At 44.4% G+C, this 121,896-nt stretch overlaps 3 protein-coding genes across 6 annotated transcripts in view; 2 read left to right on the top strand and 1 right to left on the bottom strand.

Annotated features, from left to right (window-relative positions):
* Window positions 1–712: 712 nt before the first annotated feature.
* On the top strand, window positions 713–71,695 carry CEMIP (cell migration inducing hyaluronidase 1). Of its 4 annotated transcripts, none has more exons than XM_075006362.1 (28): window positions 713–841; window positions 4,026–4,178; window positions 5,941–6,079; window positions 7,187–7,423; window positions 8,956–9,135; window positions 14,138–14,208; window positions 14,926–15,021; window positions 15,637–15,758; window positions 18,862–19,003; window positions 20,154–20,345; window positions 31,491–31,666; window positions 32,685–32,894; window positions 39,892–40,097; window positions 41,802–41,871; window positions 42,728–42,856; window positions 44,203–44,288; window positions 47,954–48,085; window positions 50,363–50,398; window positions 50,507–50,662; window positions 52,878–53,058; window positions 54,875–55,090; window positions 55,617–55,828; window positions 56,290–56,475; window positions 58,052–58,256; window positions 60,275–60,361; window positions 60,983–61,140; window positions 65,304–65,404; window positions 67,131–71,695. In XM_075006362.1, exons 1-28 carry the CDS (start codon window positions 715–717, stop codon window positions 67,256–67,258), a joined length of 4,134 nt encoding a protein of 1,377 aa, XP_074862463.1. In that variant the 5' UTR covers window positions 713–714; the 3' UTR covers window positions 67,259–71,695. The 4 variants fall into 4 exon arrangements, with proteins under 4 accessions (XP_074862463.1, XP_074862462.1, XP_074862466.1 ...); XM_075006361.1 differs by having other exon boundaries at window positions 60,272–60,361; XM_075006365.1 differs by having other exon boundaries at window positions 719–841; window positions 4,029–4,178.
* Window positions 71,696–88,728: 17,033 nt separating this feature from the next.
* Window positions 88,729–102,458, bottom strand: MESD (mesoderm development LRP chaperone). Its single transcript, XM_075006366.1, has 3 exons — window positions 102,255–102,458; window positions 94,984–95,216; window positions 88,729–93,289 (listed from the first exon to the last, which is right to left on the bottom strand). Exons 1-3 carry the CDS (start codon window positions 102,414–102,416, stop codon window positions 93,025–93,027), a joined length of 660 nt encoding a protein of 219 aa, XP_074862467.1. The 5' UTR covers window positions 102,417–102,458; the 3' UTR covers window positions 88,729–93,024.
* Window positions 102,459–121,020: 18,562 nt separating this feature from the next.
* Window positions 121,021–121,896, top strand: part of TLNRD1 (talin rod domain containing 1) — a 3,894-nt gene continuing 3,018 nt past the window's right edge. The window contains exon 1 of the mRNA XM_075006724.1: window positions 121,021–121,896. This exon is cut by the window's right edge and continues 3,018 nt beyond it. The gene's annotated coding sequence lies outside the window, so the exon portion shown is untranslated.

The following is a 121,896-nucleotide window of genomic DNA, read 5'->3' as shown; positions in this document are numbered from 1 at the left end:
CTATTCATGTCAATCAACTCTCACCAGCATGAGGCCGAGTTGCATAATCAGGTCGTTAAGCATATGGGCTATAATCACAGTAACCCTGGATGCCATGGGATTACTTAAGGGTAGTGCTCCAGCCCACTCCAAATCTAAATTTCATGACACTGAAGCTAGAAATCTAAAAGCCGTCTTTAGACTTGCTCCCAGAGTTGCAGTTTGGAGAGGCAGTTACTGAGAACACAAGAGGCAGCTTCAAAACTGCAACTGAGCATGGGTCAGAATTTGGGGCTGCGTCGAACATTGTTGCCAAAAGTTCATGCCAAGAATACAGGCAGACAATTTGCCCTGCTTGCATTAAGGCCACTCTGAAAACTTGGTCTGACATGTTTGTTTTCATTGTTTTTTGGGGGTGTTTCAGAGGGGTGTTTTGTGTGAGGTTTTTTGCATGTTAGTATTCCGCCATCCACCATACTGCCTCCAAATGTGTTTCTATTGCATTCCTAAGCTGTTTCCTGTGACATGTTGTGACTTCCTTCTGTGTACATGTTTGAATATCTGAGTTGGTTAATTTTAAACTTAAGAAAGGTTGCATGGTGGGAGGGAGGGCTGTTTTCCTGCCCTTCTCAAGAAAGGTGAAAAGCAAAGACCTGCTTAGAAAACTGGATATAACACATTCTTTGTGTCCTGAGTAGTTTTTAAAACATGCTTGAGTTGAGCAAGCTCTGACTCATGCCTTGGTGTTCTTTGTTACAGGTTTCCACGGAGCTAAGAACACCAAAAGCAGCCTCACTTCCCAGCATGGACCTGGTTATCCCTTTTGTTTCACTTCTTTTGGTAATCTCTTCTGTACACACCGGTGAGTTTTCAGCCAACAGAAGGAAAGATGTGGGGTTGTATCAACAGTATTTATAACTCAGGATAGCGCAGCTGTGGGTCAGGTGTCTTTTCACTCCTCCTTAATCCCATGTCTGCATGGAGCTTCTATCAAGAGCAAGGTGGGGCAATGTGTATCGGGATTCATTGCCAAGAAGGGTTACCATATCTGACCTTTCCAAAAAGAGGGCACCCCTGAGAAGTAATGTATCTGTATCAGTATCGACCAGTTCATGTTGTTTTAATGTGTTATTGTTAGTAGATACTGATACAAATAAACTCCCTGCTAGGGGTGTCCCCTTTTTTTCATATGGTAATGCACAGTCTCTCTAGTTTAGAGAAGCTTCACTACTGAACAGCTGAAAAATACTGTGCCACGTTCTTTGAGTACAAAAAAGTCACATTTGCAGCCTAACTCGAGAGCTGCTGTTCTGAGATGTGCTTTGTGTACATTTTATTGTGTTGTCCTAGCTCTACCCCCAGGGGTAGAATAACAGAAATGATGGGGATGGCCCCAAACCATCCTGTCCCAGGATGCTTCCTCTGTCCCTGTCTGGGTTAGACTCCTGAAAGTAAAGGCATGCCATGCCTTATGTTTGGTCTGTCCTTGCTACAGCTCTCTTCATTTGCTTTATATTCTAAGTAGGGCTGAATTTGTTTGATTTTTCATTTTTTTAACCCATGGCACTCCTCCCCTCCCCCCCAGTTTTAATGCCCTAAGCCATGATTAAGCAACAACATGAGGTGCGCTGACTTGGTGCGCTTAGGGAATTTTTGGCACAGAAGGAAACCTAGTTAATTCCCTGTGGAGTGCCCTGAAGGGGAGCTGGCATCTGAGTGTAAAAAGAGCAGGAGGTTCATAGATAAGGCTGAAATTTCATCTGTGATTAAGTAAATGCCCAGTAGAGAGCCAGTTAACCCTTTAGAGAGAGCTGTTTCAGTCCTCCTGTGGCTAGCAATTGATACCTTGCTGGAGAACACAGACTAGGACTGTGTGGCGGTTACCTCACTGCTCCTGGTACGGATGGGTTAAGGAAGGAGCTTGGGCTTTAACCTCGGATTGGGCCTTGCTTTTGCTAATGGAAACCTAAGTCATAAGGGTTAAGCGCCTCCCTTCACCTCTGCATAACTACAGACAGAACTAGACTGTCAGTCTGTCAGGGCTGAGGGCATCTCTTCTTGAACGTTGGAGAAACACGCAGGATAAGCAAAAAAAAAAAAAAATAAGGAGCTGGCTTTTACCCATCCAGCTTTCGAGCTGACTCAGATGTCGGTGTCTGTGATTGTTTTATAGTCTCGCTTTCAGCACACTTTCAGTTATCCTTGTCCATAGCAGAATCCATTATCATCCCTTTCAATTGTTGTCTGGTCAAATTAATTTTATTTCCAGGCACTTGCTTCTCATGCAAGCCCCACTTACAGCCTGAACTATTTATCTTTTTCTGGGTATCCTGACTGAGTCTGTATGTCTCCCAGTAGAGATCAAGAGCCTGATTCTGAAATTTTCTTCTACCATGTAAATCCAGGGGAATGCTATTAACATAAATGGAATTATTCCAGTTTGAAACTGATGCACGTATTCCCTGGATATTTTTCAGTGGTGGAGTCACTGCTCAGTGAATTACTAGTATCCTTTGACATGATCCCAGCATTTCTATGAGAGCTCATGGAGAGCCAGGACACATGTTGCACACATGACATGTCTCTTGCTATCCTGGGTAATGGGCCTTTTGGATCCTCCATAGAGGGTGTCCTTAAGAGACACCAAGTGAGTAGCTGATCCAATTCTATTGTTTTCTTAAGAGGTGGAGTGGATTTGGAATCTGTCCAGAAACTGAATGCAGATGGGCAGATTTGTTCAGGATGTTACAGAATTCCAATTGTCCGTCTGCTTCTCCTCCAATGGCAAAAGAATATAGGTTATGGCCCTTTTTAATTGTCACAGTATTTCTTGAGCATCTGCACTGGAACATCTTGAAAGTGAGAGTCTTAAAATGGCCTCACTGGCTGCCTTGCCCATCAGTGGGAATGTTTGTGTCCGTTACAAAAACAAGTCTTCTCATTGGGCTATATGCCTTGCGGGAAATCCTGAACCCAGTGAATATTTGCCACTGACGTTGGTGGAGCTAGGATTTCACCCTCTATCATATTCAATGACCTTGCAGATTGAGATATTATCTTAACTGAGCTGCTTTTTTTTTCCCCCTAAAAAAAGGGAAAGATTGTCTGACTCGCATTGGGCAAAGTTCCAAGAGCTGGTGAGACCCTGCCACTCACACTGATGAGAATAGGGTCCAACTGCCATTGACCTCAATGAACCATCTTCTTCAGTTAGGAAACGTAACCCTCATGAAATGCGCACATCCATCTTGTTGAGCTAGAGTAGATGTGTAGCTAACGTATTGGATAAGAGTGTGATGAAAATTTATCTGCTTTAATACTTGTAACGTGAGATGTCCATGATATGCAAACCTCAGGAGGGTGGATCCTTTTTTTAATTTGTCTGACTTCCTATTCTTTCAATCTTCCTCATGGGATTTCTAGCTCTCCCTGGCTCTGGTCAGACTGGAAACTCCCGGAGACCTATCCTGTTTATGGTATTTAAACCACTCTTGCTTCTCTTGCCAGCTGAAAAGCAAAGCCTGCATAAATGTGAGGCTTCTCCCTGCCCCCACCTCCGCACCCCTCTTAAGTTACCAAACCTCACAGGTATTGTTTGGCCTTAGCTAGAGGCTTTAGGTGATGGTTCAGGTTAGGTCTTACTTTCTTTTTTAATTTTTTTTTTTCTTTCATTTGTTCCTAAGGATAGATACCTTGTGCAGCCAGTGACATTCTGCCTATATTCTAGCTAGACATTGATGGGCAGAGCTGTAACATTACAGGCAAAATCCTCCACTTTTCTCTATCACTGTCTAGATGCAGAGGGGCCAGTGATGCTCTTCTGTGCAGGATAATAAGATTTTTGGTTGTGCTTCTTGTGTCCAGCAGAACATGTTCCCAAAGGAATAGTTAATGTTCGTTTCATTGTGACCCACATACAATCCAGTCAAGGGAGGCAGGGGGTCATCGCTGCATTTCAGGAATAAGCATCCTTTCTGGAGCATGACCGTACAAAGGACACAGGTGTGACTCTTGAACATTTATTCTCTCCCTTCATTTCTTATCAGCAGAAGCAGCTCCACTCTGTCCCGATCAGGATCCTGAGCTGCAACCCTGGAACCCTGGTCACGATGAAGATCACCACATTGAAATCCGCGGTGGCAAGGAGCTCCTTCTTTCTTCATCTGCGACTGTTCACTCCATCCACATAACTGATGGAGGTAAATCCTTCTGCCAGCTAGTGTTCCCTGTGAGCTGAACACTTGGGTGGCTGCCCAGGAGAGAGTCGGGTGATTAGCAGAGGGCCCATAGCTGGCAGCATGTGTTTCTATTGGCAGGACCCATTTGCACATGCCTTGGTGCACATAAAGAAATATATTCCACCCATGGATGTCAAAAGTTAGAGGAAACACAGCTGTCACCCTGAGAGCAAACTGGGGACAAGCACTCACCCTTAGGTCTACTTAAATCAGCACCGATAGTACAGGAGCAGCTTCCTGCCAGGTGTGCCAAGTTAGAGGAAATATTGGATAACATCTGCTTCAATTATGTACCAGTTGGGTGGTGGTAGGGATGATACCAACACGAGGTGACTGAGAGTAGCTTGTTGTCCTCACTGGAGAATTTACAAAAGGACATCAACTTACTTAATAGTTCAAAATGGCAAATGAAATTTAATGTGGGTAAGTGTAAGGTAATGCATGTTGGAAAAAATAACCCAAATTACACGTACTACATGATGGGGTCAAATTTAGCTACGACAGATCAGGAAAGGGATCTTGGAGTTATAGTGGATAGTTCTCTGAAGACATCCACGCAGTGTGCAGCGGCAGTTAGTAAGGCAAATAGGACGTTAGGAATTATTAAAAAAGGGATCGATAATAAGACAAAAGATATCATACTTCCCCTATATAAAACTATGGTACGCCCACATCTCGAGTACTGCGTGCAGATGTGGTCTCCTCACCTCAAAAAAGATATATTGGCATTAGAAAAGGTTCAGAAAAGGGCGACTAAGATGATTAGGGGTTTGGAACGGGTCCCATATGGGGAGAGGCTAGAGAGACTGGGACTTTTCAGTTTGGAAAAGAGGCGATTGAGGGGCGATATGATAGAGGTATATAAAATCGTGAATGGTGTGGAGAAAGTGAATATAGAAAAATTATTTACCTTTTCCCATAATACAAGAACTAGGGGACACCAAATGAAATTGATGGGTAGTAGGTTCAAAACTAATAAAAGGAAATTTTTCTTCACACAGCGCACAGTCAACCTGTGGAACTCCTTGCCCGAGGAGGCTGTGAAAGCCAGGACTCTCTTAGGGTTTAAAAAAGAGCTTGATAAATTTTTGCAGGTTAGGTCCATAAATGGCTATTAGCCAGGGATAAAGTATGGTGCCCTAGCCTTCAGAACAAGGGCAGGAGATGGATGGCAGGAGATAAATCACTTGATCATTGTCTTCTGTTCTCCTTCTCTGGGGCACCTGGCATTGGCCACCGTCGGCAGATGGGATGCTGGGCTGGATGGACCTTTGGTCTGACCCAGTATGGCCATTCTTATGTTCTTATGTCTTACAATTTTCTTTGGAAAGATGGTCTTAGAATTCACTATATAGATAATGCCATAATGAAGCAGCACTAGTCTTAAGGGCTCAGAAGAAACACGTGTTCGCTTCTTTCCCTGAAGGACAGTATCCTGTTTTGCTGTGAATGACTGATAGTATTAATAGTTTTTATTCAGCATTCATTCAGAAGTGCCTCATGCATTGTTGGCTTCAGTTCTTCTCTATGCAAAATTCCACCAACCTCAGTGTGAGCTTGCCCCTGTGAAAACTAAATTAGTGCATTAGGATCTGGACCTAACGCTGTTCTTGCATTTCTCCTGGATGTAACTGGGGAAGCTGCCCATTCCCTTTGCACAATAGCACCAGTAACTCTGCTGACTTGCTGTGTTCGAAAACATCATGCCATTATTTTTCCTCAGGAAAACTGGTAATTAAAGACAAAACACAGCCTATCGTTTTGCGAACTCGACATGTATTGATTGAAAATGGAGGCGAGCTACATATCGGCAGCGAGCTGTGTCCGTACCAAAGTAATGTGACTATTATCTTATATGGGCGGTATGTATCTAAATAATGTGACTCCCCTAACTCAGTGCTATATCTTGATACTACACATTCCTTTTCACAACAGATACAAAATAGTCATCGCTATCAGTGAAACCTGAACTACAAGTCTAAATCACATGAGCAAACCAGGCTTTGTGGGAGCTTTCTTGGCCTTTTGGGCTACTTAAAAGTTTCACACTCTCTCTCTTTTTTTTTTTTTTTTTTTTTTAAATAATTTAAAGACTTCATTTCAGGACCTGTGCAACATACCGCAAAATTTTCACGTATTCAACCACTAATTGTTCTCATTAGCTGTCTTGCCCAAGGGATTTTATAGCCTAGCCATTCTTTCAGCTGTTTTTAAAGTCAAAGATAAAAAAGACCCAACATTTCCTTTATTTTCTTGCAGCTGCTTTGGTCTGAAAATGCTTATGCCTAAATTTTTTTCCATCCTGCATAGGGAGTGTGTGTGTATGGTGGGTGGGGGTAATACAGCCAAAGAAATAGACCTCTCTTCTGTGCAAAGTGATCTAGTGGTTCAGTTTGGTGACTATTACTGTCTATTCCATCAGATTTGGTTGACATGCCACTTTTGCACTGATACATCTATTTATTGCAGCTAGGAATGTGGTTTTGTTTTTAAAAAATTAAAAAGAAAGTCATACAACTATAACTGCTAGTGTGGATGCAAGTACGCCAGTGTAGCAAATTCTTCTTCCAAAACAGGAAAAGCTGTATCCATAGTATCCTGGTATAAGCCCATTGACACCAATATAACTGTATCCATAAGAGGTGCACTGCACTGCATTGCTGCCTGTGCAAATTTTCTGTCTTGAGAAGCCTCCAAAGTTGAATATCGATAGTTAGAATAAGCCAGCTGCATCGTCTGTGTGCTAAATTATCTCTGACCCTTGCTATTAGTGTTATTTCAGACAGGGAATTTATTTTCTATTGATCCGTAGTATTTCGCATTCCTTAGGATCTCTTGAGAGACATGCATTCTAAACCATCTTGCTTCCTCTTCTGTCAGGCAGTACCAGTGCTTGGGAGGAGGCTTCTTGTTGGCTCAATAGTAAAACTTTCTGATTCATATGTGTGTGCATTTTTTTTACCCTACAGAGCGGATGATAGCGTCAAGCCAGATGCTTACTTTGGGCAAAAATATATTGGCGTTGGTCAAGGAGGAACCATTGAGATCCATGGCAAGAAAAAGTTGTCCTGGACTTTTCTCAACAAGACTCTTCACCCGGGTGGCATGGAAGAAGGTGGCTACTACTTTGAAAGGAGCTGGGGGCATCGAGGCATCATTGTCCATGTTATCGACCCGAAGACGGGGGCAGTAGTCCATTCAGATCGGTGAGTCGCTCTAGAGACCATAATACCTCAAATTGTTGGTATTATCTCAAGGCAGCATCACAGTCAGAAGATGGGCAAAGGGAACTTTCACTGACATTGAATGTCTCTCTGTAGCCCTTGACAATTCAGTAGCTGTCATAAGCAAACTTAGGGCCTGATCCTGCAAGATGATATGAAACTTCAGCTCTATGCAAAGTCAGCAAGAATAGATGGCATTCAGCACTTTGAAGGATCAGGCCTTTAATGAGGTTTGTATCATGCACTCCATGTTTTTTTAGGCAGTTCACCCATGTAAACCAAGTACGTCTATACTTCCAGGAGGATCAACTCAGTCAGGGTTGATCTTCCAGAGTTCTATTTTGCATGTGTGGTAAAGACGTGCAAAATGGATCTCTCTAGGATTGGCAGTTTACCCCTGTGCTCCACCCTATCATGAGGAATAAGGGAGGTCAACAGGAGAAATGCTCCCATTGACCTTCCTTGGTTAGTCAGGTAAGTTGATTTCTAATATGTTGATCCTAGCTACGCAATTGCCATAGCTAAGACTGAAATAGACTTATTTCCCTAGTAAAGACCTACCCCCAGAAAGCTTCCTTTCTGATGGTCTTTAACAAGCACTAGATTTATAAAATTATTTATTTGGTTTGTGGTAGCCGTGGCCCAGGACTCTGTACTGGGAGCTGTAAAACGCAGAACAATAAGATGGATCTGGCCCCAGAAAACTCACAGTCTAAACAAACTAGTTTCCCAACTAGGCCCTGCAGACCCACCTCAGGCAAGTTTCTCATTGACCTCAGAGGAGGCACAGACCTGCTGTCTGAATCCCAACTGAAGCAGCAGTGTAGTCTCACACCAAAAATAAACAGTGCATTTTCCCTTGTATTAACTTCAATCAAATGTGTGTCCCTTCTATAAGAAAATGTTGCCACTAATTAAGACAATTAGCCATATTAAATACTTGAAGCTTTAAAAATTGCTTATGAAAGATTGCTGGTTATAGGTTTTTTTCCCCCCAGAGAGCTGGGATCTTTTTTTTTTTAAATGCAGGCATGCATCTTATTCGTAATATAGGGTTACATAGGGAAATGTCTACACACTAATGTATTACTTCACTAATGACGCATTTTTGATTAAGATAAACAGCAAAGCAAACAAAAAACAAACAATGATGTCCTAGAAAGTATATCAATAGAGTCAATCTCTTCCTCTCTTTCTTCCTACTTTTTTTGCCCACCACCAGTTCTCAAATGGGATGGTTATTGTTACAGTTTTGCTGTTTCATTATCTAGATCTTAGGCAATTTTCTGAATCGGTTTTATGGAAAACCATAATATGTTGTTTAAATGAACCAGTGTAACCACTCCATTTCACCATACTATTAAGAAGTACTTTTGCAAGGGGTGGCACAGAATGTTACCTGGAGCAATATATCTTGTAGATCTGGCTATAATACCTGGTTTTTAATCAGGATAACTGTACAGAAGCTGTGATGCTCCCTGATGTAAATGCTGCTTTTTTTTCTTTCCTTTTAGGTTCGATACCTACAAACTGAAAGGGGAAAGTGCGCGTCTCGTTCAGTATTTGAAAGAAATTGACAATGGCATGATCCTGTCAGTAGCAGTGAATGATGAAGGGTCTAAAAACTTGGATGACTCAGCCAGGAAAGCAATGACCAAACTGGGCAGCAAGCATTTCCTCCATCTTGGGTTTAGGTATGTGCCTATCCTGCCAGTTCTGCCAGTACAGAGCCCTTATTATGCTTGTCATACACCCGGATAATTCCACTCGCTCAAAGGCACAATGTTCTTTCACATGGAAAGTTTTTTTTTTTTCCTTTTTTTTTTTCCAGGCAAACTTTTAGCAGTGAGTTAAATGGTCTATGAGACATTCATTGTCCACATTGGGCTTTTTTATTAGAAGATAGAGGAATAACAAATGATTCACATCAAAAGGGATGTATTTTTCTAAGACACTTCCTATTTTTTCTCCCCACCCAAAAAATTTATCCATTCCTGTTTGTTTTCATGCTATACCCTTTCTCTCTAGTAAACAAACTTTATGGCTAGTGTAACAGCCATATAGTCCTGTCTAAATACATACACAGACATTCTGGAAATATATTTAACTACTCAAATATATATTTGGGATTTGTGTAACACATAATTCAGTATGCATTATGTTTACCCTGTACACTGTAAAACTCCTTGAGCCAATATACAATATATGTTGGCACACATACTGTTTTAGAGAATATGTGCTATTTGCCTAGATGGAGTTCTAGTTTATCACATTGCTCTGCAAAAAGTAGATATTTGTTATCCAATAGCTCGCAGCCTATGTAAACTGGAGGAGTCATTCTGGACCATTTGAAAAAAAAAATCCTTCAAAAATTTGAGCCAAAGGCCAATTTGTGTCACACACATCCTCACAATTTGGTATCGAGAGGTGAAGTACATTTCCAGGGTAGTCTATAAGGAAGTGTAGCTGTTAGAGTGCCTTAGACATAACAGGTAACTGGATGCTCTGTGTTGTGAATTCTTAATGAAATAACCTAGTCTTCAAAAGTAGGAAACCCCACCAAACAAACAAAACCCCACCTTACTCTTGGAAACATTTCCTCCCAGTTACCCAGAGTCCGTTTTATGCTTCAGTGCCCTGCCAGGTTTCTGTAATTCTAGTTTTGAGACAGAAGAAAAGATTTTGAAAATCCCTCATCTTTTTTTCCAGTCCTGCAGCTGTGAGAGAAGGTGGTTTGTTTGTTTTTGGTTTTTTTTTTTTTCCTCATCATTTTGTCAAAGGAAATTGTTTCTGGCATTTTTTTGCCCTCAGTGGCATTTCAGTGTTAATTCACAGCTCCTTTACAATAGATACTTATAAGAGAAATGTTGAGACACTCTGACTTATAGCGTTATGACTCAGCTCTGCCATGAACTGGTAGTTGCCATCAAAAAGCTGACACTCTCCGTACTCCTCCCTGAGCTATTGCAGCTTTTTTTTTTTCTATATTTTAGAATACAGTGGTGCCAGCGCTGATGTTTCTCGGATGAGGGGACCCATTCTAGTGCACACTCATTCCCCATCCCTAGACAGGGACCCTGGGTTTCCCAAGGCTGGGGAGTCTCTCAGCTATGCAGTGCATGAGTCAGTGCTGTCAAAGAGTCTAGTTCTCAGGCTCCCTCTGCAGTCCACCACACAAGAACAGACTCCCTGGGCACCAAGTTGCAACATCACTTGGCGTGGATGCCCTGCCATCTGGATGGAGGGGTGGCCAAGGCAAATTCCAATGGTGCTATGACGCTGTACACCCATCTGCAATGCCACTCACTGACAATTTGGCCCGGTCACAACTGCCTCTGTATAGAGGAGCAGCCAGGTCAAAATTCAGGGGCTATGCAGCTGGAGTGCTGCTCTGGATCTCTCAGGCAGAAGCCTTACTGATTTATACAGGACCACAAAAGCTGTTGGGCCCCCATCCCTCTAGGTTCATTAGATAGGGAATTCTGAGCAAGTACAAAAACCTGTGGCGGCCCAGCTCTTAATAACAATTAAGAAATAACAGGAAATACAAAATTAGGAAATAACAGAGGCATCTTCGGTTGTATGAAGTGGTAATTTATGGTAAATGTTGACCCTTTAAGGGGACCACTGTGTAGCATACAGGTTTGCAAAAGCACTTGCATTGCAGTAAGCTGGTTACCTCTGAAGTCTGCAATGACTTTTAATTAGTCTTGGTCTCCTGTGTCTGTTGGGGCTGGATTTGTAAAAGTATCAGGTGTCTAAAGATGTAGACTGATGCCGACTGGGCTTTTCAAAACCCTCAAGGCACCTATCAATACTTTCAGACACCTAACAGTTTCAATGCAAGTGAGACACCTAATTTATTTAGGCGCTGCTGAAAATTCTATTTTAGCAATAGATCAGGATAACAAACTATCAAAGAGGCTCAGTTCCCCATTGCCCCAGTGTCTATCAACTATGAAAGCCTGGAATCCAAACTGAGAAAAAAATTCCATTGAAGTCATTTACTGAGATCAATGTTCTAAGTTTTGACTGAGTTAAGGATTGTAAGGTTTGGTCCACAGACGACTCATAACCCACAGATGTCCTGAAACCTGCATGCAACTGGAACTAAATCCCAAAGCCCAGTTCGCTCCCTTCTCTCTACACCAGGATGAACTCACAGCCTGAACTGGAACAATCTCATTAGGACCAACCTGCAGAATTCAGAACCAATCTCTACTCGCAGCAGAAACTCAACTGCAAACATATATCTGTACCAGAACTGGACAGTAACAGAGATCCTTGTATGTGAGGGAAAGGGGCTGGATGTTGACATTTTATTGTTGTTTTTGAACCAGTTCCTTGATGCTGCATATCAAGAGCTTCATAATCGTATAAGTGCTTTGCTGCCTCTCGTTAGATTTTTACTCTGTCGCAGAGTTAATGTTTTTCAGTGCGTGGTAGGCTTCAGCCCATATTTAGCTTGCCTAATATAAGGGCCTGTCAAAGGTAAAAGGTCACCGCTCATTCTGGATAGTGTAAAATACTGTAGTTTTGTAAAAATTACTCAGGGCAATTTGCTAGATTATATATCCACCCTCTAAACTACACTATAGAAAAGAGGTCAGACAATGGGCACTGGACCGACTGCTCTCTCGTGCGTGATCTCTGACCACCCTAAAACATCTGTTGGCTTGATGGTCGGCTGACAGTACTAAATGTACTAAATCAAACACCTGCGCCAAATCTGCACAGCTCCCTGTTTGTTGCTGATGACAGATTCCCAGTGTTGCTGAGACAGTAACTAGTACGTGTCCTTTAAGCAATGAGCTTTATGTCAGTAAGTAAATCAAGGCATCCTTTCCATGCTTGCCGCTGACAGTGCTAATCAGAAGCTCACACTGGCATTAGAGGGTTCTACTATGGGCCTATACTGGTGTAAAGGGGAGTGGAATTCAGTCCTCACACGTCACATCATGAAGACATGTTACATAAGGATGAACTGATTTAAACATGTTGTTGTGTTAGCCGTGAACTATCTGGTGGAACCCAATTCTGGGAAGACTGAAAAGGGCACAAATATTAGTTAAGAACAAACTGAACTGTTCTGCAGTATATTTTGAATGTTCTGGGCCTGGTTTATTTTTAATAATATTTGTCATTTGTTTTGATTTTGGATAACAAAAAAAGGCAGGGGGAGTTGAGGGGAGAAGGAGGCATTTCTGTCCTGCCTGCTGAGCGATAGTGTCATTTCTTCCCCCATTCCCACCCCTCCCTTTCTCTTTGGATGGAGATCAGTGCGCCGATGTTGTTGGCGTGCGGTGTGCGGGAAAGTTTTCCAGAAGAAGCATCTGGCTCCCTGGCAGATGCCTTAGGCAGTGGTGTTGGCCGCTTTGCAGCTTCCCCTGGGTCTGTCCTGTGGTCGAGCCCCTAATGAGCTGCTGGAGCTGCCTTATTTTTCGAGAAGCCGTCGCTATTCTCACCATGGGCTTGGACAGGATTGTGCCTACTGAGAATCTGCTCCTATTGAAGTCCAGGGGAATTTAGCTATTGACTTCAGTGGGGACAGGATCAAGCCATATAAAGGTGAGACACACAGTGTGTTTTGATGGCTGTCTCTTAGTGTCCATATGAATTTTACATAGAAACCTGAGGGCAGGTTTTAAAGCCTGCTATATCTCTACTGCCATCAAATGCAGTGTGAAAAGCACTAGTTTGGGCTAATGGCATGAAGTCCTGACTTTATTGAAATCCATAGAAGTTTTGCCAAGAGGCAGAGGATTTCATTATTCAAGTTTTCACTTGCTAAATCTGGACTAAATGTCGGTGTCTCCCTACTATAGTGGGTATCCCACAATTCACTTGTCACATTATAATGCACGTTACTAATTAATAGCATGCATGGCTGAAATCTGTGTAGACACACAACAGTAAATCACACCTAACAGCACAGCAAAACTAGTGCTCTTCTTCACAAGAGGGCCCATTTCCAAAGCTGAAAGAGTAGTGTACTTTGTTTCCAGACTTGCTCAGTTAATGCATTAGTGTTCCTAGCACTGTTGCTAACTGTCTAGGTGATGCACCCTGTCTGCTTATGACTGTCAGATAATAAAGAACTTCACTTGTAACTGATCTGGGCCAGAGCTGAACCACTGATCAGGGCTCATTCATCAGGAATGGAGGTTAAAGTTTTGAAGTAAAGGCAATATTTGCTCATGCCCATCTATGCATCTCTTCACCAGCTTTTACCAGCAAATCAGTAAAACCCAGTCCATTATAAATTTCCACCCCTCATTACAGGCTGAAATCTGATCTACAAATTTTCCCATAAATCCAATTTGTTTAACCAAATTTGGCTATCTTAAAGCAGTTTTAGGAAAAAATAGCTTTAAAAAGCATTGCAGTTGTCCAGAGGCATTTCCAGTGTCCATGTTACTATCACAGGAAAGCCTGTTTAGATATTCAATTAAGTGTTATGTTTGTCTAATACTATGGTTAATCACATCAAGAAGAGTTTTGTGTTTGAACCTTATTTCTCTAGTGCTTTATTTAGCAAAGAAATATAATGTGTTAAGATTACTGTCAGTGTAGAACAAACTTCAGTGTCACATAAATCCATATGTTGTGAAGATGGTGCACCAGGGAGGAGATAATAAATGATGCGTGCAAGTGACAGATGAAATAATGCGATCATTTCTCATCTTGATTTCTCAGGCATCCTTGGAGTTTTATTACAGTTAAAGGAAACCCTTCCTCTTCTGTTGAAGACCACGTTGAATATCTAGGTAATACACAAGGAAATGCTTGCTTGAAATTGCCTGGGAAAGTTCCTCCCTGGTATAATTCCATGGAAATCAGTGGAATTATGCAAGGGGTGAATTTGTTCCATGCCATTTGTACTGTCTGCCACTATACTACACTGAAGTTGTGAACAGAAGGTGGGCAAGGGTTTTACCTCTTTACTTTATCTTTATGCTGTGATCCAGTTGGATGGGGTTTGATGCAGGCCACTCCTACCTGGAAATACAGGACCAGATTGTCAGATAGTGTAAATCAGTATAGCGCCATTGAAGCCACATTATATATTTACCTTTTTGACATTAAACCAGTGAAACTAACTCAGTTAACATGGCACGAGATTGTACAATTGTAGTCGAAACCCTGCAGCCTATTACAGTTTTTGAAGCTCTTTGCTGTGGAATAATGTGAAAGTATTTTTCTAAATAAAGATAGAGGCCTGTTTTGTCACAACGTAAGGCAGCAAGTACAAGATACAAAAATAATTACTTTCTTAATTAACTTGATTTTGTTCATTGCTTTTTAAGAATATCTTCTCTCTGCAAAGACAAAGTCTGAGCAGAAGCAAAGGAACTCCGCTGCTGGAAACTTTGCAGGCAGTTACTGAATCTGCTCGCACACGCACACAGAGGCTTGCTTCATTGGTTATAAAGCCTTATTTCTATCACGTGTGAACCATGGAATTGTTAATAATTGTTTTACAGGTCACAAAGGGTCAGCTGTGGCCAAAGTGTTCAAATTATTCCAAGCTGAGAATGGAGAACATTTTAATGTGTCTTCAGCCAGTGAGTGGGTTCAAGGTAAGACATCTGTTTGCCACCTAGCAGGGTGCTGATCATTTTTTGAAATACTCCTTTTTATCACACCCATCGCTTTCCCTCTATTTAGGAAGAAAAGGTATGATAGCTAATAAAGATTGCCTTTAACCCAAACAGGAGCACAAGCAGAATCTCTATTTACAACTCTTGCAAGACTCACTGTGTAATTTTTTAAACTTTGTCTCTTTTGCACTGAATGTGAAAGTCCGTATGTTAAGGTCAAATCAATATATACCCTCCTATTTCTTTTTGATTATGTGGTCATCACTTCTCAGAATAGTGTCTTCAGTTAACAAACTGCAACTAATTGCAACCTGACTGGAACAGAACCAGAAGGCTGGAGGGAAGAGGGCACAGCTTGACTTCCACAGCTGATATCACCTCAGACCAGGTTGTTTTATTAGCCTCCTAGTCCCTTCCCTTGCTATTCTTCATAGCATGGTAAAATAACAGCCAGGCTAGCAGGGTGAGCCAGGAATTAGGTATTTATCAAACACACTTAGTTGAATTGAGTCTGAAATATCACTAATAAGTGCTGTTTAGCTGCATTGTGTGGCTTTCCGTAAAATAACCTTTTCTCTTTGTGCTTGTCTTCAGATGTAGAGTGGACAGAGTGGTTTGAGAAGCCCAAAAAAACAAGATCCAAAGACACAGAGAAACTTTCTGACCTCAGAGCAGCAAACCCAGGCAAAATCTGCAGTCACCCCATTGATATCCAGGTAAGACAAACTCCCCAGTTTTTCTGTGGATTAGCTTGCCTGAGGCGCAATAGTAAACAACTAATCATCTGAGGAAGTGGGTCTCAGGTGCTACAGGACTGCTTGTTATTTGTGAAGCTGTGGACTAACGCAGCTACCCCTCTGAAAATAAAGAGGGTTCAAGTAGCTCTGAGGCCTTCTTGGTGACACAATATTGAAGTGTGAATTCATTTTGTTTCCAGAGTTGTTGGCTGTCTTGATGCTCTTGCCAGTAGATTAGCAAAAATGGCTGCAAATTTTTAACACCGTGAGGCTCATAAGCCAAACTATTTCTCGTTCTGTGTCTGACCCTGCAACCCTTACTCATACAACTAGCTCCAGTTCAATCAGTAAGACTACAGGTGGGAGGAAGGATAGTAGAACTGAACCCTCTTCTGCAAGTTCTCACTTTTGGAATCCAAAATGCTGGAGATGGGGTTGTAGACAACACAGATGCTGCCATAAAAAGTAAAACAGCAGCAGTAATGTAGCACTTTAGATTATAAAATGTGTTTTCTTACAGGAAAAAATTGTCTTCCTCCTCCCTCCCCCCGCTTAATCTTCCTAAGGGTCTAAATTGGCCTTAGAATGGAAGCTGTTGGAAAAATGAAATATGACCGTATTTTAAAACTAGGGGTTGCAGTAGGTTACATGGGGTGGAAATATCTTTGTTTTGCAGTCCTTTGTTAAAGGCCATTGCTTTTCCTTTTGTAGAAACAAGTTTGAATTCCATTCAGTGCAAAACATGTAATAAAATCCTCAGAAGCACATGTTGAAGGGAAAATGTACACCTTGTTCTGAATGCAAAAGCTACTTGAAGTGTGAAGGAAACATTTTATTAGCAAAATCCCACTGCATACTTAAATGTCAAGTTTGATAAAACTCTGCATCTCAAGTGAAAGACAATAAAATGATCAGTACTAAGGGGTTTATACTGGGCTGGCTTGAGCATTAAGGCAAGTTGGAATTGGTCCAGCAAATTCTTAGTCACCTGAATAGCCCTTGCTTGCAAGAATAGCTGCACTGAATTTAATTGGAGTATTCATGCAGTAAGGACTGCATGTCTGAGCCAGGGCTTCCAGGACTGAGTCTTCAGTTTAATCTCTGAGGATGTTTCTACACAGCAAGGTTGTTTTGAAATAACTTTGCTCACGTCTACACAATGCAACGGCAAAATTTCAAAATTGTGGCTGGCTTATTTAAAAATAGGTAAACCTCAGTGCATGAGGAAGGAATAGCTCCTACTTCAAGATATGGGCTGTGTAGACAAAGAATAGAGCCTATTTCGAAAATAGCCATAGTGTGTCCAATGGCACTATTTCGCAATAGGCTCTAATGTGTGTAGACGCTGTAATTTGAAATAGCTGAGGGCTATTTTTAAATGCATTTTGTGTGTAGCAGCATTATTTTGAAATAAGCTATTCTAGAAAAATCTCTTCCAGAATAGCTTATTTTGAAATAACACTGCTGTGTAGACGTAGCCTCAGTGAACAATGTGGGGTGGGGCAATTGTTCTATCGTTACTTGCCAGGACAATGGTAAAACTTACTCCAGATGCATTTCAGCCTTTGGTCATGTATCAGAAGAGGAATTTCAGTTCATTCCCACAGTGGGGCCACACTGGAAATAGGATCTAAGAGCCGCTGGCCCAGATACTAATTTAATAATTGCTTTTGCTCATATATATTAAAAGTGAAACAATATTTGTCTGAAAAATTGTAAATCATGAACCTCTAAAACATCATCTGATGTAAATCAATGTAGCCCATTGACCAGCTGAAGGTATCAAATAATCCTCACTAACCTGCTCCAATGGTGCTAAGCACAAGGTTAATTGAAATAGAGCAAGACATTTGTAGCCAGGGCACATTTCTTCACCAATAGCCCAAAAGATTGCCATGAGTATGCCTATAGGGGTGAGGATGACTTGTATTGAGTAGGAGTTGCAGGATCAGACCCCTTGCTTAGATGGTGACTCATCTGTGATTCTAGTGCCTTTTTAAAATGAAGGTTATTTGGCTGGTCCTATGCAATGTGTAGCAATTTTAAGCAGTGGCAAAAAGGGTTGCCAACTGAGGTCTAGACTGTGGTATTGAAGTGCATACCATCACCCCTCCAGGCTGCACTGCACTGCCTCAGGCAGAGCACATGCTCAACATGTTGAATCTTCCCTTGGGAGGGTGTAACCTGAACCCCTTCCAGCGTATCCAGGCAGCTCCATAGGTTGCCTTATGTGTGGGGGAGCAGAGACCTACCTCTTTTTGCCCCCTTTTGGGCAATTTGTGACCTCAGGGTGAATGGGGAACATGCCTATTGCTCCCAGAGAGTAGAGGTGGCAATTATCCCTGGCCCTTCAAAGGGAGAGAGAAGATTCCCACCTCTTTCTCATGCAAGGATCGAACATAGTCTGGGCCTAGGTAAAGAAATTAGAAAAGTTTAAAATGCTTGAAAGACATGAGTTTGTTTGGTGCCCTCCATCTGCGTTCAGAGTCTGAGGGTATGCCTACACTAAGAGGAAGATGGATGATGCTGCGGTCAATCTTTTGGGATTTGCTTTTAGCATGCCTAGTAGGAATGTGCTAAATCAAACCCTGAGAGCTCCCCTGTCAACCATGGTACTCCTTGCAACAGCTGGAGTAAGGGAAGTAGATGAGAGGGTTTCTCCTGTAGACCTCTCACAATGAGGCTGCACCAGAAATACAAGCTAAGGTACATCCTTATAGCTGGAATTGCATATCTGAGGTTGAATTTCTTTTCTAGTGTAGACCAGTCCTGTATCTGGCCTCAAACTAGCAGAGACTTAAAATCTAGGGAAATAGGGCAATGGTAGCAAAGCTCAGAATAGCTTCTGGGAAGAAAAAAAAAGTCCTAATATAGATGTGGGAGTGATGCAGTTCATCTAGTAACAAATCCATGTGGTCTGCATATATAAAGTTACTGCATGAACCAGTTAGAGTATATAACTGGATTTGATTTGATGACCATTGTTCTTCATCTAAATGCTAAGTGATATCCCTCATTTCAGGCAGAGAGATTCCATTCGTGTTTTATGACCACCCCATGTGCATTTCTATTCTCATCCTAGGCAGTTACACTTGCTGGAGCCAATTTAACAACTGAGGTTTTCTACAAAAGCGGGCATGATTATAGGTTTATGTGCCATGGTCCAGAGCAGACAGATGAAGGCTGCCAAAATTACCAAGTGCGGTTCCTGTGTGGCAAACCTGGTATGTGACTTACTTTTTAAAACCCAGCTACCATATCATTCAGAGCAGAAATCCCATTTTGAATTTTCCTCGTTCTGAGTTGGCTATTTTATAAGGAAGCAGAAATTTGATACCCAACACAATAATCCATTGCGGGGGGAAACCTTTTGATTACCATGTTGCATTCCTTGCTTGCTGCGGTGTCCAGGTCCTTGAGATCCCCTCTCTGAGCACTTAGCCATGTGGTGACTGGATGGGCCAAACCAACCTGATGGAGCACCACCTACTGATGTCAATGAGAGTAACACATTGTAGAACTGAATTTGGTCAAACATAATTACTCAGGCTGGGGTACTGGAGTGAACCTAGATACTTTCCCAAGAGCTTTCCTTGAGAGAGATTCTTGAGCACTTAGTGGAATGATGTGATGTCATCATCAAAACCCAATATATTGTGCAGATATTTATCAGACCTTAGACAGTCTCTACATTTCCTAGAGTGTTTCAAAATGGGCCAGGATTATTTCTTTGGCAAGCATGGTAATTATGTTAGGAAGCAATGCTTTTTTTTTTCCCCCCCAACATAGTTATTTCTTCTGCAATTTCTCATGTAAGCCATGACCATTGTGCTGTTCATTATACAATATATACCCTCCTATTGGTCACTGTGGGGGTGGGGGTGTGCGCACGCATGTGTGCGGTGGGTTTTTTTTGTTTGTTTGTTTGTTTGTTTGTTTTTGTTTTGGGGGGGTTTTGTTTTTGTTTTTTTGTGTTTGTTTTTAATGATCATTGAGTAGGGAGATGAAGCTGGAAGATAGTTATCGTTGTTGGAAAATATCATTTATGTTAAAGACCCCTTCTGGGAGGTTTATTGCTCCTGTAAATAAATGTGCAGAGCAACCAGAATGACTGGAGCTAAGTGGGCGTGGCAGGTTGAGCCACTAAAGTACACATTTAAACTTAGTTAAATGGTTACGGGAATCTTATTTGCCAATAACTAATAAATAGGACACTGTTTGTTTTCCACAAACCCAAGCCAACTAAGAACATGCTTGGGAGAGCTGTATTGTTTGTGCTAAATATTGTTGGGATCAAAAATAGGTCAGAAACTTAGCAGACATTTCAAGGTTCGCTGACCTGAATTCTCTGCCATGCCTGTTATTGCTTCCTAGTGAGACCAAAGCTTACTGTAACCATTGATACCAACGTGAACAGCACGGTCTTGAGGCTGGAAGATGATGCACGATCATGGAAGGCTGGAGACAGACTGGTTGTTGCCAGTACAGATTATTCCATGCACCAGGCAGAAGAATTTCAAGTCTTGCCGTGCAGAGCCTGTGGGCCTAAAGAGGTCAAAGTGTCAGGTGAGGCTTTATCTTATCCTTTGCTTGTAACGGTGGGCATGTTCTTCTTGCCTTCCTATCCAAGCAGCTGCTTAGATGTGAATGAGAGACGAATGTGGCCTGCTGTTGGTGCTATTGTGAAACCTGTACCTTTTGCTATTTGAAAATCACCTCCCCTCTGTCAGGCCAGGGCTACACTAGCGCCCTCCTTTGGAAAGGGGGATGCTAATGAGCCACTTTGGCAGATGCTAATGAGGCACTGCCGTGCATATGCAGAGCCTCATTAGCATAATGGCAGCTGTGCGTGTTTCAAAAGTGCCCCCTGGATTTCAAAAGCCCCTTCTTCCCAAAACCAAATAGGAAGAAGGGGGCTTTCGAAATCCAAGGGGTCCTTTCTAAAGGCTCCCATCTATGCCGGCGGCGTGCGTTTTGAAAGTGGCACTTTAGAAACATGCGCTCATTAACATCACCCTTTCGAAAGCGGGGTGCAAGAGTGGCCACAGTCTCAGTGCTGATCGTGTCTTCTGGTTTATCTGTGGGCTTTCCATCTTTAGCATCCAGCTCTTGATTTTGTCTCCCAAGCACTTTGCAGGGTGGGTCTGAGTTTACCGAATTTAAAGGACGCACATGCTGTAGAACAGCCTCAAGTCTGAAAAGCATAGGATGAGGTCCTTTCTTATCAAAAAGAATGGAGTAAGAGGACCAGACCATGAAAAAATTTTTTTCTTAGGGCTCTGCATTACTGTGCTGGATGCCCTGCTGATAAAGTTAGGCAGAAGCACAGTAACACATTTTATAAAACACTATTCTGTGAATGAAACTACAGTCTGTATATTCCAGTATCTAGGTAGTCCACATGACACAGATGAGATGTGTAAATGATATGTACCTAAAGTCGCATGACCACCCTTTAATCTCAAACCACAGTTCTTGAGCAAACCAGAGCTGCTGTAGAATGCTGAATGAATTGGTCTGAGACCAAATAAGTGGAAAGATGGGTGGAGTAATAAAGAGATGAAAAAAACAAACATTTTGGTTTTGTTTTTTCCTCTCTTCTGGAGGACTGGCTCAAACCTGCAGCAGGCTACGGGTGGTGAAAAATAATTTGTCTAGTTTTTTTTCCATGGTCAATCCAGTTTAAGGAGAAATACAGCCACCACAAACCAGTCCCTTTACTGTCAATTTCAGGAGAGAGGAAAAGATGGTTGGGAAACAGGTTTTTTCCTCCAAAACACAACAAATGGCTTTTCAGTCCTCCCCAGAAACTGCAAGGTTCTCTTTCCCTTCCAGAGCTCAGTTTTGGCACACCAATGTCTTGTGTGGAGAAACAGTGTATTAGTTACCCATTCTGTCAACAAATGGAGGACTTTCTAGTACCATCCTTTACAGAAAAACAAAAGTTTGAAATAAAAAGCAGAAGCTGTACCATACGCATGGTGGCAATTCAGACATGTTACATTGGCAACGAACTGACAGTGTTTTAAGTGGGAGATAGTGGTGAGTCAGATTAGTTTTGAGGAGAGATTTTTTTAATATGCATTTACAGTAACTTAATTCTGAGACAACATACTCCTTAGAACAAGCTGTGCACCAGACAGTTTGCTCAGCTCTGTGATGTTAACTACTTCATGCACTATTATCTCCAGTGCAGCCCTTTCTGAAATGTATAAGTGTTTCCTCCAGCACTCGCTTTTTGGAAGGACTTCAGTTAATCATTGTTCAATGGGCAAAAAGAGGGATACTGGTAGAGCCAAAAAAAATATTATTCTGGCTTTGAAAGCATCATAGTCTTATGACTTAAGATGACAAGCACTCTCCCAGAGAATGTGCCTATAAGCTGAATATTATTCTCATGAAACACTTGAGCTATTGGAAAAAAAGCATCAATCCCTAATGATGCAAAGTACTTTGTGAGAACCATTTTGGAAAACAGTCAATAAAAATGAAGACTGCAGATTAATAGGTTTTTTAGACTCTCCATGTGTCTTAGCAGATATGTAAATTATTTTAGAATTTATTCATCTTATATAACAATTTCTATTGAGTTAATATTAGGGAAGTGAACAGACGGGAGTGGGGGAGGAAGCTATGTGACTTGAAGCAGAGATCTAAGTGGAAATACTTGTTAAAGTATTTGTGCTCTGTTTGCAATGAGTTGTTAGGAGAATTTGGACATCCCTTTTATTACCACAGATGCCACACACTGGGGCCAAAATCTGCCCTGACTTACATCCCTGCAACTCCATTGACGTCAATGGGATTTCCAGTGGATTATATAAGGCTGGGCACAAATTTGACTCACGCAACTTTCTTGTAGCAGGATGGCACACACTAAAAATCAAATGGAAGAATCCTGTGTGACTGACATAGTTCCATCTAGCTGAAGGAAATATTGTGAAAGTACCTGAAAGGCTGTTACAAGGAGGATGGGAAAATATTATTCTCCTTAGCCTCTGAGGGTAGTACAAGAAGCAATGGGTTTAAATTCCAGTAAGGGAATTTGGGTTGGATATTAGGAAGAACTTCCTAATGTCAGGGTGGTTAAGCGCCAGACCAACTTGCCTAGGGAAGTTATGGAAATTTCATTGTTGAGGATATTTAAGAACAGGTTAGATAAGCACATCATGGATGATATAGCTGGTTCTTGACCTGTCTGTGAGTGCAGGGGATTGGATTCTGATCTCTCAAGGTCCCTTTCAGATGTAATATTCTGTGAGAGATTGAAATCTCTTGATTCCTCACAAGAAGATAAGTGCCTCAGTAAATCAATGGAGTGTCCTGTACGTGATCCAAGTTAGGACTTCAGCTTTGGGATCTCATTCCAATTATCTCTGTGACTGCATTTCAAATGCAGCATTGAGCCTGATGCTGCAGTGCATACAAAGGTGAACAGACCCATTATATCATATTCAAATAATACAGAGGTTTGAGTAACAAGTTTTGTGTGCAGAAGAGACCATGTTTTTTTCTGTCTTCTTTCACAGTCTGCTTCATCCTCCTCAGTTTTCCATATCTATTCCAGTGAAGGATCTTGATGTACAAAGGTATAAACACTGTTTACTTAGGAACTGAAAATCTGCCTACTGGAAATAACAAACAAATGATGAAAAATAGTTCTACTCATCACAGGTTTTGTCCGTTTTAACCAGGTTGTTTTTGGTTCTTTCCTTCCTTCCTAAGTAAACATAAATGTGAGAACAACCTGCTCAAATGTCCATTTAATAATACTGCAAGGATTTTTGTGGACCATCAACTTGGCAGAGCAAAAGTATGATAATAATCAATGTTTCAATATTTTAAGATAATACTTTAGATATGTCACCAGATAAGTTAAGTTAAACTAGTTAGCCAACTCATATACCATTTATATTTAACACTTCCTGTTGAGGAATTATACTTGCTTTAATGACTAGACCTGGCTTCAGCAGCAGTAAAAAGATGAAGATTTAGAATTTAGTGTGAGATTTTTAAGAGACAATTCCCATTGGACTTCTTAGGATGCCTGTGTCTCTTATGGTCCTTTGAATGTGCCAGCCCAATAGCTAAAGCAGGCACCTAAGGAGACCACTGTTTACTCAGCTGTGTAGTTGTAGTGATCTCCAGGTTGTTACTTCCATGAAGTTCGAACTCAGAGAAGTCACCAGTCCCAGTAAATTGTCCTTTATTTAAATGGAACTCCTGGCCCCACACTCCTCCTTTGTTTAACTGTCTTCACTTGTTTCTGTGTCTAGATTATTTTTTGTGATTTTAAAACTTTGTTTTATCACTGGATTTTGCAAAACCGGGGGAATACAGCGCAAGTCAGAGAAGCAAGGAAGGGTTGTGTTATTACAGTAGAGCGGGATAGGGTGGAAGATCAAGTGTTTCTTGTGGTTCCCTCTGGACAAGTCGTCTTGTCTGCATCTTTGTGGCTGTGTATGAAGTTACTAACACTGCTGATAAGTGTCACCTTGGGTGGGATATACATAATGAAACACCCTTTTGTGCATAGTCTGTACTAGATAAAGCATGATTTAAAAAAAAAAAAAAAAACTACCTGTGGTTCACTTGATTAATCAAATTATCCCTACCCATTAGTAATTCATTGTTTACAACTGCATCTCACACGCATCTGTAATCCAACTGATAGGACTGCAGAGATTGAATAATTGTGGAGTGTTAACTCAGTTCACTGTAGGGTATTGCTAAAATAAGGGAGAAAGCTTTAAAATTAGAAACTTACTGAAGAACAGATGTGGGGACAAGTTCTCCATTTTAGCTCCTCTCCAAGAGTTGGCTTATTGATCTCTTCTGCATTAAGCTAGAAGGAAAATTCTTGATCTCTTGCCTTCTAAAACATGCCAGTTTCCATCTCCTCAAAAGGTGCTGAGCTAGACTCTCCATTGCAAATAAGTACACGGGGCAAAGAGTGTAAAATACTCATGTTCCTTTTGTTTTGGTAGCACACTTTGTACTCACTTTGCCCTGTAAATGACTGCAGAAAGTGCAGAGCAATGGAGAGTCAGGTCCTTGATGTTCAGGTTTTATATGCCTCCAGAAGATGAGGTGCTGATTTAAACTATCCATACAGCACTGTTCCACCAAACAAGAATGTATTTTATGCAAATCCGTATGAAAAATTTCTTTAAAATAATTTGTCAGATCAAAGGGGCAGCGAAAGGAAGGCTACATATACAGCAAAAATAAAATGAAGTAATTGAATTTGGTATCATAGCAATGAAGAAGTAATACTGTATCAGAGAAAATACAGTATATACCATCAGTGTATTCTTCCAAACTCTCACGGCACACCTGCGAGTTGTTCAGGGAATACCAGTGTTCTGCAGAATACAGTTTAAGAAACCCTGCGATACACTCTACAGATGTGCACTGTTTAGCTTGGAAATCTCAGGAGCCCATGTTTCTTGAGGGGTTGCTGGCACTGCCTGGCTTTGAGTCAGGCTGGAATAGGGCTGCCAGATTTTAAAAAAGGCCTCGTGAGACATGCCAAGCCCTGCTGGCAGCCCCAGCCGTGGGAACCCCAGCCAGGGGGAGGGAATTCATGACAAGTCCTGCATCTCCCATTTACACAAAAATGTCCAGTGGGACATTTTTGCATAAATGTGAGCTGTGGGACTTCTCCTGGAAATATGGGACGTCTGGCAACCTTAGGCAGGAAACATCACACAATAGGCCTTTTCTAGCCATCTTGTAATGCTCCTTCCTCTAGCCCTGGCCATTGTCTGTCAGCATGTGTAAAGAAAACACCCTGAATAAATAAGTTAACATACAAAAACAGAAGGGAGACCTGTAGCACCTTAAAGACTAACAGATTTATTTGGGCAAAGCTTATGCCCGAATAAATCTGTTGGCCTTTAAGGTGCCATGGGACTCCTCATTGGTTTTGCAGGTACAGACTAACAAGGCTACCCCTCTGAGACTGGGCACCAACTTAACCTAGCATTTCCAAAAGGGGGAGGACAGGTTTGATTTTTAGAAAGAGGGGACTGGGAGAAATTCTTAATATTTCTCAGTCAAAACTTCCTTTTCCACATTACACTACTTATGCCAGGTCCAAGTTTCAAGGAGAATCACAAAAAATCAGGCGACCCACAAAAGGGGACATAATGGGTCATGCGCAAGTGCAGGAAACACCCTAATTTTTAATAAGAAGAATGATCGTGTCGGAGTTATTAGCTACAGCAGAAAGCACTAAAGGACCATTACAGGCAATAAGATAAGCAGGCACTTGACTTAATGGAAATTAAGGGGACTAAATTGTGTGTCACAGGCAGAGAATAGAAGGCTCTGAGGTGTCCTAGTGCCAGAAACCCCTGCAGTGTTAGGGATTTGATCTGAGAGAGAAATTCCCAGATGACCCTGGCAAGTGACCTAATCCCTGCAGTGCAGAGGGTGTGTGAAAAATCCACCAAGTCACTGCCAAACTGAGTAGTGGCGGGGAGGGGTGATTCTTTCCCAATCCTGAATGATGTCCTGTCGGCAGCTGTGGGCAGCTCTAGCACTTCAGAGAAAGGAACTTTTCTTAAAGAAGGTCTCAGAACGCTGGTGACAAGGGAGGGGAACCACTTTCTGACCCCCACAGGCGCACAGCTGAAACCCAAAAGCATGAGATTTTAGGAACATAGACACGAACCGGAAGGGACCCGCAGAGCTGCTGAACTCTTGTCCCTTCCCAGCACAGGCAACAGCAGTGTATAATATCACGCACAAATTTGGCAGGCTGGTTCACAAAACAAATTAAGTAACAGCCTTCTGGGTGTGTGATTCAGGGGAATTCACTGTGGGCCAGCTAAGCCAGAATAAAGCACCGCCACTGGAGACAGCTAGCTGGAAAGAGTGCGTTTATCATTAAACGTAAGCAAGAGGAAGCAAATGTATATCAAACGGGCAAGATTGCATTGCAGCCGGTGGTCCCTATAAGCTCAGCACTTGGACACCCACCCAGGGGCGATTCAGGTACCATCCACCTGATTAGCCTGCAGTGGGCAGCATGTGTTTCATTGGTGGTACACATCCACATATGCCTTGGTGCACAAAACAAAGCTCCACCCAAGAATGAAAAAATATAGAGGGAACACAGCTTGCAGCCTTTACTTTATGGCTCTGTCTACCTTTTGAGCTGGGAACTACACCCCAGCTCCATCAGACATGCACACACTGGCTCCTATTGAGCTCGCTTGCTAAAAATACTAGCGTAGCCACAGCAGAGCAAGCAACAGCACAGGTCAACTTATTTTGCCTAGTGTAGACAACCAACAATTTTTCCAGATGCTCCAATGTGAGTTAAGAACCAAAAATCCCATTTTCAAAAAATGACTTAGGTTATGTCGACACTAAGCAAAGTAAATTGACTCCAGGTATGCAATTCTAGCGATGGCAGTTGTGTACTGAGAATTGACTTATCTGCGTTTGGCTTACTTGGGTGTCCCTACTGAACAAGGTCGATGGGAGAAACTCTCTTCAACCTCCTTTACTCCTTGCATCTCACGAGGAATGTAGGGGTCAACTAAGACCCCTGAAAGGGATGTGCAAAATTGACCTACAAGACATGCAAAATCAAACCCTGGACGATTGACACTGAGTTGGCCAATCTTCCGGTCTAGTGTAGATAGAGGGTTAGGCACTTGGGGCCAGATTGTCTATAACACTTAGGCCTCTAAAGACCTCATTGGGAGTTAGGTGATTAGGTGCTTTTGAAAATCCCACTAGTGCCTAAATATACATTCAAAATTCTGAGCTGCTACATTCCTTCTGGTTTTAGTTGAAAGCCAGTATCAAAGCTTGAGGTTTACATTCTAATCTGAAGCTTTGAGTATGACCCTCAATAGAATTTTTAGAACGGTTCCAATTTGCAGTTCCATTTTGGCTTTTTGTCTGGCCCTGATTCAGCATTCACCAAAGTACATGCTTACCTTTTAAGTAATTGCTTAAATCCTATTCATGGAATTGAAGCACATAGTTAAATTTAAGTGGGTGATTAATTGCTTTGCAGAGCAGGGGGGGACTTAAGAAGCTGTTTTGCCAAATCAGGGTTTTGGTTAAATAGCCGCCCTGACTAAAGGGATTAGTTTCTGTGTATATTCATATTTTGTTAGCTTTATTTGCTGGCATGATGGCACATGATAAATCAAGCGAGATTTTTTTTGCTGTCTTGCCCAGGCTTATCACAGTGCTCTGGTTATGAAAATAATATGGTTAAGCTGCTGACTGCTGTTGGTGGCAGCCATCAAGCTGATACATGAGATCCCTCTGGCCAGCAATATGGAGCCCATGAAAACTGATTGTAAACTGCCTTGCATCTGGCATTACTAATTCTTGGACAGTCACAAACTCAGCTCTGTTTGTGAAAACTGTGCTCTGGTGTTGAAAGCAGCCATGCTCTCTTCTGTCCCATCAAACCATAGTGCAACTGGTTTGCAAGTCACTGGTGCAGGGCTTACAGTGGGTGTCACAAACATCACTTGGCAACAATTTGCCTACCTCTAGCTAGCAGGCCAGCTGTCAGCAATGACTTAATTTCAAACTCAATTTATAGCATGGCAGAGTGAGACAGTTCTTGTCTCCTTGTGAACTCTGAAGCAGACTGTCTCACATCTGTCTGTGAATGTGCCCTGTGAGCTGTTTGTGTGTGCCAAGTGCTTAATGGGAGCCAGCAGCGAACCTCTTTGCTAGTGGGGGGATGCCTGGCTCTGTTTCCCACAAGGAACTTCCGAGCAGGGGCCTCTCTTCCCTGAAGCATGCCCACCTTACTTGCAGTGTGGCCCCACATATTTAAAGGAGAGTTTGAAGCCCTGGCTGCTGTTATAAGAGGCTTCCCCTCCCACACCCAGCAGCACACTAAAAGAACCATTTTAAATCTATTGCATGAAATGCGCTTTTATCTTTTAAAATGAAAGAAGCAAGAAGCAATTTTCTTCTCTTAAATCAAGCCAAGAGAGCAAAAGCGTACACCTGTAACCCAGAGATACTGAGATCACTACTAGGGAGAGTGAAGTCTCTGCTCTACAAACTTGGCCAAAAAGCAGCTGGCTCTTAGCTCATGTTGTAGAGCACAGGGCTTTAGCAAGCCCTAAGGTGGCAGGTTCAATTCCTCCAGCTAATGACCCGAGTCCATGAGCATTACAAGTGGGGGCTTGTCAGCCATGAACTGCTGGAAGGTTTCACAAGCTTGTGATGTGCTTTATCAGTTGAGGGAAGTGTGTAACCCCAGAGGCACTGAGACACCATGTAGAAGGGAGAGTGACTCTCTGCTCTACAGCCTTGGCTGAGAGCTAGCTGGTAGAGCACAGGGCTTTAGTTCTTATGGTTGTAGATTCAATTCCTCTTGCTGACAGCCTGGGTGCATCGGCCTTACGCACCCAATAAAATTATATTCAGTAGCTGGTTAGTGAACATTTTACATTCTTGTCCGTGCCTAAACTTTTTGCCTGCCTGTGCTGGTATTACAGGCTCTCATGGCAGTTGTTATGCTGCAGCTCAACACTCCAGTAATGATAAATTGCCTCTCTTAACTGCAGTACTGTAGATCCAAGGGCTGTTCTTATGATTGTCTGAACTTCCCTTTGTGTTTTCAGTAAGTCAGGGAGAGGCCAGTGATGGGGAAATAACTGAAAACAGCCGTAGTATTAGAGCTCCCATGGTTTGCAGTGTCTCAGCCATCTGCCATACAGCCTCCTCATTGAGGGGACCATGAAAGCTGTGAACATTGACTGATGTGCACAAGCAAGGGCAGGAATTCTCCTTACTTGTTGGGGTGTGTCTGTTACAGCTGAGTGATCTTGTGAGCCTAGCAGGGCTCAGACTGGTCCTAAGCAAAACCACCCACTCGGTGACCTTGTGATGGCACATTGTGCAGCCGCACAAAAGTGAGGCCAGCCTCACTTCTGGGCTACATAGTCTAGCAACACTGTAGAAACAGTATGTTCATCACATGGAGGGGTGGAATTATCTTAGTTTATTCTCTAGCAACCCTTCCAGTGGACGCAGGAAGCACTGCAAATGGTCTGTTCCATTCCACATGCAGTCTTGGGCTACAGATATGATGGAAACTTGAAGAGGAAGGATCAGAGGTAATGACTCGGGGGTGAAGATGGTTCCTTTCTTTGACAGTTAATATCCCATCGAAGAATTAATTCTTCTAAATGTTCGTCTACATTTTCTTTTTTCCTCTGAATAGTCTCTAATTGGTCCCATTCCTCACCAGAAAATTAGTAAAATTACCAGACATGGATGTTGAATGTTGTCTTTCTGGTAATCGGAAGTCTGTCCTGTGTCTGTTGTAATAACACTTCTGTTTATTAGATGCGCACTTTTCAGCTAAGGCTTTAAAAGGCCTTCACAGATGGGGAAACTGAGGTAGGGAGCAACACAAGTAATTTAGCCAGTGCCATGCAGTGTCAAAGCTGGAAAAGAATGTAGCTCTCCTGGATCCCAGTAAAAGGCCCTGTCCCCTAAATCATATTACCTTTCCCTGGAAAGCCAAAGGAGGATAAACATTATCAAGCGGGTGTCAACATACATTATTGTGTGAGAACATTGCGTTTCATTTAAATTGGACATTTCTAGGTTTTTCTAAAACTCCTCTTCCCACCTGATAGTTCTGCCCAAACAAGTGCCTCTCTGATAACTCTCTGCAGCAAGCTTGCCATTTGTTTCTAATTACTGCTGTGTATGTCTCTGCTGAACTGAAATACATGCCAGGGTAACATTCTTTACAGTGCCGTGTTTACTTAGTGAGTTTATTACCTATTTTTACTGGAATAATGTGGAATGTAGTCAGTCAAATAAGTGTTTCCTGCTGCTGCTGCTGCTTCAAGTGAGCTGAGCCAGGAAGGAGTGCATTGTGCATAGGTTTTAATGAAATTGCAGGGCTGAAATTATTTTGGTTTCTAGTTGTTAACACTGGCTGGCCCATGCAGAGTCCCTCCTTCCTCTCTCTCAAAGCAGTCAGATGCAGCTCAGCCTGACCCAGGAGGAGCACTGAACGCTTCTGCATGCTGAGCAAACTGAGTCAGCGGAGGAGGAAGCATTGAGTGTGGGTTGACGGGTCAGTAGATTAGCATTTATGTTTGTCAAATTGCTTGGAAACCACGTGTGGGTTCTTCCAACCCGTTGACTGGACTAGCAGCTGAGATGATCATGTGCTGTGGTTCATTCAGGATTTCAGCCAAGTAGTCCAGTCCTGCTCTGCTGAAGGTAACAGCAAAACATTTGCTGGTTTCTCTGAGATGTGGCCAACAGTGGTCCACGAGGGATGTCATATACTGAGCCTTTCCCAGTGTTTCACAATTACAGATACGCCAAAGAAAAATAATTCTGTGCAGAGATAGTGGGAGGACTTCCACTGTTCAGTACCTCTGACAGCTCGCTGCTTGTGTTTTCGATGCATCAGGCTACAGGACAAACTTCACTACAGGACAGTTACACTAGGGCCTAGCCAAGTGACCAAAACAAATCCCACAAAACCTACCTCCTCTGTAGAGAATATCTCCATCGGACCTTGTAACTCTTGTGCTCTGGACTTCTCCAGCCTTGTCCTGGCTATGGACAGTTTTGGGTGGATTCAAGTCTTAGTTCATTACTGCCCCAGCCCCCACTTGCTGAAAGAGTCAGGTGGTAAATGTGATGTTTGCGGAATAAACCTAAAAATGCCTCTTCTTCCTTTAGGGAGAGCAGCATACCTTCACATAGGAGAAGTGGTCGACGGAGTGGATATGAGGGCAGAAGTAGGACTGCTGAGCCGAAATGTAGTGGTGATGGGAGAGATGGAGAGTCAATGTTACGACTATAGCAACAATTTATGCACCTTCTTTGATTTTGACACCTTTGGGGGGCACATCAAGGTATTGTATAAGTCCTTTTACTCAGACCTTTCTGTACAGAACCAAACATGCAGATAGTCAGGGGGGCATTACATGGCTGGGAACATCCTGTGAGTGGAGGCCTGCAAAGTAAACAAGCCCCGTCCTAGAGAAGATCCTTCAGACTTCGCTATGCCAGGCTGGCGGGGGCTCAGCACTCACAGATTGCAGAGTTTGGATCCAAATTCCAACTATTTTAGAGTTTGGGGGTGCTCATATCTGGGGTTTCCATTCAAACCCATTTCTCCATGGGATGAAATCTAGCACAGCTGCTTTATGGAAAGCATTCAGTGTAAACAGTTTTGCGTGAATAGTCAGAGAAGTCGCCATGTTAGTCTGTATCTTCATAAAATGAAAAAGCAGTCATGTAGCATTTCAAAGACTAACAAACTAGTTTACTGGGCAATGAGCTTTTGTGGGGCAAACCCACTTCAGATCTGGAAATCGTGCCAGGTCATTTTCAGCAGTATTTCCAGATCTGAAGAAGTGGGTCTGTCCCACGAAAGCTCATTACCTAATAAATTATTTTGTTGGTCTCTAAAGTGCTACATGACTGTCTTTTAGTTTTACCTGCATTTGCAAACTAGCCAGCATCCACTGTGCAGTGTCTCCAAATTCTAACCCCTCTATCAGTGGTCATAGTCAGAGTCTCGCTCTGCCTGAGTAATTTGAGACAGGGACGTGGGGGGTGGGGCGTGGGGGTGGGGGTTGAGGTAATATCTTTCATTGTCCCAACTTCTGTTGGGAGAAAGACAAGCTTTCACGCTTAGACCACTCTTGAAGATAAAGTTTGTGTAAGCCTGAAAGCTTGTGTCTCACACCAACACAAGTTGACCCCATGAATTAATAATATTACCTCATCCCCCTTGTCTGTCTAGTGTCCTGGGACAGACATAGTAACACCAACCCTAACCCAGCCAATGCTGCATGCAACAGAGAATATGAAGCAAGTAGCTACATGTGCTTACTGCCACTTGACTCGTGTTTTATCGTTCTGCAGATTGGTCTTCGGTTTAAAGCTGCCCATATTGAAGGATTAGAATTGAAACATATGGGCCAGCAGAGAATGGGACACTATCCAATTCACTTCCACTTGGCTGGAGATGTGGATGAGAAGGGAGGCTACCACCCTCCAAGCTATGTGAAAGATGTCTCCATTCACCACACCTTCTCGCGCTGTGTCACAGTCCATGGCTCCAATGGTTTGCTGGTAAGAAACAGCGTTTTGATGACTGCCTTCCTGATCAAGATGTCCTTTTGATACTAGCCCAGTTTCTTTCCTGATTTATCATGAAAACAATTCTCTAGCCCCTGAAATGAGTCACATAACTGACAAAATTGTGGAGGTAGAGGAAATGTTCTTCTCTTTTGCCCTGGGATTGAGTATAAATAAATTTCAATAGCATCTACAATACAAATCCAACATAAGAATGTAAAACCAGGGGCTAAATTTTATATGCAGCTCAGAGCTGATAGAGCTTTCAAATGTCATTGTATTCAGAGATTCCTACGGGCAATCCCACCTACAGTGCAAAGCTGTTTAAAGAAGGTAATTGCCAGGTTTAGGATTACTTTAATTTCTAAATAAGGGTTTGTTTGAAATTCCCATTGACAACACAAGCAGTCAAGGACCTCTTGTTTAACACAGCTTTTTGTCAGACCAAAAAAGTCATCTTGTAGGTTTCCTGTAGTACAACATCTATTTATCATGTTAAGTTTTATAGCACAGGAGAGCACATGGAATGACCATAGCAACAGAACCAGACTCCCTACATCTGGGGAGACTCTTTCTACTTCACAGTAAAGAACAAGATAAAGAACCCTGTCACATTTGCATAAGACCCCATTGGTGCTGCTTCCCTGGGGTGTGACCAGCATGTGGAGTGGAGCTGAATTTAATTTAATTTAAAAAAGGGTTTGAACAGCAAATGCCCATGTTCTGTATCACTGTTAGGCTTGCTCTGATGGCTTTGTCATGGAGTGCTGTTTGTCACCTAGTGCCTTCTCAGTTAGGAGGTTCTCTTGATCTCATTTTCCTTTAGTGTGTTCATTAACTTTATCGTAAGAATAATTTGAAAGCTGCTTACAGTAGTAATATGAGAGGAGATTCCCCCATGTCCAGTCCATCCAAGGGCCAAAAAGTGCTCTTTGGATGGTAGTACTGAAAGTCTATATAAACATCCACCATGTATGTTCATTTTGTGAATGTGAGAAGGAGAAAACTTCACTGGAAAAGGTTCAGAAATTTGAGGGGTTTTTTTTCTTTTATAAAAGCAGACATTTTAAAAGCGTGTGACAAACATTAGAACTGATTTCTCCACTTTTTTTCCCAAGCATCAGTCCAAAACAGTGGTCTCAACATGCCTGTTAGTTTTTCTCAGGATTCTCATGTTTTAACTGTGTTGGTACCACATGTGGGAAAAAAAAAATTGGAGTGTTTTTTAAATGGGTCTTTAACTGGCCAAGATCTCAGCCCTGTGCATAACAGCTATGATATGATTAGTGATGCACATCTCCTAGAGCTGGCAGGGGCCTTGAGGGGTCATCTAGTCCAGTCTCCTGCCCTCTTGGCAGGGCCAAGCACCATCCCTGACATCTATTTATCCTAGTCCTCAACTGGTGTCCTTAAGGATTGAACTCACAACCCTGGGTTTAAGCAGGCTGATGCTCAAACCACTGAGCTATCCCTCCCTGTCCTTGTTGTTTTAACATGAGATCACCAGCCTGTCATGCCACTCACTGTGTAAAATGATGGTCATGGAGCCATAGGAATTCTCCTGGTCTGTCTGGAGCCATGCACAGACACAAAATTTGTATCTGCATCTGTATCCACCAAAATGAGATGCAAATATCCTCCTTGACATGTGTGGATGCACATACCTGTGGATACCGCAGATTTGCAGGATTCTGGATATAAAATTTGCATCCACATCCATATCTTGTAAAAATGAGCAGCAGATATCCACACTGATATCAGTGGGTTGCAGATAACCATGGATATAAACCAGGTATCTGCAGATTTGCAGGGTTCTAAGTTATATTATTGATACCTTTAAAAAAGAAAAAGAAAAAACAGGCGGCCTAACTTTTCATTGAATCACTGTAAGCTCGCAGTGTTCAGGCTTTTCATCCCTTATTTTGTTTTCAGAAGAATATTGAAATCTACTGTTGACCTGGTTTCTGAAAAATCAGTTCTACTTTACCTTAGCTAAACTTTATTGGGCACCCAGAGGGGTTCTAACTTTTTTCCAATGAAAAGCCAGCTACCTAACATCTCTGTGTATCTAAGAATGTAACTAGCATGCATCCTGGCAGAAGAGAATTAGTAAGAGCCTGTTTTGTCAAGTAATGAGAAGGTTTCCAATAATGGCACCATAAACACATCCTCCAGCTATGTGACAGTTGCACAGCTGTTGATTAGCAGAGGGCTAAGTAAAACCTCAGCTCTGATTCTCATTTTAAACACTGCATTGGTTAAGGCTTGCTTTTACTGCCAAACCAAATACCCAGAGTATGGCATTTCACCAGTCAGCTGGGTGGATTTACACAGGATATTTGGAAATTTTTCAGTCCCTGGTGCATTTTCCAAGTGAAGACCATGTCATTGTCACTAGGAAATACTGCAAGGATCCTTGTTCTCAGGGTTTTCAAGCCAAGACACCCATGATGAAATACAGACAGGCTGATGAGATTGAAGGAAACTACTTAATTCTGGTGGTGTTATGCAACAACAGTGATTCTTTCAGGGCTTTGGAGTTGGTTCCATGTATTTTAATGGGAATTTAGTGTCCCTCTTATGAGTTTTTGTCTACGAGCAGCAAGTTGGGAACCAATTGTGCTCGTATAGCGAGGGATGAGTGTATGTGCCCAGTGAGATAAATTACCTGCTGTGCAGTTTAGCTGATTGTCCTATTGCATCACAAAAGAGGATTTCTAAGAGTTTGAATGACATAAGTGGAGTTCATTTCCATTTTTTAAAAAATCATTATTGCTCTATAATTGGACATACCCTGAACAATTCCTCCTCAAAGCCTCAGCTGATCCAGCAGTGCTGCCTTTCTGCTATGAAACGTAGTTTTCCTTCCTCTTGAAATATTACGTGAAGTCACAAAAATGCAGCCAAATCTCCAATGAAGAAAGTACTGTCATTACTTGCACTTCTAAAATGCTCCTCCCTGTAGCATCTGGGCACCCGTCAGTTAAGCTAGCAAACTTATAACAGAGAAAATCAGGCAATAGTAATATGCTGCCCACTCCTCGCATGTCATTCAATGCCTCTGAAAACATAGATCTGAAGCGTAACCTGCCAGCAGACCAGTTTCCTTAGTGATTTTTTTGAATGAACTAGCACTGAGTTTGTGTGAGCACACACACAAAGGTTGCTGGAATATTGGGGCTGGAACCAGCAAAGCACCTGATCAGATGCTTATCTTTGGACACCTGAGTGGTCCTGCTGACTTCTAGTTTTTCCATTAGTTTCAGTGGGACAGCTCACTGGCCTATAGTTAGGACTTGCTTAATGCTTGGGTGAATGGGGTGGAGGGAGGTGTGGGGGTTTTGTAACAATTAAGTCATTGTTAAAGCAGGTTTGAGATTCTCATGCAGACTCCCTTCTGGGCTCTCCCATTGCTAGTGTCCCAAATTACTTTGCTTTTAACACCCTTGGCAGCAGACTTAGAAGCATCAACGCTATACAATGCTAGAAATAAAAAATAATTAAATGTCACCGTTTGCTCCTGGTGGCAGAGTTTTCTTCCTGCAGATTTACACACTAAGACTGAAAGTCAGTCTCTGGACAATAACTAAATAAATTCCTGTGGCTGGCTTGAGTCAGACATGTTTTACATTTGTCCACAAGCGTATGTTCACATGTAGGGCATAGACAGGTCTTCTAAAACCAGACTGGTTGAAATGGCCTGGTTGCCCTAATTACATAATTGAAACAATTGGGCAGCTTTCCTTCTGTTATACCACTGTGACCCTGTTGATCAAATTCTGCTGCTACTTATGCCCTGGTCAGCTCTGCTGAACTAGTGCGTAGACTGAGATGGAAGCTGTTATCAGAGACTGATATTAAATGAAAGCTAATAAACTGTCTGGCAAGTGTTCTCTAACTGGTATACGTGTATCTGATCTAAATAATCTAACCGTGCTACAGGGAAATTACTTTATTTAAAAGGGCACTGGCTGATCTAGCTATAAATTACCGTTCAAATGAGTATAGAGATTAACTGAAATGTTTCCATAAAATTTAAAAAGAAATGAAATCCACTGGGAGATGGACTTTTTGTTTTAAACAAATAAACCTTGCTCAGCAGTGTCTGAACTTTTCAGCACTGTGAGAATGCATGAAAATCTGAAAGTGAAGCAGATGGAGACCGACAAATGTGGAACTGAGTAATCCCAGGGGCCAGAAATAGGAAAAACAATCAAGGAAGGGGTAGCAAGTAAATCAGGTTTTGTAAATCGGTGCAGCTACTTCTGATTTTAGTGGAGCTATTCTGACAGCAGGTAGGAACTGTCTGAGGAGCGTACAATAGGTATTTGCCAAAGGAGATGAAACAGTGTTAACATTCCAGTCTATACCATCTTAGAATACTGGCAGATGGTACTGAACCTATACAGGGATTTCTTGTGCTAAGTGAAATGCCAGTTTTTTCATTTTTTCAGTCCTGATGTATCACGCTAATAGAGTGCCAGAATTCACTAGCATGATGAATTGGTGTAGCAGGTAGCTGAGAAATTGTTTGAAAAGCCACTTGTCCGTTGTCAGCAGCTAAATACTTCAGAAACCCCATATATGTGTATCTAAAGTGTTGCCCATGTGTTCAGGAAGAATAATAGGTTTACACAGCTGGTCAGTTGCAGTTCAGTTTAATTCCTGTGATTAAAGACCTTGCTGATGTGAAGGTCTGGTATGATGCTACTCTTCATTTTCCTGAAATGTTCTAGTATTCAGTAGGCATTCCTATGGGCAAGGCTGTCAGATTTCATGCTTTCCAAGAAGGGATACCTAAAATGGGACACCCTTATTTTACATTCAGCTACCAGATCTGAGAGAGTGGCTCTGACCCATGAAAACTCCTTACCTAATAAATACATATTCTGTTTTATAAGAGTGTATATTTAACCCCGAGGGCTGACAACTTCCAGAGGCCCCGGAGCAGAATGTGTTGTGGGGGTGGGGGGTGCAGCTCCTCATGCCCAGAAGGGGCAGAGTCTTAGGATGAAGGGGCAGGCTCAGGGCAGCCAGCGCTCAGCACTGCCCAGACTGTGGCTCTGGGCCCCACCCCCCATGCCTCGGAGCCATGCAGACCCTGCAGAGAGGTGATCCAGCAGTGATTTAAAAGGCCTGGGACTCCAGCTGCCACTGCCAGGAGCCCCAGGCCCCTTTGAATCACCAGGCCCTCAGGCAATTGCCCTCTTTGCCCCGCCTTGTTGGTAGGCCTGATTTAACCTTTTCAAGTTCAGTTCTGGAAAGTGGTTCTCCTTTAGCTGAAACCTCTGAAGTAAGCCAGGGAACACCTTGAAAATGCCTACATCACTTTTCAAAAGTGACATAGGCTGTTCGGAGCCCGAGTCTCATTTAAAGTCAGTGGAGCTTAGGCTGCCAGCTAGCATCTAAGTCAGCTCTAAAAATGATTCTTCGGTAGAGTTGGTTGCAAAGTTTTCAGCAAAACCTCTTCCTATTGTAAAATGTTTTTGTCTGCTCCAACCCAAACTGTTCAGTGGAAATGTTTTGGTTTCCATATGAACCTCCTTGCATCTAGGGTGGAATATCTGGCTAGAGATGGCAACCTCATTGTAGCCAGTAGCCCAAAGGCTAGTGTGTTCCAAAGGCCCCCCAATAGGAGGCAGGGGAAGGACAAAAAGAGGAAGCTGCCCCGGGTCCTGTTTTTTCAAAGGAGCCCCAAGCTCCAACAGCCACCACTGTTCTTTTAGCAGCAGTGGTATTCGGAGCTCAGGGTCCCTTTCGAAATGTGGTGACAGCGCTGTTCCAGCTGTGTGGGGCAGTGGGGGACTGGTGGCACTGAAAGCTGTCCATTCTTGGCCTTGCCCCTTCTGGGGCGCAGGGTGGGACCTCTCCCCCACCTTTCCATGGGACCTGTGGTGGCTGTACTGCTGGTACTCTCCTTGGATGTGGGAGAGCCAGGTTCCACTTCCTGCTTTGAACCCAACAAAGCAGAGGCTCAAGTCTGAGTCTCCCATTCCACTTCCCCAGTTCATTTCAGCAGCTCCTCTTTGAGCTGTTCCACTTGGTATAGACAAATGAGCATTCTCTGGGCCAGAGAGAGGAGGTATCTGTTAGAGCAGTGATTTACCATGGCCCTTCCCTATCCCAGCTGAGTGTTCTAATCACCAGGTTGCTGGTGGTTCTGGAGATTTCTTGTTCTCTTCTGCTCACAAGAATTTTTGAAAGCTTTGAAGTTTTTTTCCACATCAGAACAAAACACATTTCTGAAATCTGAACATTTTCCATGAAAGGGAAAAATTGCTTTCCACCCTGCCTTGTTTTTAGGCTCCTAAGTCTTTTAGTTGCTTCTTGAAAGCTTTACCTCAGATCTTCAATTGAGGTAAATCAGCATAGCTCTGTGAGAGAGAATAGGGCCTGCAGGGTTTTCAGTGGAGCTACCATGATTAAGACCAGCTGGTTTGTTTCAGTTTCAGTTAAAGCTCTTGTCATCAGTTGGAAAAAGGGGCAGGTCAGACTTAAAACAACTTTGTCCAGCAAACAACCGGCAGCACCTCTGATAGCTTGGAGGAGTTTTTTGTTTGTTTGTTTTTTTCATTTCGGGAGATACATTTTAGTCCATCATCCTAGCTGTTTGTGTAACTACTCACAAAGAAAAATGAGTGCCGATTTGGTGTGTCCCTCCCCTGCTGCCCCATTCATGGCTCTTTGTCCTCCCAAGATATTGATCATTGACTATAATATTATCCCTTCCTTGCAGATTGCAGCAGAATGTAATGAGCATTTAATATGAAATGGCAAATTCTAATTAAATCTAAAAGCTTACACTGTCAGTACATAAACTTGTAGGGGGTTAGGACAGTCTTTTTGCTCAATGTGTTTGTATAGCTCCTTAATACAATGGGGTCCTGATCTCTGACTGAGGCTCCACAGCAACATAATAATAGTGTGGTGTTGCTACCTCTAAGAGGCTGAAAAACTAAATCTGACCAGAGCTCTGTCTTTGTATATACAGATTAAGGATGTTGTGGGCTACAACACCCTGGGACACTGTTTCTTTACTGAGGATGGTCCAGAAGAACGCAACACATTTGATCACTGCCTTGGACTGCTCATTAAACCTAGCACTCTCCTGCCATCTGACCGAGACAGTAAAATGTGTAAGCTGATTACAGAAGGGGCCTACCCAGGGTATATCCCCAAACCCAGACAGGATTGCAAGTAAGTGGGAAATTTATTTTCCAGTCCTTCTCTATTGGATTTGACTTCTTTAATCCATGAAATGCAGGACTGGATGTATATAATTAGGCATTCTCCTTTCAGAAATGTGGGTCATATGCTCAAAAAGATAGGGTGTCTGTCTCTGCAGGATGTTTCTGTGCTATTTATACATTTACACATGCAGGGTATAATTTTGCATCATATTTTTAGTGTAAGGTCAACAAAAAGTGCTAGTTATCGTAGAGGTTATTACGTGTATTCCTTTCAAAGTGCAGACAAATGGCCCTGAATCTGCATCACCTTTTATCTCATTTACAACACTATTATGTGGGCATAAAATACTTCTGAGAGTGGGACAGACTCTGCCACCTTGTTCATGTTGAGTTGTATTTTAGTCTGCAACTAGTCCCATTGATTAGGAAATGTTGAGCAGGACCTTACCTCCTCAAGGATGTGAGGAAGGGTGGCAGAATCTGGCCTAATAGTCATATTTTGCATCCACTTGGCATATACTTACTACACAGGACGTAAACTCAAACCAAAGAGCTGAATTGAATGGAGTTCAAGACCTTGGAACTTGGTAATGGCTGATCAAAAATTGCGTAGGGATAGCATCCCTGCTATAAACTGCTATACACAGGAATAAATGAAAATTCTTAAAACTTGTTTCTATTTGAAACAAACTCTACACCTGCCCAAGCCAACTGCTGATTGCCTCCTAGAAATGTTTGGCTTTGTGACATCAGGGAGCTTCTTTTTCAGCTTCACACTTAATTTTTAAATTAAAATAGGGATGGATTCTGCTCACTTTTAGCCAGGTTGCCTCTTACCTTAGTCTGTGAGTAGTTCTATTGATTTAAGTTGGGAGCACTGGTTCAACTTCTCTTGTCTGGCAACATCCATCATCCGGCATGATTTTAGATTGCCCGGCAACCACGTATCGTGGGTGTGGCCAAGTTTCCCATGGCCCCACAAAGTTTATTTACAGCCACCAGTCCTGGCTCTGTGTTCTGTGCTGTTTAGCTCTAATTTACCCCAACTGTCTTCTAAAAGCCCAATAAGCAGTGGAAGTGTTGGTAATGTGCTAGATAATATTGACCTCCCATGGTCCAGCAAATTCCCTTGTTCTGCACTGGTCAGGTCCCAAGGGTGCTGGACGAGACAAGTTCAATGTGTATTAAGTCTAAGAACTGATGTGAGAATCTGGCCATGCACTGAGTACCCAGTTGGGGATGGTAGTGAATAAGCTTGGTGAAACACAGTAACATGCGAAAAGTGTGGATGCAAGGGGAATGCTATGAAAGCCCATAGAAACACTTTGTCGGAGCCCTGGCTCAGCCAAAGTCCAGGGAACCTGGAGCCCCAACATAGGGCTTTCCTTGTCTGTGACTCCTGCAATGACCCATTTACTTTATCATAAAATATAATTGATAGAACTGCTTCATACCAGCTTTAGGATTTCGGTAGAAATTCTTCATTTAATTTCTGAGGCCTTTTAAGATAAGGCCACTTCACTGCCTCTGTAGATGAAGGTAACAGCTGTGTTATGATGAGAGAAAAAGAAACCCCAGTTGCTACACCCTCTAGACGGGAACTGATCTGCTCTGTGATCTGACCTGCCCATGCTCTGTGCAGTGGAATGCTAACTCCTTTGTGTGTGCCTTGGGTGACACTTTCATGTTGTTCTTTGTTCCTGATCTGCAGTGCAGTCTCCACCTTCTGGATGGCCAATCCTAACAACAACCTTATAAACTGTGCAGCTGCAGGATCCGAAGTGAGTACAAAGGTTTCTTATTTGGAAAAACTGAAAACAACGGCAATAGCACTGAGGTTTTGGTTCAGTTTCTGAAAGCCATATATTAATGCAGCTAGTGCTACAAATGCAATCTTCCTCGCCTTCGCTTCTGGTCACTTGCTATAGTGGGGATTTGCAGACCTGAGCAAAATTTGTGCAAAATTTCCAAACCACAGCCTACATAAATGGAAGATCCAGCCCTTCTACTCCTACTCCAGCCCTACTCCTCCTACTCCTAAGTCAATGACAAAGCTCATCCTGCCTGCCGTGGGGACAGATTCGGTCCTAAACCAGCACGTGGGTGCTGTTTAGGTTTGTGACGTTTAAAATCCACACTAAGGCTTCTATGGAAACTTCAACTCTGCTCAGTTGTCTTTATGTTTAATTAAAAAATGTGGCCCCAGTGTTTCCAACTTCCGTTGTCTAAATATCAGCTCCCATAACAGTTTTGGACACCTAAATAAGTGGCTTGTTTTTGTTTTTGTTTTGTTTTTGCGAGGTGCTGAGCACCTGAAGCTCTCACTGATATGAGTAGGGTTTGTGGGTGCTCAGCACATCTAACAATCAGGCCAGTTTACATTTAGGTGCCTCAGGATGGTTGTTGGAGGCTAACCTGAGGTGCCTCAAAGAGTATGTCTCTAACTGTGTGTGTGTGTGTGTGTGTGTGTGTGTGTGTGTGTGTGAGAGATGCAAATAGTTACAGAGCAATACCATGTATTATTGGGTGTCCTGAAATCTGCTGGCTTTCCCCTTGCACTTTTCCTTGTAAGCCCCTGTACTAATGTAAATATTTTAAGTTCAAGTGAAGGCTCTCACTGTGTATTCCCTCTTGCAGGAAACGGGTTTTTGGTTTGTTTTTCACCATGTGCCTACAGGGCCCTCAGAGGGAATGTATGCTCCCGGCTACTCCGAGCACATTCCAATGGGAAAATTCTACAATAATCGGGCGCATTCCAACTACCGAGTGAGTCTGCCTGCAATGAAAACAGTCTTCGTGTCTAAAAACACATTTCGCTTTCTCCAGCTTTCTGAGCCTGCAAGCTATTAAGGCCTGTGATTTCTGATTCGCTACAAACAATTGCAAATTAATTTCTGCAAAACAATGAGAAGATTTTTTACAGATGATGAAGTGAGCCTTTGCCCGTGAACATTTATGCTCCAAAAAAATCTCTTGGTCTATAAAGTGCCACAGGACTTCTCATGGTTTTTGCAGATACAGACTAACACAGCTACTCCTCTGAAACTAATTTCCCAGCATTTGTGCCTTCAAACAAAGTGACTTGTTTGCTGGTATAATAGAACTATAGTTTGTTTACACATGGTTAAGTATACTGTTCTTGGACTGAAGGCTACAATTTCTCATGGGCTGAGGGGAAAGAAGTGTCTGACTTTCATGTGTTTCCACCAGGTCATCTGTCTGCTTTGGCTCTTTTAAAATGATACTTGCTAGCTGCATCTTCTTGCTGCTTGTCTGGCTATAGATCAGTGCTGCCAATGTTACCCATTCATCAAATAGCACCTGGTAGATAAAATAATATAAGAACATTCTAATCATTTCCTAAATCTCTTCATTTATTCAACTCAAACATGCTACACTGGGAAACTGGACACTGAGATCCTGCGCTGTCATCTGTTATTTAATGTCTCTAGATTGCAGCACATATTTAATTGGCTAGTGTTGCAGGCAGAACAGCTGCTGAAGAACACAAGGGGCTGCAGACAGAAGGCAGTAGATGGACATTACTCTTGTTTCTCATGCTGCAATGCAGCATTATAGGGCACAGTGGCTGTGTCTACATGAGCCCCCTTCTTTGAAGAGTGCATGGTAATCAGCCTGATTGGAGAATACTAATGAAGTGCTGCGATGAATATGCAGCACTTCGATAGGCTAATTCTCTCCATGGCAACTTTGCACTTACCCAGTCTGTGCCCCACGCACATCATCACTGCCACACATACACTGCAGCATGCACTTAGTCTGTGTCTCATGCACGGTGTTTCTCTTTCACACTCATGCTCTTTGTTTCTCTCTGTAACCTCCAGCCCCACCCCCTAAGCTGGCCCACAAACAGTACCAAAATTTGTGGAATGGCCCCCTGCAAAAAAAAAAAAAAAAAAAAAAAAATTCATTGCCCACCCCTGGTATAGGTGGTGTAGCGGGCCGTATCCTGTACTGGTGTAAATCAGGGAATTGCATTTGATTTCAAACAAGACTGGTGTCTTATACCAGCTGAAGATTTGGCCCAGAACCTTAAAACAGAATAATTTTGAAGTGTATAACTACATCACAAAATTCCTTTTCCTTCTCAGGCTGGCATGATCATTGATAACGGAGTCAAAACCACACCCGCATCTGATAAAGACAAAAGACCTTTCCTGACACTGATTTCTGGGAGGTAAGGCATTGTCCATGGTTTGATCTGGAAAGTTGTTGCATTTGGCACAGATTGAGGGCTGGATCCTGCTCCGCCTGAAGTCTGTGGGAATATCTGCACTGTTGTCGGTAGGTGTTGCGTCCAGTTCTTAATGAGCAAAGGCTGTAGTTGGCCTTGTGCATGTTTTCTTCCTCCACCATGTGGGGACTTGCAGCGTGTGGTTCTCAGACCCTTGCTGATCACTTCTGGGTTTAGATGAAGCAGAAGTTATATGTAATTTGGGGTGTCCTGCAGTTTTCTGTACATATCTATGAAAGAAGAAAGTGATACTTATGCAGTTTTAAGGTATTGAACTCCTTTAATAGATTGAAGTCAAAATCCTCACATGGATTTTAAATTTAATTTCAATGTTGAGCATTTTCCAACACTGGTCATTCACTAATAGTAATATTCATGAAGCAATTCCACCATCTCCAACCTGTGTGTTTGAGTAACAGCACACCTTTAATAAAAACATTTTAAAATACAAGAAAAGACCATTATGGACACAGACGTAATTGGAATACTGTGTCCAGTTGTGGGCACTTCATTTTGAGAAACTGAAGAAGGTGCAGAGAAGAGCAAGCAAAATGATTAAAGAGCTAGAAAACATTATCTGTGGAGAGAAGGTTGAAAGACTTTGGTTTCTTTATCTTGGAGAAGAGAAGACTGAGAGGGAACATTAACTTTCAAGTACTGAAAAGGTTGTTACAAGAAGTAGGGAGAAAAATTATTGTCCTTAATCTCTGAGAGGAGCAACATGGCAAAGCAATGGGCTTAAATTGCAGCAAGGGAGAGAAAATTGTTTCATAGTTTTCCTTCCTAATGGATAAGTTACCTCCAGCAGAGCCCAGCCATGCTCCCCCAAGACCCTGATATGAGAACAGACGCTTATTGAGGAATCCTCGCTTACAAGGAGCAAGATGTGTATTTTTTCACTCCTTCCTTGAGAAGGATGGTGTGTGGCCTCCCTGTACCACTGCAGCCAGACACTTTCCATGAATCTCAAAGGTGCATTTGGTACTTGCCACACAGCCTCGTACAGACACAGTAGTTGAGTTTACAAGACAATTGGTGAGGAGTGTAGGATGATGGTTTTAAAACCCCAGGCAACACCTCAGTATTCAACAGAGGATGTTCTGCACTAGAAAGTTATATCAACTGTATTATGTTGCTCAGGACTGTGGAAAAAATCACACCCTTTAGCCGTGTCTACACGTGCACGCTACTTCGAAGTAGCGGCACTAACTTCGAAATAGCGCCCGTCACGGCTACACGTGTTGGGCGCTATTTCGATGTTAACATCGACATTAGGCAGCGAGACGTCGAAGCCGCTAACCCCATGAGGGGATGGGAATAGCGCCCTACTTCGATGTTCAACGTCGAAGTAGGGACCGTGTAGTCGTTGCGCATCCCGCAACTTCGAAATAGCGGGGTCCGCCATGGCGGCCATCAGCTGAGGGGTTGAGAGACGCTCTCTCTCCAGCCCCTGCGGGGCTCTATGGTCACCGTGTGCAGCAGCCCTTAGCTCTGGGCTTCTGGCTGCTGCTGCTGCAGCTGGGGATCCATGCTGCATGCACAGGGTCTGCAACCAGTTGTTGGCTCTGTGTATCTTGTGTTGTTTAGTGCAACTGTGTCTGGGAGGGGCCCTTTAAGGAAGCGGCTTGCTGTTGAGTCCGCCCTGTGACCCTGTCTGCAGCTGTGCCTGGCACCCTTATTTCGATGTGTGCTACTTTGGCGTGTAGACGTTCCCTCGCAGCGCCTATTTCGATGTGGTGCTGCGCAACATCGATGTTGAACATCGACGTTGCCAGCCCTGGAGGACGTGTAGACGTTATTCATCGAAATAGGCTACTTCGATGTAGGCTTCACGTGTAGACGTAGCCTTTGAGAGTTAAGTTGAACTAAACCTCACTATAAGCAGTGCTACATCTACAGAAGTATTCTTGGTCAACCTAGCTATTGCCTCTGAGAGGTGGATTTGCAGTAGCGACAGAAGAACCCTTTCCATTGTTGCAGTAAGCATCTACAGTACAGAGTTGTTTGTTCTCTTCAATACACCAGAACATGTGCCTTGGACAGCTGGCTATGGCATGTGTGCGTGTACGCAGAGAGACACACGCAGAGTAGCTGATTCTGAAAAGTTTATCCCTTCCAGTTTGAAGGCTGGAACAAGCTCTAAAAGCTCAACAGTTAGGGTTGCTGAATGACAGCCACACTTACTGAGACAGATTCTGTACTGCATTGAACTGTTCTAAACTGAGGATAACTCCATTGACTTCATATTTGCCTCCACTTCGAGAAGTATAAATCCATGCTAACTCCCACTTCCAAGAGAGTTATTCCACACATACACTGGTGTAAAAGACAGAATCCATTCCAAGGTGAATGTTTGTTAGTGTCCAGTGAATTCACCAAGATCTGTGCTTTTACCATGAATACCAAGTGACTTCATAATGATGAAACTGCCAACATGGTGATCCTTTGCTGGAACCCCTTGATCGTTATTCTCAATTAAGGTTGATGTGATGGCTTATGAAGTGAAACAAAATGCTCCTGAGTATCTGTTAATGATTTGATAGGCTGGCCTTGCTGCACATTTCTGACCCATGAATTTTAATTGCAGTGCTGTCCATTGCTGGCACTGATGTGGATGCTAATCTGGCAGGTTTTTCTACAATTCATAGTATTTGACAGAAGACATGATAAGGATAGTTGTGCTGAGAAGCAGGAATAAATTACACCCCAACATGCAGTAGCTGTGTTTGTCCCAAGATATTAGAGAAACAAAGAGGATGAGGTAATATCTTTTATTGGACCACCTTCTGTTGGTGAGAGAGACAAGCTTTCAAATTACACAGAGATTGATCCAATAAAAGTTATTCCTTTACCCATTTACATCACCTAACCTAACATATTTCTGTCAAGACTAGCACAGATGCTATCACCCACGAGCAGGCTGACAGACAAGGCTTTACTGCAGGCTTTACTGCAATTTCCCTTCATCCCCTGCTGCCTTCCTCCATGACTCACTAGGCCCTCATATCATCATGTGTGAGACCATCGAGCTAGTAAATCTCCTTATTTGTAGCCTGGGTGACACATAGTAGCAGCAACAAAGAGGCAGCCATCACTGTGTCCTCAAAATGCTTTCACTTTTATGTAATCTTTGCTTTTCCACACAAATGTGCAGATAGCCAATGGCATTCACTGCCATAATATATCCATATGGCTAATAGCCGAGCAAGGTATTAAAAGAAAGAATGGGATGTTTATGTGGATAACAAGAATCTCCAGAGTTATTAGAGAGAGGGTTTTAAATAACCCAAAGAGTTTTAGATGGGATACAGTGCCATGCTTTGGGACACAATCTAACATTTAACTCAAGGAAGAAACTTTTCTTGGGGTAGGTTATTTCACAGCTGACTACGGGAGCATTTATCGTGCCTTCTGGTAGCTACTACTGTCCACTGTCAGAGAGACTATGTATAGGTTTAGATGGCCTGTAGTTCTTCTCCTGCCTGGCAATTCCTGTGTTCAGCAGAAACAATGCCACCAAATGCTGAACAAGTCAGTATAGCAGTAGACTCTCACTGCGGTAGACTGCCTTCCGCTGAAAACAGTTTCTGCTCTTTTTGTGTTTACAGATACAGTCCACACCAAGACGCTGACCCTTTGAAGCCTAGGGAACCTGCGATAATTGAACGCTTTATTGCATACAAGAACCAGGACCATGGAGCCTGGCTCAGGGGTGGAGACGTATGGCTGGATGACTGCCAGTGAGTTTTGCCTTATTTCAACTCTAGGAGTTCAACTCCATGGTTATGGCAAGCATAGCTGTGGTTAGACTATTTATATTGCTTTGCACCTTGCACATGGTCAAGATTAAAATAAATTTGAAACGTTAAGAAAACACAGGCATTCTTTTATACAAACAAACCCTGTTTTGTCTGAAATGAAGAATCTGCTGAATTGTTTTTTGAGTGTGACTTTGTCCAGATTTTCAAAGGGGTGGCAAAAATTGACTCAAATAAACCATTCTACATGAAAAATGAAGAGCTTAAAATAAACAAAAAATCCCATAAACCTCTGACCAGGCTCCATGGCTAAGCTTGGGTCATGGCTCAGTTTTGTGTGGTTCAGCATTGTGCTGAATAAGTCAGTACCAAGGAAACAGACACAAAATGATGCATCATGGGAAGGAGAGGGGAATCCGGGAGAAAGCATATTTATACGCCCTTTGAAAGCAGTTTCCTGTGCTGCTCAGAGCACACTCTTTGCACTTGGGAATGGGTGATCTTCCATTTCAACTTCTGATCCAGTACCTTGATAGCAACTCAATTAGCCAAGGTCCAAAAGTAAAAAGGTTGCCTATAGGGTGTATTGCTCAACACTAGTACAATTGTTTGTTGGCCTGTATGTGGTATCCAGTTGCCTGCAAAAACTGCGTTATCTTAGAACCCTTTTAACATCACCACTGCCTTTAGTGACTCTGTGAGATGAGGAAGATTGAAAGTAGGTCAGAATGGACAGAAATATAATATCAAGTGTTCTTATCTGTCCTTCCTAAAGACTGTTTTAGTCAGAAATGCTTAACATTCCTGCCTTTTCAGATTACTTGCATATTGTTTAGACATTTGTATTGGTCACAGAGATACCATCGTTTCTAAAATACTGTACAAGTTTCTCAATGTTTTGAATTTTTAGCCGCATCCTTTTGAGTGTATCTGACACTGAGGCCGCAGCCCTCAAACTCTGACTTGTTTTTATAATCATAATCACAGAGTTAATTTTCAGTTACACCTATGCATTGCATTAACAAAACAAATATTAATGTGACTTGTGTTATGGGGCTGTAGAAATGAAAAGTAGATAGCGTGTAATATGCTACCACCTAGTGACCGAATGAGATTATTTTTATTCTTTTCCTAGCTTTACATTGACTTTTGTCTTGCGGGTGACCATTTAAATTCTAGCATCAAATTGTAAGTGTGATGTTTGGCAATATGCAGTAGAGCTGGACTCAAACCAGAATATTAATCTCTGTACCTGGATTCTAAATTTCTTAACGTTTGGGGGTGTTTGAAACTGGCATTGTGGTTTGTATCATTATAAAAATAGGAAGCAGTGGTAAAATGAAGAGCCAGGTGCAAATCTGGAGCTTGAATTTCACTAAAGCTCAGTAGCATTTTTATCCAAACTTTTACTTCAGGTGTCTCTAATCTGTATCTGATCACTGATCAAACAGAAGTCAGAAACTTCTACCCCTGTTTAAGCTACAGCATGGAAAAGCTTATAGGAGTAATTAACACACATTTCCCTGTTTATGTACCTCTGTGAAGGGCAGAAGATTATTAAATAATAGAAAATAGTTTGAGAGACACAAATAACATTGAAAGTTGTCCATGGTAGTCAGAGATGGGGGTAAGGGAGAAGACGGATCTGTAGCCAATAAGTAAATCCTTCCTCCTGCCACAACAAGATATAATTCTAGTTAAGGCTGTATGAAACTACAGGTTGAACCTGTCTGATTAGCAACATCCATAATTCGGCATGATTTTAGTTAGCCAGATGACTGCTTATCGTGTGGGGGAAGGGCAAGTTTCCTGTGGTCCCATAAAGTTTGTTTTCAGCCACCAGTCCTGGTTCTCAGTGTTCTGTGCTGTTATTTAGCTTTAATTTACCCCTAAATGTCTTCTAAGAGCCCAGTAAGCAGTGGATGTGTTGGTAATGCTTCTAGACAATATTGGCTTCCATGGTCCTGGCAAATTTTCTCATGTGGCATCGATGAGGTCCCAAGAGTGCTTAGCTAGAGCGGTTCAGTGTGTCCCACCACTTTTGGTCTATATGCCTTATGAGTCATGCTATAAAACTGCTTTATTCACCAAGTGGAATGTGAACAAAATGACTAGTTTTTATTTCCCTGCACCCTCCCCCTTCAGAGAAGGGAGCTCCATTTTGTTAATTAACCCCAGTCCTCCTCGTCATGTTAAAATCCTTACTGGTATTGTCTAGCGTTGCAAAGCACAGACCTCCCTGCTCTCCTTTCGTTGCAGGTTTGCTGACAATGGCATTGGCCTGACCTTGGCAAGGTGAGTGTTATTGATTCCTAATTGGCCATTCTCCTGCTTTGTCCTATGATTCCAAAGTGGCGTTTGCCACAAGCAGCCCATTTTAACATACAGACCTGTCTCTCCTAGTGGAGGAACTTTCCCACATGATGATGGTTCAAAGCAAGAAGTAAAGAACAGCCTGTTTGTGGGTGAAAGTAAAAACGTGGGAACGGAGACTATGGACAACCACATATGGGGGCCCGGAGGCCTGGATCACAGTGGAAGAACTCTCCCCATAGGCCAGTAAGTTTTGCCCAGCACAAGTGAGCTGTTCCCAACCCTTCTGTTTGTTTGAGCTTATATTTTTTCAGCACTATTTGGTGTCACTTAAATGGAAGAAATTACACACAGAGGGTTTTGTTCCATGTCTCTTGTTCCCAAGGTCCTCAATCTGCAGCTGCTGCTGGCAGGCCTGTGTTGTCAGGCTGCCAGGACAGTATCAATACCTGCTTCGTGAACTGGGGGAGGGGGGGATGGGATGGGAGAGCTAAAGCAGAGGAAGAGTTTGCTAACAGGGCAATCTCTTCAGCTTCTTGTACAATGCTGCAGTCTCCACCAATGTTCCCTCAATTCTTCTCCAGCCAGAGGCAGAATAAATTTTCTGTGCACCCAGGTATGTGTGGCTGTGTACCACCAATAGAAACACGTGCTACCCGCTGTGGATGGCTGTGGGGGCTCTTTCAATTGGCGGGGCAGCGCCTAAATCTCTCTCTCCTGGACAGCTGCCCAAGTGCTTCCCCTACAGGCACCCGCTTCAGCTACCAGTCACCAAGAAGATCTCTGAGAACCCTTGTCCGGGCTCGGGACCAAGCAGAGCTGATGCTGGGTTCACATGATCTTTGTGCCCTTGTTAAAGTGTTTTACAAGCTGCTGCTCAATTTCATGGGTGACCTCATCCATCATCTTGGTGCTCCAAGTTGGTTTTGCAAATGCAAGAGTATTTTGTTGTTGTTGTTGTGGTTGTTCTAAAAATGTAGCCACCCTAATGGAAGCCTCCAGCACATAAAGAGCTTGAATGCTGTATCCTTCTGCATGCCTCTCCCCACTTCTGCTTGTCAAAGGAGGCACGATAGGCCCATCTTCTACAACCAGCAGTGAAAGGGGGATCTTTTCATACTCCTTTCCACGGTCCTTTACATAAGAACATTCTCCCATTGTCTTCAGTGGAAGTTGGGTACAAGAGCTTCCAAAGGCGGGGAGCACTCATCGCATGGGAAACTCTTGTGTGAGAAAGGATGACTCCTGTGAGCAAGGGATTATGTTCTTGTTTACTATGAGCAGCCCTTGATGTGTTGTAGCCAGGTCTCTTAAAGGGTTAAAACACCAGTCACTAAAATCAGAATGTGGGAAAGCAGGTGTCTTCTCTACTGTTCCTCTGGGGTCTAAATGATCTCTGAGTTAAGGTGCTTTGGAGTGTGCAGCAAGGCCAGCAGCCACTGCAGGCCCTGGGGTAAGGTAGGAGGGGGGCTGGCTGTGCGCCCCGGAACAGGTGGGGCCAAAGGCAGGAGGAGTGGGGCCTAGGGCAGTCAGCCCTTAACGCCACTCAGACCACCCTACATCACAGCCAGGCTGCCAGGGCACTTCAGAGGGGCCCAGGGTTCCACCAGCCCCTGCTGCCAAAGCAGCAGTGATATCAGCCACAGCTCCTGGCCTATTTGAAATGCTGGGCCCCATGTAACTGCCTTCTTTGCCCCCCTCCCCACCTTGGTGGGCCAGTGAGCATGCCGGCTATCTTGAACCCATATCCTAGGGCAGTGCAACAGTGTTGTTCTTTAAAATCCAATTTTTTATTTTATTTGTGCCAGGCTGCTTATCCTCCTGCTCCTGTGGAAACTCTCTTGGGATTTTAGCCCTGGAGTGATACAAAAAGAGGAGCGCATCTCTGACTGTTCAGGTTTTTTTTTGCAGCTGCTGCAGAACTTGTCTGTGATTGTGGCTTTCTTTTTTTTTTTTTTTCCCCCTCCTTTTCAGGTCAATGCTTTGGCATTGTCCAGTGCTCCTTCCCTTTAGGAGTATAGACTAAATAGATGATCTGCTTAGACACAAGAGACCTTGACTGAACCCATAAGAACTGAAGAGTTGCACGGGCAAAAATAAAAGCAGCACTAATACAAAGGTCTCCTGCAGACTGCAAAATAATGACAGCTACAAAGCAAGCATCATGCGGTTGCCAGTGTTCCCTGTAAACTGTGTCCTTGTGTGGCCGCTCAGGGGAAGTTCAAATGCCACCCCGCTGATTAACAGAGTGCTCCCAGCTATGTTTTTCATTTCTCCGGCTGCTGCACATTCCACATGCCTCAGCACATAGAAAAACATGTGGAGGGGAAAATATCAACACATGGATGGAAAACATTAGAGGGAACATTGGTGGCTATGTGTTATCTAAGACACATACTGATGCCTACAGTAAGGCACTGTGACCAAATCTCCCTTGTCCTATTTTTCAAATCTCTTTTAGGAATTTTCCAATTCGAGGGATTCAGTTTTATGATGGGCCAGTCAATGTCCAAAACTGCACATTTCGCAAGTTTGCTGCGTTGGATGGTCGTCACACCAGTGCCCTGGCATTCCGGCTCAACAATGCCTGGCAGAGCTGCCCCAATAACAATGTCACCAACATTCTGTTTGAAGATGTTCCTGTGAGTTATTCTTTAATATCAGCTCCTGGGCATTTTGGTTTTGACCTGAGTCTCATGGTGGAAAATTTGATTCAGGAAACTGTTGTTGTGGGAGAAAAAACAACATCAGGATTAGCATGTTACTCTTCCAAGTTTGATGATGGCTCTGTTTTTAGCAAATTAAGTGTAGATTAGGGATAAGAAATCTGGTGGTGGTTGTTGTTGTTGTGTGTTTTTTTAAAAAAAAAAAAAAAAAACTCATCTTTCTCACAAACTCGGAGCAAATCAGAACCGCACTTGTTTTCTCCAAAAGTTTGGTTCACATATATATAAACATTGTTTCTATTTTAGTGAGCCTCTGCACTACTGTAGGCCTGTTTCCTGTCCCTAGGAGTTACTCTATTGAAGTTAAGAGTTCTACTTGGAGTTAAAACCAGCCGAGGGGAAGCCCAGCTGGAGTAGGATGTGGAAGTGCCAGTATAGAAAAGCTGTTCTTAGAAAAGTTCCACCCCAGTCAGAAGCAAGAAATACCAAGGAACCACTGGGCAGAATCAAGGGGAATTTTCTTATTTACATTTGGTAATTCCATTGATATCAGTTCCACAGATGTAAATTGAGAGTAGAATGTGTCCAAAAAAGATTCTGCTCAGTTTTTAATAAGCATGTGAAGTTTTTGGGTGCTTGTTGGAACCAAACTAAGCAATTAGAACTATTCCTGGTGAGAGGCGGAGAGAGAGAGAGGTATTTTTGCATCTGCTTCTACAAATACTTGCCTTCTGGTCCTGACAGTGGTTCCTCTGCCTGATAGAATGTACCTGGCAGCTGTTGAATCCAATTAACAAGCCCTTCAAGTGCATTTACAGACAACAGTAGGTTGAATGGATTATTTTAATTGACTCATTTTCACTCAGTACCAGATTTTCTAAAAAATCATGACAAAATTTGATAAAAGATCTTTGCCACGTGTCTGGTAGGGAGAAAAAAAAATCCCCCAAAATATCTGACTCAGCCTCAGTCACATTACATCAGGCCAGTTTGTGACAGTCAATTTATTTAACTTGGATAAGAGCCACTGGTTAGAAGCCACATAAGCAGCCATGTCCCAAGGGAGGTGGCTGGTTGTTCCCAGTGTAAGTGCAACGTTATGTAGCATGCAAATTAAAAGAAGAAAGGATGCCTGAATTGGATCAGGTAAAGTAAAAACCTCCCTGAGCCTTACTCCAACCTCTCAGCCCAGGATGGAGGCCAGGAGAGTAGAATGCTGGTGATTCATCCTCCACCTCTTAACGTTCATGGTCAATGGTATAGGTTATGACTAAGCAGACATTTGCAGTTCACGGTCTAGCTCTGCTTTAGCCACAGGCACTAGCCATGCATGCCATAAGCAGACGAGGAAGGAAGACCAAGTATTCTAGCAAATGTCAGGTAGTGAGACAAAACCAACACTGCTAAAGGTGGCCACAGATTTTGGGGGCTGCTTTCTGGGGACACCTGAGTCTGACTCACAGGGGTGCTGATTTCCTTCCATAAGTGCTGAGCACCTAGAAGCTCCGTTGACTTCATCTGGCAAGTTCAGAGCTTCGTAGGCCTGGTTTGCAGATGTCTCAAGTTGAGGAGCAAAAAGTGAAGTGCCAAAAATCAATGCCCATTTTTGGCCCTCATATATAATAACCACCTCTAGCATGACCAGCACATCCAAATGCTGCTTCTTGTCTAAACTATTTTACAGTTCTCAGTGAAATCAGTCAACTTGAACCATTCCAGAATTCTCCTTCATTTAAAGTGCTAAGCAGTGAATTGTTCCTGCGGTATGTGAATATGTCACTGTTCTGTTCAGATTACCTCAAGAGTGTTCTTTGGAGAACCTGGACCCTGGTTCAATGACCTGAGTATGGATGGTGATAAAACATCAGTTTTTCATGATGTAGATGGCTCTGTGTCAGAATATCCAGGTTCATACCTCATAAAGGAAGATAACTGGTTGATCAAACACCCAGACTGTATTGACGTGCCAGATTGGAGAGGTGCCATCTGCAGCGGGCACTATGCACAGGTACAAAGAATTTACATTTCCTTGTGGCTTTACACACACCGATGAGTTTGCCTGTTAAATATTATAGCACATTTTCAAAGTCATTTTAAAAATCTTGGCCATGAATATTAAACAATGAAAAAAAAATTGCACTTCTGTAGTAACTTCTTTCAAAAATCCCCAAGCTTGTAAGAAGCATTAATTAATTATGTTTCACAAAATGACTCTAGATTTTTTTTTATTGTTATTTTCCTTATTTTTAGGTCACAGCTAAATTAAGTGACTTACCCACATTCTAACCTCTGTAGAACACAAGACAGAATCTGGATTTCCTAAAGTCCTGTGACTTAACCATAAAACTGTTCTTCCTGCCATAAAATCACTAGGTATCACTGCCTAGAGCCAATCCATCACTCTCCCTTATGTGCAGTGAACTTTTTAGTTAGCAATGTTTTAGATGCTGCAAGTGTTTTCAGAGTAATATATTTAAAGCCAATTTGTAAGCATCTATTTTATTAAATCAATTGTGACTGTTTTCCTAATCCAGATATACATCCAGGCCTACAAGTCTGCCACCCTGAGAATGAAAATAATCAAAAATGACTACCACAGCCATCCTCTCTACTTGGAGGGGGCTTTAAGCAAAAGTTCTCATTACCAACAGTATCAGCCAGTTATAACACTGCGGAAAGGTTATACTGTGCACTGGGATAAAACAGCACCTGAGGAACTGGCTATATGGCTCATCAACTTCAACAAGTGAGTGATCCCTCCAAACCTTAACCCATGGACGTAGCATTCCAACCCAGCAGTGTGGCTGTACTTTGTTCAAGTGTGATCTTATTGACATAGTCTTGATGAGTTCTTTTAGGGTTGACCTAAGTATTCCATGAAGTCACCTCTGAACTGCCCCATCTTTTAATTGGTCATACTTACATCCCCCAGGTTAGGTACTGAAAGGTAATGACACATTTCTTAGATGCCTGGGATCAACTTAATCCCCCTGTGAATAGATGCCAATGGTATTAGAAGAGAGATGTGTTTAGCCCATATTGCTTAAGTAGCACATAGATATTCTTTTAAAGTCTAAATTATAATGACCAGCCAAGAAAAAAATTGTTGCTTTTTCGAGCAAACTATTTAATTTGGCTTATGAGAGACCCAGCAAAGTCAGTCATGTGTCCTATTATTTGTTATAATTTGTCTCTTTGCTGTTTTAGGAATGACTGGATCCAACTAGGGTTGTGTTACCCTAAAGGGACGACATTTTCCATTCTCTCAGACATCCACAATCGCCTCTTGAAAAAAACATACAAAACTGGGACCTTCTATAGGACCTTGCAGATGGAGAAATTGGAGCACCGATATCCAACCAAAGGATACTATTATTGGGATGAGGACGCTGGGTAAGGAAATAGCCCTCGTTCAGCTAGACAGATAAGAGAGAACTGTCTGAACCAGAAAGTGTTTTGGATCATACCAACATTCAAGTGCAAACTGGGATCACCCCAAACAGATTCCATAAGACCTGATCGACTTCATTTCCTTCAGACTCACGGTGACTGCCACTCACTCCTGTGCTCACAGCCACTCGCCTCAGTGGCTCTCAGTGCCAAATGAATACCCAGCAGGGTAGAAGGCAAAAAAGAGAAGGAACACCAAGTTCTTAGCAGTGCAAGTGTGCTGAACAAGCATAAAACCCTTGTCATTTCAAAATTAGGTCTAGGAATCTTAAATCCTGACCATGTATGAAGATCAGCATGGTGGAACGTAGCTGCTTAGCTCATTTGAAGAGGACAAATGTATCCCTTGGGAGATAGGCCTTCCTCTCTAGCTATCTAAAAAGCAGCCCCAATTTTCTGGAAGAAAAAGAGATGTGTATAGGTGTATGTGTGTAATACAGGAACATGACAGCCCCTCAGTGAAAATGTTGCATGGATGGAGGGGGAGTGAATTTGTGTTTCCATTGCTGCAGTATCTCCTGGAGGAGGAAGTGGAGTGGCTGTGGTGCATGAGAATGGACTGGGCACTGAGGAGCAGGAAGAACTTCTTAGGCTAGTCTAGAACTCAGAGTGACTGGAAGGTGGGGCCAGTGAAGACATCCTGCCTGAAGGAGGGGCAGGAGCACATGTACTAGCTTCCAGGGTGGATGGAAGATGACAGAGGGAACTGGCACCTGGACAGGGAGCAAGGTGACAGCAGTGCACATGGCACCAATCACCTGGTGAGGGATGAAGGAGTTCAAGGCACCAGCCCTGGAGGAACTGCCGTAGAAATGGCAGTCGGCAGGGGATGCCCATTTCCCTCCCCTCCTCCATCTCCATTCTCAGTAACTTCTTGCTCTCCCTCCTATTCCTCCACCCCGATTCACAGGGAGCATCCTCCCCCTCTGAATAAACATTGATCCACACACTGATTTCTATAAAAATAATGGCTCTCTAGAGCAGGAGTGGCAAACCAGCTAAAGAGCAAAAGCCAAAATATCTGTGGACAGAGTGCAAAGAGCCACGTATTACATATTTTATTTTTATCTATCTAGCGATAGATAAAAATTAATATATAATACGTAGCTCAATGCCCTCCTCTTCTCCCAGAGCCAGGTATTCTCAACCCCCTGTTCTAATCCAATGCTCTCCCCAACCTCGCCTCCAGCGCCATGCACCCCCAGCCCGCCCTTCACTGTCACCCAATCCCCCTCCCTCAGAGCCAGACACCCAACACACACACACACTCCCAGAGTGTGGCTCCAAGGAGGAGCCACGTTTCATTGCTCAAAGAGCCATATGTGGCTCAAGACACCCCGTGGGTTGGTCACCCCTGGTCTAGAGAGAGAACATTTGCCCCACATCACACACCATGTATATATCTATTAGCATCAGTCTGGGATAGCCGTATGACACATTGCATTCACAAAGCACTGGAACGTATTTGTCTGAGCGTGTAACACCCTGTGATTTGTGCATTGTCTTCCCCATTCTGAAGGCTGCTGTTTCTGAAGCTCAAAGCCCAGCACGAGAAGGAGAAGTTTGCCTTCTGCTCAGTCCAAGGCTGCGAGAGGATAAGGATCAAAGCAAACATCCCAAAGAATGCTGGAATCAGTGACTGTGAAGCCAAGGCCTATCCAAAATACATGGAAACTCCAGTAGTAGATGTGCCAATGCCTAAGAAGCTTTCTACCACACCAATGGTAAAGTATCGTGTTTCCTACTACATTCTATTACCAATGTTTCCTGGTAAATTTATAAGGTTTTTCTTGCCTCGTTCCTTGGAGACCAGCTGTAGGAGGACTACTCTGCCCAGTGCATAACTTTTTGAAATGGTCCAGAAGCATAAACCCACCTAACCCTGATACAAGTGCAGAAAATAGAGATTAGTAAAAGATGCCAGAAGCTGCAGCAAGTTATATCAATTAGTTATTTTTCCACAGTGCTGCCTCCCACCTCCAGCCAATCCCACGGCTGGGGCTACTGAGGTGCTGGTTCTCAGTACTGGCACAGAAAAAGGACTTCTTTTCCATGCAACAATATACGCCTGCCTCCTAGGACTAGGTGCTGCATACTCATGTGGTAATGGGGATAGCTCTGATGTATGGAAAGCTGCATTTCACAGTAAGAAATGTATCTCCTAATGTGCCGGGGTAGAGTGCTGTGCACAGAAATATAACACATAAAAGCTACGTCTACATGGGTATGCTACATCGAAATAGCTTATTTCGATGTAGCGAAATCAAAATAAGCTATTTCGATGAATAGCGTCTACACGTCCTCCAGGGCTGGTGCCGTCGACATTCAATGTCGACGTTGGGCAGCACTACATCGAAGTAGGTGCTGCAGGGGAGCTTCTACACACCAAAGCGGCCCACATCGAAATAAGGTTGCCAGGAACAGCTGCAGACAGGGTCACAGGGCGGACTCAACAGCAAGCCGCTCCCAGACACACTTGCACTAAACAGCACAAGATCCACAGAGCCGACAACTGGTTGCAGACCCTGTGCATGCAGCATGGATCCCCAGCTGCAGCAGCAGCAGGCAGAAGCCCTGGGCTAAGGGCTGCTGCACACGGTGACCATAGAGCCCCGCAGGGGCTGGAGAGAGCGTCTCTCAACCCCTCAGCTGATGGCCGCCATGGCAGACCCCGCTAATTCGATGTTGCAGGACGTGGATTGTCTACACGTGCCCTACTTCGTCGTTCAACGTCGAAGTAGGGCGCTATTCCCATCTCCTGTTGGGGATAGCGACTTCGACATCTCGCCACCTTACGTCGATTTCAACTTCGAAATAGCGCTCACCACGTGTAGACGTGGCAGGTGCTATTTCGAAGTGGGCACGGCTACTTCGAAGTAGCCAGCTCGTGTAGACGCGGCTAAAGTGATGAGCAGGGTGACAGGTTGTGCAGGAGAACTTGATCCTGCTCTTATGAGACTTCTGCCCGCCGTGGCCACCTAATCACAGATGCAGTGCTAGCGGGGTGATTGCCAAGCTAGGGGTATGTCTATGCTGTAAACAAGAAACTGATGGCACTGAGGGGAGTACTATGTTGGGGGAAAAAGTCGAACTGCTATACGCAACTCCAGCTGCGAGAATAACATACCTGGAGTTTCAGTACCTTAGGTTCACTTTCCTCACTGTCCCCAACACAGGAGATCAACGGGAGAAATAGTCATGAAGAATACCGGGGTCGACTGGGATGCCCCAAACATCTGATTTAGAACGTCCCTACTAAACACACTAAATTGAACCCTGCAAGATTGACCTCTGGCGTGCTGATCTTCCTCTAATTAAAGATGTGCCCCAAGTTTCAGAGCCCTGGGCAAGTGACTCAGGCTCACAGGGCTCAGGCTGTGGGGCTACAAGTAGCAGTGTGGATGTTTGCACATCAAGGATTCTGCTGAGCGACAGAAGCATGTTGTGCTCCCAGCCCAGCCCCCTGTTCAGCTTCTCACTTGGAGCAAAGCCTCAATTAACACACAACACTGCACAAAACAAAATGTCCTATTTGCAAAACTGGCAGAATTTAAAACAAGGACATGATCAGATCAGGGGTTAATATTTTGCCCTGAATTCTTTAACAGGGTAATTTGACAAGTGTCAACTTATTATGTACTCTTTTATTGTTGATTAAACTGCTAGGAAGTTCTTGGTTTAAAATAAACAGCTTCTGGGGAACGTACAAAAGTGGCAAATTCCATTTTCTATCTTTCAGCAGAAGAATAAGGACCATTTCCTAGAGCTGAAAGTAGAAACCTTCAAGACCAGATATTTCCACCTCCGGGATGATTTTGCATACATTGAGGTAAGTGTTTTTTTTTAACTCAGCCAAATTTGTTGGACTCTTACAAATTCATAGGTTAAAAGTCTGAGGTTTCACCCAGAGTTTACTTAGGAAGCTGCCACTGATTCTCATTAGGAATTAAATCATTCAGGCCACATCTCTGAGGCAACATCTACTCTAGACTAAAAACGTCAACTGCAGATATGCAATTCTAAGCTACGCCAATTGTGCAGCCAAAATCAATGTATCCGTGCTTGACTAAGTTGGCTGCCTATACAGGGGAAGGTCAACAGGAGAAATGCTGCTGTCAACTTCCCTTAACTCCTGGCATCTTGCAAGGAGTACAGAGGTTGACCACGACCCTGAGGGGTGGATTTCATGCATCTTTACTAGCTGTGCAAAATCAAAACCTGCAATATGAACCCTGAAGGGGTCCATCTTCCAGGGTAGTGTAGATCTGCCCTTAGGAAAATGAGTAGTACTTACAACATAAGAGGCAAAGATTCAAATTGATCCAAACTTAGGAGTTTGGGAATCCTATCCCTTGAAGCAAAGGGCAGTTCAATGCTGCCATGCCCAAGCCAGGAAGCTTCTTAAAATTATGAACTTGAATTTCTTCAGCATATCTTTTCTCTTCTGCAGGTTGATGGTAAGAAGTATTTCCTCCCTGATGATGGCATCCAAGTAGTTGTGATTGATGGTGAGCATGGGAAAACTGTTGATCGAATAAGCTTCAAAAATTCTATTCTACAGGGAATCCCAACACAGATAGACAATTATGTCAACAACATCAAAAACAAGTAAGTAAATAATCTTGTGTATAATAAAACTTTAGTGTGCAGTAGTTTTGCTGAAACACTGAGCTTTTTCTTTGCCATAGTCACCTGACATGGGTTAGAGTTACAAAATCTGAATATCCCAGTTATATGACTTGGTTCAGTATCGACTTCATCAGGCTCCCATCAGAATCCAAATACTGAGTTTCAAGTGTAACCCTAGAGGCAAAGAGACCACTGACAAGGGAGAGCGAAGTCTGTGCTCTACAACCTTGGTTGAGAAGCAGCTGGCTTTTTGCTCATGTGGTAGAGGCTTATGCACTAAATTCCAGAGGTCCCAGGTTCAGTTCCACCTGGTGTTGGTTAAACAAAGAAATGTTAGAATGTTATGTCCCAAACTCTTGTTCTGAGCAGCTATATCCTGAAGCACAGTGGTCTAGTCAGATATTAATAGAAACCATATCAAAGCTTCTCAAATTGAGGACTGTGTTCCTTGCTTATATAGATTTGTAGGCAATATTAATGCATCTAATTGTTGTTATAGGTGTTCGTTCAGATTTGAAATCTGGTAACTGCCATATATTCCTTGCAAATACACCTCTGTCTATTATTTTGTCGATTAACCTTGTCTGAAGCCTCTGTAAACCAATCAACAGTTGTTCTAATGCCTCACAGAAAGTTTCTCATGAAATTCCTTTGAAGTAGATACTTCTGCTTTCCTGCTGGTTTGAGTGACAGAGTGCTGCAACAATATATAGAGTAGTCAGTGCAGAGGAGTAAATTAATTGTTAATTTTCTCTCATAATCTGGATATGTCGAAGTAGGCTCCTGTCCTCCTTCATAAAGGGTGCTATCTTATTCCCAGTTGAAATCAATTAGCCTGATTTCTATTTATGCTTAGACAATTTTACACTTCCAAAGTGGCTTAAAACAGCCTCCATGTAACTAAGAATCAGGCCCAATGGCTTCAGTGGACACAGATTTGGACCCCTGTGAGCCACAGTGAAAATTGTCATCTCATTCCCACTGATACCAAATGGCTGCTAGATTTTGGAGCAGAATAAATGACCTGTGGTCCTACTGGTTTCTGGTGCAACTGCTCTTTCAACACAAACTAAGGAGGACCAGATGATGGAATCTACTGGAATTTGCAGTAGGTGAAGCATGGGTTATGTGTCTAAGATGGGACTTATATATAGATTTGGTACTGGTATAACCATATCAGGCGAGGGAGGGGTGTGGTATTTTTACCAAAATACTCATGCCTGTACAACTCTTACTGTGCTTGTTGTTGTAATGATCTGCAGATACCTTATACTGGTATAGCTCATTTCCTTTGCTGTATAAGCACCTTTGTTTACTGCATCCAAACACAGGGCTTGTACTATTTCAGTTACACAGGTGTAATTAAAGCAGTAGTGTGGTGATGGTGGTAATTGTAGTAGGCCTATAAACGTGATGTTTGGACTGCCATGAAAGTCAGTGGGAGTTAAGAGCAATTAAGCAATTTAGTAAGGTGTATTCAATAGGGTAGTAACGTTGGACTAGTCTCCTGTTCTTCTGGAATGTTCTCTTGGCCCTTTCCTCCTTTCTCCTGCCTGCTATCTGGAAATGGGAAACAGCCAGACCTTTTAGCTACAGCTGTTAAATGTACCAGTTATCTGGGAAAGCAAAAATGGTGTCTGCTGTGATGAATCTGTTTGAGCTATACGTTCTAGTAGGTTTGCTTCCTGGAATAATGGAGCCTATTAGTTCACTTCAGGCATTGACTGCAGGCCAACTGTCATATTTTGTATATGTTCATACTTTTGTAATGAGTTTCCCAAAGCAAACATCTGGAACAAGTAGAAGTGATTTTTTTAAAGCTCCATGGTAGGAAAGGCTTAGCTGAAATATTTTTTTTTTTTTTAAGAAAGTGAAATTAAAAAATAATCCCTTTAGTCTGCTTTCAGCTGTTCCATTTAATATTTGCAGTTATAAAACTAATTGGGTTTACAGTGTGTATTTAGTTATATTCTTGGTCTGATATCTGATTATTTTTTAATTTCACCTGCTTTACAGATGGTAGCTATGTTGATGGAAGAATTCTCCCTTACAGGGTCTCAGGTTGGCTTAACTGTATCTCCCAGGAGTGTGAATTTTTCAGGTTTTCGATGACAAGTGAGCCCTAGTGATTATTAAACCTTTGTTCCTGGTTTTTCCTTGAAACTTCTGTATTGCCATTATTCCATTACTGCGGATTAAAACAGAATTGTTAGCTTAAAAGTCAATTCAGCATGGCAATAGCATTCTAATGAATAACAGCTTGAAAACAAGGAACTCTTTGATGGCTAATTACAGTGACCAGTTTGTTTTGCTGTAATCAGGCCCTCTGATTTTTTTTATTTTGATGGGGGGAAAGGCAGTTGCCCCAGGGCCTGGCGTTTCAAAGGGTCCCAGACCTTCGACCATCGCCTCTACTACTTGGGCAAGAGTGGTGGCTGGAACTCTGGGCCCCTTTGAAGTTCTGTGGCAGTGCTGTTCTCTGCAGCTGGACGGGAGGGAAGCACTAATGTCTGACTGCCCTAGGTCCCACCCCTTCTGGGGTGCAGAAACAGGCCCCTCTCCCGTCTTGCCCCCGGGCCTGTGGTGGCTATTAGCCCAGCTGGCTGTAACACAGTGGGGTTGATCCATCAAGACTTTCTGCCTGAAAAACTGCCATGGACATCACTGGGGACACATGTACATGGAGAGTATGCAAAATAAAGTGAATTAAATTAGTCACATATTTTATCAATCAGTCTGCAATACCTCTTTTAACGAAGAAGAACCCTCTTTGCTGTAAGGACCAAGGACCATCTTTGGAGTCAGTGGCAAAATTCCCATTTTCTTCAGTTGCACTAGGGTATCTTGGTGCCATCTCTGGAGAGGTCTTGGGACCTTGCAGAAGAATAGGCTTGCTAACATCTTTACTTTGCCTATAGTCAGAAGGGCTGACAGCCTCAATAGGCTCCTGGGCAAGTGGGGGGGCTGGTCTGTGCCCCTGAAAGGGGCGGGGCCTCAGACAGAAAGGGAGGAGCTGAAGCAGCCACCCCTCAGTGCTGCGCAGAGTGCAGTGCTCAGGCAGTGATTTAAAGGGGACCAGGACTCCAGCCACTGCCACTTCACATGAGCAGTGTAGCCAGAAGCTGCTGGGCCCTGGGGTAACTGCCCCCTTTGGCCATGTCTACACTAGCCCCAAACTTCGAAATGGTCATCTGCTCCCATCAGCAGATGGGAATAAGGGGACTTCGAAGTAGCCAGGGTCCTTTCGAAAAGGAGCCCCGTCTGGACGAGCTGCGCGGCAGCGAGCCGCGTCAATTTCAAAGTGCCGCGGCTGCCTACATGCTAATGAGGCACTGAATATGTATTTCAGCACTTCATTAGTAAACTTCGAAATGGCCATTTGCATGGCCATTTCGAAGTTTGGGGCTAGTGTAGACATAGCCTTTGTGTTCTCCCTTCACCCTCCCTAATGGAGGGCCTGACTCTATTTTAACTGGGATGGTTTTGTCTACAGAATGCCCTTCCAGGTGTACAATTTGCTAGAGGATTTTTCTTCACCTCCTCTAACCTGTTTTACGGTGTTCCTTAAACAGATACTGAAATTTACTCCAGAGGTTGGTATAGGTTTGTAATAGGTAAAATGATCTGATCCCTGGACCATACATCATTTGTACTTCAGCCTGAGCTTATAAAGCACCCCAGTATTTTTTGGAAGACATGTACTATTTATAAGGCCACTTTTGCATCAAATATGCACTCAAAAAGAATGGAAAATATCAGACTCTCTGCACAGGTTCCAGGGAGGTGGATTTATTGGAGATTTCATCCATTGCTGACATGCAAACAAAAAGTTAAACAAGAACTGCTGAGTGCATCCCAGATGGAGCGCATTCCACTCAGAGTGGTGTGTGATGGAAATGCTGATTTCCAAAATTTAAGCTGTTCTAGAAAATCAGTGTAAAGTGAGCAAATTAAATATGCTTTCTAATGGATTGTGCACATATGGAAAAATGAGTATGTGGCACAGTCATTGGAAAACATCAGTGACCTAGTTCACAGGCATCCCAGGGTCACCCTAAGGGCAGACACCAATGTTTAAATCAGACCAGTGATAAATGCTTAACTATTGTTCATTTGTTTATATATGGTTTTATTTTCTTTAGCTCCATAGTGGTAATGGCATCCAAAGGCAGATTCATTTCAAAAGGACCCTGGACAAAAGTACTGGAAAAACTTGGAGTCGAAAAGGGTTTTAAGTTAAAAGGTAAGGAATAGTACAAATCTAAATAAAAAAAACCTTTCAATTTGTTTACCTAACAAGTTTAATAACTTAAGTTTACCAACTCCTGCTAGTAAATTGTCTTTGCACCAATACATGGGTATGTTGCTTCTCAACTAGACTGGTATGTTGGTGAGAGAAATGCAGACCTCCCTCCTTGAGGGTAGTTTGGGAAAGACCTCGGGACTCCTGCCACCCAGACTCATGGTGGTGTCCGTCATGGGAGGAAATAAGTATAAGGAGACGGCACCCTCCGCTCCTGCTAGCATGGCATCTACAGCAGATGGAGAGCAGGCAGGGCATGGAAAACACACCCAGATAGTGCCCTTCCAAGCAGCGGGAAGTGAAAACGTCCAATTAAAGACCATTATGAGTGCGTCTCCTAAACATCCAGGCTTTTAAACCAGAGTGCCAAATCTCAGTACAACTAAATAGCTGTTTCAAACAGAGTATTTTAACCCTCCAAACTTCCCCATTTTCCCTGCAAGTGCCTAACCCTTTCACAGCTACCTCACAATATTCTGTGTTTACAGTGCAACGGTTAACTCAGAATTACCCTGAGTTCCATCCTGAAAGGACATCCTCTAGGAAGGAGTGCTTCTCTGCACACTGTCACAGCCATGACCCCCCCAAATGCAGTTCCCAGAAGCAATGATCCTTTTTTAAGGCAGGCCTATGCTACAACAGCTGGTCAATTAAAGCTATGTAATTTTGAGTCGCATTTTAGCGTAACTCAAATCGACGTAGCTTAGATCTACTTACTGCAAGGTCCACACTGTGTGGGGTCAACAGCAAAAACTCTCCTGTTAATTCCTCTTACTCATCTGGTTCTGTGGGAGTACCAGAGTTGACAGGAGAGTGACCAGCAGTCAATTTACTAGTCTCACTAAATCAATCACCAGTGGGTCAATCACACCCATCTCTAGAACTGCCCCAGCCCTGAGCCTCCCACCCCACAGGCACTCTTAACAGAGGGTGGGGGATCGACATCTTCCCCCCCCATTCATATGGGAACATTGCTTCCTGTTCCCCTTCCTCAGCATGCAAGCATGGGGAAAAGTGTCCAGCTGGTGCATTCCTCACTCTGTCTGGGGAGTGCAGGGGGCAGACGAACCTGGACCTGCCCCAGAGGAAGGACATGCACCCCTCCTCCCTGGCTGTGCCCACTGGAGCCATGGAGAGATGCTTCTCATCTTGTCCTAAGCTGCTGCAGAGAGAGAGCTGGGGTACTCCTCTCTCCTGGGACAGGTTGCACACTGAACCCCTCCTCCCCAGCCCCACCCCAGAGCAAAGATTCAAATGAAGAAAAACAAAAATTAGTTGAGTTAAGGACCTGAGCAACACTGGATAAATCTTCTTCTAGCATCTAATAACAGCTGTTCAGTCTAGCAGAAGATATAATGCCATCTAATGGCTGGATGTTGAAACCGGGCAAATCCCATCTGGAAATAAAGCATACATTTAATGAGTCATTAGCCACTGGAACAAATGACCAATGATTGTGGTGTACTCTCCATCCCTGACATTTTTAAAATCAAGATGGGATGTTTTTCTAATAGTTCTGCTGAAAAATTATTTTGGGGATGTTTTATGGGCTGTGTTACACAGAAAGCTAGGCTAATACTTACATTGGTCTGCTCTGGCCTTGGACTCTATGAAGGTGCTTCCTCTCCTATGCAGACTACCAATTTTCCTGCTGTTTGGTTTTCAGATAAAATGGCTTTAGTTGGATTCAAAGGCAGCTTTCGACCAGTCTGGGTGAAACTGATTACTGACGAGGACATAGCTAAAATCTATCAAGTTGTGCCAATCCCTGTGGTGAAGAAAATGAAATTATGAAGACACTCTGCTTGGCCTTCCTGCTGTTAGCACTGCCCCAATAGAAAAGGACTACTGACTGCTCACAACAGGCACCCTGCCACAGCCCTCTGGAGGTGTAGTATTTCTCGGTCGCTGTACATGAGGAAAGCTTTATTGGAAGTGGGTAGAGTGGCTTCATGTGACAAAGAGCGTTCCTTGTGCTGCATGTCTTGCTTGAACCTGCCCTATTGATTTGCCCACTGATACCAGATTTACCTTTATTTTCTAAGATAATATCTGGGGCAAGCCTGTTTTCAAATAGTGTGTGTGTGTGTGTGTGTGTCGGAGCTGGGGGAGTGCATCCTCAGGTCGTGTTCTGCCTCTACACCCCTTGTGAGCCTCTCAGGTATGAATGATAAATCTAATTGCCACGCAGGGCTGGGAATTTTCCCATGGGACTGATTGTATCCACTCTGCTGTTTTTTTGAGAGTGCCATCAGCTGCTCCTACAAAACTGGGAATGCAAATTCAGAGGCCGACTGACAATTTGGACCAGAAAGTACAAATTATCCTCTGAATAATGGCCAAACAATGAGAATTCTTTTGAACGCTTCTGCATTATTCTGTCAAAGTTGCAGAATCCTGACACTAAATTGTATATGCTGAGCTACCAGGGAATTAGCACATTTCAGCTGAAGGTACAGAGTGGGGAAAGAAATGGCATAGGGGTGATTTAACAATCTGATGTTTTGGGGTTCACCCAAATCAATAAGGGGCTGTGTCTCCACCTGCCTGGTAGCCCTGGATGCTTCCCTGCTATGCAGCTGTGGCTGAGTCGTGTCACCAGATTAGTGAACTCACACCTGCCTGATTACTGCTTGCAAGGAGACACCATCTGCCTCTTCAGTCCTGAGCCTTCCCAAATCAGCGTCCCCTGCAGTGCTCAGCTTCTCTGTTAGTCTGTAGCATTCACCAAGCCTAATGGAGTTCATTCTGCAAAGGAGTAGACGGTCCACAGCACCAGCCTGGTAGCTTGGCTGAAGATTTTTCTCCTCCGTTTGAAGCACTGCACTGAGGACACGGCATAATAAAACAAGGTGAAGTTCATGAACATAGAAGTGATATTTAAATGATACCCTGTAGGCAGAATTGGGACTTAAATGGCTACAAACAAACCGAGTAAACACACTTCTAAGACTAAAACCTAATTTAAACTAGAGCCTCTTGTTCAGAGTCATCTTCTCACCAGAGAAGTTCTTCCAGCATGGCTGGTAGTTCTTAGCCCCAAACCAACAGAGAGCTCCAAGTGCTTCATTTCTTCAGATGAAGGATGCCAAATAGCTTTTCTTTCCTGCTCATATTCTTGAAGTTTTATCTTCTGTTTTCAATGTCAGGAAGCCCTCCTGGGGGCACCACTTATGGTATCCACCCAGGGGCTAACACCGTGTTCATTTTTGCAGTCTCTTCCCCCTGTTATTGTTACTTAGCTGTCTCTCCAACTTGCTAGTTTGTTTTACCTTTCTTGTAAATGTACTTCCGTTGTCTCTCTTTGCTCAGTTTACGTTGGAGATGCATTTGTGCAGGCAGAACCATGGCCTAAGGGTGGACATCCTACCTGCTGAACAGGTTTAAGAACTTGTGTGTGCTAGAAGTATGTTTTCATACATCATGCATACATGCACCAGCAATAATACTAATGACCAACTTGCTGCCAGTTTGCATATGATCTCTTATGTGGCACCTTTTAGATATACATTGTGACAACAGTAAATTAGGGTACACTAAGATCATTAGTCCAGCTGAAGCTCACTGTTAGACCAGAACACCCTTTGCCTTCTGGCATTGGGGGTGCTTTTAGGGTCACACATCCAAATTCAATATGGTTATAATGGGACCTGCCATTTCTGCTTAGTCCCATAACCAACAGCTGGCCTTCCCACGGGTTTTCATTTATGCTTTTAAGTAGCTGTTGTCATGATTGTATGCTTTCCCCCTGCAAGCAGCCACAGACTAGCAGAAAGGACCTGACAACCAAGCACTTCACCCTTACTCACTGTCTCATACATTCTTTCACCTATAAATCTTCACAGCCAGTCCACGGGACTGGTGGTAGCATGTCATATAGGCCCAGAGAGGAGCCGTCACTGGGGTGACGCAGGCAGAGACTGCGGGGGGTAGTCCTCTTATGCCATCCCTAATCAAGGCTCAGGCTTCAAAATCATGCTTCCAGCGCAATCAAGGGGAATCAGGCCCAATGTATTGTGCCTTATTGCTTGTCATCCTCGGTCAGGAGAGAAAGTATATTACTGGGTCTCACAGTAAGCTGAGCATTGCTGGAGGGTGGGTCCCTAAGATGTAGGGGGCTTTGAGGTCACATGGAGGGGGTGAAGAGTACAAATTGATCCCAGAAGACATCCCATTTCTCCAGATAATGTTATCTTGTGCATTTCCTGCCCCCTTTACTTCAAACCAGAAGGTTCTCATTTAAAAAAAAAAATGCATGAGCAAAGTTGAGTGTCAACAAGAGCTGCTTGCCAGCACTTAACCTTCTAAAAACATTGTGTATTCATCTGTGACATGATGTACTGCTGTGTGTTTCCCCAAGATGTCAGGCTGGGTCTCCCAAGTGGCCTCTGTTATTCAGGTAACTTCAGAAAAATAATTTAAGTAGACAACTCATCCATATTCCAGAATAGCTGTTTCCCTCTCCTCTACCATCCCCCCAAAATCCACTGATGGTTTGTTAATTTTAATTGGACTTATTCCCCTGAGTATTTTTTTTTTCTTTTTTTCCCTCCACTGTATTCTTAAAATGTCAGCTCTGACTTGGAATGAAGCAACCATGATTCCATGTGGCATTGCACAATCTGTCACTGTGCAGAGGCTGAATTCTGCAGAACCTTTCTTATGTTGCTGTGTGAGTCAGTTCCAAGTGGCATTCTGGCTCTACTGTGGGACCATGCCCCTCCAGCCCTCCCTGGGCTTTAGGACTGGAATTTGGGTTTTGTTTTTTGGGGTTTTTTCCTACACTGGTGTCCATTAGCAGAATTTCAAGAGTGTGGCATTTTTTAAAAGCATCCAGAGTTATTTCCTTTTCCGCTAGATTCTTTACAGTCAATTAATGACTCATTCAAGCAATGTTTGTGCCGTTTAGGTCATTTAGGCCAATTCTCCAGGATGCAGTGTGAAAGCGCATAGCTCTCAAGAGACATTTCTATCCCAATGTCTTATGATGATTTGTGGTCTTTCCACCTGCAGATCACATCTATTCCTTAAAAAGAAAAGATTAGCTCACTTACAGTTCATCCTTGATGACGTGAATCTCATTTATCTGAAACTCCCTGCTAGGCAAAACAGGATCATATTGAGTCTAGTACTTGCATCAAAGCTGTTTTAATGTATTCAAAATCCTGAGTGTCCACTTCAACATTCCCATAACCGAAGCTGTACAGTAGGTACAACTGCATCTTTTGCTCTGTATTAGCAGTCATCAGTACAAAGAATGTAAAATGCTAGAAAGGGACCAAAGCCAGATTTTTTTTTCTGAATGTTGTAAGGGGTGAATCAGGATCAAAACACCTCCAAGTCTGGAGTTAGTTTTCCAAGAAGCAGCCTCTGATATTTATAGCTTACTGACGTGTTGCACTTTTGCTGGTGTAGGCAACGAGAACTTTATTGGTACTCAGCTACTACTATGTAAACTTAGTACAATCAAACCCAATGGAGCAGGATTCAAGTACTTTAGCTAATACAAAAGTTACTTGTGTACTAAAGTGCAGCTTCTAATTTTCAAAATTTTTGGAATTCTCAGGGTGAAATCATAAGACTTGGCTTGAGAAAATCATGCTTGGTATTTTTAAATCACGTCTCATCCAGAAAAACAAAGTCTTTCTAAATACTTTGCTCTGTCATGCAAAGATAGTCACATAGGTCTCTTCCTGGGGAAGGGGTTGGGTCTTATTCACAAACTACAAATATCCTGTCTGAAAAGTTTTAAACCTGCAGGTATTTTCATGTTAACTTGCATATACAGTTGTCATCATTAGGGAGATTTTGGGGTGGGGGGGTGTCGGTTCAAATGCTTGTTTTTACCTGTCGCCGAAATAGCTGGTCCTTTTTCGGAACTAGATGTATAGTGTTTTGTACATTTTCCTATAGACCTTACAATGACAAAGATATATTTTCTATTTATTTATTACAAAGGCACTATGAGAACTAAATTGGCAGAGATTTGAAGAGTTGTTGTTAGGTTTTTTAATATTGTCGAAGCTGTTAAGGAGTTTGGAAATGTCTTTTCAAATAATCTGCTTTGCACTTGAAAGTTTTACTTCCACAGAACGTGGCAATAGATTGACTGTCTAGTTTATGCTGACAGAAGCTTTTGGAACAGTCATTCGTAAAGTTTTGTCTTACAACAAAATTTATCTGTAGTAGTTTGGAATACAAAGAGGTTTATCAGAATAAATATTCAATGCCAAATTATGATGTCTGAGTCTTTTGTTTTATGGTAGTGGACTGGTATTTGTTTACATATCTTTTTGACTATGTGCCTGTTCCCTAACGCCTAGAGTATAGTAGGAGATGAATAAATAAGCATGAACATATAGCAGCAAATATCATTTGTTGTTTTCATGAGATGCTCTATATTCCTATGAGGGTCTGGTAGTCAGGGCAATCCAGTAAATTAGCTGGTTACATTTTCCATTGTGAGGCTAACCTAAACAATCTGTCTCTATTAAACCTTTCAAAGGCAGCATTCCTAAAATGAGATTTTGGTGGTAGGAAACATGTATTTCCAGAATCCAAGCCAACACTTTTGAACCAAGTCACATGAAAGCGAGTAGCATTTTAAAGGACATGGTATCACCCTCCTAAGTGATTCAGACTAGGCAGCTAAAACCTCATTGCTCGAGTTTGGCAGCCCATCCTCTCTGGGTTTAAATCAATGACTGCATGACCTCTCCAAATCCCTTACATGCAATAAACTGAAGATGAGCTGAAAGGCAGCACTGAAGCTCTAAGACTTCCCCAGTGGACAAAATGCAAAATGTTCAGGTAGAGTTGATGCTGACCATTGTAACTCCCTGTGGCTTTTATAAACTTTCATCTGGAGGAAGCGTGGGTTTCATTCCAGATTTTGGGGGCAGAGCAGAAGTGTTTTCTGGTGGCTACATGACCTTCCTTTCTCACCTCCTGCAGCCTCCCCCAACACCCATTCCCTCTCTCTGGTTACTTCCCCCATCCCACCTCTCATTGCTTGTGCCCTGTCCCCAGCTCCTGCTCATGCCCCAAGCTCTATTCCTATCCTCCTCCCTCTGCAGCTCCTGCCTTTCCACTGCTACTCCAATCCAATCTTCTCCCCTCCTCCATGCAGTTCTGGTCCCCACCATTACATCTTCAGACCCTCTGCTCCTGTCCCTGCCCCTATATCCTCTCCCTGCTCTGAGTTCTCAGCATCCCCACTATAAAAAAGCTGTTCCAGTGCCCTTGGGAAGGCCATTCTTATCTACTAGTCCCTGGCCTCACCAGAAGAGTTAATCCAGTGCTGCCAGCAGGACTCCCCCACCTGCAGAGCAAGGGAATGAAGGAAGCCATGGCTGGAGGTGGTTGGAGCACCTGGCCCAGTAGGTGGTGGCTGGAAGCTGCAGCTTCATGGACCTAAAGGTAGCTAGCCAGACCCGCCACCCTCCATGTAAGCGTCAAGGAGCACTCGAGCCTGGCTTCTCTGCTCCCTTTGTTTCCTATAGTGAGAGGGATGTGGGGGGCAGAGATAAAAGTCAGTGCTGGCAGGGAGCAGGGGCCAGCCAGCCCCACCCTGCTTTTTGGCTGCAGCTGCTGCTTTTGCTTTGCCTTTGGTCTCAGAGCCTGTCACACTCCCATCATGGCCCTCTCCTTTGTGGGGTGCCCCACCACCTCATGCCTTACAGCAGCCCTGGGGACAAGGCCTGTGCAGATTACTTCCCCTGGGCACAAAGTTGAAGCATGAAACTGCTTGTCCCCCTGCTGTTGGGGCAACATGGGACCTTCCTCGGCTGGGCTGCAGGGCCGTGTACAATGTGCTGACCTGTACGTTATCAGGCCAGTCTAACCACATGAGGCCAGCTCTCTGGCACATCCACATGACAATCAATGGGCAACGAGCCTGGGCCAGGCGTTGGCTCAGTTGCCCCATAACACTACAGCATGTGAGTAATGTGCTCAGTACCACTAAATTTAAACGCATTGCTGAATCAGGGCCGTTAGGTCTGGTTTTGCAACAGCCTTGCCTCTGACAGCAGTTTGGCAGGGGTGCGGGGGTCTTCTGCAGTAGCTGGTAAGTAAGATCATAACTGCAGCCAACTGGGTCACCCATATTTGGCCTGACTGACAGCATGATGAACAGCCCAGAAGGCCAAACTGCAAATGGTGAGGGAGAGAAGAGGTTGCCACTATTTAGCATGACAAACCCCATCCGAAAGCTCCGCTCTACTCACACTGGTGCTCTTCTCCACAGCAGAGAAGCCAGGCGCCCATGTTGCCAGCATGTTAGGGGCGCTTTGCACTGCCCTGCCAGCACCAGGCAGCACTAACTCCAGGTTAACTAGCTATTGGCCAATTCCATCAGCCCAGCTGGGGCCTCGGGTGTGGCAGCATTGCCATGGCAACACAGGCAAGCCTGCTGCCATTGGCTGTCTGCGGGGGTGGGGGTGGGAAAGGAGGGGGTAAAACCCAAACAAAAAGCAGTGTAGCTGGTGGGGGGGAAGACTCCAGTCCTGGCGACTAGCTGTCCCAGAAGCATAGCATCAGGTAAAGATGCAAAATGGGTTTAGGGCAAGGGTGCCAGAGTGTTGAGGGTTTTCTGGGTTGCACCAGACCTGGGGTCGGCCGGCAGGCCATGCCCCCCCCACCTGCAGTTTTTAACATCCCCATAGTTTGGGGGTGCAGAAGGAAGCATTGTTCCCCAAGTGACAAGCCTTGTGCAGCACGGAGCAGTGCCAACAGGGGCTGTGTCTCATGGTGAGCTGCTCCACCACCATGAAGTGCAGCCCCTGCCAGCGTGGCTCTGTGACTGCCAAATGCTTTCCTCTGCCCCTGAAACAATGCCCACATGAAAAGGTGGGGGGGGGGGGCAGGACCCACTGTGTTCTGGCTCTGGTGTCATATGGACATATTTGCCCTCCTCCTCCTGGGCATGTGCCACTCTCACCTTGGCTGGTCCAGAGAACTGGGGCCTTTAGTTATGGTTTAAAAACATCTTTGGGGCCTATATAAATAAGCATTTGAGTTTTAAGCAAAGCCATTCCAGTTCCAAATCAGCTGAGCTACTTGCCTGAAAAAGCCAAACTCATCTTCCAATGCAAAGCAGAGAACTTCCAATAACCCTCACTTCTGGGGCCTGTCCTGGCATTTTAAACTGGAAAAAGCCTTTTAAAAACATGAAATATGAAAAGAACTGGGACACTAAAGCATGAAAGGGTATTGGCCTCTAATAACAGGCGGCTCAGATGAAAAAGCTGCCAAAGGCAAGTGGAGAAAGACCGAGCGAGTGCTGAAGTAAAACCAGAGCCAGAAAGGCTTGCTGGAAACATACTTGTCCAGGGGAAAACTTGAAAGTATTTGATGAAAGCAAAAGGCAGTACAAGAAAATGTCAGCAAGTCTAACGATGTAAAAGCAAAGAGGCCAAAAATAAATCAGCTCCTCAGCACATGACAGTGAAAAATTAAAGGCTCTGCTGGGAGAGGAGTAGAAGAAGAAAGCAAATAAACTCCAGATACAATGGAGAACGGCGGCGAGGGGCCAGTGCTGAAGCAGAGCTGGAAGGAGCAGGCTGGGTGTGAGCATACTTGGAAGCCAGAGAGGAGGAGGGGAGGAAAAACTGCAGCTTGGAAAAAAATATCCCCAGCGGACTGTATAAATCTGAGCAGAGAGAAACCACAGACGGCTAACTCACCAGAGGAGAAAACAGCGTGAGAGACTGGGGCATGTGGACATGGCTGAACTTCTGAACTGTGGGGAGTGGGGCTCCATCCTTGGCGAGGGAGCTAAAGGAGAGAGATGTGCCACGTTTAAGAAGCCTATGCTCATCCATGGGGGGGGGACCCAGAAATTTTATCAGTGTACTGTTGAGCCGATATGACCACTGAGCCAAGCCAACAACACCCCCCCCGCCCCGCCCCCCACCAAAAACCTTCAGGTTGTACACAGAGCGAATGACTGTATTGGGATCACTGTTGCCATATCTGCCAGCCAGCCACCCATTAGTTTATTTCAGCATTTGGCTTAAATGTCTGCTCTAACATCTGCAGGAAGGGCCAGGACACTGCAACAGGTTTTATGGCAGGGATGCTGAGAAGTGTTGAAGGCAGCTGGAAACCCTGCATAATATAATGGAAACCGCTTCAAGACGGGGGGTGCTGTTCACCCCCTCCTCACACCCCTCGTTCCAGCACCTATTAGGAAGGGTCTGTCTTTTGCCTGTCCTGTGCCTCGCAGGATAGTTGTGGCTTCTGCGTGCTACGGGGGTAATTCTTACCCTTATGCTTAATAGTTACTGTGGCAACATACCCTTGCTAGGGAACGTGAGAGGTGAAGAACTAGCTGTGTACAGTCTAGTCCCCTATCCAGATGGCGTCTGCTGCAGTTCCTGGTGTCTTGGCATGTTACTTAGCCCTTACGGCCTCTGAGGTGCCTCCAGGCAAGGCAAGTGGTAAAGCTGTGGAAGACCCCCCGCCCCGCTGCTTCAGCAGTCACTGGCACTGGAGCTCAGGTGTGAGCCCAAAATCCTGAGCATGGTAGTGCCCCACCCACTGGGTAACCATCCGTCCTGGTTGGGCCGGGGCAGGCCTGTCTTTAAGGCCACTGGGGTTGAGGCCGAGGGGTGGTTGGTTGGTTTGTTTTTCAAAAAGCCAATTGTCCCCTAGTTTCAGCTCCAGCGCTCCCCGGGCTGCCCAGCCACGATCAGTGCAGCTGCAGCAGTCTTCTATTGCGGCTGGCAGGCGCAGGCCGTGGCATGCTCAGGCACAGCTGGGAGACAGACACAGGAAGCCAGTGGGGGTGTTTGTTACCCCCCACCCCACCCCCTTGCACCCTATAGCAGCGTTTCTCTCTGGGAATGTGAGGGTGGAGTCTGCCGGCCCTTGTAGGCTGTGGGGCTGAAGCCTGGATCCCTGGCACCCCTCTGCCCCCCCATTGAAACGGAGAGCGGCAGAGCTGAATGACCAAGAGGGTGACCCCACATGGCTGAGGACAGGACCTGAGGGCTGAAGCCCCCGATCCCCAATGTGCCCGTCTCCATGAGCTGAAGCCCTGCTCCCTAGTGCACTATTCCTCCTGACTCCACCTCTGGACTCCCAATCCCCAGCATGCTCCTCCCCCTAGGCTGAAGCCCTGATCCCAGCTCTTCCCCCCGCCGTCTCTCCTGCCAATGCAGCTGGGAGCTGCAGGACTGGATGCCTGAGCCCAGGAGACTCCTATGTGCCCCCCCCCCCCCCCCGCCAACACTTTAAGTAAAAGTGCAGGATAGTCCCCAAGACTCCTCTCTCCCTGCCGCTGGTCAGCTCCCAGTCCCCTTTTCTCACGTAGCCGGTAGGAGCTGCAGGGGTGGGGGACCCGGCTCTATAACTGGCAGAGCCCTCAGAGAGCAGGGACTGCAGGGGAACTCTCCTGGCACATGGACTGTAGTTACCCTGTCCCTGCCCCCACCGCCCAAGCTATCCCCTGCCCCCCACAGCCTGTAGCTATGCCTGCCGGCCCCACAGCCCCTAGTTTACCCAGCTCTGCACCCTGAGCTACCTCCTGGCTGCATACAGGCCCAAGCTACCCTCTGCCTGTCCCGAGTGAGCACTTGACTGCATTCTAAGCTATCCCTGACTGCACACTGAGCCAGCTGCCTATATACACACCCAGCCCCAGCTAGTCTTCCCTGCACCCTGAGCTGCCTGCACACAGCCTCTAGCTAGTGCTTGCCCACACACAGCCCCTGCCTACTCCTCTTTCCACACCCTGAGCTACCCCACTCTGCACCCTGAGCTGTTAGTAAACTTTTTGAGCTGCATCTCCCCGCCATCACAGCCAAGCCAGGCTGGGTGGCTGTTGGCATGAGCGGGGTGGCGCTGCTTGGAGCTGGCTTGAGTCTGCTGGGGCCTGCCCCAAACCAGACGTCCTATTACCCCTCTAGCTGAGATGCCCCCCCTCAGCCCAACCCCCTCTTCCCTACTAGGCTCTGGAGCTTTTGACCTCTCATTGAAATACAAATTTTAAAAAAAAAGGCCTGCTCCACAGAAACAAAAGTTCCAAAAAAAAAAGTGTGACAGAATTGGAATACTTTTTTATTTAATGAATGACTTTTTGTATCTTATCAAATGCCAAAAAGTGTCTAAATCTGAGCACGCCCCCCCCCAGCTTGAGGTCAAGGTCAAATGGTGTTCACCTCCCCCCCCCCCACCCCCATGGGCCAGGTGTCCCATATGCATCATAGGAAAATAGGGTCACCCTACACCAAAGTTATGCTACACTTGATGCTGCATCATCCATGCAGCATGGGGTTTTTCCAAGGCGTCGGCTTTGGCGTCTGTGGTGCTCCAGTGGTTGTCACTGCTGCACTCCTGTTGGCTGTTAGACTCTCCTGCTGCATCTACATGCCAATGTTTGGCTGACAAACTATAGCAGCTTACAGCAGCTGCCATTTATAGTTTACTGATGTGCATGCACACTTGGCTGTTATCAAGTACACACGCCCTCAGCACAAGTGGGTGTGTCAACAGAAGATATGGGTACGTGGTCCACTGGGATGCCTCCAAGGCCATAGCTTCTGTGATTTTTTTTGAAGTGCTTCAGTCTGCCCAGGGCTTTCTGGGGATTAGGGTCAAGTGGCCACAAGTTCACTTTCTCATGATTCCAGGCAATAATTTTCATGTACGCAAGACTGACCAAACTGGGTCAGCCCAAGGGTCAATCTTGCCCAGTATCCTGTCTTCCAACAGTGACCAACGCCAGGTACCCCAGTAGGAATGCACAGAACAGGTAAGCAGCAAGTTATTCATCTCCTCTCACCCATTCCCAGCTTCTGGCAAGCAGAGGCTAGGGACACCATTCCTGCCAAACAGCCATAGCTGGACCTGTCCTCCAGGAATTTCTCTCATTCTTTTAGAATGCCACTTTTTTCCCCAAAGTTCCATGCATTGCTTTTTGGTCTCTGCGATCTCCCCAGCAGAGTGTAATTCTCAGCAGCTTGTACGGTGTGCGCAATTATCCTGTGTTCGTGGAATATCAAGAAATCCTGCTACAACTGATGAGGCAGTGACTCAGATGAGCACCTCAATGAGACGGCTTGGCTGTACATAGTGAATACAAAGCTTAGGTTGTTCCAAGCCTCCATCGAGCTATGCCACATGGTGGATAGGTATTGGGCCAGCAAAATGAGCACGGTATGATAGGAAAGCCTTTTCATGTAGATTTGGGATGAACAATAGCTGCAGAAGTTTAGGATTTCAAAGACCACCTTCTTGGTTCTGTGTACTGAGCCAGCCTGAATCAGCCTGAGACACCAGAATGAAGACTACATTAATACTGGAAAAATCAAGTGGGGAGTGTGCTATGGAAGCTAGCAACTCAGGCTTGCCATTGGTCAGTGGAAAGTTTGGAGCTGGACACCAAGCTGTGGGGTGGGAGAAGGGGGTTGACATTGAGGTGTGCAAGGTCATTATGTTCCCTGATGCACAGGACTGTGACAAAAATGCAGGCAGCAGTAGAGACATTTGAAGCAACTTAGGGTTTCTGAACTGAGGTGGGACATAACCCTCATCTGCCACTGTCAGACCCTATGTAAGTCAAAAGGGGTGTTTTTGCATGGGTGTGCAAGTGCTAGTGGTTCATCATGGATGATTATGTCCCACCATAGTTTAGAATGAACATGCAACAAACTGGAAAGGCAAATAAACAAGCTGAAAATCTGTATTCATAACCAAAAAGAAGTAAAGCAATAAAGATAACCTAAAAAACAATGCTGACCATATTAAAAAGCTTCATCTACCCACATACACACCTCAGAGTGCATGCACACAACCTTAAGCTGTACCTGCTAATTAACTGACCATCACAGTGCTCAGTGTTGGAATGAGACCATCTGGGCCATTCATACAGTGAAGCAGAAATAGCACTTATGTGATAGAAGACTGGTGCAGAACTATTAGCTCCTGATTCAGAAATACTCAACTTGTTTTTGCCTGAAATACATTTACTTTCCATAAATGCCTCAGCTTTGCTGACCACCAGGAGACTTAGCCCAAGACAGCAGTCTTTACCTTAAAATGACTGAGAAGTCCTGTGGCACCTTACAGATTATTTTTTTGGAGCATAACTGTTTGTGAGCAAAGACCCACTTCAGCAGGTGCAGTTCCAAAAAGACAGTCAATAAGGAGCCACAGGATTTCTCGTTGTTTTTGCAGCTACAGCCTAACGTGGCTAGCCCTCTGATACATGCTTTACCTTGGGCTTATAGGCATGCTTTCAGAGACAAGCATATTGGACATGGTAACAGAAGGTCACACTTAGTCCACCAAGTTGTACCGCACAAGTTCTGCCTCAAATCAGAAATTGCATAGGTACCCAGCTAAAAGGCGGACAGTCTTTGAACAGTCACCAATACGTCTGCAGAGACCTTTTTTTTTTTTTTTTTTCTTCTGACTGATACTACAAAAGCTAATGGTTCACATAAAGCAATGCTTTACAATTGCATTTAGCAAGATGGTATCTGAACAAATCACACCTGTAGCATTAGATTTCTGAGAGAGACACATAATCAGTTCAGGCACATGTGGTACAATAATCTGCTTTGGAAGATTTTTTTTTCTTTATACTTGGCTGCCTTCTAGTGGCTATTTAACATTCCACTTAGGCAGTTCAAAATATTATTTTCCAAGGATGTGCATGATTACACTATCAGCTGTAACTAGTTAATTTTCTTAATAGATTACAAGAAGAAAGAGAAATTAATAACTATTCACTGTTTTGAAATCCCTTCTGTGGCAAGAGAAAGTGCTACATTGATGGCTTTAAAAAAAACGGAAAGTAGTGAGAAGTATAGTTTTGTTATTTGGTATGTTCACAAGTATTCCTCAAGGATGGAGTATTATCAATTATTCTGATTTGTCCTCCTTGCTTACTTTTTCTGATTTGTCCTTCTTGCTTACTGTTTTTGGTTCTCTGTGTCTTAAATATTGAGGCTGTTCTGGTCTGGATATGGTCTGAAGAAGTGGGTCTGTCCCATGAAAGCTCACCTAATAAACTATTTTGCTAGTCTTTAAAGTGCTACTTGACTGCTTTTTGTTTTGATCGCGTATAGACTAGCACGGCTTACTCTCTGTTACTAGTCGGTAAAGATGAGTGATAGAGTGGGTGGAATCATTTTATTATGGTCCCATCCAGCTAATATTTTCCTTCAGAAGGGATGGCCTCAGGCATCATTCTTTCAGAACTTTCTGCATCTCTTAGCGTTCAGTGGGACCTGGAGCATCCCTGGGCAGTGATCTGGCCTGAGGAGACCAATGCCTGTGATGTACTACGACAGCAAAGGAACACGGACAAAGAAGGAGAACCATTGCAAAAAATTCTGCAAACATCAGACCCTGATACTTCAGTGATATTTGTTGAGTGTTCCTAACTGATGCCAGTACCTCACATGTTGCATTGCTTTTGTTTATGAGTGAAATCTTTTAAGGTTTTCTAGTGCAAGAGAAACCAGAGGACCCGTTGACTGCTTGAAATGAAGGAAGAAGTGAGACGGACTGGCTGATCCTATGGAAAAGCAAGGCCTTCTGCAATGACTATGACAATAATGGGTTTAAAACTACAGTACTGGCTATCCAGTGCCCTCTGTGCAGCCCCATTGTTGATCACTGCTCAGTAGGAAGTAACTTCCCTAGCAAAATACAGTAAAGGTATTTTTTCTTTCCTCGTAGCACAAGCTGAGACAAGGGCCCAAGCCACTGGTTTCTCCTTGCTTCAACGGGCACGAGGGGCTGTAACTCTACCATCTGTTTGTTTTGTTACTCACACTTGTGGTTCCTTGGGCAGCATTCCCCAGGCAGTGGGTCCCACCTACAGTGTGTGTCATGTAACAAGGCTGCTCCCAGTGGAATTTGTGCTGTCTGCTTCTAGCCCAAAGGCAGCAGCCCAGCAGCTCTTGATTGCTTAAACAGCACTGCGACTGTGCCCTGTCTTGTCACTCTAGCCGTTATACCGGCTGAAGAACTGGGGTGGAGGCAGCACTAGTGTGCGAGAGCCTACGATGACCATGCCCCCTGCCACCTCAGCTCACCCCCCAAGCCACAGGTGTCCCCCCTACCCTGAGCTCTTCTAAGAGCTGAGTAGGCTGGTTACAAAACTGCTTTGTGTCCCTTTGCAGCTCTAGAGCTAGTTCAGAATGTGGATGCTCTAGTGCTGTACAGAATCGCATGAGATTGAAATTGGTGTTGGCCCGTCCCTGGGGTGCCTAGCACACAAGGGCCGTGTCTACACTTAGTAAACATTTCAAAATGGCCACGCTAATTGCCATGTCGCGCTCCTGCGCAGCTCATCGACACTGGGGGGCCTTTTGGAAAGGACCCCCACCAACACTGAAATCCCCTTATTCCTATGCTCTCATAGGAATTTCAAAGTTGGTGGGGTCCTTTCAAAAAGGACCCCAGCATAGAGAAGCCATGCGGCAGTGAAAAGCTGCAATTTTGAAGTGCCGTGGCTGGCAGCATGCCAATGAGGCACTGAATATGCATTTATGAGCCTTATTAGTATTCTTCGATCTGGCCATTAGCATCGCCAGTTGGAAGATTTTACTAAGCGTAGACGTAGCCATGTAGTTTAAGCTATGGCTGTCAACAGAAGGGTAAACTGTTCAGCTTGGGCCACTAACAATGCAGAACCAAAACGTTGCCACCCCTCATTGTCAAGCTTCAGCCTGTTGGGGGAGGCGGGGTGTGTGTGTGTAAGCAAAACCCATAGTGGTCCTATGTAGCGGGTCCTAGCCCAGTTATACAGAGAAAAAAACACATCTCCCTTACAGCCTCAGCTGAGAAAGGTGGGGCTTTTAAGTCAAACTATAAAGGCTCCTGCACTAAACGCCAGAAGTCCCACGTTTGAATCTGCGTGACTGTTTACACATGGGGCTTGCCCCTGATTTCAACTGGGTCTCTGAAGCTTGGGTTGTGTTTCATCACCTTAAGGGAAGTATGCAACCCACACATCTAGGTGTGGTTCACTATGCCATGTAGCCCACATACAGAGAGAAATGATTAATCGCCTTTGGAGCGTTAGCTGACAGCCAGCCAGTTTTTAATCTCAAACTGCATACAGGCTCCTGCACCAAGTGCCAGAGGTCTCAAGCTGGAGCTCTACTTTGGGAGGTTACACGTGCTCACCAGAAACCGGATCTCCAGGCGTTCTTCAATTCTTTGTTGACGCACACCACGAACCAGGACTGACAGAAGCCAAAAGGCCTCGATCAATAAGCTACTGGTACACAACTTCACACACCAGCAAGACAGCTCCAAGCTAGGCTTCCAGAGCACCGTGTGCATGTTTCCTTGCAGCCTGCTGTCACTGATGAAGCACGCTAGTACCAACTCAACTGTGCTCGCTGAGCTTCTGGCTGTGTGAAATAGAGTGTTTGAAAATTGTGCCGTCATCATTGACAACCGAAGTCGTTGAAAAGCCCTAGTGTATGCAGCTGAAACATGGCCAACACAGAGGCACCATTTTAAGGCACTGAGGAACTATGATAAATGTGGTACAGGTAAGAGCCTGTGAATTAAATGAGCTGTTAGCTGCACCAATGTGTCCACCTGCAAGCCGAAAGCATGAGCAAATCAACTGCAAAAGTGAAAGGCTAGCCCTATAAAAATATGTGACCTAGGCTACATCTACACTAGCCAAGGGGACTTCGAAGTAGCCAGGATCCTTTCAAAAAGGAGCCCTGTCTGGACGAGCCACACAGTGGTGAGCCGTGTCAATTTCGAAGGGCTGCAGCTGCCCGCATGCTAATGAGGCACTGAATATGCATTTCAGCGCTTCATTAGTAAACTTCAAAATGGCCATTTGCATGGCTATTTCGAAGTTTTTGGCTAGTGTAGACATGGCCCTAATGTTCTATGGTGTGTGCATAAATTTATGTCCCTGAAACCGTATTTAGCCAAATGACTATATAGATCTAAGGCCTTCACATTTTTCTGGTCAGTTGGGCATCCACCTCAACATAGAGGGTCCTGTTAGGGAGGCCCCTCCCACAACCACACTGGATTTTAGCCTAGCCTGAATCTGTGAATGCTTTAATAGGAGCATGACCTGTGGAGCAGGGCAATGGCTAGCTTGTGATTTTTTTTTTTTTCCCCCTTCTGGTTTTGTCCATCACTGTGATATCTAAGTACCTTCCAAATTAGCCCGATAACAATGCGGACGCCCAAGTGCCAGGCACCTTGGCCATTAGGTTACAGAGAGACCACATCAGCTTCCTCACAGATTTTTTTTTTTTTGGGGGGGTGGGGGGGGGCTCAAAACAGATCACCCATAACTGATCTGTAGGCTCTGCTGTGCCTTCATGAACCCATCCTGGCCTCCTGCACAGCAGCAAAGAGTGGGAACGTAAACACTGTGAGGGCCTGGCCCATGAGGTAAGGGGGCTGAGATGAAGTAATGCAGAAGAGGAAAATAAATAAAATAATGACCAAGCAGCCCAGTGTCAATTATTCTTTGGGGGGGGGGGGGGGGGGGGGGGGGGGCCCAAGAGAATCCGGCTTGCTAACGAGCGCTAAAAAGCTTATCATTTTTAAAACAAACTGATTTGGGCCCCCACCTATTGTCAGTAGCAGCACGTGTCCCTCACTGCGGTGCTCCCAGCACCAAGTGCATTCACGAAATGTGAGTTTGTAGGACTGCTTGGTATTCATTGGGCCAGGCACCAGCCTTTATGCTGTATGACAGCGCTGTGTACACTCATAACTGGAGCGCTGAGCCTAACTGACAAAAGGAAACCACACTGTTAACCCCACCAGAGCCAGAGAAGGTGAGATGCTGAGAGTGTGGACCATGTAAAGGCTGGCCCATGAGCTTGAGCCATGGTGGGGCACCCTGACCCCCTTCTCACATGCCATGGTTTGGGGGGGGGGGGGCGAGAGTGTGTGCGTGTGCACGCGCACCGGGGCAGGGCGGGGGGGGGGGGGGGGGGTGTGTGGCGGCAAAGAACAGCCGCCAGCCTGAGTCACTGGTCCATAGGGCAAAAGGCCTAGGGCAGGTGGTGGGTCTGGGGCTCCCCACAGCACACTCCCCCCCGCCCCCCGAGCCCCAGGCTCCCTGGACATTACTTACAATGGCCTGTCTCTAGCTTCAGGCCACAGGGCAGGAGGGTGGGGGGGGCACTGACTGGGGCTAGTTGGGGCAGTGGGTAGTTGTCCCTAGAAACCCACTAAAGCCTATTCTGTCTGAGTCAAGCCTTAGAAAAATTCTGGAAGGGGCAGACACTGGGGAAAACCATCAGCTGCTGGAGCCTTTGCCTGTGGCAAGGACAGGCTCTGCTGGAGGGGGAGGAGAACGGCAGGGGGAGCCTTGCCCTCTGGTACACCCACTCCTGACACTTTTCCCTGCAGCTGGGAAGGCTCCAGCCGTGAAAAGAGACACAGTCTTTCCCTGCTGGGCAAGGTTTTCTACAGCAGAGGGCTAGCAGTCTAGCTGGGGAAGAATGGCTTCGGTGTGTAGGGAGCTGTGCAGGACACACACACACACATTTGCCCCCCCCCCAAATCCTTCAGGCAAGTCTTTCCTCCAGTCCTGAAATTGTGCCCCCGCTCGGCTACACAACTATTTACACCTGTGCTGAGGGGAGTTACGCTGCTGAGTGGTTCATGCAGTGTAGGCATAGCTGCAAAGGGCAAGGCTGTGAAACTTGCTTAACTTTCTAAGCTGTCTAAGGATTTTGGTTGGGGAGTGGGGCGACACCTTGTGCTGGAAGCTGTGTGTAACAATTCAAAGGCCGCCTTCCACCACCAGCGGGCATGGCAGAGGAACCCAGGATGTGTGTAGAGCACAACCACAGGCCAGCAAGCTCCAGTTTCCAGCATGGCACCAAAGGGCCCAGCTCAATATAACTTAGCACAGACTAGTGTAAAGTCACTTATGTGTACACCCTAGCACCTGCACCCTCGGCCTAGTTCGAGTAGAGGTTGGGGGCACTGACGACTCCAGGCCTCGGAGCTCACATGATGGTTAAAATTCACCAAACTTTTGGGCATGCTTTGCCTGTGACCCCTTTTTTTTTTTTTTTTTTGGGACACTGGGGAAACATGGCAGCTGGATGGGGACTGCACCCCCCCCCCCCCAAATGCAATGGAGACCTGTGTAACTTGGGCGGGGTGGGGGGGGTTGGCGGGGACCTCAAAGCCAGACCTTCCCCAGGGAATCCAGGCGCTGCCTGCACCACCACCCACCCACCCACCCCGCAAACTCCTTGAGCCAGGCATCTGGGAATGTTAAGTTGGGAGGTGTCCCCGATCCATTCCAGCCCAGGCTGTAAAATGCTGAGAGATCTTTCTTCACAATGCAAAACACCTGGGCCAGCACCTTCCCTGCCCCCCGCCCCCCCGCCAATACACCAAGGGCCTGGTCGAGGCAAGTGTGAGACAAGTTTGAAGTGATGCAGGATTAACAGCTGAAGAAGTGGGGCTGGTGCATGAAAGCTCATCACCTAATTTTATTAGTTTTTAAAGTGCTATGTGGCTGGTTTTTTGTTTTGTTTTGTGAAGCTACAGACTAACATGGCTACCTCGCTGTGAACAGTGCCATAAGCAACAAAGCCAGTGAGCTCGTGTCTTTACTTCTGGTGGTGAAATAAATTAAACTTCAAATGTGAAATGGTAGCCCTGTAAAAAATAGATAACCATAATGTTCTATGCTGTGTGAATAAATGTACGGGCTTGAAATCATACTCAGCCAACTAAATAGATAGCTATAAGGGCCCTCACATTTTCTGGTCAGTTGGGCATGCAGAAAGCCTACTGAAGTAGAGCAGAGCTTTGGCCAAAGAGAGGTGTATTTAGGTGCTAAGCAATGGCGTTAGTTATGCGGCTAATTGTAGACAGTTCTTTTTAATAATGTGCTCCCATATCAGAGCAAATGGGCCACGTTTATGAGAGCAGCTTTTTTCAGGCAAAACTGGGCTTTTGCCAGAAAAAAAAAAAAAAAAGCCCACAGAGCATCTACATGGCAAATGCACATTGGTGATAATTGGTCAACAAAACCTGGCACATCCCCTGGCAGCGCCACACTTCTCCCCATTCAGGTAAAATGACTCTCTCTGTTGACAAAACAGCTGTGTAGCCACTCCATGGCCCTTTTGTCAACAGACAGGGCTTCCAGTTCACCGGACAGCCCTGTTTGCAGAGCTTCCAGTTGGCAGTTCGATCAAGCACAAAAAAGAGAGAGAGAGAGAGAAGCCATGTCTACACTAGCCAAAAACTTCGAAATGGCCATGCAAATGGCCATTTCAAAGTTTACTAATGAAGCGCTGAAATACATATTCAGCACCTCATTAGCATGCGGGCGGCTGCGGCACTTGCCGCGGCTTGCCGCCGTGAGACTCGTCCAGACGGGGCTTCTTTTCAAAAGGACCCTGGCTACTTCGAAGTCCCCTTATTCCTATGAGCAGATGGGAATAAGGGGACTTCGAAGTAGGCAGGGTCCTTTTGAAAAGGAGCCCCATCTGGGCGAGCCGTGTCAATTTCGAAGTGCCGCAGCCGCCCGCATGCTAATGAGGTGCTGAATATGTATTTCAGCGCTTCATTAGTAAACTTTGAAATGGCCATTTGCGTGGCCATTTCGAAGTTTTTGGTTAGTGTAGACATGGCCTGAGAGAGAGCGGGGCAGTCTGGTTGCTCTCTGTCAACAGAGCAGATTGCTCTTTTGATTTGCTTTTGTGTGTAGACGTGATCTGTCATCAGATGTTTTGCTGGGCAAACCCTTCTGACAGCGGCCATGATATATAAAGATGCATCCAGCTGAACACTAACATAGACCTATACAGTTGGCAATAACTACATTCCACGCTATACTACAGCATGATCCCCATGCCTTTAGTTTACACTAATATTCATAATTGTGGATCCAGAGCAGTTATCATTGCTTGTGGTTGTAAAATTGAAGTGCCAAAGTATGTTTCAGCACCCACAGACACATCTGTATGAAGCAGTTGTTTCCAACTCCCTACCATAATAAATATTTGCTAAACACCATTTGATAGCAGCAAGCCACAACCTACTTGAAGCAAAAGAGCTGGAAACACCCAAAATAGAAATAAGGAACGAATTCCAGCTAAGTAAATTTGTTCAGAAAGCCTTTAATGGGATTCAGATTGGTCCTGGTGTACATAACTAGAACATACTGGGCCACCTTCTGATTTTTCATGGATGTGACGCCATTGGTAAAAATGGAGTTACTCCCAATGTATGCTCATGTAGCTGATCTGCCTTAACATTATCCCCAGTTTCAGTAGCTTCCCACAGAAACAAGTGGAGTTGGAGTTGAGGCACACCTAACCCAGTTTCCCCCTGAGTGGATGATTTATTAAAGGGATACTCTCGAACCTGGTGAAAAGGACAGGATAGCAGTTGATAAAGTACAAGCAGATTAAAAGAAACAAAGGGAAGAGATTCCCACTGAATTGTAGCACACAACGGCAAGAGAAACAAGGGGAAAAGCAGTTCTTAATTTAGTCCCAAGTGGTGGGCCCAGGATCACATTGAACAGGTGAATAATCCTGAACCCAGAAGCCAACCCAACCAAAGAAGGGTTTGTGGCAGCAACCTGACCCTTGCGCTTTGGGGCTCCCCTGCAGTGGTCACATCAACTGTCCTATGGGCAGGATCGTCCCACATATGGCTAGCCCCCGGGGCTAAGGGTGACTTCCAGATTACTTGGGTGGCCTGGTGCAGGACAGCAGTAGGGGTCCTGCACTACCCCCCCCCCACCTGATTTTGCTTGAAGTCAGGATACTGGGCTAAATGAGCCATTGGTTTAACTCACTATAGCTATTCTTATATTTTTTAAGTTCCCAAATCACTGTCATAGGGCACCAGTCAAAGCCTAAGGTCATTCAGCTCCTCTAAATCTTTGTCAAACATTGAGTTTGGAAGCACATAATGCAAAAGTCTTTAAATGGAAGATAACAGGTTTACAAAATAGCTTTTTCATGTCACTTACGAAGTTTTTTTTTTTGGAGGGGTTGGGGATAGAAGCTCACTTTACTCTTTGTAGAGGAAATACTTCTTTCCAAAGGTGAAATGCTACTGGCTGCATAATCTTAGGTGCTTCAAAGGGAGTTGAGTTTTTGAAATGTTTTTATTTATACCACTAGATGGAAGTATAAGGATATACAATCTGTATAAACAATCTGAACAGAACTTACTGAAGAAATGGGAAGTCATCTTCCTTGTCTGTAAGTGGTCTGTAACAGGAAAGTACTGGGTACCTGATAAGAAGAAAAGACTCGTAACAGAGTTCTACAGTATTTTATTAAAATAATTCATTACATTGTTGAAAAAAATCAGTGTGTGTAGATTCGGTCCTGGAAATATTGGTGTAAACACTATCCCCAACTTCTCCATAGGCAATGGTGTTTCCACATTATGGTAACAGTTCAGTCTCTGGCATTCAATTCAGCTGCTACATTCAGCTTGTGTGTCAGGTAAGAGGTCCCTGTCCTGTTTTAAGTGAAGTCTGCAACAAAGCTCCCATTGGAACCAATGGAAGCAAGATCAAGTCAATGGAAATTGCATCATTGTACAGAACTTACAATCAGGAACTTTCAGAGAAATGTTTGATTCTCACTGAAAGAGTAAGTTTGTCATGGTGTTTCTAAAAACACTGTAAATTGGATTCCCATATTTATCAGATGTAAGGGCTGACCATCCTATTAGAACCACCGATATAGCAGCAAATCTTTATATTGTGTCACCCCAGAGTTAGTCAACTTAGGCAAGACATTTAGCTTTTGTAACACTTGAAATCCACAGAAGTAATTTACATTAGCACCTCAATTTTCAATGAAAGCTGTTTGCAGTATCATTGCTACAGCATGTCTGCTTAAAAAGCAGGTGTGCAACAGTTTAGCTTTGACAAAAGCAGTTTTAGTTTTCATGCAACTGTGTAAACAAGAAAATAAAGAGGGTGGCATCAGCATACAGAGTTCTCTGTAAAGTGGATCACCAACTTACATATTACATCACCCATTTAGCTGTATGGAGTATTTCCAGACAAGCTGTTCCTGCAGCCCAAACCAGTCAACCTTGTGTGACTTCTATTTAAGATTAAAAGCAGCACCTCAACTGCAGAGATGCATGTTGGGATCCACTAGATGGCTTAGATTCCTGCTTCACAATATCTTCACCACTGTTGTTATTTGTCCCTCCATTACAGATATTGTGTTCATTGCCCCAAGGTCACAGCTGATGCCAAAGTGTCATTGCACAAAGCACATGGATGAGCAAAGTGCAAGAACTTAAACAGATTTAAAGTAAATGGAAACCCAGAACATGCACACAACTCTTGCTGTGTGGCAGAACAGCATCAGAACTATAAGTAATCTCCTCACTCCCCTCTTTCTTTCTCATCCCTGCATCTCTTCTAGAGAGATATTACTTAGTAGCCTAAAACTGAAAGAGGCACACAGAGGAATAGTGAAGAGAGTAAACAAAGTGACACCATTTCCTGTTCTTTCTTTAAGATGTCATTCACTGAACCTCTTAAATTTACTATGAAGTAACACTAACAATGTAATGGCCATCAGTTAGCCAAGGAGCATGTGGGTAGGAGGGAGTTAAGAAAATGAAGTATAGGCAGCCTTGGTGAATGTAATACCCTATACTTTTTTTTTTTTTTTTTTTTTTTTTTTTTTTTTAATACATTTGAGGATCAAAAAGAATTAACTAATTAATAGTCCGTTATATGCCTCTGAAGTCTGTGTAGGGAAATAAGATGCCTTTAAAAAAGTTCAGTAACAAAATATGAAACACTATTTAGCACCTAATACTGACACTGGTTAACAGTTCAGCTGCGTCTACACCCAAGAGTTTTGGCGGCAGAAGAGGCCTTCTGCAGGCAGAGTCTCAACAGAACTCTGCTTTTGCCTCAACGGAGTTATCCCTCAAGAGATGCAAGGCATAACACTCTGCCAGAGTCCTGTAGACAGAAATGCAACACATGCACTTCTGTTGAGAGATGATTTTAGCGTAGACATAGCCTTCATGTCTACGGGTTTTTTCAAATTACCCTAGCTAGATCTAAAACTACACCTTTGCCCATTTTAGACAGGCCACTGTAGTTCTCACTACTACTGAATCAGGTTGCCTTTAGCTTCATTTTTAGCTGTATCTGAATACTTTTAATTTTTAATATTGCCTCTCAGACTATTTAGTTGTTTTTACAGTATCTGTAGTATTTCAAAAATTTACAATTTTTTGTGCTGGAACTGCATCATAGTGCATCGTTTTTGCCAAACTGGATAAAATATTCCAGGATGCATCTGGCATATATTAAAACAGAAACATTCTGTAGTCTCCTCAGAGATCAGAATTGCCATGTTAAAGTCTTTATATCAAATAAGAAAACATCCTTAATTGCTAAGCGATTCAAAGTCTATGTTAAAAGAACTGTATAATTTACTAGGTAAATTATAAAATTGTTTGTTGGATGCTAAAACATTTTGACTTTTATTTTTCCATATGAGTTTACTGGTGATTCTTTCCTGAAAAATGATGCAATACTCAAAATAAAGACAAATACAGAATGAGTACTTGCAAGCAACAGATTGATGATACATAAAAACAATGCGTCTACAAGAGCAGAAAACATTCCGAATATCAAATATCTACACGATGTTGTCTGACTTGCTTTATAGCTTTGCAATGAACAGCAGCGCAAAAAAGCAATATGATTAATCTCTGAAATACAAATGCTTTACAGCTTTTCACTCCGAGTATGCTGCAAATGTATATTTGCCCAAATCTTTTTTTACTGCAATTCACTACAATCTAACCTTTAATTCACATAAAGGCCGTCAAGGGGAAGAGTGAAAATACGTATATGAATACCTGCTTGTTTCAGCTACAGTTTAGTCTTTACCCATGAGTAATTATGGAAAACAGATGGATTAGCCTCCGTCCCAAAGATAAATGTAGTGAAATTGACATATCATGCCCAATTGTAAAAGGTGAATTTTGAAACAACAAAAACTAGATTCCATTTGTGTACAAATTTACAGTTATTCTAAAAACACTCACTAAGTCAACAGCAAAGTTAAGCATGCACAAAAAACTTTAGTTGAAAAAGATGAACTATTATGGTTCAAGCTAGGCTCTTTTAATTATCTCAACTAAAACATATGAATTTTGGCACCTCAAAACTCAAAATAAGTTTATTTCAGTAGTATCAAACATAGCCAATATTGTACCACTAATCTGAAAAGTATGTGCGCTCTAGTCCTTATGCATTTATTCCTCAACGGGTGTAAGAAAAAGCTTCAAAGTTGTTCAGGTACATGGATACAGTTAGAATAAAACATTTTTTTTTTTTTTTTTTTTTTTTAAAACCACCACACACACAAGTTCTCTTTTGAAGAGGATCTATATCCCCACTGCACTCCACCTCCAATCAACTTTCCCAGTATTTATGATTTTTGCAAAAGGGGTCTGATTTAATTATTTTAATGAGGAATTATTCAAGTAGACTGAACCAGTTACTAAAAACCAATGAATGCTACTCCTAACTCATCAGCCGCATGCATGCAATTTTAATGTGAGCTGTTTGCATGTAACTGAAAGAATGGACAGGGCCTAGATGACTAGCAGTACATTCAATTTTCCTTACCACTGAAGGTATGCTTAGAGTTATAAAAGCGCTCAAACCAATAAAAAACAAAATATTCAGAGTTGCTCCTCTTTTTAGCTCATTTGTTCTTTACTCTAAGAACTCAGCAAACAAACAAAAACTGGACTGGCAGTTTACACACCAATGCCCAGACCCTCAAAGATATTAGAGGCATCTAGCTCCAACCACATCCAGTGGCAATTAGGCACCTAAGTACATTTACAGATTGGGTAAGGGTCTGATTTTCTCTCTCAGACCATTTTAAAGCTGCCAAAGTAACTCCATTGATGTCCTGGGATTATGCCTCATTTACATTGGTAAAGACAAGAGAATCAAGCCCCGAGAATCTCCCTGCTTTTGCTGATTCAGAGTACAAACAAAAGGTTGTTTTTTTTTTAAAATCTTATATTATGCATCCAAGCACTTCTCAATGCCAGCTGTTGTATGCTGACGATATACTTTGCCTGAAATAAGAGTACTATTCATTAAGATTTTAATGATTATCACCCACTGAGCACCCAGTCAATATAATGGCTCCCAGGAACTGTGCCAGTTTAGTCTACAAGTCAGTGACTATGGGAATCATTGATAAATGACCTACCTAGCCACCACATCTGGTTACTACTCCATCTCACCACATGAGCAAACTTCATAACATCAGTTACAGTGATGTCTATTTTAATCAAACCTACTGAGTACAACATAAAAAGATGCTATCTAAAGTAAATTACCCACATTAATAAGTAAACTGGTGCATTTAACATAGTTTAACTCCAGTAATCCTTCCTCTTCTTACTCCCACTCCAACCCCCTTAAATAGCAAGAAATTGTACAGGTAAGGTTGCAAAATTTAGATGCAGTCAATTTCCTCTGTGGACAACGTGTTTATTTTCCATTTACTGTATTCAGTCTGTTAATTTATTTGTCATAGATCGTCTCTCTGTTTGCTAGCTCGGTTTTCTTCTTTGAGTGTGTTAGATTTCTTGTCTATGTCTTTCTTCTTTTTAGTTTTCTCTGGTTTGGTTTTATTTTTAACTTTTTCACTTTCTTCTGCTCCTTTGCCAGGGTACACTTGACCTTCTAGAGTTACATCTGCACACCTCTCCTGATTTACCAGAAAGTCTTTGATCTCCCATGCATAACTCCCATCACGTAGCATATAAATGGCACGATTTGAGCCAACAATAAACCTAGATGAAAAAAATACTATCAGTTAGCATTTGGTCTTTGAAGTGCTTAAGACATCATATTTCAAAAAGAGTAGGATGTAATAAGTAGCATTAAGACAGACATCTGTCTTTTTATAAAAAAAAAAAAAAGCAGGTATTCTTCATCCCACACACACAGTTTTTTTAATTGGTCTCTTCAGGAAATTTGCTGTTATACAATTACTGCTATTAAGTACAATTAAAAGTGCTGATATCTTATACTCATTAATATACATACAAATGAAAGCTAAGAGGAAAGTGAAACACAGAAGCTCAAAAACTATGCTTGTTCTGAGACTCTGTGCCTTCAAGGAACCCATAAAAAAAAAAAAAAAAGACATCTGCCTACGCTGCAAAAATGCAACTGATGAATACTCATGAATATGAAAAATATTACAGGATTCCATTAAGTGGTTAATAAACTGGCAACATGCACTAAATCACTTTCATGTAAAAAGAAACAAGCAGTATTCAGTTACTAGATGTACAATTAATATAGCAACTGAACTGTGTGTCTCCTCAACAGCACAAGCAATTTAGCATTCTTCGGTTTCAAAGGGATCTCTAAAAGTTAATTTTTAGTAAAAGAAATTCAAAGCTTAGTGGTGACACAAACTTCCAGGTGGAATGCTTCCCCATCAAGCACACAAACAATTACAGTTAGAAGACAGATGGCTATATTAACTGAGAAAAAGGTGAGGTCATACAGACACTGCGCTATACTATATAATTAGGATGACATAAGGCAGCTTTTGTCTATATTACAGCCTTCCTCTTGCTGATGGAAGTTCCCTACTACAATAATTAACAACTCCACACCCACGAGAGGTGTAAGGCTTATGTTGACATAGTTAGACAAAGCAGCGTCCATGTAGATGCTGCACTCCTTATGCTGACTATCTTGTTGATTTCATAGCAAGAGCAATGAAACTGAGAAGAAAGCCCCCCACTGCCCTCGTGCACTGGGTGGGCAGGACCAGAAAGACAGGTGTCCGCCCGCCCACTCCCTGTGCTCCTAGCAGGAAGCTGCCAGTGGAACTCAAGAGTGTGCTCTCATCTCCCTATACTGCCGCTCTGAGGTTGGAGGAAGAACTGCTGGTGGTGAAGACACCACCAATTCAAGGAGGATGGTGTGGCCATGAACCACGCCAGTGATTCCTGCAGTCACTGGATGTTAATGATTTATTGATAGCAGGGGTAAGGAACCTTTTTGGTCAGGTGTCACTGACCCACAGAAAAATCAGTTGGAGATTACCTGCAAGAGTAAACAAACACCAGTCGCTACTCAACTGCTCCCAAAAGTGGGAAGCAAAAAACCCCATCAACCCTCTCATACTTAACTTGGTGTGTGTCACACTCCAGACCCATGAAGAAGGGGCTCCAAGGTTCCAGACTTCTGGCCTCCAACATGGAGGCTTACCACAGGCCAAATCAAATTAAAACCAGAGGCTAAAAATTATTTGCCATGGTTTATAGTACAGGCATAACCTAAGCCTTAAACATGTTGTCTACCTGAGAAAGAGGCTTGAAGGAAGTTTAAAAAAAACATATAAACAGTGATTTCAGGGAGAAAAGAGATGGACTGAGAGAAACAGAGCAGTTTTGAAGAACACTTCAAGAAAAACACATCAGGATCCTGTCAAAGCAAATATGGAACTTTGAAGACAACTGCTTACCTCTGTACATCATAGTTTGCATTGAAGAGACTGCCCTGCCAGAGGCTGGTAATTTCCTCAGTCTCCTTTTCAGTCGGATTTCCTGACACTGTGACAAACATCATAAGAGTCTTTCCTTTTTTGGTCATTTTCAGGATACTCTCAGGCTTGCTTGGATCAATTTTGGAGAAGTCTATTGGTGCTGATGGCCTTTTGTGTTCAGGAAGGTCTCCCTCTTCTATGTCATCATCTTTCTGTTTTGAAAGAATCAGATTTTCATTACACATTAAAAACTTACTACATCACGTCTACCTAAACTCCAACCTATTGCAAAACTACTCTTTTGGCATTTGTCACTGTTTAGTTTGGAGAATTATTACGTGCTGCTTGTGATAAAGAAAATTGTGCTTGATTTAATTATGAGAATTCCAAAAGTAAGACAAACATAGCAAACTACATCTCCTGAACTTTTTACTCGGAAACTGTTCAAATTCTTAAGTCATATTTACTGACCTACTGAGATTCATCCCCACCCCCTTCACCTTATATATGTCACATGCTTTGGGGAGAATTCTGCCCTTATTTACCTCCTTGAAGTGCTATAGACTTCAACAGGGATACAAGGGTGCAAAACGACTAACAAAATTTAGCCAATCCATTTCACACTACATAAGAAGTGTAATTTAACTGGCATGAGACAATTACACCATCCACATACTTTATATACTCATTTATACAAGACATAGAAGCAATAAACACTTCAATGCACTTCATATATTTTGTGGAAATACAAAAGCAGTGTTGCAATGTACACCTGCACACATCCTCTTAAGGGTTAGTAGCTCTTCCTAATTAGGTCTCCTTTACATTTTACCTTCATTTCAACACAATACCTTATACAAGTTGCATCTCTCAAAACTAGGACTCTCTGGTCCAGCAAAACTATGTATGTTCTTGGACCAGAGAAGCCCCAGAACTGGGAGACTATAGTGGGAGGAGTGTCAGCAGCTGGGAGCCTTGCTGGGCCTGCCATATGGGAAGCCCACCAAGGTTGATATCCACAGGGACGGCATCCAGCAGCATGTGGGGCCAAGGCCAACATTGGCCTCTGGCAGCTCTGCCAGCTTCCAGGACCAGGGTCCAGCAGCCTGATGGGGAGTTCCAGCAATATGGGGGCTGACTGGAAAGGAAGCAGAGCAGCCAGCAGGGAATCTCCCCTGGTTTGGCAAATTCACTTGTTCAAGAACAGTGAGGTCCTAAGGGTGCCAGATGAGGGAGGATCAACCTGTACTAGCTTGTGAATCAGATATTATCCCTTACCACATGATGGAGACAGAAAAAGACAATGCAAAGTCTCCTACCCTTTAAAGGAGCTGGCTCAAATGAAAGACAGCAGCTGTTCTCCTGTCTGAAACAAGTGAGTTTGCTTTTTTAAGGATGTGCCTATGTTTTTAAACTTGATTTTTAACACAAGGCTGTTCTGCAGTTTTTAACCTTGGGGAATTATCGTGTTACTTCTTAAAAAGGTAATTGAACTTTTCCTTCTTCACTGCTTCCAAACTGGTTTTGATTGAACTTACGTGAGCTGTACATACAAAGCCTGGGGGAAAAAAGAGGAGGGAATAATTGTCTAATGGACTGAGTTCAGAAATTCTAACTGTTCTCCCAGCTCTACTACTGACTGCATAGGAGGTATGTTAAATTGTTAACCAGTAAGCTTCACTCTGAATGGATGAAGCTTACTGGTTACCCTAAGCTTACAGGCCAGCAGGAGCAGCCCTCAGCGACAGCCCAGGATCACCACTGGCAGGGTGCTCCAGTCAGCTGGAAAAGCCCTCATCTACAGTGGACCTGGCCCCAGACGCGCTGCAGGCAGGGTTGCTCCAGCCCTGTCAGAGCAGTCCCCATCTGTAATTAAACAGAATTTCACATCCCTTCTATGTAGCCTTGAGTAAAACATTTATGATGGCTCCTCCCCCCCTCCCCCGCACAAGTATTTAAGTGTTTTAAGAGAACAAACCCCATGGGGTGGGGTGGGACAAAAATCACAAACGCTTCTGAAAATCCCATAATTATTCTCTCTGCCTTAGTCACTAAATCCTGAAAAATGGGAACAACACTGTATCGGGATACTGAGAAATGCCATGTTTGTAAAGTTTGTGGGGGGGGGGGGGGGAAGCAAGCAATTTTCAAAACTATTTTTAAAATTATTTTAAGCAACACAAATGTAGCTTATTTTGTATTTTTGAAATGAGAAGCAAGGTTTCAATTAATCCTTATATGTTACACAAACCGGCTAATTCATGCTTATTAATGTTAATTAGCTGAACAGCTATGAAGATGTATTCATTTTATTTCACAAATTATAACGTTCCACCAAAAGCAGTGATCCCACAGCTTCCCTACATAGCACTTCAACACTTGAAGATCAGCTGGAAGCTTTGCAAGACATACATGGTATAAATATATATTACCATGTGAAGTCTACTAACTGAAAGCAAGACCAATAAGTGAAATTCCAGTTTAAAATGAATGCGAGAGTCTGCCATGCACATCTGAAGATTCACCAAAAGAGTACTAACTGGAGTAAGTAACACCCATATATTTCTTCTATTTTCTCCTCATATACCTCTCCCCGCAATGACCTTTTGGTTATTGCTTTCCTCATACTGTATTGTATATATTTCTATTATGGAACTAGCCAAAGGAAAAGATGGTGATTGATGATTTTAGCTCTGAGCCAAGTCTGGAGACTGCTGAAGTTTAAACTTAGTGCAATCATAAACGGCTTTAAAGAATAGCTCAGTGGTTTGAGCATTGGCCTACTAAACTCAGGGTTGAGAGCTCAATTCTTAAGGGGCGGGCATTTAGAGATTGGGGCAAAGAGATGTCATGGATAGTGCTTGGTCCTGCCAAGAGGGCAGGGGACTGGACTAGATGACCTCCCAATGTCCCTTCCAGTTCTAGGAGATGTGTGTCTTCAATTATGGCTGTGTCCACACTAGCCCAAAACTTCAAAATGGACATTCTGAAGTTTACTAAATGAAGCACTGAAATACATATTCAGCACCTCATTAGAATGCTGGCAGCCGGGGCACTTTGAAATTGACGCGGCTTGTCCAGACAGGGCTCCTTTTCGAAAGGAGCCTGCGTACTTTGAAATCCCCTTATCCCTATCAGCTCATAGGAATAAGGGGATTTTGAAATTGGTGGGGTCCTTTTGAAAAGGAGCCCCGTCTGGATGAGCTGCGTCAATTTCAAAGTGCCCCAGCTGCCGGCATTCTAATGAGGCACTGAATATGTATTTCAGCTCTTCATTAGTAAACTTCAAAATGGCCATTTGCATGGCCATTTTGAAGTTCTGGGCTAGTATAGACATAGCCTATATGTATGTATATGTAATGCAAATTTAGCTATAGAAAGAATTCTGGCCCAGATTTTTGGCTCCATTTCTGGCTCTCTTGTGCTCTTTAGGCTGCACAAAGTACAGGTTGGACCTCTGTGGGCCAGCACCTCAGAACCTGATGGGTCCCAAATCAGACAGTTTGCCAGACCATTGGAGGTCAATGAGACACTTCTAACTGCCAGCCTCTGCTCCCGGCCCCAGCCACTGGATTCCACTCCTGGCCTCGGCTGCCAGGTTCCATGCCACACGGCTCCCAGACGCTGGCCTGGCTCTGTTTCGGCCCTCCTGCTGCCCACCCAGCTCTGCTTCAGGTAACTGGCCAGCCCTGTTGCCACCAGGACTCTCTGGACTGACAACAACTGTGGTCCTGCTGCCATGGTTTTCGCCCTGAGTGCTTCAACTCTGGAGCACTTGCGAAGGTCCCTAAGGATACCAGACCATGGATGTTGCTGGTCCAGATTCATCCTGTAATGGGAAAGCAACCACGGAGGGGTTGTTAAGAGATTGCCCTGGCATACTGGTACCCTTGTGTGACATAAAGAAGGTGTCCTGTGAGTGATATTACTTGCTCCGCCAGTAAAATGGGCAAGGCCTGACCACCGTCCCTCTAACTTCTCCTGTAGCCATTAAAAGCACAAACTAAAAATCCTCAAACTCCTTTAAATATTACATGTTTGGTTCAGTCCCATGTGCTTGCAGGTTGAAGGCAGACATAAAGGTGGCTTAGCAGCAAAGATGCCCTCCTACCTCAACTGCCTCAAGAATGAGCTAAAGAGATACAGGGTAGATTTAACAATTGGGAATTAATCCTCAACAACCCAGTGCGGCTGGTAAATATTCTCATTACACAAGTGGGGAAACTGAGGTAGAGGAGTCAAGGAGCTTGGCCAAAGATACCTATTAAGGTAGCTGAACCAGGATTTGAATTTAATACTTCCTGACTCCTAACACCACAACTATTCGTCCCTATGGGCTCATTTTTATCAACGCCATTCTGCGACAAAACTCCTTTTCCTCCCCTGCCTCTTTCCACACTTTATTTCCAAGTTCCCCCCAACAGTCAGAAGGATGGGAGAGGGGGATGGCAAAGGCAATGGGACAAGAGGAGGGATGAGTGCACAGATAGCCCCACTCCAAACTCTTCAGCCTTGCAGGGCTCACGTGCCCTTTTGCGAGCCCCCTGGGAAAGCACAGCATGACTGCCACTTTCCAAGCTTTAATGATGGTTACCACAGAAATAGTAACCACAAAAAAAAAAAAAAAGGCTCTCCACAAGTAAACATGTTAGCTAGTCATGATTACCATCATTTTAAGTCAACGGTTAAATATAGTTGATCATCATTTTAGCTATACATACTAGTTAACAATTTCTAATGTGATCTTTTCTTCCTATAGACAAGGTCTTACTACCAGTTCGTAGAATGAGAAATCCAAAAGTTACTAAACAAAAATACTTTGTGAGAATTTCAGTGGCATTTTTTCCCCCTCTACAAAATTATCCTGTGAGAATAGAACATGCAAAAACCAGTTCCCATACTTAGATTTAGAGCCCTGTACAACTGGATAAAGTCATGTATTTTCATCTAGGCTGCTTTCAAACACTGAACATATTGGGTAATAACTGTAGGGGAAGGAATGGAGACAGAAGGTTCAGGGCATTTGGAGGGGGGGCGGGGGGGGGGAGAGAAAAACAGTAAAGTCAGCCGATGGAGAGAAAAGAAATAGAAGAGGATGTTGCGACAGAAGATGGACCTATAGGGAAACACGGGATAGGCCAAAAAAGAACATTAACGGAACATACGAATGGTCTGACCCAGTATGATCTTCCTAGTCCACTATCCTTTCCTCCTACAGTGCCTGATTGCCAGATGCTGGGACTGGAGAACAGGATGGATAACTCAGTAATAGCCCTGTTCTGTTCATTCCCTCCAAGAATCCCTCTGAAGACAATCATCTTTTCATATGTATAGCTGGGAAGTTTTCCAGCATATATTACTTTGCATTTAACAACACTGAATTTCATGTTCCCCTCTGTTGTCCACCCAACCAGTTTTTGAGATCCCTTGATAACTCTCCACAGTCAGCTCTGGACCTACCTTGAGCTTTTTGTATCAACCCCAAACTTTGCCACCTCACTGTTTACCCCATTTTCCAGCTCTCTCATTAATATATTTCAACAGCAATGGCTCTAGTACAGATCCTTGTAAGAAGCTACGAGGGTTACTAACAAATGTACGAGCATAAGCCTTCGTGGGCAAAGACCCACTTCGTCAGATGCAGGTAGTGGAAGTTTGCAGAGGCAGGTATACCTGCATCTGACAAAGTGGGTCTTTGCCCACGAAGGCTTATGCTCGTACATTTCTGTTAGTCCATAAGGTGCCACAGGACCCCTCGTTGCTTTTGCAGATCCAGACTAACACAGCTACCCCTTCGATACTTGTAAGAAGCTGTTACTGACTTCTGTGCATTGTGAAAAATAACCATTTATTCCTCCGCACTATTTCCTTTCAGTCAGTTACAGTAGAGTATGGTGAACTACAACTCAGCAGCTCAGGAGAGCCACACAGTTCATGTGCCACTCCAACCATGCACCCCACCACGTGGTGGGACAGCTGCATGGCAGTGGTGGCGAAGGTGGCCCCTGCCATAGTTTCTCTGGTGCAGTGGCACCAGATGGGAGCAGCACAGGTCCTGCTGCGCTGAGGCCTGTGGCCCAGAGCGGCCTCAGGCCTAGTGCAGCGCCTGTAAACCCAGATCCAGCAGCGGCAATTCTGGTGGAATATACCATGGTAGAGTGAGGGTGCCTGGCTCTGAGGGAGGGCATGTATTAGAGCCGGGGCAGCTGGGAAAGCCTGGTGCTGGGAAAGGGGACCATTTATTTAGAGTGGGGGAGAGTAGGGGCAGGCACCTTGTGGCAAACGTGTGAGGAGGACAACCCCAAGCGTGGCAATCCTTGCTTTACTAGTGGACTCTACTGATCTAGTCCTAGTGACTTATTACTGGTTAATAAATAACATTGTTAATATGTCTGAGCAGCACATGTCTGCAAGATGGGGACCTGAAAAAGTAACTCATTTGGAAATCAGTCTAGTTGGGAAGACAGAGTGGAGAACAAAGTGGGCTACAATTAATTGAACTGGTACGTTAATTTGTGCTCTCAACCACAACTGCCTAATAAAAACCACTGTCCCTGTTAATCCAATTTCACAAAATAACTGACTTGCTCCTGGGCTTTAACCACAGCATAGCTCTCAAATAGGGGAAAATACAAATCAACCCTGGCCAAGATAAAGGGATCAAACTGCCAGCTGGCAGGGTTATGCCCTCATCACAGAGTGCAACCCGGGGGTGGGGGTTCAAGCACATGAAGGAGGGGGCGCAGATGACTAAGGCCCGTCCTATCTAGTCCATCAACCTCTCTGGCCCCCAACATTTTGTTGGCCCCCACCTGCTGCGGGTGTGGGATAGCTCGGAGGGGCGCCGCCCGCCTTTATCAGCGAGGGAAGCCCGACCCCGTGGCCCAGTTCGCCGCCCGCCTGTTTGCGAGGGGGATCCCACTCCGCTCTCTCCCGCCCAGGCGGACACGGCTCCACCTGCAGTTTAGGAGCAGTGCCCCACCACCCACCGGGGCGCGGGCCGCAGCGCAGGGAGCGCCCAGGGGATCTGGGGGACGTTGGGAGAGCGAAGGCGGCAGAGGGGGCGTCAGCGGGAGCGCCATGTGGACAGGCGGGGCGCGACCCGGCGGGGGGGCACCACGTGGATTGGAAGGAGCCGGCCAGGGTACACCGCGTGCTCTCTGGGGAACAGCCTGGGGCTGAGCGGGGGGCACCGTGCGGCCTTCCCGGCTCTGCGGAGGGCGCCGCGTGTCCCCAGGCCCAGCCCGTACCTCCCACTGCTCCAGCAGCCGGGCCATGTCCGCATCGTTGTAATCCCGAATGTCCTTCTTCTTCTTGGCGGGCCGCTTCCCCTCCGGCTCGCCGGCCCCGGTCGCTGCCGCCGCCAGCAGCAGCAACAGGCCCAGGCGGGCCCAGCCAGCGGCTGCCGCCATCTTCTCCGCGCGGAGACGAAGGCGCCTCCCTGTAATCCTGCCTCCGAGGGCGGGGGCGGTTCATCTTGAGTCCGCAGGCCCGGGCTGACATCCGGGGCGGGGCGGAGCCGGGAGAGTGGCGTCCGTGCCGGGGCCCGCTGTGCCCAGGTAGTCGGAGCCGGGGTCCGCGGGCAGCCCGTCGCCACCCCCATCGTCCCCGCGGCCTCTGCACCCGTCGGCCCGCTCAGGCCCTCCTGGAGGCCACGGGGCCTCACCCAGGGCAGTATTTGCTCCATCCCTGCAATGAAAGATGTCCTGGTGTGCAAAGGCCGCTCGGAAAGTCCTTTAAGCGTTTGTCATCCCTAAGTGATTTCCCGTCTCTCTTCCTTCAGGGGGAGGGGTACCAGATACAGTCGGGCCAGCGCCCCGCAGGTTCAGAAATCGCGCGCTCAGTTTTAAACTCATGAGATTATGTAAAGAATAATCAGGTTTGGTGGTTTTATTCCCCTCCTGCTTTTAGAGCCTTTTGGATGCCCGGGAGTCACATTTTGCAGCTTACCCCGCAGCCAGGACGGCTAGAAAGTTTAAGACGGAAGGCTAAAAGCGTCACATGTCCACTTCACCCCGGAGGCTGAGGATTAAAGAAAAAGATCATTATCTTGGGACTTCTGGCACAAGCGTAATAGCTGACATGACGGAGCCCTGCAAAACCACTGATACCTGCTCCGTATCCGTGGATGCAGCTAGCCACGATTCGTTTTTGTGGCTGTTGAAGGAAATACAGATACAAGTGGCTCTGCATGGGTGGTTGTTTCACTCCACCCTGCCTGGTGCTTTCATGGAAGTGGGATCAGGGCAATCCTCTGGAGTGTGGATAAGGGAGGATGTTTGTCCTGCTCTGCCCTGCCAGGCACTCCTGCTCGGGAGCAAGAGAAGTACCTAGACCTGGCTACCCAGCTGGAGTGCCTGGCAGGCAGGGCAGACAAGGACAAGCACCCCTAGTAAACATACTCATCCGCACAGATGCTCCTGAGAGCAAGACACTGAGATTGCTTGATGCTGCCAAGGTGTGGATGGGTATACAGGTTGAACCTCTCTAGTGCAGCACCCTCAGCACCTGACCAGTGCCAAACAAGAATTTGCTGGATGACAGGAGGTCAATACTGTCTAGCAGTGTTACTAACACTTCCACTGCTTACTGGACTCTTAGAAGACAATTAGGGGCAAATTAGAGCTAAACAACAGCACAGAACAGTGAGAGCCAGGACTGCTGTCTGTAAACAAACTTCATGGGACCCTAGGAAACTTGGTTACACCCATGACAAGTGGTTGTCCAGGTAACTGAAATCATGCTGGATTATGCATGCTGCTGGTCGAGAGTGTGCTGGAATAGAGATTCAACCTGTACATATAAAATGCAGGGAGTGGTTTATGGATTGGGTGCAAGTTGTTTCTAGCAGATGTGAAACAGATGGAGATTCACATTTTTATATTTGTGCATGGCTCCCAGATGTGGTCACTGGCTAGTCTGACCTATAAGGACTGGTTCCTACTGCATGGGAATCCTCTGGCTTTTGGAACTTATACCAGAGATCTCATGCGAATGTAGTAGGAGACTTGCTTTAGCTGCCATGTAGTCTCTGCTGGGTTAAACAGTAATAGCTTCTGACAAGGTGAGAAGGAAAGCACTACTTTTAGGACCTTGGCAGGTGAACTGGAGTCCTGTATCACAGGAAGGGAAGCTGAATGGAGGAAGTCCAGATCAAGTCAGTCACTGGCCTGTTCCAGATCCACTAACTAAGAACCCCTGGGATCTAAGGCTTGGGTCTGTTACAGCTGCCTTGTTTCCACCAAGATGTGCTCAGCTAGGTTTGTAACAACCATATAATATGTTATCATTGTCTAACATTTTTACTACAAATATGCGAAAGAAATAGGATGCTGTTAAACCATAAGTCTATTCCTATCACTTTTTAAATGAGCAGCAACCAAATTAGTGTTTTAATTAGCTGCCATTTCACAAAGCTTTTCCATAAATTATTAAGGAGTTGGCACTATCTGTATCTGAGCTGGTATATCAGATTGCCATCGTTAATGTTGCTTTTATTATAGATAATTGTGGAAATATTCTTATTGCTGGAAGATACTGAAAACCTTAAGATTTACTGACTAAATATTCAAATTTTAGAAAGCTGGATCTCTGTCTCTGATTTTGGTGAATGCAAATAAAAATACATTCTCGTTAGTTTCTAATTTGAAATAGGGTCTCTAATAATATGTTCTCTCTCATACAAAACAAAACAACCCTGTTTACTTTGTCTCTTGGGGTTCCTATTCCACATACAAGGCTAAGTTCTGCTTGCCTCACTTGAGTGAGTAGTTCATTTTACATAAATGGTGAGTTAGGTGAGCAGATGGTTCTGTATATCCCACAGTGCACAACATTATCCTTTTAGATGTTCTAAATGCTTTTGTAAATTTTTGCCTGAATTTCAGTGAAAAAGAGTGCTACTTGTATGAGGCTGGGATATTAGAACTGGTTCTATTTGGGCAGAATCCCACTCAGCTCAATCACAGCTTGCATGCAGCCTAACAAGGGAATGTTTATGAACTTTATTGTTTTTCCTATCCAGGTGATACTCATGGAAAACAAGAATAACGCAGTCCTAAGTATATACCACAGAAAACAGATGTGCATATGAAGAACCGATTAACTTTTAACTATTTATTTTTACTCAGAATTAAGGGGTTTATTTATTTAATAGGTTATGTTAATCAAATCACATGGATTTACAAAGAGCACTTTTAAAAATTATACACACTTTAAAATCTAAAAATATTTACATTATATGAACGGGCTTTTTTTAAAAAAAAATCTCTCATAGTCAAGTTGCCTATGCAGTTTCTCTATAGATAGAATGCCTTTTGCTGCAGTCTCCCAAAACTGAAGGATCAGTGGTTTAATGACTTAAAGACCTGTCCAGTTGCAGTCATACCAGAAAACATGTGCAACAAGCTAGGCTTACAGCTTACGTAAAGCTATGGTAGAATGTTTTTAGGATGAAATCTACCTCCTCTTGTTAGTGTAAAACAAAACTATCTACCATTGGGTAATCAGGACATGGATCTTTGAGAGGAGTCAGGATGTTCTTAAATTTATCCTTCAAGAATCCCAAATTGGGTTGTTTGCATTACTTTATTTACATCAGTATCTATATTTTAACTCTGTGAGCAGAAATTCTTTCCCAGATGCAAAATGTGTTGTGTGTACCATGTTCCCTAAGAAATAAGAAGTTAACCCAGGTTTTGTTTGAAGAAAGACTGTTTTCTCTAGATCCTAAATATTAGGAGAAGGAAGGAGAAGAGACAATGGGAGGACATGTAACTAGGGGTCTGGTTAGGCTGCAAGCCAGGATGTTTTTGAGACTCTACTGGAATCTACTCAGTCAACCACAGGTGAAATTGATGCAGGGGAAGGAACCTTGAGCTAACGATATACTTAGGTCTCATTGCAATGATGTACTGATCATGTCCCCAACTTAATAGCATGCAGCTGTCAGTCTTGTGAAAGCCATCAGCCTTATTTCTTCATCCATGGTAGGATGTTTTTCCATGCTAATTGGCGATAACTTCAGAAGGTACCATTGCAATAAACAGGATATGAACCTAGGCAGCTTCAGTATGCCAGCAGCTGCTGTGAGCTCCATGCCTTCTTTACCCTCAAAAGAGAGACATCAGCTAAAATCTCCCCTGCTTATGGAAACTGATGCCAATATTCAGTGCCATTGCCTTATACTCAACGTTTCATGCAACTGAACAATTCCCTACTCATTTCCATCCTCCATGGCAGGCCATATTTACTATGGCTGGTGTTGTGATTGGTGCCAGGCAAAGAGTCAACAGGGGAGTAAGGGAAGAGAGTTCTGACTCTTAATTTTCACTTTCTATTGTGATTATACTGGCAGTGGTACTTAAACGTATTTTATCTATAGCTGCTGCTGTAGTGGCCTTGAGGGGTCTCCCTTCCACACCTCCTGGAATGCCTAAGCCAGATAAGGAGAAGAAAGAGATAATGAGATGGCATGTTGAGGCAAGATCCCACAAGTTAGCACTCCATCAGACCATGAGCAGGGGGCCTGAGGGTGAATATTGCAGACTGTATGGAGAAGGGAAGAATGGACAGAGTCAAAGGAATTCCAATAGGAAAAAGGGGGAGATTCTGCAGGACATAATGGAGCTTTTCCAGCAGCAAACACAGATGCTGCAGAATATTGCGAAACGACAATCATAGTTCAATAATCACAGGCTCACCTCCCTTTGCCGTCCCCGGAGAACTCATTTTAGCACCTCCCTACATCTCCCTCATTATTCCTTGTGGCATCACAAGTTGCATTCCTCCCACTCCATACTGAGAGACGTTTAGGCCAAGCACAGCTTCATACACACTAACCAGTAAGAGCCATGATTGCTGTAGAGGTGCCCAAAATTTATGTTTCCCCTGGTTAAGTTCCGCTCCATAGAGGCTGTGTCTATGCTACAGAAATAACTTTGTACTTGAAAGTAAGCAACTTTGAAGTAGAGCATCTACACACACCCTACTTTGAAGTAGGGCACTACTCCATTCCTGGGATCCCTACTTCAAAGTTAACGCTGAAGTAAAGGAAAATGTGCGTAGACTCTGCTGGCTACTTCAATGTAGTGCTAAACTTCAAAGTTAACTTCAAAGTTAGCTCCTAGTGTAGATGCACCCTAAATGTTTAATGTATTTGCTTTTAATTTATATCCTTTTGTTTGTTTGTTTGTTTGTTTCTCAGTAAACTTCTATATTTTGGAAAACATCCTTTCTTTATTAGTTCCCAGCATGTGCTGTGGAATGACTGGTGGTAGTGACATCACCTATTTACAGGTTCTTGTACAGTATGACAACTAGGAACAGGGACAAACAGTGTGGTAATCATAAATGTACAGTGATCATCGCAAGGATGGAACCAGAGCTGCATGTGGGGGTGGGGGTTGAACCAGGGCGGGAAGATGGAACCAGAGCTGGGGGTGGGGGCGGGGTTTGAACCGGGGCAGGAGGATGGAACCAGAGCCATGCGCAGGGTGGGGTTTGAACCAGCATGTGGGGGTTGAACTGGAGCTGCATGTGGGGGTGGGGCTTGAACCAGAGCTGCACATGGGAGGTTGGAATTGGGGGAGGAGGCTGGAACTAGGGCTATGAATGGTGGGGTTTGAAACGGGGTTGGGGTGTTGAGCTGGAGCTGTGCATGAGAGGTGATGAACCAGAGCTGGGGGTGGGGGTTGAGCTGGAGCCATGCATAGGTGGTGAGCTGGCAGGGGGGTAGAACCAGGGCCAGAGAGGTTGAGCCAGAGCCGCATGTGAATGGTGGTGAGCTGGAGCCAGAGGTGGGGATGTGGGGTGAGCCGGAGCCATGTGCGGGTGGTAAGCAGGGCTTTGAGGGTGGGGGTTGAACTGGAGCCGTGCGGGGCCTGGTGGTGGGAAGTTGAGCCAGGGCTGGGGCTGGGAAGCAAGATTTTGAGTTGTACTTTTCAAGGGTATACTGTATGAACTGGGGGTCAGCCACATAAGAGCAGGGTTGCCTACTCTGGATTCGCGTACTCTGAGACCTCTGTGTGTGTGTAAATACAATGACATTGAATTAACTGCTTTCTGGCTGAGGCCAGATCTACACGAGGGGATAAAGTTGATTTTATGGGTCTTAGGTCGATTTTATAAACCAGCAGTCTTCACCACAGCGCTCAAAAGGTCAATTTTAAGGGGCTTTTCAAGTTGACTTTTGTACTGCTGAATTCGCTGGGAGTAACTCCTAAAAATCGATTTTTCAGTGTCCACCTCTGCAAGTGCAGATGGCACTGTTATTTTATTAGTCTCCAAAACTACCCCAAAATGTCCATCGATGTTGTTTTTTCTGGTCATCTGCCTACAAATTTCGAATTCATTTCCTTTCTTCTCTGGCCAGCGTGGTGAGCAGATGTCAGTAGCACATTGCTGCAGCACACCTACTAGTCGTGAGTTCTCAGGGTTGCAAAAGAGCCCCAGCATGGAGCAATCAAGAGGTCCAGGACCCTGGCACTATGTGGAGGAAGGAATCTATCTTCCTCCAGCTCTAAACCAGCAACAGAAATGACTATATTTATGTGGAGATATCTCAAGGCATGATTCAGAGAAGGTACACCTGGAACTCTCAGCAGTGGTGCGTTAAAATCAAGGAGCTCAGGCAGAATTACCAAAAGAGCAAAGAAGCTAATAGGTGGTCTGGGGCACCTCCCCAGAAATGCCACTGTTATGTATAGCTTCATGCTATTCTGGGAAAAGACCCAACTTCTCCTGGACAAAAACACATGGGCTCCTTGGTTAGCGTTGCTCAGAAGGATGATGAAGAGGAGTCTGAGTTGGTGGATGAGGAAGAGGTGGATAACAGCAGTGGATAACAAGTGCAGAAGCTGATCCTGCAAACCAAGACACGTTTCTCAACTTGGAGCCCGTTACTCATCCCAGGAGGAGGCTTTGAAGGCAAACCGGAATGCTAAAGAGGACACTTCTGATGAGTACGCCCCCCCTTTTTTTTTTTATAAATTGATAATAGTATGGTGCCATTGTAGGCAGGAGTGTCTATGCCCATTTCCCTTAGAACAGCTTGTTAATATTTCTTGTGACTGAGTGCTGATCCTGTTTGGACATCTTGCTGAAAGTCTTAGACAGGCACTTACAGATTCTCCTCTTGAGATTTTTTGGAAGACCTGACTTGTTCCTTCTTCTACGGTAAGACACCTTACCTCACCAAGCCACCAGTAAGTGATCTGGAATCATGGCCCCACAGAGCATTCTTGCAAATTTTCCAGCATTGTACCTGGACAGAACTAGCAATCTTTCCTTATTCCTTATTCGGAGGAGGCTGATGTCTCCTTTGGCAACCTAGAATGCATGGGAAGTTTTGTGAGTCACTGCAGTGAGTATTAATGATTTTTTGCCTGTGACCCACTCAGCGAGCGCAAAACTCATGCAGTCTGACTGGCTTTTAAATCACGGCATGGCAAACCCGCCCCCAGCCGACTCGGGCTGGTGGGCAATCAGACCCAGCCCTGTTTGACATGTGTGCCTGCAATGACTTTTAATGATTTTTTAACTCCTGGCACAGCCTGCTTTAAAATCCAGGTGCTGCTTTAAGAAACTCACGTGGCAGGGTGCCCTCTTCCCCCCGGCCCAGCGTCCAATCAGACACACGGCACAACTTCCACCACTCAGTGCCATGACCCATCCAAACAGCGGAAGGGGCATTTCCATATTATTTTTTCCCCCTGAACTGAAGACAGCTTACCATTGTGTTCAAGGCAAATGTCAGCTGCAGAAGGGTTTGAATCATTCTGCTTTGATTCATGCATTCTTCAGCCTTAAGAGTCCACAGAGTGACCTTGCTGGCAATATGTTCTTCCATAGAGACAGCCATTTATTCTGTCAGTATGCTCATTGTTCTGAATCAAGATAAAAATCTTGCTATTGACAATGCTCTTAATATTTCAACATTTTTTAAGCAGGAAATGACCTTGGAAACACAAGTCAGAGGACTTGCAGCCCCACTCCCCTGAATTGAGGTTGCCCCACATGCAGAGGAGGAAGAAGAGTTGTCAGGAATTTATGGTGGATTATTCTGAAGCAGCAGGAAAAGAAAGAGAGGAGCTGAGAGACTGTAGGAGAACCACAGTGGACAATCAGACTAAAATGCATTTTTCATTTGTCAATAATGAAAAGGCAGATGGAGATCATGAAAGCAACGTCTCAAAATCAAACTCTACGAACTCTAAACTCCTTGTGCAATACAAACTCCATTACACACCACTCTTTCCATATTCATTCCCTTCCTCTGGTCAGGGCTCTGTATCCCCTGGCCAGTCCAACCCTTGCACCATTACATGCCACCCTTTCCATATTCATTCCCTTCCTGCATCCCCCATCCAAATTTGACTCCTCCCTCTGCATATTCCACCCTCTCCCCTTGTCATGGACCCGGAATGATGGGGAGAAGGTCACGGAAATCTCTGCACTCTACTTCCAGGGAATCACCCACCAGCAAAAGGCTAACATATCAGCAATCATGAGTTTATTATCCTTTTATTTTCCCTATATCCACCACTCTGCCATTAGAGCCCCCTAAATAAAAACACTGTGGGTTGGAAAAAGAAAGTTTAATTTATTAGTTAGCATGCTTTTGGGTCCATGCTTTGGGGTTGGGTTTGGTGGTGATGTTGAGAGGGATTTAATGTTTATTCAAAATAGCTTCCTGACAGGAATCCATGTTTCAAGATGGCCGACAAAAATGCTGAGTCATCTTTACCTCAGGAAAAGAGAGAGGCGGGAAATTGTTTAAAAAGGCAGGAAGACAGGGGTCATGTGAACTGTAATCTGCCTAGCAACCGGAACTTATTTAAAGGGGGTTACATAGTTGCTCAAGGCTCTCTCACTGGTGTCTCACTCTCTCCTGACGCCTTATGTTTCTTCATAGTTTTACAGTGCTGATTAGTTTGAGTTTAGGATTAGAGGACAGTGAGATCCCTGGCTGGGAATACAGACACTCTTAAAGAGGCAAGAGATCGGTATTCCAGGCCAGAATTTTATAGGATGATTTATATAGTGCAAGAAATTAGAGACATACCTGCACACTTATAGGCCATTCTGTTTAGGCACACTGTACGCTGGACAATGCTTCAAGAAAAGAAGAACTGAAGAAAGAAGGCCTGAAGACGCCAGTGAAGCAGGTTGCTTGTCTCCATATCAAAGCAGTCATTGTGTATGACATCTACCTGACTGGAGATCAGGGTATGAAAGACTTTGGGTGGGGTTAATCTCTGTAAACTTCTTGTACACAGTTTCACATTAGTTGTGACATACGGACATATGTTTTGTTCGTAGTTTATCAAAATAAAGTTTGCTTGTTTTATGCCACTAAGTATTCAGTATAGTGATGATAGATGTGTTATGGGGGTTTGAATTTAAGGCACAAAGTTAAACACTGTGAACAGATGGTACAGTGAGGGTTGTCACAGGGTTGGAGGTGGTTTCATAAAGGGCAAGGAATCAGCATGAATGTGTGTGGGGCAGGGGAAGGAATGCTAGTTCATGGCAGGAATTTCAGGACCCTGCATACTCATTCATAAACTTGATTTTCAAAGCATCCCTGATTGTCATTGCATCCTTCCGTACTTTCCTGTTTGCCCTTATGTCTGGTTGCTGATAATCACGGGCCAGGAGATCTGCTTCTACCCCACCTCCCATAGCAGCATGAAATTCTTCCCGTTTGCCTCACAAATATCATGAAGAATACAGCAGGGTGACAAGGGTAATGTTTTCTTTAATGTGGGCTAAGCAGGTCAGAAGGCATCTGAACCTGGCTTTTAAATGGCCAAAGGCACATTCTACCACCATTCTGCACAGGCTCAGCCTGTAGTTGAAGAGCTCCTGACTGCAGTCCAGGGTGTCTGTGTATAGCTTCATGAGCCAAGGGAACACGGGGTAAGCAGGGTCACCAAGAATCACTATGGGCATTTCCACATTCCCGATGATGATTTTCTGGCCCGGGAAGAAAGTACCACCCTGGAGCCTTCTAAACAGACCAGAATTCCTAAAGATTTGCGCGTCATGCGCCCTTCCCGACCACCCTACTTTGATGTCAGTGAAATGACCTTTGTGATCTACCAACGCCTGCAACACAATAGAGAAGTACTCCTTGCAGTTAATGTACTCTGAGGCCTGGTGGTCCAGTGCCAGGATGGGGATGTCTGTTCCCTCTATGGCCTTACCACAGTTAGGAAACCCCATGACAGCAAATCCATCCACTACGTCCTTCACGTCCCCCCCGAGTCACTGTCTTTTGCAGGAAAAGTTTAGCAGTCGCCTTGGCTACCTGGATGACAACAAACCACACTGTAGATTTGCCTACTCCAAATTGATTTCCCTCTGACTGGTAGCTGTCTGGCATTAAACCTTCTACAGAGCAATTGCCACATGCTTCTCACCTGTCAAAGCAAGTCTCATTTGGGTATCGCTGTGCTTCAGGGTGGGAGACAGCAAGTCACAAAGTTACATGAAAGTGCCCTTACTCATGTGGAAGTTTTGCAGCCATTGCTGATCATGCCATGACTGCAAAACCATGTAGTCCCACCAGTCTGAGCTGGTTTCGTAGGGCCAGAACCTGAACTCCATAGTGTACAATGACTTCAGTCCTGCCAGCAATTCTGCATTCCTTCTCTCCAGATCTTGACATCCATTTTTGCCCACCGCACCAATTCACTCATTTCCCATGAGCATTAAGTTCTGAATATACTGCATTGCAGTGTGGAAAGTCATCATAAAATACTGCATCAGACATTGAATCATCTCCAGATCCATGTTATTCTTCGTAATGGCAGGTGGCAGTTAATGTAATAGTGGCACAAAAATTCCCTTGTCCATGTCTTTTCAGAGGGAAGTGAGGGAAATGCAGTCTGGGATGATGACATCAGAAACCCAGAGCTACTTGAGGCAACTATTTTAGCCCCACAAAATACTGGCACAGGATCCCAAAATGCAAGAGGCCTGCAGGAACTGTGGGATAGGCACCCACAATGCGCTGCTGCCACAGTTGAATTTAGGCAATCTAATGGGACACACTAAGTCAATTTTGTGAGCAGTTTCGGACACTCAACTTCAACTTTATAAAATCTACTGTTCAAAAGTCAAATTTAATAAATTCAGCTTTATGCCCAAGTGCAGACATACCCTGACTAAACCTAGCTTTCTGAGGGAAGTGCTGTGCCCGTTTTGTTGCTAGAATCAATTGGTTTCACCAGCTGGCACAAATTCCCGGTATATAAATTCTGACTGCTGCATTATTCAATCAGCTCCACTGAGCCTACACATTGTTATCTTTAATCTCTGCAAAACTGTAGAATACCCATGTTAATGTTAGGCTTACCGTAAAATGTGCTTTTGTTTGAACTGTAAATGTTCACTGATTATACCTACATATTGATCATATTAGATTCCGATTATTATGGTAAGAATTAGGGGAAATGACTGTTGTATGCAGCTCATGTGTCTCCTACAGGGATTCTATCTCTAGTCTGATTTCCCATTCCAAGTTAAATTAATTTTAGAGTCTCATTTGGTTTTAGGTTACTTACGTCTAAGTTCTGGCAACTTTCCTTAGAGCAAGTAGTATCTGACTTTGTAAGGAGTCCCATTGATTTTAGTAGGACTGATGCAGAGTAAAGTATTACTCAGTGGGAGCTAAGGCATAAGACAGAGGTGGCTCTAATATTAAGAGGTCTTCCTACAGAAAACACAAAACACACACAATGTGGGAAGACTGTCGGATTGGGGAATTACAGGGATCCTGTGGAAAACATCTGTAAAAGCAGTCAGATAATATGCTGTTAAAAAAATCACAAGGCCCAACCTCTTTGAACTGTGCAGCTGCAGAACACAACACATTTACCAAAAGTGCAGTCCAGGAAGGGTGGGCCTCTGCACATTTTGCATAGAATACTTTTGATCTTAACAAAAACAGACGTAAGGGGCTTAAGGGAAGATCTGAGATTCCTGTTTATGCTGGACCATTCTTATCAATCTGGTATTCCCAATAGCTCCTCCAGTCTATAAAGTGCTTTTGAACGTCATACCAATCTGTGTTTACACGCAAGCTAGGTTGTTCCCAGCCCTGTTTGGGTGTGCAAAGAGAAAAGAGAGAGGCCGCAAAGAACCGCTTTTCCCTCTGCCAACCCCTACAGCCTAGCTGCTAGCCTCCAGAAATGGTTTGTAGGAAGGAATGGTGGATGGAAACATGAGGTGGAGGCCATTAGAGCTCTCACATTGGGCCAGCATAGAAAATGTACGTTGCAGTCTTCCAAAGAGTTGCAAAGTGCTTTTGTAGCTACATTTTCTTTTTAATTAAATGTTTTTTCTTTTCTTTGTTGCTATGTGAAAGATACACAGCAACAGTAGGGTGAAAATGACTATACGCGGGAAACAGTGAAAAATCTATACATAAAGTCATGTCAAATGAACAAAGAGCACAGACCCAATTTCTTCTGATCTCTTTCAGTTAGTCATCTTAGATGTCATGAAGCAACAGCATGTAAGCATATTTCAGGCATAACTATGATGCTTAAGGTGCCAGTATTTTTCTTTAATTGTATTTTTTATGTCACATATAGCACTTTTGATTATACAGTGTGAAACTACAGTTGCTCAGCATGTGAAAAAGCAGGCCTTTTATAAAAAAAAAAAAAGGAAGTTGCTTCTTTGTCAAAGCTGAAAACAGAATTATTTTAAAAGATAAAAATATAAAATTTGTGTAAAGATATAACCTTTCTGTTATCTGTATTTTGCTGACTCTCATAGTTACCAGTTTAAATGCATTTCTGACTATTCCTGGTCTGCACTCCCATCGAGGTCTCGCGACTTGGGCCATTATATCGCATAAGATGAAATCACAGGATTCTCTGGCTCTCAAGCTAGGCTTTGGGTTGCAGCCCCCCATGTATCAACTATAAATATTTCAGCAGGTCCAGCATGGGCTCTCTGAAGCAATGACAGTGGTAACCAATGACCAGAAAGCTTTCTAAAAGCTAAGGATTCTTTCTTTAGACTCAAAGCATTTAGAGAAAACATCTTAAAAACAAAAAAACCTTTTATGCACTTTCCCTTAAGATTTACCATATCCTGGATCTGGGAAGTTCCAGTTCCTTTCAGATTGCTCCACAGACCTCTCTTTGTGAGTTAGCCTGTCCTTCTGATATTTCACATGCACACATACACATGCATACTCCTGTCTTCTCCTGAGAAGTGCTTAACTGTATGTCACTTTGATCTCTACTTCCCAGCATAGCAAAACAGCTGTGCAATTTCAATCTGGATCCTGGTGTAACTGTCTTGCAATAGTTATTTCATATGTTTGGTGAGAGGTTATTTATCTGGGAAGCTATTGTATTGCCTTCCCATTTCTTCTTCTCCCAGACCCCCATTAAACTAGATAAGCTCTTTCTTTCAGGAAAATCTTCTAATCTATAACATACAATCACTTCCCCTCGCTGACCACAAAACAATTCATTCAATTGTTACATCTCAGTATTCTTAGGAATACTATTAAGCAACAAAAAAAATTCTGCACTATGGAAGCCATAGATGATCTAGAGAACATGACTATGGAGAACATGACTTATGAAGAAAGGCTGAAAGAATTGGGCTTGTTTAGCTTGGAAAAAAGAAGATTGAGGGGGGACATGATAGCGGTTTTCAGATATCTTAAAGGGTGTCATAAGGAGGAGGGAGAAAACTTGTTCTTCTTGGCCTCCGAGGAGAGAACAAGAGGCAATGGACTTAAGCTTCAGTAAGGGAAGTTTACGTTGGACATTAGGAAAAAGTTCCTAACTGTCAGGGTGGTCAAGTACCGGAATAAGTTGCCAGGGGAGGTTGTGGAATCTCCCTCGCTGGAGATATTTAAGAACAGATTAGAGAGATGTCTATCAGGGATGGTGTAGATAGTGGTAGGTCCTGCCGTCGGGGCAGGGGACTGGACTTGATGGCCTCTCGAGGCCCCTTCCGGTCCTAGTGTTCTACGATTCTATGACTCCATCCTGCTGTGCCTCATGGCACAGGGCAGTGGGTGGCTGCTAATAGCCGGCCCCTGGGGTCTACGGCCCAGCCCTGCATAAAGGGCTCCTGGCAGCCCTCCACAAGGTTGTGGAGGGCACAGCAGGCGGCAATTACCGCGGGAACGTTTGGGAGGCTGACATCTAGCCTAGTGAGGAGGCAGTGAAATCTCCCCTTCAGCCTCCTGAATGCCCGCTCAACTGTGCCCCTGGCATGGTTGAGCCGACCATTAAAGGTGTCCTGGGCTGACGTGGTGTGTCCGGTATAGTGCCGCATGACCCACGGGTGCAGCGGGTACGTGGTGTCTGCCACGATGCAGGGGGTATCGTGATGTCCCCACGTGGGAGCTCCCATGGGGGGACATACATGCCCTCCTGCTTCTGGCATCCCAGCCACGAATTCCGGAACACCCGGGCGTCGTGGGCCCTGCCTGGCCACCCCACACACACATATCCAGGAAACGGCCCCTCCCGTCCACCAGGGCCTGGAGTACCACTGAGTGGTACCCCTTCCTGTTTATGTACGCACCTCACTGTGGTCCGGAGCCCGGATTGCAACATGCGTCCTGTCCAGGGCTCCAAAACAGTTGGGGAAGCCCAGGTCTGCAAACCCAGCGAGGGCGGTGTCCAGGTCCCTCAGGGTCATGACACGTCGCAGGAGCACTGTGTTGATGGCTTGGACGACCTGTAGGGGGAAGGAGCAGACATCCATGACCACTGGACTGGGAGGCCCCCCCGCCCACCACCGGGAGCCCCCTGCCCCCCCTCCTGGTCACCCTCTCCCCAAGGGGGGTCACTGGTTGGGGCTGGCTGTACCTTCTTCAGCACTGCTCCGATGGTGGCCTTGCCTATGCCAAATTGGTGGCCGATGGCTCTGTGGCTGTCGCGGGTGGCCAGCTGCCATAGTGCAATGGCCGCCCTCTTCCGCACCAGGAGCACTGGCCTCATACGGGTGCCCTGGTGCTGGAGGAGTGGGGTGAGCCAGTGGCAGAGGTCCTCGAATGTCTGCTGGGTCATCCTGAAATTCCTGAGCCACCACTCATCGTCTCAGTCCTCCAGAACCAGCCGGTCCCACCAATCAGTGCTGGTGGCGTAGGCCCACTGGCTCCGGCTTGGGGGACGGGAACGGGAGAGGGGCAGCATGAGGGTGGCAAGGGCCTCAAGGAGGGGTCCCATGTGAGCAAGCCGCTTGCACTGCTGGTGCTGCATGGTGGGCAGCATGGCCAGCAGGCTGACCAGGATTGTGAGGGCATCGTCCTCATCGAGGGAGGGAGCTGGCACGGTCTCTGGCTGTTCCCCTATGTACGTGCTGCTTCTGTCTTCAGCCTGTCAGCCTTGACCACGTGCGGGCTGTGGGCGATGGGAGGTGCCCTTTAAGAGGTCAGCTGGCTGCGAGCCTGGAAGGGCTTGTCAGCCATGCAACCCCATGTCTGCATCATTTCCTGTCCCCTTACTTCGAAGTAGGGACTCATTGTGTGCAGACGTTTAACTTCAAAGTGGGGGAAAGCCTACTGTGAAGTAAGGGAGGGTGCATTTTGTGTGTGGACGCTCTACTTCAAAGTGAGCAGCCTCACAGTTAGTTTGTAGTGTAGACGCAGCTCCAGAGTTAACCTCCGAACTCAGCCACCATGGAGTGCATCAGATCTGCAGAGGCCTTCTTTGGAAGAGGGGTGCACAGATCTTTCTAAAGAGCCCATTAAGACACTACTGAGTAGTTTAAGAGTCTAAAAATGTAAGGATCAGCTCTTCAGCTATTGTAAGTTGGTGTAGCTCTATTAAAGTCACAGGAGCTAAGTCTATTAATATCTACTAAGAATCTGTCTTAACTTTATTTTAAAATAAGACTTGTTTAGACCCAAACTGTGACCTTCGTAAAACTGCTATAACCACTATCATTGGCACCAAGAAAAGAGGGGCGAGGAACTATCATATGCCAGACACACCCAAAACACAGTGTCTGTGCTCTTTCCCCTCACCATGCTCCTGCACCCGCGCTCTTCCTCCACTGTTCCCCCACCCCCTGACAGTTGTTCATCCTGGTAACATTACTCTCAGATAAAAATGATCAGGTGAGTCAAAATGGCCAAAAGAGCATCCAGTCAACGGCTGAAAATCTGAGCAAAGAAATATGCTGCAAGGTCAATTGAAATCTGTGTCTACAATGCTTATGCTCTGTCTGGCTTGCTGTGCAGAATGTATGGCACTTAGAGAGGCACTGATGCAGCACATCAGTGGGAAAAATTCTGTAGCAGATGCCTCAAGAGACTTATGCATGTCCTAGTCTAGAAAGTAGAGGACACACTAAATAAATTCTCCTGGTTCTATGATTAGCAATGAGACGGCCAGGTCACAGGCATACATTTCATGTGCAGAGAAGCAGAACATCAAATGACATCAGGAAGGAAAAGGAGAGATAGTGATTGAGACAGGTTATCAATAACACATTGAAAGGCAACATTTGCTATTTTTGCTCACCATCAGTCCTGAGGCTAGTGAGCAGTGGTCTCATCTTCTGGGACAACTTTCAGAAGACTACAAGTCATCTGTTTTAAATTGCGTTGGTTGCTAAAAGCCACCTGGAACATTCCAGCAGCTAGGAGTCTCAGGATTATAAGGATTAGCCATGTCCCTTGTGCCAACAGCTCAGAGGAATGACAGAGTAGGCGATACTACCATGATTCTACCCAAACCAAGTATTCATCTGCTTTGGCCTAGGAGGAAGGGCACAAAGCAGATTTACTACAATGCAGAATTAGGGCCATGGAGTCTTGAGATGAAAAAGACCTAATAGGTCCTCTAGCCCTTCTTTCTGCCAGTGGGGAAACTAAACAGCTTCCAAGAAGAGCTTTCGAAGCCTTCTTCAAATTTGGCCAGTCTCAACAAGTATTAAAGTTAATGTTTACACAATGGGTGCTCATCTTGGTACTTAAAATAATGTGTTTCCTTCAACAGCAGGTCTGGAAATTTTGAAAATATAATTTAGAAGCTGGCTCTTATTCTTCAGACTATTTTCAAAACGATTTTATGGAGCTTTTCAAACAGCAATAACTGGTTGGACTGCTGGATCAAGAGTGCAGATATACAGCAGAGACTTGATTTGCCTTTAGACCCAGGCCACACCCCTCTGGCAGTGTACACATAAAGGATTTTATCAAAAATGAGAATCAGGCCCTATGTATAGAGTTTGACTTACATATCCGGTAACTTTGAAAAATGAATTATACACATCTATAAAAAAGAGTGTGACTTACAGGAAAGTCAATGATATTAAAAAAAGTGAAAAAATATATATTCATGTTTAATCCCTGATTTACTGAGTGAATAGCAGCAGCAAAATATATAAAAACATAAGATGTGGTCTCATGCTGGATCTGATTTTATGTCATTGGAACTCTATTCACCTTGGCAGAATTCCAGCAGGGTGCATGGCTGAGAATTAGCTCTATGGACTTCAAATATTTTGCAAAATTCACCACCACTTTATTAAAAGATACAGTCTCTATGGAAATGTCCCAGTACATATGACAAACAGTTGTATCTGTACAATAAAAATTTTGCCTCCGAAATATTCTTGTGCTCAATGAAATGTTATGCCAACAACCTTCTATACTGCCATTGATAAATTCTGGAACGGAAATCAGCCAGAGGAAAAAGTTTTGTTTCTTACAGCCCTTCCAAAATATCTCAAAGTCACTGGAGGCAGGATCCTGACTGCTCCTAATGAAAAATGTCTGACAAATATAAACAGATGACACGCACAACTGTAAGGAGAACACCAACATTCACATTGGACCAAAATAGGATTCTAACTTATCTCTTCCTAGACCAATGCACAAGGCCACTGCAAAGGAGAAAATTTAAATAGAAAAGAGTAATAATTGGCATTCTACAAAGAAATATAAAATCTGGATTTACAAAATATGATTTTACAAAAACTAAGTTTGGGTCCTCAACTGACCTGAGAGAGTCCCACTCTTTAAAACAATCTAACACCATGAAAAGTTTTCAACCAATTATTACAATATTAACTGACTTATGACCCAGACTCTCCTACTGTAATTTACTCATTCACAAATTGCAAACGGGACACTATTAATTTTTGCCCCAGGCTTGCACAAAGTATTTTCCTTAATTGCATAATACCGAAGAAGTTGTGGTAATGCTGCGAATTTGATACCAAACTCCCACTAAAAAATTCCTACCTACTCCGAGTCGAAGTAGTTGTTAGTAGAATAAATTGCTCCATCGGGGAAATCTGCTGCAAGAGAACTGCACACGTAGTTTACCCAGAGCCTTTGATGTACAGTATATTCCTCGGGCACAACAGTTCTTCCTTGTGAATTAAGCCAATTTGCGTGTGGGCGGGGTAATGGATTTTCCATCGATTGCCTTTTTTCACCGTAATATCTTTCCCACCTCTACCTAATCTGACTGCAGTGCACATTACTCTGCTTTCACCTAATTGGCCAGTGAGGAATCATAAACCAATCCACACAGGCGGCTTTCAGGAGCCAAACCCCTTTTCCTGGTGTATTTTGTTTCCCTCGGATCCTGTCGTCCCCTTAATCTCCTCCCTCCTGTTTGTTTGGGCCGAGAGGGGTTGTTTTGAATGACCAAGCCTCCTTCTTAATCCCCTTCCCTCTGTAGCCCCATGAAAAGCTCCTGCTGGCCTGATCCGCGCTCAGTTTGCACCAGGCACGGGCGGGAGGGAACATGTTAAAAGCAGCAGCGCTGAGCTCGAGCCATTGCCGTGCAGAGCGCGCCGGGGCGGATGAATGGGACGGTGCTTGCCGCAGGCAGGCGCTGCTGCCCCCTTTCCCCGGGAGGAGCGTCAAACAGCGGGCGTGGAGCGCGCAGAAGGGGGGAGGGCAGGATTTGAACGAAGGGCGGTGACACCGCACAAAAGATTTCTATAGGCTTAAGTGAGGTTACAGCAGAGGCAACGGGGAGGGCGGGGGAGGAGTGGGCGAAGCAAGCCGCCTCCCTGAGCCATGCAGCGTCTGGCTGGCAGATCCGCAGCAGCAGCCGCCTCTTCCCACTAGTTTGCTGTAGGGCCCGGGCAGAGGAACTGGAGGAAAGGCGGCGGCCGCGGGCTGGTCCCCCCCTCCCGGGAAGTTGGTGATTCAGCCAGAAAGATGGCAGGAGGCGAGCAAGGCCGAGCGGGTCGCAGCATCTGCCGCTGCTGCAGCCCGGAGCCACCACCCTTGTTTGCGGGGAGAGTCTAAGTTCGTGCCGCGGCCGGCGGCAAGAGGCCACCGCGGAGCCAGGCGAGGTCGGATCGGATGCGCCCACGGCCGAAGGGCCCGCAGCGGAGAGCCGGGGATGGAGCCAGGCGGAAGGGAGGGAGCCAGCTCGGGGCGGCCGGTTGCATGAGCGGGGAAGGAAGGCGTGAGGCAGCCGCCGAGGGAAGGGAAGAGGATCCCTCCCTTCTCGCCAGCAGCCGGATCCGGTAGCTCTTCGGCCCTCCCCCCGCTGCACCGCGCTGGGGTGTGTGCAAACAGTTGGCCATCCCAGCCGCGCAACCACTAAGTCTGTACCAAGCTCCTCCGGGGGCTCTGGCGGAGCGGCCGGGCCACACCCTCTGCTGCGCTTCCTGATAGCAGGAGATGCGGCTCTGCTGCCGCCCGCGCCTGACTTCTCGGCTGCCTGGCGAGGAAGAGCACATGGTTCGCAGCCGCCTCCGCGCGGGCCGGGGGGAATGGGGCTTGCCGGAGTCACACGGTAACGAGGCGGAGGTTTCTTCTTTCACCGATGGGAACTGGCTCGGGCCGGTGACTGACTCCCCTTGAGAAGGGAACTTTGCAGAGCCCGGCGGCTGGGCGGGGAGCCGACCCCCAGCCTGCACACTAGGTCA

Source organism: Carettochelys insculpta, chromosome 12, assembly GCF_033958435.1.
Source record: "Carettochelys insculpta isolate YL-2023 chromosome 12, ASM3395843v1, whole genome shotgun sequence".
Classification (NCBI taxonomy): domain Eukaryota; kingdom Metazoa; phylum Chordata; order Testudines; family Carettochelyidae; genus Carettochelys; species Carettochelys insculpta.
The sequence above is the reverse complement of the archived record's forward strand: the minus strand, read 5'-3'. Positions and strand labels throughout refer to the sequence as shown.

Excerpts from the sequence above, each read along its gene's own strand:
- CEMIP (XM_075006361.1), top strand. The coding sequence starts at position 715 with ATGCCTTGGTGTTCTTTGTTACAGGTTTCCACGGAGCTAAGAACACCA. Across the intron at positions 41,872-42,727 it reads GTGCAGCTGCAGGATCCGAA|GAAACGGGTTTTTGGTTTGT; the intron begins GTGAGTACAAAG and ends TCCCTCTTGCAG. Across the intron at positions 60,362-60,982 it reads ATGATTTTGCATACATTGAG|GTTGATGGTAAGAAGTATTT; the intron begins GTAAGTGTTTTT and ends TCTCTTCTGCAG.
- MESD (XM_075006366.1), bottom strand. The coding sequence starts at position 102,416 with ATGGCGGCAGCCGCTGGCTGGGCCCGCCTGGGCCTGTTGCTGCTGCTG. Across the intron at positions 95,217-102,254 it reads GGCTGCTGGAGCAGTGGGAG|AAAGATGATGACATAGAAGA; the intron begins GTACGGGCTGGG and ends CTTTCAAAACAG. Across the intron at positions 93,290-94,983 it reads GCAAACTATGATGTACAGAG|GTTTATTGTTGGCTCAAATC; the intron begins GTAAGCAGTTGT and ends TTTTTCATCTAG.